At 34.9% G+C, this 144,179-nt stretch overlaps 7 protein-coding genes across 11 annotated transcripts; 2 read left to right on the forward strand and 5 right to left on the reverse strand.

Moving 5' to 3' along the window:
* Nucleotides 1-28: 28 nt before the first annotated feature.
* Nucleotides 29-3,700, reverse strand: LOC108343140 (serine/threonine-protein kinase WNK8). Of its 3 annotated transcripts, none has more exons than XM_017581225.2 (8): nt 3,534-3,700; nt 3,075-3,400; nt 2,956-2,993; nt 2,631-2,858; nt 1,854-2,074; nt 1,598-1,755; nt 1,051-1,456; nt 29-977 (listed from the first exon to the last, which is right to left on the reverse strand). In XM_017581225.2, the coding sequence occupies exons 2-8, from the start codon at nt 3,123-3,125 to the stop codon at nt 232-234; spliced, it is 1,848 nt and encodes a 615-aa protein (XP_017436714.1). In that variant the 5' UTR covers nt 3,126-3,400; nt 3,534-3,700; the 3' UTR covers nt 29-231. The 3 variants fall into 3 exon arrangements, with proteins under 3 accessions (XP_017436714.1, XP_017436716.1, XP_017436713.1); XM_017581227.2 differs by having other exon boundaries at nt 3,075-3,392; nt 3,534-3,628; XM_017581224.2 differs by having other exon boundaries at nt 3,075-3,616.
* A 20,491-nt stretch (nt 3,701-24,191) lies between these two features.
* On the reverse strand, nt 24,192-33,028 carry LOC108343035 (calcium permeable stress-gated cation channel 1). 2 transcript variants are annotated; one of them, XM_017581054.2, is made up of 12 exons: nt 32,760-33,028; nt 31,847-32,185; nt 31,606-31,761; nt 31,082-31,217; nt 30,620-30,721; nt 29,905-30,021; nt 29,735-29,815; nt 28,837-29,177; nt 28,502-28,747; nt 27,831-28,155; nt 25,624-25,857; nt 24,192-25,076 (listed from the first exon to the last, which is right to left on the reverse strand). In XM_017581054.2, exons 2-12 carry the CDS (start codon nt 32,158-32,160, stop codon nt 24,807-24,809), a joined length of 2,322 nt encoding a protein of 773 aa, XP_017436543.1. In that variant the 5' UTR covers nt 32,161-32,185; nt 32,760-33,028; the 3' UTR covers nt 24,192-24,806. The 2 variants fall into 2 exon arrangements, with proteins under 2 accessions (XP_017436543.1, XP_017436542.1); XM_017581053.2 differs by having other exon boundaries at nt 31,847-32,189.
* Nucleotides 33,029-44,100: 11,072 nt separating this feature from the next.
* LOC108342967 (ABC transporter F family member 3) lies at nt 44,101-66,407 on the reverse strand. The gene is made up of 17 exons (XM_017580921.2): nt 66,126-66,407; nt 65,819-66,034; nt 64,778-65,176; nt 64,544-64,690; nt 64,099-64,227; nt 63,919-64,020; nt 63,668-63,814; nt 57,461-57,523; nt 57,245-57,291; nt 57,095-57,154; nt 56,885-56,967; nt 56,511-56,605; nt 56,093-56,179; nt 45,641-45,728; nt 45,400-45,485; nt 44,650-44,712; nt 44,101-44,557 (listed from the first exon to the last, which is right to left on the reverse strand). The coding sequence occupies exons 1-17, from the start codon at nt 66,327-66,329 to the stop codon at nt 44,435-44,437; spliced, it is 2,139 nt and encodes a 712-aa protein (XP_017436410.1). The 5' UTR covers nt 66,330-66,407; the 3' UTR covers nt 44,101-44,434.
* A 17,035-nt stretch (nt 66,408-83,442) lies between these two features.
* Nucleotides 83,443-89,795, forward strand: LOC108341247 (bidirectional sugar transporter SWEET4). Its single transcript, XM_017578941.1, has 7 exons — nt 83,443-83,485; nt 83,601-83,637; nt 83,721-84,099; nt 84,190-84,309; nt 84,432-84,624; nt 89,220-89,497; nt 89,571-89,795. Exons 1-7 carry the CDS (start codon nt 83,443-83,445, stop codon nt 89,793-89,795), a joined length of 1,275 nt encoding a protein of 424 aa, XP_017434430.1.
* Nucleotides 89,796-98,270: 8,475 nt separating this feature from the next.
* Nucleotides 98,271-100,991, reverse strand: LOC108342004 (probable E3 ubiquitin-protein ligase RHA4A). 2 transcript variants are annotated; one of them, XM_017579704.2, is made up of 4 exons: nt 100,843-100,980; nt 100,447-100,747; nt 100,188-100,273; nt 98,776-99,395 (listed from the first exon to the last, which is right to left on the reverse strand). In XM_017579704.2, exons 2-4 carry the CDS (start codon nt 100,702-100,704, stop codon nt 99,077-99,079), a joined length of 663 nt encoding a protein of 220 aa, XP_017435193.1. In that variant the 5' UTR covers nt 100,705-100,747; nt 100,843-100,980; the 3' UTR covers nt 98,776-99,076. The 2 variants fall into 2 exon arrangements, with proteins under 2 accessions (XP_052735726.1, XP_017435193.1); XM_052879766.1 differs by lacking the exon at nt 98,776-99,395 and adding an exon at nt 98,271-98,623 and having other exon boundaries at nt 100,447-100,991.
* Nucleotides 100,992-105,269: 4,278 nt separating this feature from the next.
* LOC108341248 (triacylglycerol lipase 2) lies at nt 105,270-107,658 on the reverse strand. Its single transcript, XM_017578942.1, has 9 exons — nt 107,485-107,658; nt 107,277-107,384; nt 106,938-107,078; nt 106,737-106,847; nt 106,219-106,362; nt 106,077-106,117; nt 105,861-105,940; nt 105,699-105,794; nt 105,270-105,589 (listed from the first exon to the last, which is right to left on the reverse strand). The coding sequence occupies exons 1-9, from the start codon at nt 107,656-107,658 to the stop codon at nt 105,270-105,272; spliced, it is 1,215 nt and encodes a 404-aa protein (XP_017434431.1).
* Nucleotides 107,659-117,447: 9,789 nt separating this feature from the next.
* Nucleotides 117,448-119,775, forward strand: LOC108340981 (DCD domain-containing protein NRP-A). Its single transcript, XM_017578570.2, has 5 exons — nt 117,448-118,293; nt 118,509-118,609; nt 118,750-118,833; nt 119,139-119,249; nt 119,464-119,775. The coding sequence occupies exons 1-5, from the start codon at nt 117,597-117,599 to the stop codon at nt 119,533-119,535; spliced, it is 1,065 nt and encodes a 354-aa protein (XP_017434059.1). The 5' UTR covers nt 117,448-117,596; the 3' UTR covers nt 119,536-119,775.
* Nucleotides 119,776-144,179: the final 24,404 nt, after the last annotated feature.

The following is a 144,179-nucleotide window of genomic DNA, read 5'->3' on the forward strand; positions in this document are numbered from 1 at the left end:
TCCCAAAAATGATACACCTTAAATCAAATGAATGATCAAGAGTAGGAGCATCTTTGAAGCTTTTATTTATCTTGTGTTAGATGTATATGTTTGAAAGACTATCCATTCCAACAAAAGACTATCCATTCAAAGCAAAACGTACAAGCAATCAGAAATAGAATGATGTTAAAGAATGCCAAAAAAATATTAAAAACAAAAACAATAACAATCAAACAAAATCATCGTAATGCATCACGTAACCGGTGTCTTCCTTGTCATCCATCTCCTTTTTGCATTCTCTATGGCTTCCTCCCTCATCTTCACAAGCTCACGAAAGCATTGTTGATACTGTGTTTCTATTGCTTCAAGCTCCAACTGCAGGTCGTCTGAAGGGTCTTTGTCAACTATAGTAAGAGAACCAGTGCTTGACATGTCAAAGTTTTTAGATGGGCTGCAACATGAATTGATTAGAGAGCCTTCTGAGTTCTCTGAATGATTCTTTTGTCCATCCTCTTGCCCACTAAACCTGTCATCTGAATTGGAATTGAATACATCAAACCCCTCCCAGAATTCATCAAAAATGAAAATGTCGGGTTCCACATCTTTAGAATCTGAGGCAATCGTAATCCCACACTCTGCTGATATATCTGACATAACAGATTCTTGCTTCTCCTGATAACCTCCATCCACAGGCCCCGGACGAACTAGATCTTCATACATCGTCTTCATATCGTAATCACTTGATTGTAATGGCCAATCACAGCTCAACTGTTCATTCTGAACTTCTGAAGGGGCCCTGTAATGATCTGTCACAGATGAGAGGTTCTCACACAAAGGCTTCCAGTTGGGCTCAAGCTTAACAATCATATCTTGTATTAGCTCTGCAATGACAGACACATCCTCATGTGTGAGTTCCAGATGTTCCACCATCTCCTCAGCAATGGAAATTGCTGTATCAGAATCGATGTAGAATGGAAAATGGATATTCCTTGCTCCACCTACATACATATATACTAAGTATTAACAACAGGCATATACCACACAGTAACAGGGGAACAGAAGATATCTCACCACGTGCATCTGCAATTCGCAGTGTAAGTGAAATTGTACTTTCAGCATTTTTCTCCCCTCTTAGCCTAAATTCGTTATTCTCAGTCATCTTCACAAGATCAAAAGTTGAAACCTGAGAAATTTCCTCAATTCTTCCCACAGACGAGCCTGGTGAGCTACGCCTGGAGTTAAAATCTATCTCCATGGGATGAGGCTTGCACACTGGTGGATTCATCAATTTGATATGAGGACTATTAGGCAGCTGCAGTATATCAGGATTGATCTCCTTTGCGTTTTCAGTCGCAAGGAATGGGTCTTTGAGTAGTTCACATGCGGACAGTCTCATTGATGCTGGAACTAGACATTTCTCTATGAATTGCTTCACTTCAGGATCATTTACTTTAGCAAGAGCAGCAGGCTTTATACCCTAGAAATAAAAATAAAAAACAAATTCATGAGTAATGACCAAAAAACAAGATAAACCAGTCATAAATAAAAAAATAATTAAAAAACGAGAAAAATAAAACAGACATGAAATATTTAACGAACTCCACTGAAGCAGACTTACAGAGGAAACTTTCTTATATATCTGAGCTGGATTTTTACATTCACTGTACGGGTACTCGCAGGTGATCATTTCCAAGATGCACATACCAAAGGAATATATGTCAACAAGTTCATCGTAGTCCTCCTCATAAAGCTCTGGGGCCATGAACTCCGGTGTACCTGCACCAAGATTGAAAAAGGTTGCCATCTGTTTAATTTACAAGGCCTCATTGAGCAATAACCTCAGAAGTAGATCACAAGTAAATCTATTATATTACCGATGACACTACGGGCAGTAGGCTGTTGCATAACAATTGCCAATCCAAGATCTCCGATCTTAACCAGTCCACTATTCCCATTGACAAAAATATTGTCACATTTCAGATCCCTGTGAATGACAGGAGGAGTCTGACTGTGCAGAAAACACAAGCCACGGAGAATCTGCCGTGCCCAGTTCTTAATGGCTTTCATATCCACATTCTTATGCTTCTTACGGTACCTGTACAGGCAAGACACACATGAATAAGATAATCACAAAAGTAGGAAAGCACAAAAGCATAACCCCTGTACTTTTTAGAATACCAATGCATGCATTTTCAAACAAAAAACACATGTTTCAACGTGAACGAGTGATTAAGAAGAACATAGGGTTCCATCTTAATCAATTTAATAGCGGCAAATAATGTCATCAAAATCAACTCTATGAAACAGAAAATAAAACAGCTTATGGGGAGAATTCAGCTAACTTAGCTCATGAGAAAAAGAAAGCAAAAGGCTTGGTCCATTTCAGATTTAGAAAATCTATAACAGAAGAAGAAGAAAACCACATTTGAACGTAAATACCCTGGGCACACACCTCAAATTACATCTACCGGATAAGACACTATCTCAATGTAAATACGTGATTCAGATTGGTTTAGACACTTGTCTCGATCAAAGAATCACATTCAACAAACGACAGAGAGAATATCAAGAAAATCAATCCAACCAAACCCTAAAATCGAATGAGGCAGAACAATAAAAAGAACTAGTGTAGGAAAATAAGAAAACTGAACTGCCTCAAACTCCCGGAGGTGAACAACTCGGTGATCATGTTGACAGTGGCTGTGGTATCATCGATCCAATAATTGTACAGCTTGATGACATTGTCGTGCTTCAAGGTCTTGAGCAAGTGAACCTCCGAGTACAACTTCTCCAACTGCTGCGGCGTCTGCACAACGTCCTCCGCGCTGATCCTGTTCCATGCAACCTCGATTCCATCTACTTCGTCAAACGCTTTGTACCTGCCCCCGTTCAACAATCAAATAACAACAACATTCAAAGAATTCAATAACAAACCAACAAAATCCCCACAGAAATGAGTCGGAGAGAGATACATACACAGTCTTGAAGGCTCCTTTCCCCAGCACTTCATCATACTGAAAAATAAGAACGTCACGAAGATCGATCAAAGAAACCAACAAATAAACAATGAAAGCAATGATAAGAAGGTAACGCACCCGCGCGTATCTGGAGGTGGGGTCTTTCTCGGTAACGTGGGAAGAGGCCATGGCGCGAAGATAGATAGATATAGAGAGAGAGAAAGAGATAGAGAGAGAGAGAGAGAAAGATAAGAGGTGAAATATCAAAGAGGATGAGGTTCGGAAAAGGCCTCGCAAGCGACGGCATAGGAATCGAACGGCGATCGGAATCGGTATTCGATGGAAGACATGCCGTGGAAGGATCGGAGAAGAAGAGCGAGAGGATTGTGAAGGTTGTTGCTGCCGCTGCTGCGCTTAGTCATTGATCCACCCTCCCCCATGAGGCCTCTATCTGATCTGCATATCTTCACTCAAAATTCAACAACCCTAATTCTAATTCTAAACCTAATCCTAATTTTCTATACCCAATTCCAATTCAAACTATTTGAATCAATTTTGTCACAGAACACAACTTGGAAAGGAGATGCACGTTAATACCTGATGATTCTTCCTTATCTTTGCTCTGCTTTTCCTATCTTTTGGGGAACACGCTACACAACACGATACGATGCACTTTTTGAAACAACGATTTACATGATTTTATGCATTTAACATTCAAGTAAATATTATAATCAATTTTTTTTAACCCTATCTTTCTATCATATATCTCCATATTACCCTTATCTTCCTTTTATCTAGAGTGGCCCACCACGGGTTCCTATAAATTTTCATATTTTTATAGGATCCTTTTTATTTTTGTGGTTTCTACAATTTCAGCTTCTGTTAAAACTTCAAGTTATTAGATAAGATAAACTTATACAAACATTTAATTCATTATAAAATTAGAAAGAGTATATGAAAATTTACTTTACGTTGTTAAGTTTAATGACTTTAATAAAGAAATATTTCATTTTAAGCTTTAAAATTATATTACAGAGATTTTCTTAAATTACTATTTTTTTTCTCTACTTCCTTTAAGATAATTCTTTTGTAGAAGAAAATGTTATTGAAAGAGATTAAAAAATAAGTGAATATATATATATATATATATTCTAATATTTTTTATTCAGTTACAATATAAAATCGCTATAAGAGAAACACAAAAAATAACAAATTACATAAAAAGAAAGTTATATCATAATATTGTAAGATCCGGAAAAAAAATTAATAAGCGAGATTATTCTAGACAGTTATTAATAAAAGATAAAATACTTTATTTTATATCATAACATCTCCGGATAAATTAATAATATAAAAAGTAAAAATAAAATAATAATAATAAATAATATAAAAATAAAAAACAACATAATAGAAAAATATATTTTTATTTAATGGAAAACGAAAAATATATAATAAACAAAATAATTTTTTTAAAAAATATTATAAATTAAATAAAACAATTTTTTTTCAAATTTTTAAACTTTAATTCAACGAGAAAATACAATAGCAAATAATAATAAAATAAAATAAATTCAATTTATTTTTAATCAATTTCCTTAGCCCAAGAATGTAAGATCCGAAAAAATAAGAGATATTGTAATATTTCGATTTTTGAAATGTCATATGTTATTAAAAATTAGTAAAATTCAAAATCCATCCTAATGTGAAAAACGTATTTAAAAAAAAACCTATCCAATTACATTATTTTGAGTAATAAAATAAGGAACTTCAATTATATTGTCTTAACTTATAAAACAAAAATAAATTTAAATAAATCCCAAAATTATTTCTCATCCTCTCGAATCAGTCACGCATCTAGAACATATGTAACATTATCTCCTCACGTTCATCGCTGATAATTTCATTCACAAACACACAAACTCAAACATATATGAAATAAGCTACCGATAAAACAATCATAAAAAATAAGTGAATATATATATATATATATATATATATATATATATATATATATATATAATCATTTATATTCACTTACAATATAAAAATCACTATAAAAGTAACACACAAAATAACAAATTATATAAAAAGAAAAAGTTATACCATAATATTATAAGATCCGAAAAAAAATTAATAAGGGAGATTACTCTAGGTAGTTATTGATAAAAGATAAAATACATCTAATTTCATCCGGATAAGTAATAAATTAATAAATAATAATAAATAATTTAAAAATAAAAAACAGAATAATAATAAAATATATTTTTGTTTAATGTAGGTAAAAAAGAAAATAAAAATATAACAAATAAAATAAAATAAGTTTTTTTAAAAAAATATATAATAAATTAAATAAAACAAATTTTTTCCAAATTTTCAAACTTTAATTTAAAGCAAAGAAAAAATATAATAACAAATAATAATGAAATAAAATGAATCTTATTTGTTTTTAATCAATTTTGTCAACCCTAGAGCGCAAGAGTTCAAGGATTTTATACATATTTTTTCATAACAATTATAATAAATGTCTCAGATATTATTTGATTTGATTGATTTTTGAAATATATTGTCATCAAGACCAATTATGTCCCTATATTGTTCATTGTAAATTAATTTACAATTAAGACAAGATTACAATGATATTACGATTGTATAAATACATATCCTATCGTAAAAAAAGGACAAAAAGATATAGAGACACAAAAATACATATATAGAGAGACATAGATAGAGAGAGGAGAAAAGTATAAAGGAGAATAAGTTCTTGAATAAAGGAAGATCTGCCAACGACAATTACTAAGGAAGAGATTGTTGGAGCACCGAAAGTTTGGAAGTTATATGAAAAGATAACTGTAAAGTTTGGAAGGTATGGTGTAAATGATGTATTGGTGTATTAAGGTTTATTCGATTAGCTCACTCGTACTTATTTGTGTGTGTGTGACGATGATCGTATAATGTTTATGCTATATGGGGGTAGATGCATATATGCTCGATCTCGGGTAGATGTGCGAGATGGGACAAACTTTCAACAGTGATCTTATAAAGTCTGTGTGGTTATTTATTTTAAGGAAGTTTTACAGATTTATGTATTTGCAAACATTTGAATTTGAATATTTGAGTTGTAAAAATTATTCTCCATTGCGAAATTTTAAATTTTGGCGCCTTTTAATGACACTCAGAAAATTAGGGCTGTTACATAATCTAGGGTAGTTAGTAACATGTCTTGTACAATATTAGATGATATAGATAGGTTGTTTGATTATGATTGGGCAAGTGTTGTCCACAATTTTTTGGTTAAGAGTTTAAATAAGGAATCTATGATCATACATGAGTGTGAGATTTTGGACTCCATTGGCATTAGTGGAAATGTTGCATTGTTGCAGGTAAGAACATTATGATCTTTGTTTGGTATGTTTAAATTGTAAAAGAGTTATTGTTGATGGTGATTTAAATTGTTTTCGTAGCTTTGGGTCGTTGAACGTCTCTATTTAGTAGTTTCCGATCATGATGTTGTCTTTCCTAGAATCCTAAATTAGCCTTCATGTATGTTGAGGACAAAGAAAATAGAGTTGTTCCATAAAAAGGATGTAAGTAACTTGATATCTTTGGACGCATTAACTTTGGAACTAAATATATTTTAGATGTACTAACTAAATATCTTTGGATGCATTAACTTGATATCTTTTGGATCATTTAGTTATTAAAAGAACTAAATATTTTTTATGTCGATAGATATGGTGGGAGTGGTTCCTTCATGAGAAAGACCATGGCAACCTAATTATATGTGGTGCCGTTCATTTGGATGAAGGGACAATGTCGTAAGAAGGTGTGGATGACGTTAGTGTGAGTTAGGAAGAATTATTGATGAAGAAAGTAAACGACAACCAAAGGAAAATTGAAGAATTGAATATCCGGTTGAGGAGTTTGACTAAGAAGGTTACTGTTATGAGATCTAGACCACAACGAAATGAGGCCTTTTTCTTTCAGCATAGTAGTCCCTCTACTGATAATGAAAAAGATGAATCAGATGTAGCAACTGTAAGATCCGGGAAAAAATATAAGTCTTAGAAATAAGGTAGTCTTGAGACTTTAGAATTTTGGTTGACAAATTGTGTGATTGAGTGTAAAACTTTATTAGAACATAATTTTTATGTTATTTCTTTAGTTTTATTTATATTTTTGTATAGGGGCAAAAAAGTCTTTTATCTTTTATTAATTAAGTGTAAGAAATTAAAATAGGGGGTGTAGAAAGTAAAAATATGCAAATTAAATAATGTGAGTATTTAATAAAATGATATTACATAAATCTTTTTGAATATTTATTTGTTATTTTAAAAAGTAGTTGAAAGAAAATAGGGGATATAATCTTGAGAATAAAAGAGATATAATTATTTGAAAAAAGATATTATTAGATATTGTTAGATATTTTAAAAGATATTCTTGAATATTGTTATATAGTTAATTAAAAGATATATTGATATATTATTATATATAATTAAATATTATGGCTATATAATAATAATAATAATAGACATTATTAATAGACTTATCATAATTAATTAGAATAAAAATATTAAGATAAAATATATTATATAAGGATTTATCAGAATTAATTAAGTTAAAGATAAACTTATTTTATTTTATCTATATCTTTTATCTTAGTTGGTTGCTATTACTCCTTATGGGCCTTTATTATAAATAAAGTACCCTATGTGTATACTTCACATAAGAAAAATTAATCCCAAACATAGTTGTCATTATATTAGACACCTCCTATCTATATAGAAACTCTAACCATTAAGAAATTAAAAAGAGAGAGAAAGAGAACGAGAGAGAGATAAACGTTCTTGGATATAAGACAAGGATTAACTGTAGAAAACGTTAGTGCAAAGCGAGATTTGTTGTGATCCGTGGGGTGTAGATAAAGCCTTAGTATTGGCCAAGGTAAGGGGAGCTTATATTCTTGATTTGTTACATTCTTGAATTGTTACGTTCTTGATTTGTTACATTCTTGATTTCTTAGATTCATGATTGTTTACATTTTTTATTTTCTTGAGGGGTATGAGGAAGCTTACCTTGTTTGTTTGTTGTACGTTATATATTCTTGATTATCTTGATTGGTAATCCTTGTTTTAATGCATGTGTACGTTGTACCAGAATGTGTGGTTGATGAACATAAGAGTGGGGGAAAGGTCTACTTATTGTACCTAGTAAATCCTGTTTTTATCTGCAGATAGATATTGGTTATTCGGGTATTGAACCTTCCTCGTGTAGGGGTGATGGTGATTTCCTTGTCCTTGTGTGGTAGGAAGGCTTGTTCCTTAGCAAGATTGCGGAACTACTTAAACATATTTGTAGGGTAGGCTAAAAATTGGGCTATAGGAGCGGCTATCGTTTGTGAGGTATGGTACATGAGTGTGATTGATTCTTTCCAATATGGTGTTATGGTATTGCGGATACTCATAGTGGTGATGATGTGGTTAATTATGATGAAGGTACACATGTTGATGATCATAGTAATGATGAAGTTATAAGGGAATGTTATGTTGACAGTCATGGTATTGGATGTTGTAGTTAAAATTGGGCTGTAGGAGCGGCTATCGTCGGTGAGGTATGGTACATGAGTGTGGTTGATTTTTTCCAATATGGTGTTATGGTATTGTGGATACTCATAGTGGTGATGATGGGGTTAATTATGATGAAGGTACACATGTTGATGATCATAGTGATGATGAAGTTATAAGGGAATGCTATGTTGACAGTCATGGTATTGGATGATGTAGTTAACATATGTGTTGATGAACGGGTAGAACACTTTAGGTGTGTAATGTTTGAGGATCACGGATCAAGGATTGAGCCATTTAAATGATTGATTTGTTATGTTTAGAAGATTAGGAATCCTCGTGTTATTACTTCTATGTATGAGGTGTTTGATTATAGTTGATATAGTCAGTAGGTATGTATTTTGTTGTGTGTTTGATTATGGTTGATATAATTAGTATGTATGTTTATATGATTGTTTCTATCAGCTCACTCTTGCATGTTGTGGTTGTGGTTTCTACCTGCGATGATCACTTTTATATGGGAGCAGATGATCATGTAGTTAGTTCGGATGTTGTAGAGTGCAGCGAGTGGATTAAGAGAGTTGGGAAATTTATGGTTGTTTGAATAAACTAGTTTATATGGAGTTTTGTTTTATAATTAAATTAGAATTTTGGTTTATTTTTCTTGAATTATAAAGACTTATTGAATTTGGATTCCGCAATGGTATTATGATTTTAAAAATTTTAAATTTTCACTCGTAATCGTGGAATCCCAAAATTTGGGTGTTACAACAACCCCTTTCTTTGAGCAAGTGGCCCCTTTACCGATGCGAAAAGTTGTTTTGAGGAAGAGAAGGATGACGTCGGTATAGATGTTGAGGACGTTCGACCTCTCTTAGATATCACTCCATCGATGGAACCGTAGGAGGGTGGTCCTTTATTGGTCATGGATGCCAAAAAATTATACAACATAGTGTTTCGATTTGACCTTCCTTGTAGGTATTGAATTTTGTAATTGATTCAATTTGATTTGGTATTATGCAGTGACATGATGAGAGTTAATTTTGTATGTATTTTTGAAGGGTTGTTTTTGAAATTTGGGTTCAAATCCTTGGGTCGATGGAGTGTTATTGTTTAGGACCGAGGAAGCTGGTGGAAAATATGTAGGATTTGGTATCGCGTAGTGGAATGTTTAGTAGCGTGAAATCGAACACAAAACCAAGAGGAGAGGGGTGAATTGGTTCTATTAAAAATTATCGTTTTCCCATTTAAAAATTTCTTTGAACAGATTGAATTAAAGAGATTAAGGAATAAAGAAAATCACATAGAGAATTTTTATACTGGTTTGAATCAAAAGATTCTACATCCAGTTGTTAATCACTTTAAAATGAGTGATTAACTTTTCACTAAAAGGTCACTTTTGAGTTACAAGATGAACAATGAAATAATCAATACAAAAAACACCTTCATTCGACACACGAGGAAATGATCAACAGCTTGAACAACTTGATAGAGAATTGCTTCCACCGTAGGCACACTAACAACAAGCTTCTCCTTCTTTAAGACTTTGATAAAGCAATCACTTAAACCCAAAAGCTTCCTCAGAACCAATTTTGTGCTCTCAATAGTTTAGGTAACCTTAGAAAGGTTTAAGAGACTTATATTTATAGGCCAGGGGTCAAAAAATGCAAAGACAACTCCCAACTGCCAGATATAATTGATTACCAAAAGTGATAATCGATTATTTTAGGCCGTTATGGGTTTTGGAAAAAGTGATAATCGATTATCCTCGATGATAATCAACTATTACCGAACCTTGGACAATTATAACTTGTGGAGATAATCGTTATCCTTAGTGATAATCGATTATTGCCGAGACAAAGTCTTTTATAATTTTACTTATGATAATTGATTATACCTTGTCATAATCGATTATTGTCGAGAGAAATTAATACAAAAGAATAAGTTACATAACTTCTAAGTGATTATAATTGAAAGATAAAGCGTAATACAAATGTTTCTACAAAATATGCTTTAACAAGGTATGCGAATGTTCCTTCAAGTCTTCAAGTGCATCACCATTAAATCTCTTCAAAGCATCAATGCTTCTCTTTGGTAACAATCTTCCCCTTTTTTATGATGATAAAAAATCATCTTTGTTAAAAACACTTTTGTCTATCCTGCATTATTTTTTACTTAAACAAGACACAAAGATTAATAACTTTAAACAATGAAAACAAATTTATGTGTTGTTTCTTTCCCTTTTAGATCATAAACAAAAAGGATCTCTAGTAGGAAAGACTCCCCCTAAATTGAAGCTCCCCCTTAATATAACAACCGAGCAAAAGTTGTCAAAACAAGTTTTAAAGAGGATGAAGATAAATTGCATTTAGATTTAACACATCAAAGATACAATATTCAAAATATCAAGGATATAATACGAAAAAGAATTACAATAATATTTAAAGAGGAGGACTAGAAGGATTATCAAGAGGATTAAGGTTTTAGTAACTCTCAATGTTACCTAGCCTAATATCAAAATCATTTAAATGTTCACACTGATATTCATGGTGAGAGAGTTGCAGCTTCATTAGCTCTACATGTATAGATTGTTGTAGAGTACTCATTTGCTCCATGTGCCTAGATAAATTGGCAATTTGTTCTTCAATTGAGAGAAAGGACGATGAAGGAAGATCTGAGGAACCAACTTCAAATGTATCAGCTACATTTACAGGTCCAGCCATATGAGCATCTTCATCATCATCACCTTCATTTTTAGCATCATATTTATGAACAAAGATGTTTCCACGAGAAATAAAACCCATTTGGTGCATGGTGTTTTCTCCAATTTCAAAACCAGCTGCTTGAATAGCGAGTTTCTTTTCTCCAACAACATTCACTCCCTTCTATTCAAGGATTCTTGACATTAGAAGAGCATATGGTAGATTATAGGCTGGATATCTCTGCGCCTTCATCATGGTGTCAACAATGAGAGAGGTCCAATCAATGTGAATATGATTTAGAAACCCATAGATTATGGGGAGATCTTATTCAGAACACTGAGCATGGTTGGTGGCATGCGGGCATAAGACCCAAACAATTAAGTAGTGAATAAGATGTTCTTCTACCTTGAAGCCACCCACAAGAAGTTGTTTGCAGCCAGTTTAGAGTTATGGGTTGCGTAAAAAGGATTGAAAGGCAAGTAGACGATTGAAACCATCTACTCCAAGGTGGACTTCAATACCATCATCACAGATAGGTAGCTTGGCCACATTGGCCCAAATATCATCATCAAGTATGATATTAACGCCTTTGACTTTTGTTGTTGTGACACCATCACGAAGTCGAAGATTGAAGTTGAAGACACAAACAAGATCGAGATCGACTTCACCTTTTTGTTCCACAAAAATGTTGTAAACCTTGATCTTCCATGAGATTAGGAAATTGGAATCCATAAAGTTTGTACCAACCCAAGGTAACATAGTTGGAGGTAATGATTTTCTTGTCTTTCCAAAAGTGGATGAACTCTCCATGCTTTCTAGTATCTGAAAGCCACCCATCAATGTTGGCGGGGCGAGGTGCACAAGAAAGAGCAAAGGAAGAAGCTCCATTTCTTCTCCTTGTTGGCACTTTTCTGCAAGAGTCAGCCATTGATTTTGCAAAGACAGAGGAGTACAAGGAAGAGGGTGCAACGTTGGTGCAAGAGAATGAGAGAAGAAGAGCTTTTGAGGGCTTAGTTTGAGAGAGTTTTAGTGCAAGAGTGGTTTGTAATCGATTATAGGGTGTTATTTATAGTGCAAAGAAAGAAACTAGCCATTTTTTGACCATTTACTAGTTATTTAAAGTTTGATGCATGATAATCGATTATCACTAACGATAATCGATCATCGTTTCATAAAATATTTTCTAGAAATTGGGATAATTGATTATCAACTAAGATAATCGATTATTACCGAACTAAAATCCTCTTTTGCCAAAAATTCTCAAGACAATCAATTATTACGTGAGATAATCGATTATTACCGAATCAAAAACTTTTCTCAGTCCAAAGATAATCGATTATTAAGCGTTAATTTCCGAAAAACGCAAATTTGGGTCAAATTTCCATTCTAAGACATATCTAACACTTTTAAGTCTCTCCTAAGTTCATAAAATTTGTCCTTAGGCAATGCTTTGTGTCAGAGCGGCTGCAGCGGAATTGTTAGCATGGAATAACAAACCAAGAGGGTTTTTAATACGAACGTGTGCCTTTTAGTTTCTACTCAATTAAACTTACTAAGCATATAATATAAATGAATAATAATAGTAAGGTTGAAAGAAATTTGCACAGATGATTTTATCCTGGTTCGGATCTTACCAATCCTACGTCCAGTCGCTTATCTCAAACCAAGATAAACACTTCACTAATCACAAAACGATTACAAATTACAATCACAAAGAAACAATTTGTAAAGGTTTAGAAACAACCTCTCTTGATACCACAAGAGATGAACCTACACCTCCTTTGAGTCTTCACAAAGGATGAATCACCTCCTCCGAATACTTCACGAATGATGAACCTCTTCCAAACACTTCCTTAGTTGCACCAAGGATGAACCAGTTATTCCTCTGTCACTGCAGTAGCACTTCAACAGCTTCGCAGACAAGAGTTTCCTTAGCCAAGCAAGAGTACACACAATTCTCAATGATTTCAGAGATCTAAAGCACAACGGAAGAGTTGTTGTTGATGGAAAATGAGAGCCTATTTATAGACTCACGCAAATACTCTTTTGTTCTTCGTTTCCAGCCATTTAACGCTTTTAATCGATTAATACAAGTGTTAATCGATTAAAATGAGTACAACGGCTAGTTTTCAAAAGTCAGAAAACTCCAACGGTCACCTTTAATCGATTAATACTTGATTTAATCGATTAAAGCCGTGTGTTTTTTATTCTGAACAGCAAATACAAAGTATGAAAGTACAAGAATCAAAACATACTACAAATCTAAGTCCTAAACATTAAACTACAATTATTACAAAAGCTTTTAATAGCAATACAAGTCTTCATAACATCTTCTTGAATCTTGATTTCTCTTGACTTAATTTGGACATCATCAAAACTTCATCTTCATCATTTTGCCAACATTCTCCCCCTTTCTGATGATGATCAAAAACTCCTTTGATTTAAAGCTTTTAGTAATAATCTGGATAAACACAAATAAGCAAATAAGCTTTAAACATTTTCTCCCCCTTTTTGATCATAATTAAAAAGTTGTGTTTAAAGTTCTCCCCCTAAGATAATACTCCCCCTTAATAAAAGCATGTATGCATATAAGCTAAATATATTTCAATTTTAAAGATTCATTCAAACATACACAATAGGATATTTAAAGCATGTAATTTTAGGATAAAGAACTTAAAAATCATTGTTTAAACATACATTGAACCATACAAGATAAGAATTTTAAAGCATACAAAAATATGGCTAGTGTTTTGGTGTAGATGTTTTCCAGTGTGTCTTTGTTGCTCCTGGGTGTCTGGGACGCTTGCTCTTCTCTAATTGTTGTTGTTCATACTCGCCAAAGGAGGGGGAGGTACCTGCAAAGATACTCCGACGATCAAATCAGATGTGAGTTATGGAGCCTCAGCTCTCAAGAGAGTGATTATGATACTGCTCTGAAATATTATTTAGGGTCTCTAGAACATAGAGAGAACGTACCTCAGCTCCTTTCTTGTCATTGTATTTATAAGCCAAATAAAAATAAGCTTACCTAAAAATGTGGTTAGTTACTCAGAAATATCTTAACCGTTTAAAATATCTAAGATATTTTATGTAATAAATATAATATCTAAGATATTTTATGTAATAAATATCTTACTACATAACATGCCCCCCAAGTCCGAGTTAACCGTTCCGTGTTACGGACGTGGTAACTATAGGACTTATGAGTTTGAGGGAGGCTGTATTCGCTGTATTAGAGAGCGTGTTTCTGGTTGTTGCTCATCTGTGGTCTGAACGTTTCAAACCAAGGATGACCGAGCGGTTGAGTTTGAAGGACCAAAAAGATGTGAAGCCGAACGGCAAAAAAGCTGGAACGAGTGAGGCCGAACGTGAGGACCTGGATGGCCGAGCGGTAGAGGCTGTATAGCCGAAGGTCATAGAAGCTGAATGCTGGAACGCTTGAGGCTACAGAAGGTAGAGGCTGAGTGGCATGTGAGGCCGAATGATTGAAGCCAAGCGGACGAACGTCATTGAGGCCGAATGGACAAAATCAGTGGTGTCGAACGGCCGAATACTTGAGCGTTCGAGGCCATGGATTAATGATTGACGAGCGGTTGATGTTCTGGGCGAATACCTTTGAGGTCGAAAGGCCGAAAGGCCGAATATCAATACGGTAGAACGGCCGACTGCTTTAGTGCTCTTGGCGATGGTCGAGCGGTCGAGATCAAAGGGCGAATACCTTTGAGGCTGAACGACCGAATGTTTGAACGCTCGTGACCATGGATGGTCGAGCGGTTGAAACCAAAGGGCGAATACCTTTTGAGGCCGAACGGCCGACTGTTTGAACGCTCGTGATCGTGGATTGTCGAGCGCTTGAAATCAAAGGACGAATACCTTTGAGGCCGAACGGCCGACTGTTTGAACGCTCGTGGATATGGATTGTCGAGCGCTTGAAATCAAAGGGCGAATACCTTTGAGGCCGAACGGCCGACTGTTTGAACGCTCGTGGACATGGATTGTCGAGCGCTTGAAATCAAAGTGAACGCTCGTGGACATGGATTGTCGAGCGGTTGATGTTCTGGGTGTTCTAGGGCGAACAACTACCAGAGGGAGTGTATCCCTTTTTTCAATGCTCCTGGGTGTTCTAGGGTAAACAACTACCAGAGGGAGTGTATCCCTTTTTTCAATGCTCCTAGGTGTTCTAGGGCGAACATCTACCAGGTCTAGGAGTGTTTTCCCGGTTTTGAGTGCTTCAGCATGGACAAATCTCTGGTGTCCGCCTATGCATGTAAGATGTGCTTATCTGCGCTGTAGAATTAGAGAAAAAAGAGTAGCAAGACAAACCAATGCATTTACAAGGTTTGGAAAATTTAACATAAAAAACAGATTATGTTGTAAGGCCGATCGGTTTAGATAGTAGATTGCTCGGTTTTCGGTTGACCGTCTACTGTGACTTACATAAGATATATAATATATAAAATATAGGTGAGACCGTTCGATCGCGATTTAAACCTGGCGGTCGAACGTCAGTAGGATCGAATGGTGGAGCGGTCGTGTCGATGGATGGTCGAGCCGTAGAGGCCGAAAGGCCGAACGTTAGTAAGGGAGAGTGTTGGACGCTTGAGGCCGAACGTTAGTTGCACCGAATGGCTGAACATCAGTAGGGTCGAACGTCGGTGAGACCGAATTCTGGAACGTTAGAAATCAAGGAGACTGAGTGCTGGACGCTTGAGGCCAAGCTGCCGAACGTTAGTGAGAGTGAAGTGCCGAACGGTTAAGGTCAAGGTGCCAAACGTCAGGGAGCTGATCATGAGTATGGCCGAATGCTGGAGCGCTCGTGTTGATGTATGGTCGAGCGGTAGAGGCCGAGTGACATGTGAGGCCGAACGTGAGGATTGTTTGAACGCTCGACACACAGGTTGTCGAGCGGCCGAGTGGCACGTGAGGCCGAGCGCTAGAGACCGAACGTATATGATGAGCGAAGTGCCGAACGCTCTAGGCCGAACGGCCGTGAGAATGAATGCTGAAACGCTTCATGCTGAAATAGCCGAACGTCAATGAGAACTATTGGCCGAACGGTTGAGGCCAAGACGCCGAACGTTAATTAAGGACCAATGGGCGAGCATCAGTTTAGTCGAATGGGCGAACGCTTGTGGATCCGAATGACCGAATGCTGGAGTATTTGAGGCCATGGATGACCGAACGATTTGAGGGCGAGCGGACGAACGTTATAGAAGATGACTGCTGGACGCTTGATGCTGAAAATTGCCGAACGGAGGTGAGACCGAATGGCCGAACGATTGAGTGTTGAGACCATGCATGACCGAGCGCTAGAGACCGAACGTCAATAAGAAAGGCCGAACGGTCAAGGCCAAGCTGCCGAACATCGATGAGAGGGATGGTTGAACGGTTGAGTCCAAGTGTCCGAACGTCATTGAGACGGGTGGCCGAACGGTTGAGGCCATGCTACCGAACATCAGGGAGGCTCAATAACCGAGCATCTGTTTGGTCGAATGACCGAACGCTAGTGTAGCCGAGTGGACGAATGTTGGAGTATTTGAGGATGAAGAACCGACAATGGAGTGCGGCTCGTTCTTGGTGGTCGAACAGGAAATTGTCGTCCGGCAATGAGGAAGGTTTTGCCGATCGGTCACGATACACACTCGGTTTTGTTGGTCGACCAAGATGGACGACCTTGGAGTGCGGCTCATTCTTGGTGGTCGACCAGGAAATGGTCGAAGGTCGCTCGGAGTTTGAAGTTTGGGGAATAGAAATTGGGTTGGATGACGTGGAGGCAGAACCGAACGACTCGTGGATGGCGTGAGTGTTGCGGAAGACGTGGAGAATGGGTCTGACAAGACGCCGAAAGGGTTTGTCTCTGGGTGACAACCGTCTTCTTCTCGCCTCTCTGTCAAATCCCTTTTTACCCCAAAAAACCCTAGAATCAGCCACACTGCGGAACGGCCGATCATGAGTTTGTCGTCGACGGAAGCCGCAATCCAAGGTGATCGAAGATCATGGAGTCCCCAGGCTTGGGATGGACTGGCGGATTTGTGGTGGCCTTGTTTGGCGGTGAGTATTTAGGTTGGGAAGAAGTGTTGGAGACAGCGCAAATTGGAGATGCAAGTGTTGTCGCTGGTGAAGGCGGCGCTTGTCTGAGTCGAGGCGGCGGTGGAGGATGATTTCACCGGTGTAGCGAGAGTCATGGTCGTAGAAGACGCCGAGCCAATTGTCGTAGTGGTCTGGGAATTGTATCCTGATAAAGATGACGTCAGTGGTGGCGGAAGGAGGAGAGAAACTCGCTGGAGGCGTCATTCGATCTGGTAATGACAGTGGCGCTTGGTGGCGCTACGGAGGCTGATGGATGGACCCGATTTGGGGGTCGTCTCTGCGTTGGGTCTGACCTGCAAAGGGTAGCGATTTCGCAGAGGTGCTTGCGGTGGCGTCAATGGCTCGCGGAGGAGACTCCTGGCAATGATGCGGCAGCTTCATCTTGATGGAGTAGCTTTATCCGAAGAAGTGATTCGTCGAGGCCGAGGCTCCTCTTGTGGCTTCTTTGGGATGGCACTCGGCCCCACGGTGGGCGCCAAAATGTTTCGGTGTAGATGTTTTCCAGTGTGTCTTTGTTGCTCCTGGGTGTCTGGGACGCTTGCTCTTCTCTAATTGTTGTTGTTCATACTCGCCAAAGGAGGGGGAGGTACCTACAAAGATACTCCGACGCTCAAGTCAGATGTGAGTTATGGAGCCTCAGCTCTCAAGAGAGTGATTATGATACTGCTCTGAAATATTATTTAGGGTCTCTAGAACATAGAGAGAACGTACCTCAGCTCCTTTCTTGTCATTGTATTTATAAGCCAAATAAAAATAAGCTTACCTAAAAATGTGGTTAGTTACTCAGAAATATCTTAACCGTTTAAAATATATAAGATATTTTATGTAATAAATATAATATCTAAGATATTTTATGTAATAAATATCTTACTACATAACAGCTAGTTTTTCAAATTTGCGAAAATGGAACGCATTTAATCGATTAAAGCTAGGTTTAATCGATTATTCTTCAAAATAATCGATTATTTTAAAAATATGGCTTATGTGGTAGCTTCAGATGTGGAAGATGATGTTCCTTCAGTAGAACACCAAAATTGCAATCTTTTTCGCAGCTTACGCAAGTTTTGTTCAACTTCCGGGTTAATTTGATAAATTTCTCCCGGGTTGGCTCATGTCATGCACTACATAGTCTACCTAAAGTTGTTTCTCTCTTCTTGACTTCTTTTTTTCCTCTTTTGTTTTTTCTTTAGAGAAAGATTTCAATTAAGAAATAAGTAAGACTTTGTTTGAGTCCACTCCTAGAAAAGAGATATGCGTCACAATGGACAACTTAAGTACCAAGTCTTTCCTAGCCAAAGTATTTTCAAACTAATCTCAAATATTTCTCAAAAGAAACTCTTAATTAAAACAAAAATAAAGACTTTGCTAGCAATATAAAAATAACTATAGACTACAAAAACTCAAACTAAATTAAATGTATTTGCATTAGCAGAAAATAAAAAGAAACAAATAAAAATTAAAATAAAAATAAGAATCAGAATTTTCAAAATATTAAGCGTATTCCCTGACAACGACACCAAATTTGATAAGTTGTCGTTGATGTTGTCAAATTAATAATACTTTATAAGGTAACTTCAGTATTGCTAAGTTAGTAGTTAACAAACTAGAAAGGGTTAAAGTAACATTGACTTGTTTCCCAACGAATACATAATTGATTTTCAAATACTTGACTCTGAAAGGTTAGTAAAATGCAATGCAATGCTTAAAAATAAAAGTGAAAATCTATCCTAATGAAATTAATATTTATGAATGCTATGAGTTTGATTAAAGAACAAACAAGAGACTTTAAAAAAATTATAATAAAATAGACTAATTCCCTACTTTTCCAAGATAGATCCATCATTAGTTATTCAAAGATTATTGTTCAATTGATTATTGTTTCAGTTTCAAATTAATTAAAGTAAATTCTTAATTAATTTGAGGGTGATTTTACAATTAACCAAAGTAGATTCGCAATCAAAAGCAAGGTCTTTCTAGATTATTCACAATAAAATCAACTAAAGTATATTCTCAATTAAATCCAATTGTGTTTAATCATGTTTATTCTTTAATTTCCTAACCAAATTAAAAGTTAATTAATCAAAGTAAATTCTTAATTAATTATTATTAAAATTCTTACCACTAATCAAAGTACATTTTCAATTGATAGCAAAAACTCATTCAAGCATATGAAAGTTCCTAAATTCAATCAAAGTACATTATCAATCAAACCTGAAAATTTTTGCACTCATATGATCAATATGCTTGTAGATTCAAACACCTTATGATGTAAAAACCATTACTTTTGACATGATTGAGAAATGAAATACATAGAAGAAAGATAACCCAAATCAATAATCAAAAGAAACAAAAACATTAATTCAACTTAACCTCATAATCCATAATAAAATTACAGTGGAATAATCCTAGAAGCTTAGCCTTTCATGAATGTAGTGGAATACATGATAAAAGTAAAAGTGAAAGAAGTAGTGGAGTTGCTGAATGTAGAGTGTCCGGTCCAGTGGCAACACATGGAGGTTGGCCAGATCTAGAGTTTCTATGGAGAAGAGGGTGATGACATGACGGGATGATGATGTGGCATGTTTTGCTTGGTTCGTTGGTGAGTGCAAGGATAATGACACATGGCACCATCTGGTGGGTTCAGTTGGGATTGCCACGTGGCAACATTTGATTCAATCTGGTGTTATGAGTGGTGTGAGGGTGAACTTAGACAAACCAGGGAATGTAGGAGTAGAGGCTAGTTATTTAGCCCATTTTTGGAAAAGGGAGTTTATAAACGAAAATTAAGGGTGCATTTAGCTCTTTCAACGTTTATTTTCATAATTTCATATTTCGGACTCATTTTGTAACTTGGACCAATTAATTTCAAACTTTAAATAAATCAAACTTTAACTCTAAGAATAACTTATGCAACTAAAAATCACTTTTTAAGACCTTTTAATTTTGAAATCCAATAACTCCAATTGTCACAAATCTTCTTCATGTCAACTATTTAAGAACAAGAATTCCATCAAAATTTTAAAATTAAACCATAATTGTGGCATAAATATGCATTCATAAGATGAGATGATTATTTTCTTTGGTTGTTTGATAATACCATCTTAATGACTAAAATAGATGTTTATGACTTGCATATTTTGTATGTTGTTGTTTGTGATTGTGCGATGATCATATAACTTGTGTTATTATCCGAGAGCAGATAATATTACAGATATTGTTGATGTTGAGTAGAGTGACGAGATACATGGGAGTACTATGGGTTTTTCTGTTAAAATTCGTTTAAGACAATTATTTTTTATAATGTAATAATTCTAGATTAACAATTTATAATTTGAACTTGGATTATAAAGTTCTTACGTTTGGTTTGTTTATTTCCGTAATACTTAAGTAAAGTTTTTATCAATTCGTTTTTCCACAATACTATCATGGTTAAGTTTTTGGTAAATAATGAATATCTTATAAATCACATGTAACATCTTGAACATGCATTACAATTTGTATAAAAATCATTCTTTATTGTCTAATCATGCTTGATTGAGTTTCAACTTGTTTTTCTTTATCATAATTATTTTCTATTGACTTATTTTACATACTCATAATAGATATTAAAAGTAAACAAATATATACTAACTAAAACACAAAAAAAAAAAGAGCATGAAAGTACACTGAACTTGAAAACAAAACAAAAAGTAGGAATGAATTGATTTATTGACAAAAACATAAAAATATGTTATTATGAACTTTATAACATCATTAGAAGGACACATGGGATAACAAATCTCATCTTACACAAAATGGGATGAGATTTGCCAACTTGAGTTTGTTCCTCGTTATACTAGAACAAAAAATACTAAGGATGTGATTCAATCATTATAAATATCATTAAATATTATATATGTCTTATGTACTTTTTGATGCAACCTTTTATTTCTTCTATAAGTCAAAGGAGGTAAAGTAGGTTTCCTTGTTTTTTTGTTGTTTAGACTTGCTTGCCTTTTTTTGTCCTGTTGGATTAATCCATATTCACATGAGTGTTGGTTAAGTCTTCACAAACAGAGTATATTACTTAATTATCTCCATCAAATACAAAAAGCTTGTAAATTTATGATCTCATTATTTGATTAGTCGAAATATTTTACATGCTTGATCAAATATATGTACAGATCTGAGACACTTTGAAGACGTAGTGTTGTCATGTGATTTGTAATGTACTGAATGAGTGTTGTAGTTTTCTACACTTTCATATTACATTTAGGAACCTCTTCCGAATCACATAATCATTATTGGAAATAAACAACACTTTAATTGATTAAAATATATTTTTAATCTATTAAAATATTATGTTTAGTTTGATAAGACTGCAAAGAACATTTTAATCAATTAAAATATCAAATCAATCAATTAAAATATTTTAAAACCTTGAGCAATTATGATCTTACTAATTAACTGAAATTGATCTTTTGATTGATTAAAATCACTTAATATTTTATTTGCGTTTTGACCTTCCTACATTAATTGATTAAGCCGAACTATTAATCAATGAAAATCACTTAACTTTGTGTTTTATTTATATTTTAAATCCTCATATTTTAATCAATTAAAATGACAAATTAATGATTAAAATCACTTACAAGCTATTTTAACAAATTAAACTTAATCTATTAAAACTTGTAGTGTTTCGTTTAGAACTCTATCATAATCAATTAAAAAAATTCAATTAATTAAAATATTTAGATTTCTATATATTAGAAAGTAGGTTTAAACCTCACTCAACCCCACAAAACCGGCTTGTAAAGTGATGTTTGCAATAAATTAGTCTTATCTTTAGTCGATGTGGGACTTCCAACACACCCCATCACGTCGAGGTATAGAGATCTCATGCGTGAGAGTAGAAATTAGTGAGGAGGTCTGATAGCGGACCGACAACGGGTGAAAACATAAATGCCCACTTAGAACTCGCTAGGATAAACTCTAACCATGACTCTGATACCATATTAGAATGTGAGTTTAAGTCTAACTCAACCCCACAAAACCGACTTTTATAAGGTGAGGTTTGCACCTCACTTATATATTATAAATTGGTCTTGTCTCTAGTCGATGTGAGACTTCCAACACTTTTTCTAAAAATCTAAGATGAGAAAAGTCAATTGTTATCTTTTTAAAATAATTTTCAAATTCTTAGATAGAATCTTGAAATTTTTTTTTGAACAAAATGTGATCGATATCTTTATTAAAGAAAAGAACATAATTTCTCATTTATGATCTAAGATTACATAAAACTTTTCTATCTTCACTTACGAAACTTTATAAAATTGAATCTATTCCTTGATTTCTCGACTTTTAAAACCTTAAAAAACAACATCTTCCTCGTTTTACTTCATGACTTATTCGAATAAATTGAAATGTTAACACTTCTTAAAATCCGAAAACACTTGAAATACTTCTTTAAATCAAGTCACAACAAAGTAAGTTATCATAAATAAGTCTAATGAGAAACATCATATAACTTTTGGCTTTTAATAATTCTATCTTTCTCTTGTTTAATAAAATAATCTCTTTTCTTTGGTCTCTTCATAAGTTTCTCTCTTACTCCCCGTGTTTTCCATCATGGAGACATCATAATGTATGGTTTTCAATGACCATACAATACCTTGATGATATTAAAGTCATGAATTAAAGTTTATTCTTATGAAATTTGTGTTTGTTAGACATGTCATTCCACCTATTATGAGTCATCGTATTGTATCGTTCATTAATATCTAGTTTCACACACAAAATATATATATATCTCAACATAAAAAGATGTGTTAGAAGTCTCAAATCGACTAAAGATAAAGATAATTTAAAGTAGGTTTAATTATGTTTTTATTCCTAAACTATTAAGGGATTTTGGATTTAATCCATCTTTCAAATTTTCCTCTATCTAAATCTTAGGTCCTTATCTTTCAAAACTCGTGAAATCAGTTATTAATGGTCAACGATAGTAGTGTTTTTTTGACATGAAACAAAATCATGTTTAATATAATAAACAATACATGGAAATACTAAAAAAAAGAAAAATGGAAAAGGTTTGGACATTTGAATATTGAGTTGCGAGTTCGTGAACTACTCAAAGCGAGTTCCTCAACTACCCGACGCTAGTTCTTGTTCCTTTCCACACATTCACCATTTCTTAACTCTTCACCAATTCCTTCACCCACCATCTTTCATCTTCGATTCTCCAATCTCAACATCATCTTAATTTTTTCCATTCTTATAATCTTCTATCACACCTTCTAACTCCTTATTCTTTCCAGCTCACACTTTCATCTCTAACGATCCCTTTTCACTTTGTCAAGGACCAACAGGAAGATAAATCAGTTGTTAATAACAATTGCACTTTAATTCTTTAATAATTTTCCTTTAAAGTAAGTACTAGTTTCAGGATTTTTTACTATTTTCCAATTATTAGTTTTTTTTTTTCACTATTCTCCATTACCATTTATTTTAAATCTTTTTTTTCTTATCCCTCCATTGTTAGAAGAAGTTCAAAATTAATTGTTTGTGATAGCTTATAAAGTTATTAAAACTAGAGAAAAATAATCAATTTAAAAGAAGAAAATAATAATTAACAAATAAAGTTTATGTTATACAATATTAATGTTACGATTACTCTTCTCCTAACTAAAAATTTAGCTGCACTTGTTAAAAGAGATAAAAAAAAAACTACTAGGAAATAAAAAGAAAATAAGAAAATACCTTCATTAGTGAAAAAAAAATCAGTTTTGTAAATGCCTTTATGATGTTTTTTTTAAGAATATTTAAATAATATAATCCGTGTTTGTCATCTCTCTTAATTTTTTAATTATGACATAACTACTAAATTCTCTATAATTAATCTATTTTTATCAATAACACAAATATTAAACATTAATCATAAAAACAATAATATATTTATTAATTAAATTTGACAAAAATAACAATAATTAATAAGCATCCAGACTAAGGATTGTGTGAATGGAGCTTCTTCTCTTTCATTCTTCAAATTGAGAACCATCGCCACTCCCTCCACCACCGCTGTTGTGCGAATGAGCTATCCCCGCGAAAATGTCGGCGTTGTCGGTTGAATGCCACCATCGGAGCAACGTGACGCCACAGCAGTCGCCGATCTCCTCCTCCATAATCCTTTAAGCTTAATCTATTTGAGCTTAATCTATGTACAATAATTTTTCTTGTGACTTACGAGTTACAATTATCCCCGAGTATAAGAAAGACCTAAAAGATAAAACCTTTATGTTCATCCAGTAAGGAAGCAAATTCACTAGTAATCAACAAAATCCTAAGCATTAGGAAAATATCTGCCTTATGTGATCTGCATGTAGTAATTTCATCTTGCAATCCCAAAACACCAAATGAATCGCTTCAGCAAGAATCACTAAAAGAGACAAGCCCATCTTCCTCAACTTTGTCAACTGATGTAGCATGTAGCATAGTGTATTGCATCGCACATGATCCTAATCTGTCTAGAAAATAATGATCTAAGGCTCTAGATGACTTTGAATGCCATCAGACAAAGAAAGAGATGACGCATTGTTTCTGCTGGGTAATGGTGTATTCTTTCGGGACTGGCGTTTTGTGCGCACAATCGCACTTTCGGTTTCAAAGTCCATACTCAGTATCTCCTCATCATCAGTGTCGTCGTCCATGCTGTCCTTAAAAATTGGATGAACATAGGCATTTTGAAGATAACCTTTCAGATTCAAGTTAGGTTCTATTGCTCGTTCTAATGTATCTTTCATCATTGCTTCCTGCATAAGTAGTTTCGACAACATTAAAATTACATGAAATGGGAAACTAGAAATATAGATGTACGTTGACAATCTCGTAGGGAGCTTGGATACCAAGTCCAAATTGATTTCAAGATACATGGTATCTTCAAAACAATTTTAGTTTTAGATTAAACTAAGGTGGTGATAGTTTGAGGATCAGTCATGTAAGTCCACTTAATTAGATTTGTCTTAAAAAAGATTGGCAGGTAGCAAAGTTGTTCAACAAATATACAAGCCACTCTCCAAAAATTGTAACAGGTAATTGAGACTTCACAATGAGATGTTGGGACAACTTAATTTGTTTTATCATGAAATCTGACACACTACATTTCATCTAACCTATGCCATGTCACCATTGGTCGGAAAGAGGCAAAAGGACATCCTATAGAACAGATGGAATAATATATTTCCTGTTTCAATCATGTCTAACAAACAAACAGACAGAAGTAGAAACCAGGACTCTACGATCAAATATTAATGCAAGCACTTCAAGAAATTACTAGGCCCGAAGGACAAATCCACATACCTGTAAGGGAAATTTGACAAATGCAGATTCAAAACGGCCTTTGCAGTACCTATGGAACCATATGGTTAGTATTGGGAGAACAATGAGAAAAGGAGTCGATGAAGCAGCTTTCTTGGTGGTGAGAAGCCCCATCAGAACTATCTGTGAGACTATCAGTGCAAAAATGATACGGAAATGGACATCAGGCCAGAATGCTGCGCCACTCTCATACTCCTGATTGTATACGTTAATGATCTGCATTCGGAAAAAAAGTCAAAGGTACAGGTCATTACCACATATGAACAACGGAAAAAAATGATGCAGATATTTAGTTATGATAAGATTGAAGTTGAACACATTCTGACTTATTGAAAGAAATGTTCTGGGTGATTAAGTTAACTAGTTCTAGAACACTAATTAGAAATGCCCCACAACAAGTTATAAGATAATCATTGAGACCTACAGACACAAGGGCATTTGAAACTCTTTTCTCCCTATGGACAAGTTAGCCCATTACCTCAAGATCAAGAAGAGTCTGATAGGTTCAGAGGGAAGGTTTACACTAGAAGGAAAACTATAATTTATTTACTATATGACAGACAGTTCTAACTGTATGTAGTTAGTTGCATCTGACTTCTATAAAGTGGCTTACCTAAGGTGCAAGGGATTTTATAAGTGGCTTACCTAAGGTCTAAGGGAAGGATACTATTTTGGTAGTGGTGGATCGCTTAACCAAATATGCCCATTTTATACCCTTGGCTCATCCTTTCACAGCCGAAGAAGTTGCCCATTTATTCATCAAAGATATTGTAAAGCTTCATGGTTTTCCCTCTACTGTTGTATCTTACGGAAACAACATTTTTATCAGTAGGTTTTGGCGTGAATTATTCAAGGAGGCTGGCACTACACTCAAATTTAGAGTGCCTACAATCCTAAATCAGATGGCCAAACTGAAGTGGTGAATCGTTGTCTAGAGACATATTTGCATTGTATGACAGAGTCACATCCTAGGAAATGGCCTAAATGGTTACCATGGGCTGAATTTTGGTTAAATACTAATTATAATGCTTTTATCCGTCTGTCTCCTTTTAAGGCTCTCTATGGCCGTGACCCTCTTTTATTGCTAAAAGGGTCTACCATTCCATCCAAGGTCCATAGTGTGAATTCAATTGCAATAGGAAAGAGATGACATTCTGCACGAATTAAAAGCAAATCTGTGTAAAGCACAAGACTAGAACTGCATACAAGTCAACAAACGTCGTCATCAGGATGCGGAATTCCAGGTTGGAGATTGGGTTTACCTCAAGTTACAACCTTATAGTTGGCAATCCTTGGCTAAACGCCCTAACGAGAAGCTTAGCCCCAGATTCTATGGTCCTTATGAAGTGGACCAACGAACGCATAGGGATTGTTGCCTACTATTCAACCAATGTTCAACTTCTTCCTTATGCTTTGACTGAAGATCTTATGTTAGAAGTCCAGCCAGAATCAGTGCTAGATGTTCGTACTTCTTCTAGTGCCTTGGAAGTTTTGATTCAATGGCAGAATCTTCCATCCATTGAAAACAGCTGGGAGGATGCTACTGTTGTTGCTAAGGAGTTCCCTACTTTTCCCCTTGAGGACAAGGTGAAACTTCATGGAGGGGATATTGATCGGTTCACAAGGAAGGTTTACACTAGAAGGAAAACTGTAATTTAGTTACTATATGACAGACAATTTTAACTGTCCGTAGTTAGTTGCATCTGACTTCTATAAAGTTAGAATGGACAGTTTAGCCGTTATTATCTTTGTTTGTAATTTGTAAAGGTTAGTGTGGGAGAGTCTGGTTGTCTCTAATAACCAGAAAGTTGTATGTTGTTTGGGTCCTTTCTCTAGAGGAAAAGTCAGTGATATTATAATACGTTTTACAGTTTAATCAAGTATCATTTGTGTAGGACTGTAATACCTATCAGAGTCACCCTTCAAAATCCTATTCAAACGATTAATTGTTCCTATTAAGCGATTAATTGTTCCTATTATTTTTCTAGGTATGACTATATGCCAGGAACTTACAATATTTTTAAAAATACTAGTATGCTAATAGGGACACGTGTATAAGCCATTATGGTGCTAAGCTCTAAATGTGCCGTGTGCATTTTTTAACAACGGTTGATGGAACCCAAATCATAATCGTGCTTATAAAATTCAATCACCATTGGCTTGTAATTAAAAATCTAACATCTGTGTACCTGATGACGGAAGACAACATAGGCCAAGCCAAAGAAAACTATAATGAAAGGAAGAACAGCAGGAGTGACTGCAGCATATACTAGACCCAACAAAAAGTACAACTGTATACGCGGTTCTCCAGAGTTGAAACCGATACTCCCAGGATCCATGGCCTCTTCCCTGTCCTTTTCAGTTTTCACCAAGAAAAAATTCTTCAAGTGATAAAAAATTAACGGTTTCAACATCAAAACCTCCGCAGCTATACTAGCCCATCCGTCAACCATTATATAAGTAATGAAGAAACTTGCTTTTAAAGGAATAGCCGTGCCAATTGTTACCGGATATCTGCCAAAAGATTAACAAGTGTGCTTAATTTTATCGACACAGTCTAAATTTAAGAAAATATCTTGGATCAATACATGGAATCAAACTACCTGAGGGTGATTAAGAATGTTAAAATATTGTTTATTAAAAGGCATATTTCATAGTATAGATTATGACACCATTACTTTTTAATAGTTGGCATGGATTTAGCATTATAGCCATTTCCATGTAATAAGAAGTGATATATTGAGTACTAACACAAGACCACTAGATCACACCCACAACACAGGAAATATAGTAATGCAATTTACAAGGTAAAATTACTACAGAGAATAAAAAACCGAGTTCCCTATATGGAATAACTTACTGGTTCGCTGGTTGGTGAAGGAAAGAACTCAGCTGTTGAAATGCTGTTCCGGTAAGTATGTTCCCAAGGAATATATTCACAAAATTGAAAAGATAGTGTCTAGAAGCTGATCTTCTCTCAAGAGATGATATAGATTCAAAGCCTTCAAATTTAGACATGATCATTAATATTGTTGGCAAGAAGATAAGGAACAGCTTCAGCACAATACCGGGCAGAAAACCTTGAATGAATGACTTTATGAAAGGGCTGCAAAATGAGATATGTTTGAATAAGTAATCACCAGTGATGCAAGTGAAATCATATCTTGAGATTTCCAGCCATTAGATTAGACTTACATAGTAACAAGTGGCTTCAGCCACGGAGCTGCTTTCTGGATTCCTTCAATACTTGCAAGGGTTTGAACAAATGCAATGGGGATCATAAAGAAGAAAGTGAGGAAAAAGAATGCCACAGCTATGATTAACCTTCTGACAGTGAGGGAAACATAGGGAATTGGCAAGTTTCGCCAATATACATCTCGCGGTTCTGGAGCCCACTCAGTCAGCCAAAGTGTAGGATCTCTAGTTTGCTGAGTTTGTGCACAAACAGCAGCACCCCATCTTGTTTTAAATGAAACAAATGCAGCAGGCATGATAGAATTGGGATCATTTGTGACCTTTTCCCTCTCTACAACAATCTGCAAAATCACCTCTGACCATCAAGAAAACTTAAAGAAAGAGACTAAAGCAATGAAAACACAATATAGCTATCTACAAATGACCTATTATGTTGATATTGGCCCTAAGTGAAATTGAATTAAGAAGTTTCTTCAGCATTTGTTGCAGTCCAAAGTTGATAGGACAAACTCTAGCCAGCATTTGGAAAATTCTCTATTTTGATGTAAATGATGAATAAGGAAAGGCTGCCACAAAATAGCGGAATACTATGATGCATGCGATAAGGTAAAGAAACTAGCAGAATGTTTAGGAAATTCTAGCCTAAAATGAGCTCAGCAAAATTAAAGTAGATTTGGCTTGGTAGTAAAAGTGGATGGGAGGGAGGGATAGGATAACGGTTCTAATTCCCCCCTTATATTAACAACTAGCATTTGTGGATCCATGAAAAAGGGTAGATTTTCATATAAAAGTAAATTTCTTAAAAGTTTGTCTATGTATTATTGGCATGGAAGATTTCATTATGCACGTGTAATGAGATAAACTTTGTGATAGAAAAGAAGATATACCCGATACTTACTTCTTTTGACAATTTATCAATTTCATTGATGTGGTGATCAATAGCATCCACTTTCTTTCCCCAAAGGCCAAGGAAACCAGTCTGGCAGCACGAAATAAGAGGGAAAGCTCAAGTGAAACCTGGATGGTTCTGATAAAATTTTGACTGAATATTAATTTCTATTTAAATACCTTTATTTGGGGTCTTTTTGAAGTTCTTTCAAGTTTATTTTGATAGTATACAAGCCAATTTTTCAACTTCTTCTTCTTGTTAACCAACTTAGCAAGTTTGTTGGCATCATAAACAACCTGCATAAACGTTATAATAAATTGGCTGATACTATTTGTACCAATTTAAAGAAAACTAAATAGACAATTGAAAACTAAACAGCAAGTTAAGAGCAACAGTATATTGGGTATCAAAAGATAGGACAATGGAAGGGGAAATTGGGGATATTTTGGTTTATGAAAGGATTATCAGTTTTGGTTTCTACTTTTGCCAATAATTTCAAAAGTACCACTTTTTTTTACACTTGGTTTCGGTTGTCAAAGATTTGTGCAATTTGAGCAAGAAATGGTAGAATATGTAATTGAAAATTGGAAACAGAGTAGAAAGTATGTAATTATTGGTGAAAACAAGGAATGACTTTCTCAAATCAAGCATGCCAGTTTCATTTAACATGTAGTTAATAATGTATATGTAATTTCAATTCAAATTATAAACTTGAATTCAATGAACACGGTGAAGTGCAGTAACAAGGTGACTTCTGGCCACAAGATATCCAAACCTTGTAGTACAGGGAGAAACTTAGAAACTAGAAACCACACAATGCATAATACGAAAATCAGGGAGATAATAGATGCAAGTACCATTTGAGCAGTGTAGGTGTAAACAGTAGGAACCAACCTGGTGAGTTAGATAGTGATCTGGATGATTGACCAAAAAGAAGTGCTCAACAAGCTCACTCACAGATTCATCAGGGTCTGATGGAATATTTCTAACAAGCACCTGAGTACACAGTATTTCTATAAGTAAAAATGTGATTAGCTAGTGCATGACAACTCAATCACTGCTGCAATTTTCTTGAATTCATCACTAGTAATAAAGATGCACAAGAACTGCATTGCTCTGTTGTAGTAAAAGACCCAAAAAACTGTTAAATATACAACTGAAATCTACCATTGAAAATGAACAAGTATAATACAAACTCCAACCTCTAAAAGCTCAAATCAGATTCCATTACTTCCTTTCAGAGATGCTCGACAAAATTATAGTAAAACAAACAAAAGAGTGAACCTCAATCTGCAACCACATAGTTCTATATAAAATAGTTACATTTAATATTGAAGGGTGAAAATTTCAGTTTACCGTAAATTGATCAGGACGACGCTTTTCTGCTGCAAGAAAACCAAGTCTCATTGATGCTACCTTCCCATATTCCTTTAGCAAAACATAGCAAGTCCAAAAGGTAAAGGCATAAGCCAGTACTATGTGTCCCCAAAACCTGAAGAAGTTCACAGAACTTTAGTATACATTAATATGCATCACATTAGTGACTTACTTTGCAATGCTAATGTTAACAAGGGAGACGATGCCAATTAAGTAGAACGAGTAATGTTAATATTCAAATAGATTTTGGGGAATTAAGTGATGTTGTCCGAGAACTAGAAAGAAAGACTGGTGGGAAGAATTGATAATTTAGGTATCTCATAAGCACTATAGAAGATGAAAAGCAATTAAGATAAGCTTAAGGTTTCACCTAATTAGATGCTAAATCTAAAACACCATAAGTATACACTTGGCATGGGGACAGTTCAAATTTGAAGACTTTGGTAGAAAACATGAAAATGGAGTAGCAGAATTGCAACAGCACTGAATGGAGAAATTGAAACCTTTCAGATCGACTATGGACATTTGAAACAGAGAGTTTATCAATGTCACTGGAAGTTATGTTTCTTATGTGGGCTCCTTCTAGGCCAGTACTAGTCCAATTAACAGGAACCAGAATAGTCCAAGCCAAGAATGCTATGGGGACAAAGATTTTAAGCCTGCCAACACAAACAGAAAAAAGCAGATCAGAATAACCGTATCATGCTTTCCTGAAGTAGCATTGACTCAATGCTGCATACATACCCTATCAAGTAAATTCGCAAGTAAACAACAGAGTCCAATCCTGCATGGTCAATAAGCTCAGGTTCTGGCATTCTAATTGCTTCTGGCATCCAATTCAAAAACCCAAGATATGCTCTCCAGTCTAAATTGATGAACTTGCTCACAAGCCCTCTTCCCTGAACTGGATCTGTTCTTAAACCCTTCAAATACCATTTTGGAAAGTACACCCTATCGTTCCAAGGTTGAAGCCTCAAAATAGCAAATGCCACAAAGAAAATCAATGCACTGGAAATGTTTATGGCAGCAGCAACCCCTATATCCGACAATGTTGTCATCTCTTCCCACTGAACGGATAAAGGTCTTCCTACGATGTGAACAAAGGGTTTAGGCAATGTTAGGTTAGATTCATGCAAAACAATTTTGAACCAAAACTTTATCTGCCAGAAGGTCATTTCTTTTCAGTATGATTTTCCATATTATTCCAGAATTCCATTGAATAAGTACATTTACACAATTTACAAGAAAACTGACCTGCTTTTGTTTCCATAATAATTTTAAAAACTGATTAATGATTAATTTCTTATTATTTGCAAACCTTGTGTCCTACTCTCTTCCATCCAATCCATAACAACAAACACAAAAATCAATAACACTTCTAGCTTTCTGGTTCCAAAACATAAACCGCCCCCATTCATCATTCAAACAGTGTTCACTCAAAATGATACAGATCAAACAAAAAATCAAGTAGAAATAGGAAAAGAAACGAATTAATCATCGCCAAAATCAAAATTTATCTCTTTGATCACCTCCTACCTATGTTTTGGTCAAAATTCAATCTTCCCTGAGCCTTACCCAGAAACACTAACAATAACAACAACTAACTAGAATGAATATCATGATAAGAAAGCAACGTGTGATTGATTGGAATGCTCACAATAAGTTGCAGAGTTGAAGATGATGCAACGTGGGGCGAAAGGGTGTCTGTGTAAGAGGTGGAATATCTTTTCAAAGCAAACAAGGAACAAGATTCCGCAAGCTTTTCTAGTATTAGAACACACGCCACTGTCACCTGCTTGAGTTCAGAAACAGGAACACAGCTTCAAGACTTTACTATCACACACAAAACAAAATATGAAGCAAGACGCAGAGAGCAGAGACAGTGGAATAGTTTGTGTCTAGATTTTTCTTCTGCATTTCAGGCAATTGCATTCAGTTCCTTTTATAAAGGTGTGTCGGCACGTGATAACACAAACATACGTACTACTATCACATTCCATTACATTCGTGCCAACTATTATTGTATTTTATTTATAGATATTTTTAATTAACTGTTCATTAAAAAAATTCTTTCATCAAATTTTTTTATTTTTTTATTTAACTACTCTCTCATTTAATTTTGCAGTCAATGGAATAGCTTTAATGTTTTTGAAAAGAGAGAAACGAATTATTGAATAAAGATCAAGTAAGGTCAAACCACAGATGAAAACATATTTTAAATATATAATAAAAATAATTTTTCCTATCTAATCTTTCTTTTTGAATTTTGAATTTGTCTTCGAACATTTTTCGTTCTAAAATACCTTTTTAAAACTTTAAAATCACCATTTCTTTCTCTTTGGTATAATAGAGGAGTATAAATAATTTGCACTATTTTTCAGAAAAATAAAAGAAAAAGTATGTATCCCATAAACTAATATGGTTGTTTTTGAAAGTCCAAATTATTGAGAAATAGAGGTGAATGGGAATATAGGGATATGCACACATGAACGAAAGGGACCACTGCAGCCATGGTAGAATTATGTGAAGATAGTAAGATAGATGATACTACAAAAATCTGATTCAAACTAAAGGTAATAATTAAATGAAAAATAATGCAAGAAGAGGATGAGGTGGCATAATGAAAACGAGTTACCTAAGCGTGTATATCCGTGTAGATAATGCGTTGCTTGCGTAGAAATGGACCACGTATACAAAATCAAATCAATTATTCAATATTATATTATTTTGCTTTTGAATTTCATTTTTTAAAACTTTAAACACATCAAATAAGAAAATAACATTATTTAAAAAAATAATATATATATATATATATATAAGATAGTTTAGAAAAATTACACCTTGTAATAATTTAAGTTTTGAAGTTTAACTATAAATACTAAATCAAATATTTTTTAAAGAAGGGAAGTGTCTACTTTACTTACAATATCAAAAGTACTTGTTTAAATTAAAAGAAAATCTAAGGCTTTATACGAGAAGTTATGCAAACCGTTTTAATGTTAATACACAGTCTTCTTTAAATGAGAATACAAACAAAAATTCATATCGTCTAACAAAGCACATGGTCAATGAGAAATGTCTACATAAATGCTTTAAAGATAATATACTTAAGCATTTGTATTCATGCTTAGACCAAAAGAAAAATAAGTTATGAAGGAGACGTCTTAGAAATATGTGCAAAATAGTAGGATATACTTTCAAACTCTCAAATTAAAATATCCTTTATTAATAATCATAATAATACTGAAACCTAAATGTCGTACATTAAAAAATAGGGTTATAAGCAAGAGTATTCCATAAAGATTTTCATCTAATGAAAAGCGCGTTAAAATATACTTCCAAAAATAGTTTTTCATAAGAATCTAATGTCATATGTTGTCTGTTATAAAAATGTATTATACATCGTCCAACCCTTCTTGAATAATATTCATTTTTAGGTCGCACTAAAAGTCAACAAACTCAATTCTCCACTAATGTAGGCTAGTGGTAACCAAGGTATAAATCATAGGATTCAGTGTATGTTAAGTTCAAAAAGTGTATAGTTAATCCTGTTAGCATAAAACTTAAGAGAAGAAGTTTTGATGATGTCTCAAAGTAAAGTCTCAAGTACTCTTGTTGAAAGAAGATCTTCATGAAGACTTGTCTTGTGTTAAAGCTTTTGTAATTTAGTAGATTTATGTATAGGATGTGGTTTATGTTTGATTCTATGTATTGATTACCTTAGGTCGCATTAAAATTCGTTTTGAATAAGAAACCTCATTTTATACTCAAGATAATCGATTATCAACTTATAATAATCGATTATCAGTAATCGATTATGACTTGCCATAATCGATTATTATGAGCAATAATGAGAATTTTTAAGTAAGTTTTTGGTCGTTGTGTATTCATTAAATGCATAATCGATTACCATAAGTGGATAATCGATTATCACACATTAAATAGCTGGCAACGAAATTTTGGAGGTATCCTTGAGTGAGATCTCTATAAATTAGATTAGGACTCTAATTCTAAAATACGATATACTTGAATTTTGAAAAGCTTATCTGTTTTGCTGTGTGTTGTGACAAGTGTGTTTTAGGGTTTGTGTAACCCTTGTGCTTTGGCTTTGAGAACTTGGTGTTGGCATAAAGCAAGAACTTTCACGGGAGTTGTGATTGAGTGTTGTTGTTGTTCCTGAGTTAAAGCTTGTCATCCTATGTGAAGATTCAAAGGAGGTGTTCATCCTTTGTGAAACATTCAGAGGAGGTATTCCTCCCTTGTGCGTTTCAGGGGAAGTAAGTTTCATCTCTTGGGATAACAAGAAAGGTGTTTTAACCTTAAACTGTGTTATTTTCTTTGTGATTGTTACAGTTTATTGGTTTTTGATAGTGAAGCGTTAATTCTCATTTGAGATTAACGACTTCAAAGGAGGTGTTCATCCTTCGTGAAACATTCAGAAGAGGTGTTCCTCTCTTGTGCGTTTCAGGGAAAGTGAGTTTCATCTCTTGGGATAACAAGAAAGGTGTTTTAACCTTAAATTGTGTTATTTTCTTTGTGATTGTTACAGTTTATTGGTTTTTGATAGTGAAGCGTTAATTCTCATTTGAGATTAATGATTGAACGTAGGATTTATGTGATCCGAACTAGTATAAAAATCACATGTGCAATTTTCTTTCTTCCTTACTCTTTTATTTGTTTAAATTGTTATTAAAGAATTTATATTTTACGAGAAAATTAATAAAGGTATTATTTGCGACAAGAAACCAATTCACCCCCTCTTGGTTTGTTGTACACGCTAACCATTCTGCTGCACCGCTCTAACAATCGATATCAGATCTTGCTTTGATAGTAGTTCAAAATGATGGGCCAACATCAAACCTTTGCTGAGGGTGCCTCTATCAATAGAGCTCCATTGTTTAATGGAGAAAACTATGCTTTTTGGAAAGTGAGAATGCAAATTTTCATGGAATCTATTGATAGTGAGATTTGGGAAACTTTCACAAATGGTCCTTTTATTCGTACTGTTTTAGTAACAATTTGCAGGGACCCAAACCTTGTGAACAATGGAATGTTGATGATAGAAAAAGATCCCAACAAGAGGTAAGGGCTCGTAACATAATATCGTATGCTCTAATTGTTGATGAGTTTTACAGGATCTCAACTTGTAAAAAGGCTCAAGAGATGTGGAAGATGCTGAGAGTCACCCATGAAGGAACTAATGATGTTAAGAGACCCAGAAGAAATACTTTAATCCAAGAGTATGAGATGTTCCACATGAAGTAGGGAGAAACTATTGTAGATGTTCATAAGTGCTTCACGCATATAGTGAATCATCTCATTGGGTTAGGTAAGTCCTTTGATAATGATGAATTAAATATAAAAATTCTTAAATCTTTGGACAAGACTTGACAACCCAAAGGTGATTGCCATCAGTGAGTCACAAAATCTCAATATCATGTCAATGGCTGCATTGTTTGGTAAGTTGAGAGAACATGAACTGGATCTCAGGAGATTGAACGAGGATGAAGAGAAAGGAAAGAAAAAGATTCTAGCTTTCAAGTCTGAGATAGAAAAAAGGTAAAAATCTTAAAGAAGAAGAGGACTATGAAGAAGATGAAGAAAACATGGGTCTCTTTATTAAAAAGTCTAACAAGTTCATGAAGTTCAAGGGAAGAAAAAGATTTAAAGGCGAAAAGAAGGAGTTTAAAGAATCATCTTTAAACTATCGTTGTTATGACTACGGAGAAAAAGGACACATGAAGACAAATTTCCCAAACCCAAACAAGGGTGAAGAAAGAGGTCAAAAGAAGTTCTTCAAGAAAAAAGAAGGCGTATATTGTTTGGGAGGAAGATAATGAATCTACAACAAGCTCAAGCGACTTTGATGAGCAGGCCAAATATGTTTGATGGCAGATGACAATATCTCTAAAAATCAAGTAAGTTCCTCTAGCGATTATGAAAATTCATATTACAGTGAGAGTGAATTGCTTGACACATATAAAGAATTATTATTTGAATAAGAGAAATTAGATAATGCTCATAAGAAATTGAAGAAAGAATTTAAATAATTAAAATCAAATTACGAAAATATCCTTGAAGAAAATAAAGATTTGAAAAATAAAATTTTATATTATAAGAAAGGTAAATATGCTAAAAGTGAAGAATGCATTTCATGTTTAAATAAAACGAAGCCTCTTGATAAAACAAAAAACGCTGAAAGTAGTAATAATTCAAAAATCAAAAAGGTCGTTAAACATGTTCCTAAAAATAATTATAATTACTACAATTAAAATTATAGTAATAAAATTAAAAATGTTCCTAAATATAATTATAATTATCATGATTATAATTATAAAAATAAAATCAAGTATGTTTCTAATTATAATCAACATCATTATTCTGATTATAATTATAAAATTAAAAATAAAAATAAATATAAGAGAACTCGTAAAATTTAGGTAGAGCAAGGAACTAATTATAGAAAATCGAATGTTGCCACATGTTTTTATTGCATGAAAAAGGGTCATACATCAAATAAATGTAAAATAAAACATTATGGTGTTCCTTGTGGAGAGTTTACTTGGGTTATAAAATAATTCAAATATTTGTCTAACTAACCCAAATGACCTAGTGGTTGGGTACTAAAATAGTTTGTTCTCTTTTTTATTTTGTAGATAAGTTCTAAATTCAGGAATTCCATGTGGTACCTTGATAGTGGTTGTTCAAGGCACATGATAGGGGATAGGAAGAAATTTTCAAAGTTCCGAAAGAAAGAACAAGGCAATGTCACATATGGTGATAATAACAAGGGAAAAAACCTTGCAGTAGGAGACATAGGAAGTGGAAAACCTTGATGATAAAAGATGTGTTATTTGTAGAAGGTTTGAAACATAATCTACTCAATATTAGTCAACTATGTGATAAACGTTTCAAATAAAAATATTTCATGTTTAGTAGTAAAAGAAAAAAATTCATAGTTGTGGCATAAAAGAGCTGCTCATATTCATAAGCAACAATTGAATAGACTCATATATAAAGACTTAGTAATTGGTCTACCAAAACTTAATTTTGTTAAAGACAAACTACGTGTTGCATGTCAAAAGGGTAAACAAGCCTACCCCTTTTTGCTTCGCCTATATATACTTCGGTTCCGAAATCAGTGCGGATAGATGAAAATAACTATTGTCATTTTCCTTTATTTCACTAAACTACCAACACTCCACTCCTTGGAATGAAACCCGAGACACTGACACACCACTCATTTTCGTTTTTCAATGCATATGCATTTCTCTTCCACTAAGGGAAGAGAACCCTCACTCTCAACCTATTCACACTCTTGGTCAAAGATTGTAACTAAGTGCCTCTCAATGGTTTCTAATTCATGCAAGGTAAACGGGTTTCAAGATAAACACAATACAATAATGGTTTAAGCATACTCATAAGATTAAACATAAACTTGTAACATCCCAAAGTACCCACAACATGCATACCTTGCAACATTAACAAGTTTCGAAAATAACATATATAACCACCCTCCATACCACCCAACACGTGAAACATATCATAAAAAGAACATGGATGCAAGATCATCTCAGCAATCACCTCCTATCCATCATACACTATACTATATATATATATATTCCTAAGTTACACTCCTTACCTCTAGTTTCAAGAAAGCTTCCCAAAGTTCTTTGATTTCCTTCTTTCACGAGACACACCAAAAGCCTTCACTCCACTATGCTTCCCTCTAAGCCAAGGTCAAGTGCAATAGAATCAAGGTAACTCCTTCCTTCTCTCACCGAACTTGGTTGGTTTATGACAATATTAGGTGCCTCTTTATTTCACTCTCACGGTTCTTGTAGTATAAACTCCCTAATATTAACCTTACACACTTAAGTAGCATTAACCCCAAACCTCACTAAGAATTAACCAACTACCCAAGGTTACCCACAATATTACCCTACACCACTAACTTCATATTCCACTTTTCCTAACTCCACATTATCTCCAATAAAGCCAAACTTTAATAGGTGTAGATGATGGTCATTAAGAGTGTTAAAGGTGCCTCCATAACGCTCATTTATTTACCCTACAATGCACATGGGGTGGGTCTCCTTCCAGGAGATTCAAGAGTCTCAAAAGAAGCTTCCTAAGGCCAAAAGATTATATGCCCAAACCCATGCAATTTGGAAAAAAAGTGAAATAGAAACCCATATAATGTAATGTAATATAAAAAAGAAACCAAATGGGCAACATGGTGCCCTCCTCCACTGGACATTCACGACAAGCAAGCAAAAGACCAAGTCTTTCTCCAAAAAATTTTCTCTCCAACCATGCAAGGGAAAATTAAAAAAAAAAACTAGAAAAGTATAACCAATGATGAATAAGCATTGAAATTATTCTATTTTACTACAATTACTTTAAAGTCTTTTATTTATTATTTCTTTAAATTCACATTTATATCAATCTTCAATATTAATTTCATTAGGACATATTTTTACTTTTATTTATGTTAGAGCGACGTAGCAGAATTGGTTTCTTATCACAAATAGTTCTTTTAATAATTTTCTTGTAAATATAAATTATTTAATAACAATTTAAACAAATTAAGGAAGAGAGAAAATTGCACAAGTGATTTTTATACTAGATTGGATCACACATATTCTACATCTAGTTGTTAATCTCAACTGATTGTTACAATCACAAAGAAAATAAAACAGTTTAAGGTTAAAACACTTTTCTTGTTACCCTAAGAAATGAATCTCACTTCCCTTGAAACCTAAAAGGCATGACCACCTCATCCGAATGTTTCACGAAGGATGAACACCTCCTTTGAATCTTCACAAAGGATGATTGGCTTTAACTCAGCAACAATAACAACACTCAATCACTACTCCCGTGAAAGTTCTCGCTCTATACCCACACCAAGTTCTCAACGTCAACGCACAAGAGTTACACAAACCTTAGAACACTTATTAATGCACTCAACAGATAAGATTTTTGAAATAAACGTATTTCGTATTTCATATTTTAGAATGAGAGTCCAAATCTAATTTATAGAGATCTCATTCAAGGATACCTCCAAAAATCCGTTTCAACTAATTAACATGTGATAATCGATTATCCACTTATGGTAATCGATTATGAATTTAATGAATTCACAACGGTAAAAAACTTGCTTAAAAATTTTCATAATTGCTCGTGATAATCAATTATGACAAGTCATAATTGATTATTGATAATCAATTATTATAAGTTGATAATCGATTATCTTGAGTATAAAATGAGGTTTTCTGATTCAAAAAGAATTTTAATGCAATCTAAGGCAAACAATACATAGAATCAAAGATAAACCACATCATATACATAAATATGCTAAATTACAAAAGTTTTAACACTAGACAAGACTTCATGAAGATCTTCTTGCAACAAGAGCACTTGAGACTTGACTTTGAGACATCATCAAAACTTCTTCTCTTCAGCTTTGTGCTAACAGTTTAGTATTTGCATTATGTTTTACTAACGTTTTGAGTAGGATTTCATAAGAATCAACTATTAAAAAGCAATTTTGTATTTGTTGGGTTACGATTTAGGACTAACTTAATCTTATCTAGTTTGTTAATTACTAACTTTTGGCAATACTGAAGTTGCCTTGTTAAGTAGTAGTAATTTGATAACGCCAACGATAGCGTATCAGTCTAACTTTGTGAATGTGTTCCAGAACAAGACATCACTCAAGCTTCCCTGGTCTATAAGGACCTTGTGGACTTGTCAATTAGCTACAGTTACCATGATGACCACCGAGTCGTCTCGAACTAAGCCCTTTAAAGAGAAAACGTTATTGAAGAAGGTTATGGGTGGTAAACATAGTGGCGAGAACTGGCTTACCTAGTTTATACTTCTCTAGTATCTTTTTTGTGTAACCCATGAGTTTCCTCCCTAGTGAAACCTTCAACTATGGTATGGATGCTTCCCCTTGCTTGGGCGAAGTTAGGCTGGACGATTCGACTTTGGGCAGCCTTGGGCCCTGAAACTTGGAGGATCATGTTGGGTTGCTCTGGTTGTCCTCGACCTTGTCCTGTAAAACCTCCTTGTCCTTAACCTCAACCGCGACCCGGGTAGCCGCCTTATCCTCGGTTGTTCCCTTGATGGATGCTAGAGCCTTGGAGCGAATCAACTCTTCATGGTAGTCCTCAGTGTTGTGTCCTATTCTCTTGGTAGGCACACATTTTTTAAGTGTCCTCTTGAAGGAAAGGTTGTCAAGGCTCAAGGAGCTTAACAGGTTCTATGTTTCATGGTTCTTTGAGTATAGTGGCCCTATTGACATTCAAAGGAGTGTAATATGTATACCAACTTATAGCTCAGTTAACAATGTTGTCCTTTTTATTGTTTCCTCTTATTGGGATGTCGGGATTGTATGCCCTTTTTAACCTGTTTTCTTCAATGGCCATGTACTTGGCTGCTGGCTCCCTAAGATCATCCATGTTGTGGTTTCTTTGTAAAAAAAGAGTTTGAGAAGGGTCTAGGATATAGACCATAGATTAGTGAGTGCATGATCACTAATCGAGTAAGGACTGGGGTTGTTATCGTTCTCATGGTGAACCTCTTTGTGAAATGTTGGAGGGTCTCGTTTTCCCCCGACTTTATGTATTTTAGGGCTATTGACGAAGTAGTCACCACGCAATCTACAAATCGAACTCTGAACATAGTGTTCAATGCCTCAAAGGAGTCCACCAAGTATAGAGGCAACGTGTAGTACTACTCTAGGGTCGGTCCATCCAAGGTAGTTGGAAACAACGTACAAAAGACTCTTTCATCTTGTGTATGGATACTTACCTGGATTAGATAAGTCTTTGGATGTGTGGTCAGGTCAATCATTTCGTCATACTTTTTAATGTTGATGACAACTCCCTTAAGGATGCGAGCCCCAGTTACTTCTGTTATGAAAGGATGAAAGTTCTTTAGGTCTTGAATAGGAAATCTCTGTCGTGCTTATGGGGAGCCTAACGTTCTTCCCGGCCTATCCACCTGCCAAGGTGTCCTATGGAATCTTGGGCTTCCAATGATTATTTGTCTTGGTGTGGGTTGCGATATTTGTGCCTAATCGGGCTCTTGTCCGAGTTGTGGGATCATCTACGACTTTCTCTCATTTTTGTGTTAGACTAACCTACTCTGTTCTCTTTGAGTCCAATGTTGGGGAGATCGGTCTCAGATGGAGTCACGAGAGCGTCCACGAGTCTCTCCCATTCGATTTCGAGTTGACTTGCTCTAATGTTCAGTAAATTAATAATGAGTTCTACTGCAAACTCGTTATGTTGGTAGGCTCTACTTCGTTTGAGAGTTGCACGGGTTTTCTTCTCAAGAGTTGGGCTAAGGTCGAGGAGATGGTTTTCAATTCTCCAAGCCAATATGCTTTTGTTGAAGTTCCTAGAGCTCATGGAGGTATGCATGTCATTGCGCGAGAAGGACTTTGAACTCGACATCATAATGTTTGAGTTGTTCGTTGTTTTATTGGATAAGCATTTGCATTTGATGTTGCACAATCACCATTTGGTTGGATTCCATCTCATGGGAAACTTGTGCTTGACTCTTAGTGGTGACCATGGGAAAGTGAGACTAGGGAAGAGTTTTACCGAGGCTCCACAGTAGGCGCCAAATGATCTTAACGGGATCTTAAGTGTGGATTTGTGGACAAGTGGCAAGATCCTAGTAATGGCTTGAGAGTTCTTGTTGGACGAATGGAAATCTTTGTTGCTTAGAGTGGATAAATTCACCTACAAAAGATTCTTTGATGCTCAAGTCAATAAGATTATTTAGGATCTTTTTTAATATAGTGAGTATGAGTAATTATAAAGTGAGTATTCCTTGGAGAATACTAATTGTATTTATAAGATCAACATGAACCATAAATCTATGTTTCCACTAAAATAATATTTATCTCAAGTATATAATAATGTAGTTAATAATAATATAATAATACCTCATTGTAAATAATAACCATAATATTAAACTCACTATATTAGTTATAATACATAGATATTATTTCAGTAAACATATATTAAAATAAAGTCCATTTGATACTTTCAATGTGATAATGTATTTAGAGTCAATTTTCTTTTTCCGCCATCTCCTACCACCTTCCTGTAGTTAAAAAAATAAAATTAAGATTTTAGATTATAGAGTGAAGTTAAAATAACAAAATTTGAGATATTGAAGTTTTATATATGCGTTGTATATACAATTGTTCTTTCTTTCTACTTTTACACGATCAAATAAGAAAACGAAACCTTTATCGTTCTTTTCTTTCACTTTCTTTCTTATTAAATAACTTAAAACCCGTCGCATTTTTTCTTTTTCCATTTTCTTTATTACATCAAAAACATCTAAGTCTGAGATGATGGTGGATGTTGCTTACTTCAAGGAGGTGGGTCATGACTCCCAAACTCATCATTTCCTTTTACATATATATATATATATATATATATATATATATATATATATATATATATATATATATATTATATACTTACCTATATAATTATTACAAATTTATTCGTTTAGGTGGCATTTGATATAAGAATTTCTTTTTTCATTCCTAACTATATTGTTTGCATGAATAAGATTTTAAGATATTCTTTATAATATATATTATTTTCGTTCACTTTGGAAAAATTTTACTCTCGCGTCACTTTCTAAACTAATATTAAAATCTTAACACTAAGATTTTTTTAAGTTAGTTCCTACTTTTATGTAAAGGATTTCTCCTCCATTATTTTAATTCAAATTCCGCTGCTAGTCTTATATTTACTGTAACTACGAAGAAAGTTACACATTTCAGAAAAAGTTTGCTTTTGAAGAACGCTTTATTTTAGTTTAATAAATTGCAATTAAGTTTTTATTACCTCCATTAATATAAATGTTAACTTCTTCCAGTCCACTAATTTCTACCTTCCATTATTTTGGAATATATTTTACACATCGGAAAAAGTAGGAGATGGTCCAAGAAATCAGTGAAGTACATGAATAAACATTCTTCATTGCGAATTTCTTATTGGGTCATTTTCAACAATGGCAAGACCATATATTCTCTGGTGCTGTCACAATTTTCTTACCACAAACAATACCCTTTTCTTTCATTCCAGTGAGTCTACAGACATTGATGTTGCAACGTGATTGTGTAGTGGAATCACATTGATGTTTTTGTAATAAACAAATACAAAATAAAATGTGTAGACCTTACAGAAATTATAAATGTTAAAACTTGTATATTCCCTCCCATGCTGAGACAAATAGCAGAAAAATGTCATCCAGGTATCTTCCAATTACCAAAGAGTGGTCTCTGTTCTGTTCCTAGGCTGATTGGAGTATCTTCTTATAATCTTGGAAGGTGCCATTGAATGGTGTCACTCTTCCTTCGGATACAACCCATAGTTCCTCCACGCTTCCCGAGATAAGGTGTTCGTCGTGACTCACCTGCCAGACACAAACGTATGATATGATTGTCTATGACCACTCAAATCGAATACTAATATTAAAAGAATGAGGTGTCAGAGAGTTTATCATACCATTAGAATGCCTCCTTGGAACAGGACAAGACCTTGGATAAGCGCCTCTACAGCATCCAAATCCTACACCATGTTATATTACGTTCAGTCATTTTTGGATTTAGGGTCGCTTAATTCACAATATACTACACAAGCTGCACTATAACATCTTTGCACTTGTTAATCAAACAAGACAGTAAAGTTTCTTCTTATATATGCGTTATGTGTTCATTGAACCCTAATGTTATATTCCAAGAAATCCTCTTGAAAATTGAAATTGCCAATCTACATCCAATTTATTTTGCAAAACGTCTCGTCCAGACAAATAGTGTCAGTAGTTTAACTGTCCCCATAAAAGAAGTTAACAAATAAAAATGCCTAGTAATTTTCCTGTTCAGGAATTTCGATCTTATTACTATAGCTGTTGCACGGCGATGCCATTGTAGGAAATGAAGACACAAATTACAACGTAAGATTCAGTGCAGGAAATGTAAGCTGTTTCGGACAGGGCAATAAGTCCGTCTCCTTAAAACGACGATGTTATGTTAGGATTGAGATGATTCCCTAAAAAAACATAGGATCTACAGCTATTTTCTCCTCACTCAATTTGCTTGCATACTATTATAAAAGCCAAAATAAGCACCACCATGACGGAAAACAAAAACAATGAGTCATTAGACGCATGTACTTTCCCTTCAACAAATAAGACAGTAAACAACAAACAGCCCACCAAGGAGCAACAAACAATGACGGAGAGACACAGCAGCATACCAGATGATTGGAAGGCTCATCAAGCAATATTATGTGTGGCTTCTTAAAAGTTATCTTTGCAAAGGCAACCCTGCTTTTCTGACCACCTAGTAAAGCATTTGGAGAAGTCAAAAAATATAATTCACACCAGATTGGAACTCAACACCCACGAGTGTTGTAACATATATTATTGCTGATCTAAAAGATAATTAATGAAACGTTTATGAATTATGATGTCTACATGAACTGTGACAAAAAGTACCTGACAAAGTATACATTGGCTGCAGTGCAAGATTTCCAGTTACACCAAAAGAACCTAAGTGAGCTCGAAGCTTCTGTTCTGGAACTCCCTGCAGAAATTTTTAAAAAAGGAAAAAATTTAATAATCAAATTACAAGTACAGCGATTAAACAAGTTTTGACAAAATCACCGAGTTACATGCCTAGCACCCAAAATATAGACCTGATCAGTTCCCCTTCCTCTCTTTCAAAAAAAAATTCACAAAAACTATATCATGAAAAGAGGAAACAATTATTAGTTTTCACATGCACAAAAAGAACTTAGTCTGTTATACTGGTGATCCTTACATTCTTCCCTATAGTTTCCCCAAACAAAAAAAAAAGGCTCCAGGTGTTTGGTTTAGATCACTCTCCTCACTCACATTGAACCCAAAACCAGTAAACAGGCAACTCACCCTACTTGGTATGTAGCTATGAAAGCAGAATATGATGCCCTGCTGCACAATGGAACTTGGTCCCTAGTCCCCTTACCGCCCAACAGGACTTCCTTTGGCTGTAAGCAGGTCTTCCACGTCAAAGAGAATATTAATGGCACTGCCAACCAGTACAAAGTCCGGCTGGTTGCTTAAAGAGTTTCACCAGCAACGAGTTTACAACAATAATGAAACCTTTTCACTATCATCAAAACTGCATTAGTTTGTCTTATCCTCGCCCTGGCTATAACTAACATTGACCTCTTCTTTCCTGAATAGCACTATTGACAAAGAAGTTTACAACACTCAACCTCACGTCTGCAAGTAAAACAAAGCCATCTGTGGAGAGATTGGATCCGATCCATGTTTTATTGTAACCCATGAATTTATTTATAAATGGATTGGATGGAAAATAGATAAATAGATTGATTTGTGTTGTAATTAGAGGAAATATTTATAGAATCTTCTTAATTAGAGAAAATATCTATAGAATCTTCCTAATTAGAGAAAATAGGTGTATGATATTCTAGATTATTTTGAGTATATTGCTTCTTTATTTCCCTGTTTTAGAAGATTGGATTGCTATAAATAGAGGTAAGGAGAATGTAATTGATATGAATGAAAATGGTAAAATCAATCTCTTTTTCAAGTTGGTATCAAAACTCCCGATCTTGGGAGCTCCTTTTCCGCTGCAACAATAGCCACCACCGTGGTTGTCCGACCACTGCGGTTGCCGCCGTAACCAATTGAGGTTGTTGATAGGGCAGAAAGGTGCACCCAACTCTAGCGAACACAACACCGAAAATTGTTTCGGGAAAGAAGCCACCACGCGCCACGACCATTGCCGGCCCACGTGCCTAGTTCCTGTGAGACCAACTCGCCGCCACCATCACAAAAAGGGTTGTTAGAGCCTCCTGAGTGCATTCCAGGGATCAGTGATGTCCAATTTGGCCTAGATTTGAGTAGATCTAAGTTTTAAGTTCTGCTCCTTTTTTCCAATGTAACCCACACGTCGTCGTAGTCTCGGATAAGGTCACCGGAGACACCTGATTGCGTTCTATGTGATGTCTGAAGTAAAAATTATTCCTTTGGGTCCCAATGATTTTCCAAATATAGTGGGTGCCTATCAGTTGGATGGTTGGAATTTCTTAAGTAGAGCCACTACATTCAAAGGATTCTCGAGGGACGTTCAAGACTAGATCACATAGATAAAGTAGGGTCAGAACCAAAAGACACATTTTCAAAATTTGGAGAATGAAGATTCTCTAATTATGACTTGGATGTGGCATTCCATGATTCCTAAAATAAGTCGAAATTATATGGTTCATTCTTCTGCCAAAAAGATATGGGATGATTTACTGAGTACTTTTTCATTAAAAAGGATTTTGTTGCATGCTATGACATTGAAAGCAAGATAAATAATACAATACAGGGCTCCCTTTCCGTATCAGAATACCACGAAATCTTTAATGGAGTTTGGATTGAATTAGATCATATCCAAACAATAAAGAGGTGTAAAACAGATGTTGCCGCACTTGTTGAAGTCGTGGAAAGAGGAAGAATCTTTAAATTTCTCCATGGCTTGAATCATGAGTGTGACCCAATCCGGGTACAAATCTTAGGAAAAGAAAAATTACCATCCCTATCAGAAGTTTTTCTTATGGTAAGAGGAGAAGAAACTCGGAGAGCTGTCATGCTTGATTTGGGGATCTCCAACACAAGTTCTGCCATGACAACCGGAAAGGGAGTTCATAAGAGAACAAATGCTAGGGGAAAGTCATTTCAAAAAGTACTCGTGGGGACTATTGTTCATACTGTAAAAGATCTGGACATACCAAGGAAACATACTTCAAACTCCATGGAAGAAATAATGTTCTCGAGTGGATGGGAAACAACAAAGGGTCTACTTAAAGATGGGTAAATCATACTACCTCAGAACAAGAAGCCACCAGTCAATCTAGTCCTTCACAATCTAGTCATTCACCACCACCGGATCTTGATATGAAAGCTTATAAGGAGGAACTCGAGCGCTTGAAAGCAATGGTTGAATCAATGAGTAAGCCCTCTGGATCATGTACTCTGTCCATGAAAGGTAAGATTTGTCTCAATAATATTGGTTATGGTGTCTCAAGGTATATGGATCCTTGATTCCGGAGCAACTGATCATATGACACCTTCTCGTGTCCTTTGACTCATGGTTAAAGATATAAAAAACAACTAATTAAAGTTGCAAATGGTCAAGATATACCCCTATATATGGCTCTAGGAATATAATTTTGGACTCATCTATTGTATTAAAGAATGTTTTACATGTTCAACAATTAGCCAATAGTCTTATTTGTGTGCAAAAACTCAAAGGATTTAAATTGTTCAATAACATTTTTCTCAAATTTTGTGTTTTTTAGGACCTTACCACGGGGAAGACGATTTTAACTGCTAAAGAGAAGAATGGGTTGTATCTTTTAGAGTCTGATGACCAAAGCAAAACAAAAATCACGATTCAACAAGCTACATCTGAGACGTGGGCAAATTCCCAAATATGGTTACATCATCAAAGGCTTTGGCATTTGTTATGAAGTGAACTTTAAGTCTAACTCAACCCCACAAAACCGGCTTGTATAGTAAGGTTTGTACCCACTTATATACTCTAAATTAGCATTATCTTTAGTTGATGTAGGACTTCCAACATACACCCTCATGTCGAGGTATATACATCTCGAGCGTGGGACTAGACATTAATGGGTGGTCTAATAACGGTCCAATAGTGGGTGGAACAATACGCCCAACAAACAACAAATATCGTTGAAGCAAAAAAAATTGTCTAATCCGGAGGTGAGGATCCTTGAAGATATCAGTGAGGAGGTAAGTATCATTGAGGATTTACCCATTGCATTAAGAAAGGAAAGAATATCATGTGCTAAATATCCTATTTCACAGTATGTTTGCACTAACAATCTCTCTGATAAGTATAGAAGCTTTATTGTTGTCATTGATGCCACAGATATTCCTACCTCAATCCAAGAGGCCATGAAACTTGAACCTTAGAATCAAGCCATGAAAGAAGAGATGAATGCCTTAGAAAGAAATTCAACTTGGGAGATTGTAGATAAGCCAAGAGACAAGAAGACAGTAGGATGTAGATGGATATTCATAGTGAAACATAAGTCAGATGGGACAATAGAAAGATATAAAGCTAGATAGGTGGCAAAGGATATACCCAAACTTATGGAATTGACTATGAGGAGACATTTACCCCAATGACAGATGAATACAGTTCTAGTTGTTCTCGCTTTGGCTGCTCATTTTGGATGGGACTTACACCAGTTGGATGTGAAGAATGCCTTTGTTCATGGAAATCTAGAAGAGGAAGTGTACATGGAGATTCCCCGAGGTTTTGAAGTGAAAAATGAAAGAAACAAGGTATGCCTCCTAAAGAAAGCCTTGCATGGTCTTGAGTAATCCTTAGAGCATGGTTTGGAAGATTTACAAAAGTAATTGTTTCCTTGGGATACAGACAAAGCCAAGAAGATAATACTTTATTCATAAAGCACTCTTCTACAGGTAAACTCACTATTGCTTGTCTATGTGGATGATATGATTAGTGTAGATGATGAAACAAAAAAGTTGGCATTAAAAAAAAATTGGTAGCCTAATTTGAAATGAAAGACCTAGGAAAACTCAAATATTTTACTTGAGATTAAAAACCGATAAAAATATATTCTGAGGGCTTAACAGATCCCTCTCATTCTCTTCTATATATATTGAAAAAGCAAGAGTACATGGAACACCAAGAGTCTGCACTAGACCTCTAGATACAGAACTAGGTACTACTCATTACTGGTCTAACAGACTAGCCTTAATGATGATATAAAATAGTAATTATTCTAACACTCCCCCTCAAGCTGGAGCATACAGATTGTATGTACCAAGCTTGGAACAAATAAACTCAATCCGAGGTCCCCTTAATGACTTAGTCAACACATCTGCAAGTTGGTCATTTGATCCAACAAACTCGGTACATATTTCTTTTGACAATAACTTTTCCCGAACAAAATGACAATCAATTTCTATATGTTTAGTTCTCTCGTGAAACACTGGATTTGATGCAATGTGAAGAGCAGCTTGGTTATCACAATACATCTTCATACTCTGGGTGTCACAAAAGCTAAGCTCTTGAAGGAACTGCTTCACCCATATAAGTTCACAAGCTAGTGACACCATTGCCCTATATTCAGCTTCAGCTGTTGATCGAGCCACTACAGTCTGTTTCTTACTTTTCCATGAGATAATGTTTCCTCCAAGGAAAACACAATATCTAGTAGTAGATCGTCAATCAATAGGAGAACATGCCCAATCGGCATCACAATATCCTAATACCTGAAGGCTTCCTTTTTCTTCATATAACAGCCCTTGCCCGGGAGCCTTTTTAACATACCTTAGAATGCGAATGATAGCATTCCAATGGCCAACACATGGAGCTTGCATGAACTGACTAACCACTCCAACTGCAAAAGATAGATTCGGCCTTGTAATAGTGAGATAGATTAGTTTTCCAACTAGCCTCCTATATCTCTCCGGGTTGGAAAATAACTCACCTTCTTCTGCTGTTAATTTTTGATTTGGGTCCATAGGACTGTCAACCGGTCTACAATCAATCATGCATGTTTCTTGCAAAATATCCAGAGCATACTTCCTTTGGGAGATTACAACTCCATCTTTTGACTGAGCTACTTCAATGCCTAAGAAGTATTTGAGGCTTCCAAGATCCTTGGTTTGGAAATGTCTACATAAGTACTCTTTCAATTGAGATATTCCAGCAGTATCATTTCCTGTAATGACTATATCATCAACATATACTATTAAGTAAACACATTTCCCGAGAGATGAATGATAATAAAAGACTGAGTGATCTGCTTCACTGCGTTTTAGCCCAAATTTTTGAACAATGGAGCTAAATTTTCCAAACCAAGCACGTGGTGATTGGTTGAGTCCATATAGAGATCGGTGCAATTTGCAAACCATACCAGACTCCCCCTAAACAACAAACCCAGGAAGTTGCTCCATATAAACTTCTTCCTCAAGATCACCATGGAGAAAGGCATTTTTGATATCCAATTGATGAAGTGGCCAATGACGAATGGTTGCCATTGCGAAGAAAAGACGAATGGTCGTCATCTTGGCCACGGGAGAAAAGGTGTCACAATAATCAAGGCCATAAACATGAGTGTACCCTTTTGCAACTAGCCGGGCTTTTAGCCTATCAATGTCACCATTAGGGACGACTTTAATTGCATATACCCATCGACAACCAACAGCCTTTTTGCCTGGGGGAAGTAACACAAGCTCCCAAGTATTACTATGGTCAAGAGCCTGCATTTCTGCAATCATGGCTTGTCGCCATCCAGGATGATCAGGTGCTTCTTTCCCATTTTTGGGTATAACCACAGAAGACACTAAGGATAAAAGGGAATAAAATGAGGGCGACAGTCTGTGATAGGTAAGAAAATTATAAATGGGATGAGGGTTTCGAGTGGAACGAGTACCTTTTCTGAGAGCAATGGGCCAACCAGAATCATTTTCACTAGGAGGCGTGGCAGGAGGCGGTGACGGAGAAGAATCTGAACAAGGAGATCCACCATTTTCTGGAAGAGGACTATCCATCGGGGTACTGTGGCGGAAGATATCAATATGTGGAGAGGAAGGTTCGGGAGGACCTTGAGTATGACTGGAATTGACTGAAACATTGGAGATATTGGACTCAACCACTGGAAGAGGAAGGACCTGTTGAAGGATATGAACATCTTGAACAGATGGAGAGAAGAAAGGTGTTTGTTCAAAGAATGTAACATTGGCAGACATGTAGTACTTCTTGGTTTCAGGAGAGTAACACCGGTACCCTTTTTGAAGCCGAGAATAGCTTAAAAAGACATTTGATCGCACGAGCGGAGAGCTTGTCTAGCCTCGGAGACATGTCGTGAACAAAACAGACAACCAAAAACTTGAGGAGGGGTGTGAAAGAGAGGATCATTGGGAAAGAGAATGGAGAAAGGGACTTTATTATTGAGAGAGGAGGAGGGCATCCTATTAATAAGAAAACAGGCAGTTAAGATGGCATCCCCCAGTGATGAACAGGAATATGGGCACCAAGCAAAAGGGTACGAGCAGTTTCAACCAAGTGTCTATTTTTTCTTTCGGCTATACCATTTTGCTGGGGTGTATGAGGACAAGTCGACCGATGCAAAATACCATGGGAGCTAAGGATTGCAGAAAAAGTGGAGGAGAAATACTCTTTAGCATTATCACTTCTTAAGATTTTAATTACTTGACCAAATTGGTTCTTGATTTCATTCAAAAAGGATGTGAAGATGGGTAACTATTCAGAGCGATCTTTCATTAGATAAACCCAAGTACATCTAGATACTCATCAATAAATGTAACAAAATACCTAAAACCAAAAGAACAAATGCGACTAGGTCCCCAGACATCAAAATGAATAATAGAAAAACTAGAATTACACATTGATTGAGACCTTTTAGGAAAGATAGATCTAACATGTTTTCCTAGTTGACAAGACTCACATTCTAAAGTCTGAAGACCACTAAGTTCAGGACACATCTTTTTTAACTTTGACAAGTGAGGATGGCCAAATCGGTCATGTAACACTTTAGGGGGAAGAGCTGCAACACAGGACACCCGTGGAGGAGATCCAAAATAGTATAAACCTCCAGCTTCATATCCTTCTCCAATCTGTCTCCCCGAGCCATGCTCCTGTATAACAAAAGATTTTGAATCAAAAGTTATTGAACAATGTAACATTTTGGTTAACTGACTTAAGGAAAGTAAATTGAATGGACAGTTCGGGACAAAAAGAACAGATTTCAGAGTGAGAGAGGGAGACAAGGAGACTTGACCGACTCCCTTTGAACAAGTTTTAGAGCCATTTGCAAGGGTAATGAAATGGGGTTTTTCTTGGAGGGAAAGGGTTGAGAACAATGAGGTATTACCATAGATGTGATCAGAAGCACCCGAGTCAATTACCCATGAATTTTGACCTTCCATGGATTGAGAAATGCAAGCTGTGGATGTACTTGGGGATTGAGATGATTGGGCCAAGCTGTTAGACTTTAATCGCAGATACTCTTGATACTCTTCCTCAGTGAACTTGGAGTCGGAAGTGGGAGTTTCAGCCTTAGAGATATTGGCGGTTTTTGAAGGAAAACCATGCAAGGAGTAGCAGTTTTCTTGGGTGTGACCCACCTTCTTACAGTAAGTGCACTGTGGACGTCCCCGACCTCCACGTCCTCCTCCTCTAGTGCCACATCCAGCTCTTCCTCGCGTGGCAACCATGACAGATGGTTCCATTGTTTCATGAGCTTCCTGAGATTGAGGCACTGGAACACGAAGAAGACGTGTGGTCAAGGCTTCCAAGGAAGGGACCTCATGACTTGTCAAAAGTTGATCTCTGATATGATTCAAATCTGGATGTAAAGCACGGAGGATCATCACCATATAATACTTGTCAAGCTTCTTCTTGATGTCTTCCGAAGATTCCACTTCCAAGAACATTCTCAACTCTTCCACAGCTGCTTGGGCTTCAATCATGAAGGAGACCATATCATGGTCTGTCATTTTGAGACATGCAAGCTTGTTTGCTGTATCATAGAGACGTTGAATATCATTAACATAAATGCTTTGAGCTTTCTTCCAAAAAGAGTGACATGTTCTGAAGGCTCTAAGAGATATCAAAAGTCGGGGTTCCACAGATTGCCACAATAGGGCACACAATTGGAAATCTGCTTGTTTCCATTGTTCAGCTTTTTCAGAAGGTACTTGGCTTCCATCCTACTCAAGGTTGTCATAATGTCCTTGACCGAGGAACCACATTTCCACGGCAGCAGACCAAGACAGATAATTCTTTCCGTTTAGCTTTTCGGAAGTAATGGAGGGACTTCCAAAGAAAGAAAGAACACTTCCAGACGCCATTCTTGTTAAAAATAGGAGAAAGAAAAAAAAAACGCAGCAGTAAGGAACCAAAAACCGAGAGGGTTCCTTAGGGTTTTCTTCAAGGGGAGCTTCTGGACTTCACTGAAGTAGGGTTTTGAGGGTCAGAACAGAGAGAGGAGGCTCAGGAAACAACTATGGAGGTGTCGCGCTGACCTTCCAACAGGCAGAGGGCGGCGCGTGAACAGTACGCGCCTGTTCGCAGCGCACAAAGCGGCGCGTGGCGGAGCGTGGAGGAGAATCAGACTCCGACACCGGTGGGGGTGGTCGTCGCGAGAAGAGACGAACCAGATCCAGTGGTCGCCGGACGGAACAGTGACGGCAGACGGTGACGAACAGCGGCGGACAGAGAATAAGACTCCGGCACCGGTGGGGGTGGTCGTCGCGTGAAGAGACGAACCAGATCCAGTGGTCGTCGGACGGACCAGTGACGGCGGACGGCGGCGGACAGATGTGAGATGGCATAGAACCTAGTTGAAGAACTTTAAACTGCAGTTGACAGCGAACAGCTGGTAGACAACCCAGGACAGAAACCAGAGCAGGATGAACCTGCTCTGATACCAACTTCAGATTAAAAACTGATAAAAATACATTCTGAGGGCTTAACAGATCCCTCTCATTCTCTTCTATATATATTGAAAAAGCAAGAGTACACGGAACACCAAGAGTCTGCACTAGACCTCTAGATACAGAACTAGGTACTACTCATTACTGGTCTGACAGACTAGCCTTAATGATGATATAAAATAGTAATTATTCTAACAATTTTCTTGGAATAGAGGTTGCTTACTCCAAGAACAGAATTTTCATATCCCAAAGAAAATATGTACTTGATCTCCGCAAAGAAACAGGAAAGTTGGGATGTAGAACCTCAACAGTTCCTATAGAACAGAATCACATCATTGGAAGTAAGGAAAGTGCTTCTGTAAAAAGGCCCAATATCAGAGATTGATAGGAAAATTGATTTATCTATCATACACAAGACCAAATATTGCTTATGTAGTTAGTATAGTGAGCCAATTTATGCATGACCCAAAAGAGAGACACATGCAAGCAATTGATAAAATTCTCCAATACTTGGAGTCAAGTCCAGGAAAGGGCTATTATTCAAAAGGGAAGACACATTGACTATAAAAATATATATTGATGCTCACTATGCACATTCTGTTACTAACAGAAAATCTACTTCTGGGTATTGTGCGTTTCTTGGAGATAGTCTAATAACGTGATAAGCAAAAAGTAAGATAGAGTATCTCGTTCTAGTACAGAAGTTGAATTTCGAGCTCTTGCTCAAGGAATGTGTGGAGGACTCTGGTTGAAAATCATTTTGGATGACCTTAAAGTCAAGGTGGATAACCTTGTGCAACTACATTGTGACAATAAGTTTGCCATGAGCATAGCCCATAATCCAATACAGCATGACAAGACTAAAAACATTGAGATTGATATACATTTCATCAAAAATAATCTAGACAGATGCTTTGTGATTACAACTCATGTTCCTACCAAACTTCAGATAGCATATATTTTTACAAAAAGGCTCCCTCCGAGTAGATTTCAAGATCTTGTAGGCAAGTTGGGAATGATTGATATTCATTTACCAACTTGAGGAGAGTGTTGTAATTAGAAGAAATATCTACAAAATCTTCTTAATTAGAAAAAATATCTATAGAATCTTCTTTATTAGAGTTGAGAAAATTGGTGTATGATCTTCTAGATTATTTTTTAAGTATATTGTTTCTTTATTTTCCTTTTTTAGAAGATTAGATTGCTAGAAATAAAAGTGAGGAGAATGTATTTGATATGAATAAAAATAATAAAATCATTCTCTTTTTCAAGTATGTCACCCCCAATTAGAATATGATGGGAACATCAATTATCCAGCACTTCATTTAGTCAGTGATTAGAAGGATGGGAACCCCACTAAGGCATTTAAATTAATATTAACTCCCATAAAACATTCAGAAAACAGGTAATTGTCACAGAATATAAGGAACTCACAGGATAGCAGCGCATCATATACAGTAGAGGATTTGAGGATAAGTCCAGACCATCAACATGGTGCTGACTGAACACTGCTATACGAACCTGTAACAGTAAGATATGTAATTAATGATCCAAAATAATATTGAAATAAGAGAAGACATCACTACGGATAGATGAGCTGCCACTATGATAATTTCAAGTCCCTGAGCATCACGTAGTAACTTGTAAAATGCATTACCATTTTCAAATCATTCATAAACTACTTTTGACATTCACAACTGATTTAAACCATAAACTACTGAGACTTCAGTTGTTAACAGTATCGTGGATAAAAAAAATAGCCAATAAGTCAAATAATAATGGAGGTGAGACAAAAAGAAGTAACTTTTATTTATGAAATTGTAGGATTGTTTTCTCAATGTACTATAGTTACCTTAGCAGAACGGAAGACAGTCCCTGAACTGGGCTGAAGTTCCCCAGCAATTAACTTAAGTATAGTTGATTTGCCAATACCATTTGGTCCAACCACTGCAAACATTGAGGATATAATCTTCAAGACATAACCAATATGGCAGTACCATGTCATTATATTAACAAACACTCCTCCGTCCCCCACCCACAGATGATACAATCCAGGAATGAATGACATGAGAGAATTCATTCCACATACAGTCATGACTCATGCTGAGCAATCATGCATACTATATGATGCCAATATAAATTGAACCAAATTATCTATATCACGGCAAGGCTTTCAAAAGGCATGAGAGAATTCATTCCAGGAACTACAATAAACATGATTCTTACTTGCAATACGGCTGTCAAGATCAATCCCAAAGTTCAAATTCTTAAAAAGAATGGGGCCCCCAGAATAACCAAATGAAGCATCACTGCACACATGATGAAAATTTTCCATTTAGCTCACTAAGAAGGCCTAAATGCTGTATGTGACACTATGTTTTGGTATTCATTGGTTCGTATCAATATTGTCCATAGATACAGTACAAGAAGGGATACCTGAAACTTATAATCGGTGGACCAGGTCTATCATCCGGAGTGGGGAACTCAAATTTGTAGCTATATCCCACCAGAACAAAAAAGATATATACAGTTAAAAACTACAACAAAGCTAAACAGAGAAACACAATAAAAGAAATAAGTTCTTACTCAGGATCATTAACAATCTCATCCACATGGCCCATTCGCTCCAAAGCCTGAAATATATTTTCCAGGAAAAAAAGGGGTTTATGATACAGAAATATCGGATTTAATTATTTAAACTGAAACTTTAAAAAAAATAAACCAGGGACTAAATAACATACACATGCACATGACTTTCTGGGCAATTGATTTATAAAATGCTAATCTGACAATAACAAGTACCTTGATTCTAGATTGAACGAGTGATGCCCTCTTTGCATTATAACGGAACTTGTCAATAAAGGTCTGAAAGAAAAGCAAAACATCAAATGTCAGATGTCAAATAGAATCTTGAGAAAAGTGCTACAGAGGCACAAGTTCTGAAATTGCAAACAGCAATCTTTTGAAGGAATCAAATGGAAAATGATGCTAGACAGACTATGCACATATGATAGTCTGCCTGTTTTTTCAAATGTTTAATTAAAACTGTCAAAAAAATTGTTAAAATTAGATAAGTTTTTTCAAAAGAAAAAAAGTTTGTTACTTTTCATAGAAGCTGGAAAGCATAGAATCTGAAAAAAACTCAATAAAAAACAGCATAGACAAAGAGCTTCTTTTCAAAGTTTATCCCAGCACACCCAGAATCAATTAGAAACAATGTCAAGAACTAATTAAGGAGCATGTATCTGTTTAATAAGGATTCAATCAATATAACTAACACTAACCCATCTAATGACACTAATATAGAATGAGAGAGCATGTGTGCAGACTTTCCAAACACAATTCATCCCAAACTATAGTTGTTTAGTTTCGCTTCTCAAGACAATTGAAAAAAAAGGTACCCAGACGTTACAAGAGAATTCCAAGACAATTCTTGGATGTTTATTAAGAAATCAAACAGCACTGTTCTACCAATGTGGTAAGAACACGAACAACCATGTACAATTTTCAAGATCTTTCGAGAGGACCTGTCTCTCCTAACTTTTCCCTTTACAAAATACTCCAAAACTGCCTCCTCACCTCCTAATAAGGCTATACATGATAGAACTCTCAAGGTGTATGTTAGAAAAAAGGGTCAAAATAGAGGTTAAGAGGCAGTTAACGGGGGTTAGACAGTTAACTGGGGGTTGGAGGTGGTTACAACCCCTAATAAGGGTTATCTTTTAAGGGGGGAAATGGATATCAGGTTGGTTGTCGATTAGTTTGTTCGGGAACAGGTTCTAACCTGTGTAGAAGGGATTTTCTTCCCTTGGAAGCAGTAGGACGTTTTCTGTATTTTCCTTTTCTAATTAAATTATCATCTTTTGAAGTTGAAGTAAGATTTGTGTGCATTTTTCTTAATCGGAAATAGTAATTTGGTTTCTTGTCACCAAGAAACCTAACAATATATAATAGTCTGTTACAGTTATGTAATTACAACTGTACTAACTACCTTCTTTTTTCCTTCTTTTGCACACTGTATCAAACCTATCAATACCCCCTCCATGAAGACTCACCTTGTCCTCAAGGTGAAAGTCTGGAAATTCTTTATGAATGCAGGCAGCAGATTCCCAACTATTCTTAATATCTGAAAGATGTTTCCATTTGATAAGAACTTCTAAGTCACCTTGAGTGGTCTTTCTTGTATCTGGCAGTTGTTATAGATATACTTCTAGAATATAGTCTTGAGAGGAGGAGGCATGGGCTGGGTAGATGTGGCTGGCTGCCCTCCCTGGTGAGTAGTGATGCTACTTGTTATGTGTGGGGTCTCCCCTTTTGTTGTAACTCTGATTTTTTCTTCAACCATCTGAGCTTTCATCTTCAACTCAGGAAGATTTCTGGGTTCATACAACTTAACCTCAGCCTTCCTTTAACCCATTCAAGAAAATGCCTACCAAATAATCGTGTTGAATCCCCTTCAAGAACCCAGCATATTGTTCAAACGGCTCAATATAATCTTCCACTAAACCCGTTTGTCGCAAGCCAATCAGAATTTGAAAGGGGTTTTGCAGCATTGTTGGTTGAAACCTGCGGACAACAGCCACCTTGAATGCCTCCCACGTAGGATTTGGATTGTAGGTTTTCCACCACTGAAACCAATTCAAGGCTTTCCCTCCAAAGCAACCATGACAGCCTGCATTCTTTCCTCCTCACTGACTTCCTTTAATCAAAAACACCTTTCTAATTTGTTAGCCCACCCATAGGCCCCCTCTCCTTTAATCAAAAACACCTTTCTAATCTGTTAGTCCACCCATAGGCCTCCTTTCTTGCAAAGACAGGGATGTCCAGTTTTCTCAATTTTGAGGAGGACACTACCCATTTGCGACCAAATCCTCATCAGTTTGTTTCGTTGTTGAAGACAGTTTCTCCACCACCACTGTAAGCCCCTGAATCATGTCTTTCAGACATTGGAACCTCCTATGATACTCGTTATCCTATTCTTGCACCATTCAATCTTGATTCCATTCTTCTATTCACCATGCCCCCCAACAACTACCACAGAACCAAAAAAGAGACTCTGAATATGATAGGATATGGAGGGTTTATGAGAGGAGAAAGAAGAATGAGAGAGAAGTTAACCACCCCCACCCCTTTTTATAGCCAACACCTTAACCCCAACATACCTACTCCAATAACCTAACTAACTTTCCCTCCTCCTAACCATCATGTCTTGTTTATAATTCTCTTCCTCCTTTGATATACCCTCAGGGTCCTATCAGTAAATTTCCCTCTCCTAGGATCTCAAATAACAACTTTGGATACATCAAATACAAAGTAAGAAATGGAAGAGAAGAGCATCTGAAAAGTAAGCATTCAAGTATCTGGGTATTGTGATGCAGATTCGGCAGGTTCGCCTATTGATAGACGGTCTACTACCGGATATTGTGTTCTCCTAGGAGGAAACATTATTTCATGGAAAAGTAAGAAACAAAATGTAGTAGCTCGATCAACAGCTGAAGCCGAGTATAGGGCAATGGCGTCACTAACATGTGAACTTATATGGGTAAAACAATTCCTTCAAGAACTTAACTTTTGTGACATCCATACTATGAAGATGTATTGTGATGATCAAGTTGCTCTCCACATTGCATCAAATCCAGTGTTTCACGAGAGGACTAAACATATAGAAACTGATTGTCATTTTGTTCGTGAAAAGTTGTTGACTAAAGAAATATGTACTAAGTTTGTTGGGTGAAATAATCAACTCGTAAATGTGCTGACCAAGTCATTAAGGAGTCCTCAGATTGAGTTTATTTGTTCCAAGCTTGGTACATACAATCTATATACTCCAACTTGAGGGGGAGTATTAGAATAATTGCCTTATGTATCATCATTAAGCCTTACTTAAGGATAGTGTGCTAGTCTAGTATCTAGAGTAGTACCTAGGTCTGCAACTAGGTGTCTAGGGCAGACCCTTAATCTTCTATGTACGTTTATATCAGAACTTTCTTATAAATAGATGAAAGTGAGAGGGATTTGTTAGATATATTATATATTATATCTTTTATCTTTTAGTTAGTTTGTTATTGTTTCTCATTTGTATTTTGGGTTTAGCCCATATTTCTTCTATTATAAATAGAGAACCCTATGTGCGTATTTAACACAAGGGAGATTAATCCCAAATATAGTTTTTCACTATATTCAACTTGGTATCAGAGCAAGTTCTCTGATCCTCTTCTGGTGGTCTCTGCTGTTTGCCGGCGGCCAGCCGCCATGGCCGCCGGCAGCCCTAAAATTTCAGTGGGCAGTCTACTTCTTCTCTTTGTTCTTAAATCTCAGCACCCAGAATCAAAGAGACCTAAAGCCTCCTGGGAACAGCCGTCGCGAGCCGCAAGCCAGACCCAGTGTGCCACTGCTGTCGCCGCCACTTTCTGCCGCCGTTGCTGCCGCCGGCCACCGTCACAGTTTTGACGGGTGACCTGCGGATCTGAAGCGTCTCCTCGAGCGATAGCCAACCCCGCCGGAGACAAGACCAGACTCCTCTTCACGCGCCTCCTCTTTCCGGCAGATCTCGAATGCGTGTTGCACGCACCGCCTTGTCGCCGACCACCGTCAAAGTCTTGTCCGGCGACCACTGGATCTGGTTCGCCTCTTCACGCAACGACCAACCCCACCGGTGCCGGCGACTGATTCTTCCCCACGCTCCGCCACGCGCCGCTTCTATGTGCATTGCAAACAGGCGCGTACAGCCCACGCGCCGCCCTCTGGCCACCGGAAAGTCTCCGTGACACCTCCATAGCCGTCGTTTGGACCTCCTCTCTCTGTTCAGACCCTCTAGAGCAGCCATTGCTGCCATCTTCATCTGTCTTCTTCTCCGCCGTTTGCTGCTGCCCAGGCGCCGTTTGTCGCTGTCCAGGCGATGTTTGTCGCTGTTTGACATCGTTCGTCATTGTCTGCCGCTATCCGTTGTTTCCCACCGTCCGCAGTTGTCCGTTGCCGACCACCTTCCGCTGCCAACTACCGTCTCAAACAGACGCAACTGCGTCAATTCTTCTTGGGCTAGAGTTTAGCCCGATCTTCTTGTGATACACTGCTAAGTATCACCACTTGGCAGTTGTCCAGCAAAGAATTTTGGACCTCCAACATGTCTTTGGATCTTTGATGCCTTTGTTTCAGCATTGTAGCTTAATATTTTGTTTTGTTTTAGTGGTCCAGCAACTGTGATGTTTCACATTTCCGCCCTTCACACTAAGGGGGAGTATGTTTCCAAGACACTGCAAGTCACATAAATATGGGTGTAGTCCCTGCAGTTTTGTAGATTTCAGCTACTACTGTTGATCCTGTCACCCATCCATCATTGATGAGGATTTAGTGTAGTCCCTGCAGTTTTGTAGCTCTTAGCTTTCAGCTACTACTGTTGATCCCGTCACTCATCCATAATTGATTGGGATCAGTCCTTGCAGTTTGTCATTGTCCACCACTGCTCTCATTCATCCACTTTTGAAGTTGAAGTTTCACAAGCTGTTGTTAGTCCATCTATGTTTGCCTCACACTCTTGAAGACAAATCATCTAGTTCAACACTGAGTTCATCTATTCCAAGCTTAATTCATACAATTTGTATGCTCCAGCTTGAGAGGGAGTGTTAGATATATTATATCTTTTATCTTTTAGTTAGTTTGTTATTGTTTCTCATTTGTATTTTGGGCTTAGCCCATATTTCTTCTATTATAAATAGAGAACCCTATGTGCGTATTTAACACAAGGGAGATTAATCCCAAATATAGTTTTTCACTATATTCAACTTCAATCAAGCCCTCTAGAAATATTTTACGGTTTCAATCTCAAGTGTTGTTTTGCCACTTTTGATGTTTTTGACCATGTGGTCAATTTTGATTTTAGGTGTTTTTTCTTTATTTTTATGCATATTATACATAATGCAATATAAATCTACTTAAGGATCAAAATAGCATTCATACCCAAGATTATCAGACTTAAGAGTTTACATAGACTCATGGTGGTCTCGTAGACTCAACTTGTGGACCTGACTTGTTGACTTGTAAGAGTCTACTTCATATGAAAAATAGATATAAACCATGCTAATTCAACATTTCAACACCATAATTAATCAAAATAGTAGACAAGAATCCCATAACACCACAATGCATCTCTATGGACTACAATATATTGGCTACTATTAGTTAAAGGATATGGGCGTCCCTAGAAAAGCCACCAAGGTCGGCCAGCAAGAGATAGGTGACTTTGGTGGAGATGAGGCGCCAAACAGAAACTAGAGAAGCGGTTGTTGTTGCTCTATAGGGAAGAGGGGAAGAAAAACATGGACTAAATGGGGCATTAAGAATTTTAGGCAATCTGAAAGGGGGGATAAGTCCATTTTATCTTTTATAAACCCTCAAAACAATGCAGCTGAGGGCAAAGGTGAAATTGACCCATTTATCTGTTGCGTTGTGACACTATTGTGCCAATTCAGCCTATTTTTTAGGCCCCCAAAAGGAACTTGGCCACAAGAGTCACAATGTGTTGCCATGATTTCAGATCTGTGGCTGCCAAAGGTCTCCATTCCACCACTATGATAGGGAATGAGAAAAGCCTCTCTTCAATGGCTTCCCCTTCACAAAGAGCAAATGTTCAGTTTACAAATGACAACTTATCCTCTCCATCATACTATCCAACCCTATTTAATATCTAATAAATTCACACACAGAAAGCTAATATTAGAAAGTACATTGAGAAAGCATACATCATGCAATCAATGTACTAACAACTTAGTTTACCACCCAAGTCCTAACTTCTAACATGAACCAGCTTGAATACTTGACTAATAAATATCATAGAATACAGCTTAACCAGTTAACCCTCACTTGGCAGCATAACTTGTAGCTCTTGTTGTATAGATTCACAAATTAAGGATTCATATAAACAACCCAGTAGACTAGTATAACAAAGCAGCAGCCGGAACAAAATAAACTATCAACACAGAGAAGAATAACTTTAACAGTGAAAAATAATACCTGCATATGAGATCTTGCGCGCTCATTTGCCTCCAATGCTTTCTGCTGATTTTTAATTTGTTCTTCTCGGGTCCTCTCAAAAGTATCATAATTTCCTTTATATGTAGTCAACTTTTGGTTTTGCAAGTGAATTATATCAGTAACCACCTGGGAATGCAGTTAACAAGTTAAAAATTATGCTACTAACACATTTAGAGAAAGCACTAAACCAACACAATATTTGACCAAATCAAGATAAGCTGATATGTTACCGTGTTTAAAAATTCTCTCGCATGTGAAACAACAATAAATGTTTTTGGCCATTTAACCAAGTATGACTCAAGCCATAAGACAGCATGAAGATCAAGATGATTCTGCAATAAAAAAAAATCATAAATTCTCTAAACCGAGGCATCCATGAATCACAGAAGAAACTTGGAATGATGAGTCACCGTAGGCTCATCAAGAAGCAATATATCAGGCTCTATAAACAGTGCACGAGCAAGAGCTATGCGCATCCGCCATCCTCCTGAAAATGTTTTTGTTGCCTTCTTCTGCATCTCAGGAAGGAAACTCAAACCCTGAAATTGCCCTTTGTAAGACAATGATTTTGGAAAGTGTTTCTGCTTCATAAATATTTACTACAAATTTTATGTAACCAACAACAGAAGATTGCTTAATGTTAAAGTAGAGAAATTCTTCTACTAGCATGTTAGAGTACTTCTTTTGTAGTTCATACCATTACATGAATGATCTCCTTAGAGAACTGATTATGCAATAAATAGGGAAAACCAAAAGACAAATTAACATAAGAATAAGCTACAAGCCTACAATTCAAAAATTCAACAAGATTCAAGTGGCTAATAAGAGAATAAGACTTTCCAACAATGAACTCACAGCTAATATAGATGCTGCTCGTGCCTCTGCAGAATCAGCATCAATGTGTTCAAGCCTCTTATATATTTCCTCAAGCCTCTGTGAAATGCTATCCCTGCCAACCATTCCATTTGAGTCACCCTTTTCAATTTTGTCCTCAAATTCCCTCTGTCAAACAACACAACATACTCAGTTATCCCAGATTCAAGACCAAATACAAATTGCTAGCAAAGCAGAACACAATCAATTCCTCACCTGTTGGGCAACTAACTGAGCTTCTTCTTCAATAAGTTGAGTCCTCTCAATGTCAGAGTTGAGGACACACTGCAAGGCTGTGGTATCATCACCTGTCACCTCTTGCTCCACGTGCAATATTTGACAATTCCTTGGAACACCATCGATGGCTTGCATAGCCATGTGTCTAAGAAAAGTGGTTTTTCCTGTCCCGTTCCTTCCTACCAAACCATAATGCCTTCCAAACGAAAGTGTGACACAACCATCAACAATTAGATCCCGCCCACCAACCGAGATATTGAAATTCTCCATGTGAATGTCCTTCACGTTTGGTCCCCCAGCACTCTCATGCCTCACACACACCAACGGCATACCTGCTCGTGCCGCCTCCATCTCCGCCAAGTGCATTTGGTATTGTGCCTGCTCATATCCTTCTTTAGTCAAATGAACTCAACCACAAGCTCTAAGAGTGACAATAATAACAATAACAAAGTCATGTTACACTATCATCCAATTACAACCATTCACCATGAAAGGCATTATATATGACACGTTTATTGACTTTTACAATAATTATTTAAAAGTCGGACATTTAGCTTCTAACTGACACGTTCTGAACAATTGACATTGTAAACCTGCTTAATATTTTTTTAACCATGTTAATTGTACAGAGTATTCATCAGCTTTACTAATGACTAATCTCTGTCGGGAAACTTGGCTGACCACCTCTAGTGAGGTCTCCTGTCTCAACATTGTCTTTCCATACACAAGGCCAGATCCCCAGACATTGCTTAAGGGGACAGAGTGCAATACCACTCGGACCAACAATACGTTGCCGTAAAATTGCTTAATCTAACAATCCATAACTCTAATAATAATAATAAAATCAAGATTTGGTTTCCACCACATCTAGGGTTTTGGAGTCTCCACAACCACAATTGTGGTTGTATTAACCGCATTTGTCCACAGTTTCTCACTACATCAAAATCCTTATAAAACCATGACTGTAATTTAACCCCTTGATGATGAAAACAACAATAAGCAGAGGAATTGGGGAAACACCTCTCGCTGACGTTCATCCTTGCGCTTCCTTCTCTCGAGCTTTAGACGGTCACGTTCCGATAACAGTGGGCCGTCGACAGGCTCGGGCTTCTTCTTGGGAGCTTGGACGTCGTCCAAACCTTCATTCATTCGAAACGGCGCCGCCAGGCTCCGCACAGCGGGTTTCGCCTTCACCAAACCGTGCTTCCCGAACTTGTCGCACAACGTGCTGCACACCTGCATTTTGATTGAAACAGAAGAAGGAGAATAGTAAGGTTAGAGCTAACAAGTTCAGGTTTGCGAAAAAGGGAAAGGGAGTGCGACTGACAGAGCGGCACTCGGAGAAATCGTCGACGCAGCCGGCGGCAACGAGGAGCTCGCCGAGGGCTTCGAATGCGCCTTCGCCGTCGAGGCCAAAGTCGAAGTCATCGTCTGCGAGGACGTTGACAATGTAATCGACAATTGGTTGGTCTACGTCGACGACTCTTTGTCCCAAAACGTCGTGCACCACTGATCTTGCCACCTCCGTCATCTTCCGCCACCACTGCGCTTCTGCTTTCTTATGCTCTGCGTTGAGCTGCTGCTTTTGGCTTTTAGGGGTGAAAATGGACCTGGAATAAGATTTTGGAATAATTACACTTCAAGCCCTCCTACTTTTGGAAATTATGTTTCTTCCTCCAGGTTTTTTTCTCTTTGCTACTTCTTCAAGGGAAATCTATTGCAAATATAAAACCTCTATGAATTGTTTTATTTCAAACATGGAAATTAAATCTACCAAAAGAATGATAACTATGTTGTCTTTTTAAGTTTCCTAAAATGATTTAATCATCAATTTGATTTTATTTTAATAGTTTTAAAATAGTTTCTTCATCATCTAATATTAAATTATATTTTTTAAAAACTAATATAATATTAAACTATTAAGTTTATGGACGGAATTAAAACTATTTAGACTAATTCATGTAAGGGCCTGAAAAATATAGGGCTTTTTGGCCTTATGTTGAGGCAGTCAGGTCCGTGAAACTAAGGACACCATGACCTTAGAAGGGACTTTTCCAATCTGAGTTCCTTAGCTCAGCTTCTCATTCTCTCTCTAAAAAAAAGTCTTTTCCTCCATTTCTCTTTGCCTTCTCTTTACCACTCCCTCACTTTCAGTCGTTGCATGTTGGTTTAGGTGGTGCTCAAGTGACCGCGGAGTAGAGACCTTCGCAACCATCCGAATAGATTTTCACTCTTCAGCGAGTAAGTAGCTCTTCACTGTTCTCCGCTATTTGGGACCTAGAGCAAGTTGCATGTGCCTAGTGTACCCTTCTTTACGTTTTTCCTCCGTTCATTCTAGCTCTAAGAGTTGTTTCTGTCACCAATGTGGTGTCTTGTAGGGTTTGGTTGGGCCCTTGCTGTGTGAGGGGCACTGTTAAAGCATTCTAGTGGGTTGTACTGCTCAACTCCAAGGTAAGGGGAGCTAGGTTTTCTTAAAGTTTATTATTGTGAAATGTGTAAATGTGTTGATCTTTGTGTGACCATGTTGTTTGGGTTGAAATTGCGTTTTTGAGATTTGTTGTATGAACTATATGCTGGAAATTTGTGACTGTGGATTTGGTTAGGCTGAGGTGATATTTGAGATTGATATGTGTGATGTATGTGTTCTGTTGAAGGGGTATTCAAGTGGAAGGTAAGATCAGTATGCATTGTTTTGAGAAAAACTAGTAGAGTTTTGGGTCACTTGAGAGGAAGTGAGGTGGTGAATTTGGGAAGTAGGGGTTCTGGGCACAATGGGGTTGTTGGGACATCTTAGGCAAGTCAATTGTGACTTGTTAGGATCATAACACTCGTTTAGAACAGGCTAAAAATGGTAGGATCAGAATTGAGCCCCTAAGTTGAGGAAACTAGTGTTTTAAGAAGGAATTTGGGTCTTAATCACTTAACAATCACTATAGGAATGAGTAAAATTAATTAGATAAGTTTAACTAGGTTTATATCAACCATTAGAGGCTTTAGAAATTGGCCAAGAGGCCTAGAAATGGTAAGGGCTAGTGTGAGTGTGTGATTCTACAGAATTCGCGTTCTGCAGATGATGCAGAATCGCTATGCGAGGCAGCTCGCATAGCGAGACCCTTTAAAGAGTGCTCACTGTCTGAGTCATTCGCTGTGCGAGCTAGTGCGCTGTGCGAATGACCAGAGGGTGTTGCTCTCTATTTGTGGATTCGCTTGGCGAATCTGTCGCTATGCGACTGGTGGTGGTCTGAGACCACTGCCCATTTAATTCGAAGGGCAAGTGGGGCGCATAGCGAGAGCCTTAGGGGGGTTGGTCTCTGTCTGGGCTCTCGCATAGCGACCTGGGTGCGCTATGCGAGAGGTTTGAAGTCTGATGCATGCTGCGAGTTAATTCACTATGCGAATTAAGGGGTGCGCTGTACGAGATCCTCTTATCTCGCCTTGCAAATAGGGTGCGCTGTGCGAATCCTTTGAGTCCAGTCTTCTCTTTTGCTCTCTTTTCGGTTGAACCAAGTGTGTGGAGTGCTTGCAATGCATAGTATGATGTGATAATGTGATTATATTAGAAGTATGTGTGTATGTGAAACATGTTTGGTGATTGAAAGCATATGGTTGTACTAGTATGGTTGATGGACGTAATTCCATGGATCTCAAAGGGAGGTCACATGGTGGTGCCCTACAGTGTTGGACGTAATTCCATGGATCTCAAAGGGGGGTCACATGGTGGTGCCCTATAGTGTTGGACGTAATTCCATGATCTTCAAGGAGAAGATTCATGTTTAGAATGATTTGCATGGTAGCTCAGTCTTGGGGGTTTTCCTGACGCTCCAATGATCTTTCATTCTCAAGTAGAGAGGATTGATCCATGTGGTGAGGAGTAGTAGGAGGTCCTAGTCTTGGGTGCTTCCAGTATGGCCCAAGGTGAGTGATAACGGACTAACCTCGTGAGTGTGGTAGGGTGAAACCAATTGGCAATGACTTTGCAAAGCAGTAGAGGCCACCACGAGTGCATGACCCGCCATAGCTCGGCAATCATTCTAAGTCCGGACGAGTCAAGTTTAAGTGCAACAAGTTATGTGTGTGTAATGTAATGTATCTGTCTTTACTTGCATGTTGCCTATGACTGCTATAACATGACTTTTATATCTAGCTCACCCTTGCTTGTGTGTTTGTGTTTGCTTGGGTATGCTTTTCTTTTGCAATGATCATCCACTTGGATGTGAGCAGAGGCGGATGAGGTGCCTCTGGAGCAAGCTTTGGAGGAAGACAATGTTGTTGCTTAGTTTCATTAGGACTTTAAGTGGTTCCTTATCTTTTAAAACACTCTAGTATGTTTAAGTTTTAAATTCCGACTCATTTTGGAATGACTGTAAGCTTATCAACTTCATTTACAGTCTACTCTAACTGTTCTCTTTTATTAAGAATGTGGATTTGCTATATTATATGCTTATATATAATTTGGGATGTTACATGCATTTAGAAATTAAATCAGAAGTTTTACTATTTTAATGGTTAAATCAAATTCCTTATTTATCATAAATTACGTAGAAGAAAATAGATCACTCACATTAAGAAACGTAAGTTTATAAAAAAAAATAATATATAAGTTGTAATTGATCTTTGAAAAGATAAATTTAAAAACGTAATTTATAAGACAATGTTTACATGTAAGTTATTTTATTAGTTTGTTCTTTAAAAAGAACTTTTAAGTAGATGACTTATGTCAATGTTTTATTGTCACTTTCTACTAATAACTCGTTAATAGATGGATAACGAAAATATTACAAATGTTATTCACCATTAAGGATGAATATATAAATAATATATTAAAGAGAAATGATGTTATTATTGTCCAATGTTAAAGATGTAGTACGAAAACACGTTGTATAGCTATTGTATGCTGAATATCAATTCAATCTAAATAGTTGAGATTGAAGTTATCAAGAGATATAACACTACAAAAATATTATAATATCGGAGAAATTTTTTCCAACAATTTCAAAATTCTCCACTGATGTTCGATGGTTTTAATAAAAAATCGTCACTAAGTTTTAATTTTCTTTTTTAAATGATTTTCAGACGGTTTAATAAACATATTTGCAGTTAAGTTTTCTATTTTAATTTTTTAAAATTCATAATCTCCAGTTTTTTCCGTTGTTGTTTTCTTTTTTTCATCTTTTGGTTTCACTCCTTGTCCACTACTTCGTGTTCATTTTTCCTTCTTCTCTTCTTAGCTTTTCTTGATCCTTCTTATTCAAACTTCTCACCATCTTCTAAATTCTTTCGATCCTTCTCCATAACCGTTATCACTAGCTACCACTCACTACCTTCCTCCGCCACTTATTTAGGTCAGGTCAATCTTTCTCTATTTTTTTATCTCTTTGTAGTTTGTGTCCCTTGTATATATTTTTTTTCATACACAAATCAGATTTGTATGAACTCAATCGATGGGACACAAAAAACAAAACCCTACGCCATGCATGAAACGACCAACAACGGTGCTTTCTAGTGTCGACAAAGCCGCCAACGATGTTATGCCGCTCAGATGCTAATGCTAGCAATGTTTCTCTCTTTCTTCAATGGCTTTTGTTGATGAAATTTAATTTGTACTTTTTTTAAAGCATTTCTTGACACTTCCGATTTCTATAATGATAAGGGTTTCTTTGCATCATCTATTGGAATCTCGAATAGCACTACTCTAAAAGGAGCAAGCAATGGTTTATTAAGGTGGTCTAGTTGTTGGATTTGAAATTGAAAGCATTGATGATCTCATATACTTTGCAAATGCATTTGGAGAAATCTAATTAAGGTATGAGTTAGAACTACTTCTTACTTGTACACTGCCTCTGAATTTTTTTCATTGTTATTTTTTTGTTGTGAAAGCATTTTATGGCCTGATTCATAATATGTGGCCATTCATGTGATGCTATTGTAATGGTTTCTTAAAGTATAGCTTCTTTGATATTTAGGAAATTTTTTTACAAATGTTGTAAGACCCTAGAAAAATGTGGTAATTAGGAAATAATGTGGTTATGAGACTTGGACCTTATTGTTTGTTAATTGGTGTTTGATGATTAAATATTTTCTAGAATTATAATTATTATGTTTATTATTATTATTGATTAAGTGAAACGCATGATTGATATGTTGTTATTTAGATGATTTATGTGGTGTATTGTTACTAATATGATGTGTTGGATTGAGGGTAAAAGAGTTTTAATTTGTATTTTGGGCCCAAGGGCAAAAAGGTCATTTTACCTCATTAATTAGTGTAGAAATTAAATTATGGGGGTGTATAAAGTAAAGGAAAGAAACATAAATCTGAAATTAAAATATTTAGTGGTTGTTGATACTATTTTAATTAAAAAGATAAAAAAGAGAAAGGGAAACTAGGGTTTCATAATTAACCTACATCTAAAATGAAAAAGAGAAAGATAGGGAGAGATAGAGAAAAAGAGAGGAGGTTTTAAGAGAGAAGAGGAAGAACTGCAGAAACCTTAGAGATTAGTGGTGTTTTAAAGTGTAGATAAAGCCTTAGGATTGGCCAAGGTATGGGGGAAACTTACTTTTGTTTGTTAATTATTATATGTTATATGTGTTCTTGGTTATTTTGATTATAATCTTTGTTGATATATGTTATATGATTATGATTATGGTTGTATGTTGCTCTTGTTAGGTAAGGGTTTATGTATGCATAGGCATAGGGTTTATTTAATATTTGTATTGGGTTTTCCCTATGAATGTATGTATGGTTGTTGGGTTATTCCAACGGAGGGTTTGATGCTAAGGGAGAATAAAATTATGAGGCTTGGGGGTTTTCCATGCAAATGTATGTGTAAAGGTGTAGTAATAATAATATGAATTATAATTGTTTTGATTGGGTTATAATATGTATAATGATTGAATTTGGATGATTCAAGTGTTGTGATGTATGTGTTTGAGTATGTTTACAAGAGTATGTGATGCTTGATTGCATGAATGATGTTTTGAGGGAGTTCCCTCGTGATTTAGGGTTGTTGCATGTGTGTTTGCAGACTTGAATTATGTCCAGGATGTGTTTCGTTTCACAGATAATCGATTATCACTAATGATAATCGATTATTACGCATCAATATTGAGTCTAGTTGTGGGAATAATCAATTATCACTTATGACAATCGATTATCCCTTCTTGCGTTATGTTTATGGGTGATTTTCATTAAGATAATCGATTATCAAAAGTGATAATCGATTATCACAGTGTATTTTTGGGAAAAATGACGAATTTGGTGAAGAATGGACGTGGTTCAAGCCTAGAAAGCAATGATTGTGAATTGGAGTATGAATGAGTGTTGGGATGTACTTGAGTATGTGATTGATGATCATAAGAGTGGAGGATAAAGTCTACTTGTTGAACCTAGTAAATACTGATGTTATACTGATGTGCATTAGAAGGGTTATTTGGGTATTGAGCCTTCCTTGTGTAAGGGTGAAGCTGTCTTCCTTGTCCTTGTGTGGCAGGATTACATGTTCCCTTCTAGATTGTGGGACTACTCAAATGTATCTGTATGGGGAATCTATAAAGGGTTGTTTGGACAATCTACAATCACTGAGGTAGGATACAAGAGTGAGACTAACTCTTTCAACTGGTGTTTATGGTTTGGAGATGCTCATGGTTGTTCATGACTAGGATAATCATGATAGTGGTGATCATGATGAGGTGTGTCATGATGGAGGTACATGTGTGGATTATCGTAATGACGATGAAGCTTCAAGGAATGCTATATTGATAGTAATGGAATTATGTGGTGTAGACAACATATGTGCTGGTGAACGAATCGACTACGGTTTAGTAATTTATCATGATTGATTTGTTGAGTTAGAGGTTTAGGGATCCTATTGTTATTACTATTGGGTATGAGGTGGTTATTATGGTTGATATATTCAATGTGTTTATATCTTATTATTATTATTGTTATCGGTAGCTTACCCCATACATGTTTGTGTTTGTGCATGTGAATGTGATGATTGTATAATGTGTGATGTTATATGGGAGCAGATGATGCTACAGATGAAGATAAAGCATGATAGACCAGTGAGATGACGGGGAACAAACTTAAGGTTTTATTTAAAGCTATTGTAATTGAAATTTTAAGACAATGTAATTGGAGTTATTTTATTTCCTTCGTTATTTTTGTTTTATTTAAATAATGCAATTGGACAAGTAGTTTGGAACTATTATGTGATGCAAGTTTAAATGTTGATGTTTTTGAAAATACGTTTTTGCGCTATAAGAAAGTTTTGAAAATTACCGGTTTTTGTAATAACCCGTAACACCTTGAAATTTGGAAAGTTACACTCGTTATCAGAGCCAGGTTTCGAAAAAAAAACTTTTAGGGCTTTTGGGGTGTGAGCTTATCTAACTTTTGGTGTGTCAGTTTGTGAATTTCAAGTGTAACTATATCACGGTAAGAAATACATGCATATGTGTATATCTGTGTGAATTGTATGTGTATGTGTATAACTATTGAATTGAAGTGATTAAATAAATGTTATTGTTGTGTATGTAAGAAGATGTCTTCGTAGACCACGGTTCCCTAACAATACCACTGAAGATATTGCTCGTGCCCTCCAACAAATGGTACACGTACTGTAGGGACAACAGGCAGGACCTATCCCTAGGTACCGTGCTAGTATGAACGATTACCTACGTTCATAATCCATCTAAGTTTAATGGAAAGGCTACTCTTGATGAGGCAGATAATTGGATCTAAAATAATGAAAAGATCTTTGGAGTGATTGATTGTACTAAGGAGCATAAGCTGATGTTCGCTACATTCATGTTACTTGGGGAAGCAAAGTATTGGTGGAGGAGCACAAAACTATTGATGACTGCCTAGGGAGAGGAGATCAGCTAGATGACTTTCAGAACAAATTTTTTTGAGTGTTATTTTTCAATAAGCGCTAAATATGAAAGGGAAGCACGGAGCAAGGGAGTAGGACTGTGCAGGAGTATGTGGCACACTTTGTATACCTCTCTAGATTTTAAACTAAAACCATGAGCGAGGATTGGAAGTGCAAAAAGTTCGAGAGAGGTTTACGTCCTAGTCTGGTGAGATTCATAATACATCTGAAGATCAGGATGTTTACGGAGATGGTGGAACAATCTAAAACTATAGAGTCGATGGAAGCGAATCAAAATCGTGTGATGAGAACTCAAAAGGATGGGTTCGATAGAGACAAAAATCAAAATAAGCCATATGCTAGACCACAACAGGGACACTTTGGAGGGGTGAAGTGCTATGAATGTGGGGGTCCTCATACTAAGAGAGTTTGTTTGAAGCTAACTAGTGTGAACCTTGAGGAGAGGAAGTGTTATGTCTGTCAGAAGCCTAAACATTTTGCTGCTGCATGTCCAAAGAAGAAGAACTCAGGGAGTAGGACACAAATTCAGAAGTCCATTGGAGGGAAGCTGAAAGCAACAGGATGAGTCTTCGCCATGATAGGTGTAGAAGCGTCTGAATCAGGTAACTTAATTTTGAACACATGTTACTTGAATGATAAAGTTGTGCATGTTTTATTTGATTTGAGTGCAACACATTCATTTATATCTCTGGAATATTTGGAGAAACTCGGGTTACCTGTGGTTTATTTGGGATGTGAGTTAGTAGTTTCTATGCCAGCATCATCAGGGCAAGTCTCATTCAATTCAGTTTGAGTTAGGTGTTTGCTAGAGGTAGCAGGACTCATATCCAAAGTTAATTTGGTATGTCTACTATTTGAGGGGTTAGACAATTTTGGGAAAGGATTGACTGGCGATCAATGGGGTTTTCATTAATTGTGGTAAGTAGAAGGTTATTTCCAGAGAAGAACAGATGCAAACGGTTCCGTCTCGTGAAAGTTTGTAGGATATTCGGAAAGCGGCTGCGTGTATTGTTGTGATAGCCAACGAAAAGAAGAGGGATGGAAGCTCAAGGTTATGTGAAGATTACAGACGGTATATTCTAGGATTTAGTAATTTATCGTGATTGATTTGTTGAGTTAGAGGTTTAGGGATCCTATTGTTATTCCTATTGGTATGAGGTGGTTGTTATGGTTTATATATTCAATGTGTTTATATCTTATTATTATTATTATTGTTTTATCGGTAGCTTGCCCCATACATATTTGTGTTTGTGCATGTAAATGCGATTATCGTATAATGTGCGATGTTATATAGGAGCAGATGATGCTACATATAAAGATAAAGCATGATATATCCGTGAGATGAAGACAAACTTGAGGTTTTATTTAAAGCTATTGCAATTGAGTTTTTAAGACAACGTAATTGGAGTTATTTTATTTACTTCGTTATTTTGGTTTTATTTAAATAATGCAATTGGACAAGTATTTTGGAACTATTATGCGATGCAAGTTTAAATTCTGAGGTTTTTGAAAATACGTTTCCGTGCTATAAGAAAGTTTTGAAAATTACCAGTTTTTGTAATAACTCGTGACATCCTGAAATTTGGAGCGTTATAAATGTACTTGCAGTTCTTCATAGATGATGGAACACTTAGCCTTTATTCTATTGTCTGTATTTAGCTTTTATACATATATTTATTATTCTTTTTGTATATTGTTGGCTATCATGCCTTCTGTCTTATTTGCATTGTTTTCTTAACAACCTAAAAATTAAAATAGCAATTATATTATAAACTCATCAAAGGGTATATACAAAGCTTGTATCAATACAAACTACAACTTACACTATATATATATATATACTTGTAAAATATAATTAAAAAAAATATTCTTGTCTAAACCTTTATCCTGCACTTGTTGTACCTATATTTACTCGTGTACATAGTATTGTCATTGTAAGTCATGTTGTAAAAGCTGACAAAAGTAGAATAAAGATCACGAACAATATGCTTCCTGAGGCGTGTAGGTCACTGTCCTTAAGGACTTATCCGCGGTGTATTGCGCAAGCCCCCCAGGATACAACAGGAACTTCTCAGATATTTCTGAGGATCTCAGAACTAGCAAGGAACTCTAAATAGAGTATAAGAACAACCCAGAATAATTTTAGAAGAAAAAAAAGAGCTAGAGAATGAAACTCAGAAAAGAGGAGAATAAGAAAGAATGAAAATTTTGTGTATCTTGGAATGGAGGAGGAGCTCCCTATTTATAGAGTTCATAGACCAGGCCCATGATCCAAAAATCCAAAATATCTTCTATTAAAATAATAATTTTTAATCAAATAAAGAACGTGCAAACAAAATTATAACGTTGCAGCGTGAAGTTTGGTAAGTTTGAGATATATCTCTAAATCAAAACGTTGGAAGCTAAAGTCTCGGTCCAAGCTCAGAAAAAGCTTCCGCATTTGATGGATCAAATCTTCTTTTGCAATATTATATTCAAAAAATAATAACAATCCCCCACATATTGCAAAAGACGACAAAGAGAGATTGAAGAAAAGAAGAAAAATCCTGGGTTTTATAAGATGTAATGCATCAGAGCTGGTATAGCAAGCTATATGAACCAGTCTTAGATCAAGAAACTTAACACACAGTGTAGTTGGTATAGCAAGCTATATGAACCAAAGATACTTGAGTGTGTTAGAGGTTTATCAATCACATTTCACCCCCACAATCCTTGCTGTTATCGCTGTGATGCGCTTAATAGGCCATGCGCGTGCCCGGTATTCATGAGTGCTCTAGAGATCATGCCAAGATCTCATGCAAGCGGCCCCACTTGACACTCATATAGGTGATTTCATCAAATGTATGCTGCAAGTCATACACCACCCGTAAGGGATATGAAGATCATTAAAAACTTTGTTTAATTACAAAGTTTAACCTCTCAATTATGCAGTCTCTAGCACTTTCACACACACCATAGGAATGGACATATTTGATTTAAAATCAAATTAGTGCTATTAGAACTAACAAATGACTTGTTTTTACCCATATGAACCTTATTCATGGGATCTCCAGTCACAAAGGTTGGGTTACCATCACTTGTTTGTTTGCTAGTGGCTTAAGTCCCATTCCCCTCGATGTTTCTAAGATCATATTTCTTCCCAAGGGTTTTGTCAGAGGATCGGCTAGATTCCTTTCTGACTTCACATAGTCAATGGAAATAGTTCCACTCTTTAGCAGCTGCTTCACCAAATTATGTCTCAATTGAATATGTCTATTCTTTCCATTGTAATTCTTGTTTTTAGCTATAGCTATTGCCGATTGGCAATCACAGTGTATTGACACCGATGGGGTTGGTTTCATTCCTAGTGGAATGTTTGCTAAGAAGTTTTTCAACCACTCAGCCTCACTTCCAGTCATCTCAAGAGCTACAAACTCAGATTCCATTGTTGATCTTGCAATAATAGTTTGTCTGGAAGATCTCCATGTAATCGCACCACCCCCAAGTGTGAATACATAACCACTAGTGGATTTTGTCTCATCTGAATCAGAGATCCAGTTAGCATCACTATACCCTTCTAGTACAGCGGGAAATCCACTATATTCAATGGCATAATCCATTGAACCTCTTAAGTATCTCATAAGCCTGGAAAGTGCATCCCAATGTTCTTGATTTGGACATTGAGTGTACCTACTTAGTCTACCTACTGCATAAGCAATATCGGGTCTAGAAAAGCTCATCAAGTGCAGTAAGCTCCCAATTATCTGGGCATACTGAGGCTGAGATAATGATTCTCCTCTATTTTTCATTAATTTGGAGTTAGCATCATAAGGGGTACTCACGGGTTTGAAATCATAATACCCAAACTTCTTAAGAAGCTTCTCAATGTATTGTTCTTGGGATAGTAATATACTATCTCCCTTCCTTATGATTCTAACACCTAAAATTACGTTGGCTTCACCCATGTCTTTCATTTCAAAGTTCGATCCTAGAAATAATTTAGTTCTAGTAACAATCTCATTGCATGTACCAAAAATTAACATGTCATCCACATACAAACATATAATAACACAATCACCATTTTCAAATTTAGAGTACACACATTTATCAGCATCATTAGGTGAAAAACCATCACATAACAATACATTATCTAGTTTTTCATGCCACTGTTTTGGTGCTTGTTTCAATCCATACAAAGATTTTAAAAGTTTACATACCTTATTCTCTTGACCAGGTACAACACACCCTTCAGGTTGAGTCATATAAATTTCCTCTTCTAAATCACCATTTAGAAAAGCAGTTTTAACATCCATCTGGTGTATCACTAGCTTATGGATTGCTGCTAAAGCTAACAACACTCGAATAGAGGAAATCCTAGTCACAGGGGCAAAAGTATCAAAGTAATCTATGTTGGGTTTTTGAGTAAAACCTTTTGCTACTAATCTTGCTTTATACTTCTCTATAGATCCATCAGGATGATACTTTTTCTTAAAGATCCACTTACAACCAATGGGTTTTGCTCCTTTAGGCAAATCTACTAAGGTCCAAGTATTATTTTTCTGAATTGATTCAATTTCAGTCTTAATGGCTTTATCCCACTGTTTTGCATCAGGAGCACTAATGGCTTCTACAAAGTTACTTGGATCATTATCAACTAGATAGGTATAGAAATCATTACCAAATGAAGTTTCCTTCCTCTGTCTTTTACTTCTTCTTAATTCCTCACACAAGGCATCACTATTATTATTATCTTCTATAGGTTGAGACGTCTCACTAACCTTTAAAGGAAAAACATGTTCAAAAAACTCAGCGTTTTTCGTCTCCATTATAGAATTTCTTTCAAGTGTATCACTTTTAAGAACTAGAAACCTATAGGCAACACTATGTTCAACATAACCTAAGAACATACAATCAGAGGTTTTAGAGCCTATTTTCCTTTTCTTAGGATCGGGTAACATCACCTTAGCTAGGCACCCCCACACTCTTAAATATTTAAGGTTAGGTTGATAACCTCTCCACATCTCATACGGAGTTTTACCAGTTTTCTTATGAGGTATTCTATTTTGTAAAAAACACGCAGTAAGCAAGGCTTCTCCCCAAAGGTTATCAGGTGCACTAGAACTAATAAGCATAGCATTCATCATCTCCTTAAGAGTTCTATTTTTTCTCTCAGCTACTCCATTAGACTCAGGTGAATACGGTGGGGTTACTTCATGGATGATTCCTTCTTTAACACAATAGTCATTAAATAACACATACTCACCACCTCTATCTGATCTAATCCTCTTAATTTTCTTATTCAATTGATTTTCTACTTCTGCTTTATAGGTAAGAAACACATCAAAGGCTTCATCTTTATGTTTGATTAAGTATACTTTGGTGTATCTAGAATAATCATCTATAAAGGTCACAAAATAATTTTTACCTCCTCTAGACATTGTTTGTTTCAAATCAGCTAAATCAGTATGAATTAACCCTAACAATTCAGTTTGGCGTTCTACAGAGAAACATGTTTTCTTTGTTATTTTAGATTCTACACATATATCACACTTACTACTCTGTTTATCATGCATATTAATTAATCCTAGTTGTTTTAATTTCATAACATAGGAAGAATTTAGATGTCCTAATCTAGCATGCCATATATCATATGAATCAATAATATAAGCAGAAGAAGATGATTCATTAATATTTTCAGAAATGTTAAGTACAAAGAGACCCTGATCACAATATCCCTTCCCCACAAAAACATTATTTTTTGTCATTACAATCTTGTCAGACTCGAATGACACTTTAACCCCCACTTTTCCCAGTAGTGCTACAGAGATTAAATTAACTCTGATTGATGGCACATGTAGCACATCACTCAAGGCCAGAGTCTTTCCAGATGTGAGTTTGAGAAGAACTTTCCCTTTTCCCAAAACAGGAGTGGTTCTGGAATCACCGAGGTAAACGTGTTCTTCTCCATCCCCTACACTAGTGTAAGAGGTAAAAGCACTTCTGTTTGCACAGATATGCCTAGTAGCACCAGAGTCTACCACCCATTTGCTCACATTGGTCATCAAATTTACTTGAGAAACGACCGCAGCAATAATGTCATCTCCTTCGACTATATTAGCCTTAGGAGGATTGTCGTTTCTTACTCTGCGTCTGCACTGCGGTGCATGATGGCCCGGCTTCCCACATACGAAGCAATTTCCTTTCTTCTTAAAGGTGGGGTTAGATGTGTTGGGGCGAAATTTTCGAAAATTATTTTTCTTATTGTGATCAGGTTTGTGTTCGTACCTTTTTGGAGCAGGTTTGTCTTCTACCATGTTTGCTTTTGCAGACAATGCTTTGGCCCTTACAGCAGCACATTCTTTCCTGTTGGTATCTTCAATAATTATGTGAGTGATGAGCTCTGAAAGTGACATTTGCTTGTGCCTATGTTTTAGTTGTTGCTTGTAATCAGTCCAGGAAGGCGACAGTTTCTCGATCAGAAGCTCTGAAACAAACTCATCTGGAAGAAGAATGTTCTCCGCTTTGATATCTTCGAGTAGCTTGTGGTACTCATTAATTTGCGACTTTATGTCCTTATCTTCAACCATTTCCCAGCGATAGTAATTCCCTATGATGAATCTTTGCCTAACTATATCTTCAGCAGTGTATTTGAGAATCAACGAATCCCAAATTTCTTTTGCTTCCTTATAGGAACAATATACATCGAACAAATCGTTAGAGAGTGCACTAAGTAAAGTATGACGACATACCTTGTTTGCATGAACCCAATCTTCAACTTGTTTTGAATTTGGAGGGTGACTGGAGTCGGGTTTTGAAGATGAAAGAGCAAAAGCGACTCCGTACATGTCTAAGAGAGTCGACACGCGTTCTTGCCAGCGCCGGAAATTCTGACCAGAGAAGACTTCAATTTTTGATACATCCGGGAAAGGTTTCGCGAAGACCGTCTGAGTTCCGGAAACATTATTCTGATTCTCCGGGATTGAGTTGTTGTTGTCAGCCATAAGTCCTTAAGATTGTTGTAAAAGCTGACAAAAGTAGAATAAAGATCACGAACAATATGCTTCCTGAGGCGTGTAGGTCACTGTCCTTAAGGACTTATCCGCGGTGTATTGCGCAAGCCCCCCAGGATACAACAGGAACTTCTCAGATATTTCTGAGGATCTCAGAACTAGCAAGGAACTCTAAATAGAGTATAAGAACAACCCAGAATAATTTTAGAAGAAAAAAAAGAGCTAGAGAATGAAACTCAGAAAAGAGGAGAATAAGAAAGAATGAAAATTTTGTGTATCTTGGAATGGAGGAGGAGCTCCCTATTTATAGAGTTCATAGACCAGGCCCATGATCCAAAAATCCAAAATATCTTCTATTAAAATAATAATTTTTAATCAAATAAAGAACGTGCAAACAAAATTATAACGTTGCAGCGTGAAGTTTGGTAAGTTTGAGATATATCTCTAAATCAAAACGTTGGAAGCTAAAGTCTCGGTCCAAGCTCAGAAAAAGCTTCCGCATTTGATGGATCAAATCTTCTTTTGCAATATTATATTCAAAAAATAATAACAAGTCACACCACAATAACACATGCAAGGGTAAACTATAAATTTTGATTTAAGAAAATATATATAAAAGAGACATTGCAATTATATATAAAATATAATTCAATCATCTCAAAATGAAAATATTAAAAAAATCACAAACTACACATGAATGTTATTAAAAAAAAATATTCAATAATCAGAATATAAACTAACGACTTTTCGAATACTCATATTAAGTATGTTATACTAAAGACTATCATCTTATCGAATCCAATACGTGCATTTAAAAGCGAATCCATGAATTATGAAATCAAGGTAAGTTAATCATTAACCAAACCACATATCTACACATATCATGACATGTGAGAACTCCTCTCCCAACTTCTCTCCACCTAATATCTTAGTCTTTATGACTTAGAGAATTATTAAAACTACAAAACCTTTGTTACAACATATGTGTAGTACCTCCTTCTCTAAACTATATTGTAGTTAACTATTCTCCTTCCTAAAACTGTAAAAACCTACTTAACTAACTCAAGTTAACTAGCTTGGTTGACTATTCATGTGTGTGAGAAGATGCTTGGTTGAGTCAGCTCCAACCCTTTCCAAGTCATTCTAGGTTAGCATAAGTGTCAATTATTGTCCCTTAAGGTCTCCCACAACTGGCACAAGGTTAGGAGTTGAATTGTAAAAAGTCAACTCAAAAGTAACTCTATAACTTTGTCCCAAAATTGTCTCAGCCTTGTTGCTTTGTTGTTGGTTTTCCTGCTCTTTTCTCTTCATCATACTTCAATCAACTCTTCTCTGTTGGACCAACACAAGTTACACAAGTTAGTTATATCAAATCAATTAAGAAACCTAGACTAAGCTAATTAACTAGACTACACTTAACTAAGAACTCAAAACAACCTTACTCCTAGTATTCTAATTAGTCTAAAGTATCCTTATTACTAACTATGATCCTAATTAAGTAAAACTAATAATTAACTAAAATGCAATGTATTAAACTAATGTTATGCTACTAATATAAGAGTGAATGAATCTACCTAAACTAGAAATCATAACCTATTAACACCAAGACTAGCTAACCAAGACTAAAGTCCTAAATTATACAAATGTAAAACTAAAATATTTAACTAATGACAACTTAGACACTACTAAAAAGTATGCTTAAACTTCTATATCTCACTAATTCTATAGAAAAAGACAAATTAGTACAATAAAAGAATCTAATCTAATACAAGCTAATTAACTAGAACAGGTACTAAAGAAGACACTATTAACTAATAAAAACACCACATAATATGTACTTAACAGTAACTTCCCAGTTTGATCACCTCTCCTCCAGCTTCTATCAACTATTGCATTCCTATCCACCAGTGCTCAATCTCCTTATTGGCAGAAATGATGCGAACACCAACTTCCTATCCTTAGGATAAAAGTGATAGTTCTGAAGATCTTCTCATTCTCACAAATCCAAGAATCAACATAGTCTGGAGTTTTTTTTTTTTCATTGAGCTTAGTAGGATTATGGTGCATAAAATCAGCCAATTTGAATTCAGTGACATTTTAGAATAAGTTTGACCCACTCTAATAAAGTCCACTTTTAACTTTCAGCTGTTAAAACCCAGTTTTCTTGTAGTGTTTCTTATTTCTTTAGACTAAGATTAAATTAATACTTTAACACCAAATTTATGATTAAACAAAGTATACAATGGTTTGAGTTTGAATTCCAAGATTAGAAAAAAGTATTTAACATAATTATATATTAAGATAACAATAAATAAATTCTGTTTTGACAATCTATCACAACTCACTTTTAAAAATAATATAATCATTAATAAAAATGAAATTTTATATTTATAAGAAAAAAATAGATAATAAAGAGTAAAATAACATATACAGAGTGGATAATGCCAAACACCTCATTTTCTATTAAATTTTATATTTTTTCTTTTATCTTAAAAGTATAGGAAAATTGAAAAGTGTTTATACAAGTTGTTCCTAAAAAGAGATAAATAGTGAACTGTCACCCATGTGTCAAATCTCACTCTAATCTAATTGTTCCTGTTAACATGAGAACTTGTTCTACCAACTCATGTCACAAACATGATCCACCAAACTTTTTCCACTCAACTAAAATGCAGTCTATTCTCTTAATTCATTCATACCATTACCAATCAATATCATATTAGTATTCACGTTTCACTTCTTAGTTTGGAAAAGAAACATGGTTACTGCAGATATTGTTCGAACAGTGGTTGGCATCATAGGTATGTGCGAGGAACTCAACTTGATCACTTTCTGAACTTCATTATATAAGCAAAAATATAGAACACTAATATATCATGTATATGATTTAACTTTCTCATTTTTTCCCGCAATCAGGAAACATCATTTCGGGGTGCCTTTTCTTGTCTCCAGTGTAAACTAATCTATCCCTTTGTCTCCCTCAGATTTGTGTGTTTAGGTGGCCATGGATTTGAGTAACACGTTATGATATTGCAGGCCAACATTTCTGGAGATACGGAAAAAGGGATCAGTGGAGGAGTACTCAGCAGTGCCATACATGGCCACACTGATGAACTGCATGGTTTGGACTTTGTATGGCCTACCAATGGTGCACCCTCACAGCTTGCTGGTAGTGAGCATCAATGGTGGAGGATGCGTGATTGAGATGATCTATATCACCCTGTTCTTCTTCTACTCTAATCGCACCAAGAGGCTCACCCTCTTCCTTTGCCTCTTCTTGCAACTCCTCTTCCTCACGCTTCTCTCCATTCTCACCTTCACTACCATTCATGATGTCGAAAAACGTTCTGCTGTTGTTGGAACCGTCTGCGTCATCTTCAACGTTGCCATGTACGCTTCGCCCTTGTCCGTCATGGTCACGCATCCTTTCTCAACACTTTTCTTTCCTTGTTCTTAGCTTCAAAGTCTGCATGTGTTAACAAGTTAATGTGTAATGGGGTTGCAGAAACTGGTGATGAGGACCAAAAGCGTTAAGTACATGCCATTTTCCCTCTCTCTAGCGTCCTTTGGCAATGGTGTGTCTTGGACTGCATATTCTCTCATCCCTTTTGATCCTTTCATGGCTGTAAGTTTAAACAAAATCACTAACAAACCCTTTTCCTTCCTTTCATGCATTTCTTCATCTTCCCTCTACACATTCAATACAACATTTAACTTAACCCGTTGTTGTGTTGTGTAAATATTCAGATACCAAATGGGATCGGGACAACATTTTCTGTGGCACAACTAATTCTGTACGCAACCTATTACAACTCCACTAAGAGGCAGATAGAAGGAAGGAATGCCAAAGGGGTAGGAGAGGTGAATCTCTCAGAGGTGGTGGTCGGTAACAATGATCAAGATCCTAACAATATCAACGGGATTTATGTTTTTCCCGATGGTTTTTAATTTCAGCTTCATCCCTGTTGCCTAATGATTCATGGTCATGCATATGGATGTACTCTTTTACCAACTGAAGCTCGGTCTTATCATTAGATATTTATAATATATAATTTTCAACCTCAACATTTTCAATAATGCTCTTCCTAATTTTCAATTAGATTGTTACCATTTCACATTACAAATTTACAGTACACTGGTGTAGAAAAAAAAATGAAAAATGTAAAGTCTAAGTTATTGATATTTGTTGTAACTTGGAGAGATTCAAATTAGCCTAAAATCTACTGGGCGATCGTTCCAACTTTATCTATTATATTTTTTTTCTAAGATTACAAGCAAACATAAGAAAGAATTTTCATAGAATTTGTTAACAGGCAAAAAAAAGTTTTAGACAACCAATTCACCTTTCATTGATTAGTGACCTAGCCCTATTTTGTTTAGGATGTGCATGAAATATTGAGAAAAGCGGAGGTTGGCAGTCCAATACAAAAAGTGAACAAACTTATAATGTGTACACTAACTCCTCTTTACTTTCTTTTACTTGTTTTTGGATTAAGTGAAAATCCACATCAATGTGTTTCTTCCTTTTATACATGTTAATAAGTCGAACTCTTCTAGAGAGATGGGAAAATTATGATGCCTACTTCACACCAATCTTCTCATAGATTACAAGTTGTCACAATTCATCTTGCACTTTTAGTGTAATTTAAGATTTTTATCAACTTGCAACCCCTTTTTTAATCTTGAAACATTTTGTTCAAGTTCCAAGCGCCACTTATACAAGTCATGCTTCTTTATCTCTAAGCTTACTTATTACTAGTGGAAAATAAGGTTTCCATGATGGCATACTATGACAGGTAAAATCAACCTGTCATAATACATTGACCAATGACATTTTCATAATAAAATTCAAGATATTATGATGTACTTTAGGAAACTTATCATAATAAATGTAGCGGTGACATTTTCGTAATAAAAGTAACATGTATTATGATAGGTAAAAACCACCTATCATAGTAAGTTAGGCGCAGTGGCAGAATTGATATTATGATCAGAACATATTATAACAGGTTTTAGAAGACCTATCATAATAAGACTCTACTATGATGGTTGATTCCTTACCTTTCATAGTAGGTGTAAATCCCTAATTTCAGTTTTCCTTCTTCAGTTCATTTGAAGGTTTTAGTTCATTTTTGAAGCACCTATCTTTTCTTTGTTTTCACACACTCCTACGAGCCATTGCCTCCATGCTATCGACGCCACACCTCCATGCTGTCGATGTCATCGCCTCTACGTCGTCGACGCCATTGCCTTCTCACATCCTCAACACCGTTCCATCGTCGTCTCCCACATGTCGTGGACGACAATCCCATCTTTGTGAAAATACCAAGATTCGAGTTTCGTAAGTGACAATGGGAAAAAGGCAATCCTCACGCAACAAAGCAACCCACTTTGTTTTTGTCCTTCTCAACCGCATTTCAGACTCCGACACTCCCAAACCCTTCTCCAAGCACCCTCCTCCCACTTCAACACCAACACCTCCTTCCGTAGGTTTTCTCTCTTTCTTCACCCCTGTTGTCTTTATGTCTCATCTCTCAACATTATTTTTGTTTTTACCTAATTAACTTTTAATCTTATCCTTAGGATGTCCCTTATTTTGATTTGCTTTTTCTCATTTTTTTAATGTAAGTTCTTCGTGTTTGCTTCAAAGTAAAGTTTAGGTGTGTCTTTTGCTTCGTCTCAGGGAGAAGTAGGTGGATAAGAGAATGATGAAGAGGTTAACCGTGGTTTAGCTGATGGGTCTGATATTTCATCCTCCACTACGTTTCCTAGATTTTGTCCTAGCCATATCTATTTAGGGACTTCCTGATCCTAATTAATTCCTAAAATCTTCTGTCTAGAGAATTAATATCCTATGTATTTTCTCTATCCTAATGGTTCACTATGGGTGTTATGTCAACCAGATGATCCTACATTGTTTGGAGAGTTTCAACATAGTTCTCCAACTTAAATGTAGTACGCTATACATATATTCCTTCGTACATTAAATTCTCTATGAATCCTAATAGAATGATAACATGTTGTGCATCCATTATAACATATTTAACATGTTTATAGGAAGTTATAAGATTTTATGAGGTAATTTAACGCTGAGAGAAGGAATGAAGCTCATACCTATTTCTTCATAGCTTAGTTCGGATCTTCTTCTGCAACTTGTAGAGATAGCTTCCCATCTTGATTTCTCTACCGCGAGCTTGTGTGGTTGACTTTTGTTCTATGTAGTTTCTCTAATTTCTTCGATGGATCACCTTGCTTATTTTTCCTTATCTTTCCTAGATAAGTGTTGGTGGACTTACTTATGAGTTTTGTGCTTTTCCTTCAATGTTCTTCGTGGACTTACCCAAGTCCATTCTTGCCCTTATATGCATTAACTCATGTGTTTGCTTTTCAGACTCATGAGCTTTGGTGGTTGATCCAGATATCTGCTTTATCCACGAATTAAAGATAAATTCCTTTATATCTTCAATATTCCTGAAGATATAGATCTCCTTAATGAGCATTCTTTTAAATAAAAAAAGGAAGAATGATTCTTTGTTAGCGATGTTGAGCCTACTTCTTTAATAACCATAAGCCACCCTTCGGGATTGGAAAGAAATGCTCATTTTTACTGCCTTGTCTTGACTCCTGTATATCATGTTCCTTAAGGATCATTTAGACCTTGATCCATAAGCCCTTGAACTGTTGCCTGGAGTTCTTTTAAGAACTAGCTCATCGAGGTAGGCTTTGATACCAATTAAAGGTGCAGGGAAACACTAAAAGGGAGAGAGGGGTTGAATAGTGTTTCCATAACTTTTAGCAACTTGCAATTTGATCATGATGTATGTAACACTTATGAGCTGGTAAGCTTGGTTAGTAAATGTTATCCTAAAAAGATTGTTTACTTGGCCAACTCAGCATATCCAAATTCGAACATAGGCAATAACCTTAAGTGACATAAAGCATATTATAAAAGAGAGAACATAGGAGAAGTTAACAAACTACATCATTTATCAACAAATAAAAACACAAAATGTTTTATACTGGTTCATCTGTTAAGGCTACATCAAATTCTCCTCTAAGTTAACTTAGAGGGTTCCATTAGATATTCAATGAAGTACAATTGAGTTTAACTCACTCCTAATTGCATATTATTATTCACCACTCCTAGTATCCCTTAACGCTCTCAGTACCTTTGAGAAACTACGTCTATTTTAGTTTCCCCCACTTTTGGTCATGTAGTATTATTCACCACTCTTGGTATCCTTGATCAGTGAATAACCTCTAGTTACCCTATATCAGTTAGTATTCACACCACTCTTGGTACTCAAAAACTCGCCTAGATTTCCTTAAGTATTCGCATCACTTCTAGTACTCAACAACTCGTTGCGATTTCCTTAAGTATTTGCAATACTCCTAGTACTCAACAACCCGTTGAGATTTCTTTGAGTATTCACACCACTCCTAGTACTAGACGATCTCGTCTAGATTTTCTTAACCTTTCAGAGTTAAGTTATAAGTGTTTTAATTCTCTCCAGAATTCCAATCATAGATTGCTTACAAGTCGTTCAGACCATAACTCTCACAAAAAGGATTTGATTACAATACAAAACAGTTTAAGCACTCGCATGTGTTTCGCTCATCTCTCTTTTTCTCTCACCTTACACAAGTAAGCATTTAATACAATGAATTACTAGAGGGATGATGTCAGTCTTAGGATGATGTCAAGAGATCTGTTCCCTTATGGATATTTGTGTAGGTGTCAGTCATAGGATGATGTCTTTTATCAGAACATGTGTGCTTTTCAGGGATTTTATCAAAAAGTAATCTTGAATTTCTTTTGGCACAACTTTTGATAATCTGATCATTGTTTTATTTAACTATTATCATGTGGCATATATCATAAATAAATATTTATAATATAATACACACATTTCTATAAGTATCAAGTAATTCATTATCACTATAAACAAAATTTCTAGAGGAACTTACTTAGCTTTTCAATATATTGTCGTTTGCCATTAAACAAATATTTGCCAAGTGTTGTATAAAGACTTTATCGTTGGACAAAGTATTGTTTAAGAACACTTCTTTCGTATTTGTCTCTTCTTAGATAGATAATGTTTAGCTTGATTGAAGCTTTCTTTTATATTTTAATATTGGTTTAATAGCCTCTTTGGTCCCCACTTTCGTTGGATAATGTCAATTCAGTCCCCATTTTTCAAAGTGTTTGGAATATGTCCACAGTTAGTAAAATTTGCGTCAAATTTGTTCCTTCCATTAAGTATGACCAAACGGAGTTAATGAGTTGATGATATGGCATCAGTTATTGGCAACATGTCAATATATCAGTTTGTGCGTGCTTACGTGTTACTAACAGAAGATATGGTGTTTTATTAAGATAGGGTTTTTTAGTTTGGTGAAAATTTGATTTAGGGCATAGATAAAACCAATTCTTCTTCTCCTTTCTGTTGCGCACACGGTACAGTGGTGGGTCTTCTTCTCCTTTCTTTTGTTATTCTTTACGGTTTGGATTTTAGTGTTGTCTGTTGGTAGTAGGGTGGTGGTTCTTCTTCGGTGAGTTGGTGTTCCCTCGTTCGCAATTGCTTGGCGAAGTGGTTCGTGGCTCGTGTTTGTCTCGTTTTGGGGTTGGCTTTAAAGTGTCAATGTCTTTGAATCAAGGATGTTCGTCTTGCTCATGGGGGATCTCTCGCGGTGGTACATCTAGGGGATTCGTTGGAAGCCACATATGCCATTGTGGGGAGGTTCCTGTGTTGAAAGTGGCAAAAACAGTTAAGAATGAGGGGAAGCAATTCTGGGGCTGCCCTAATTACAAGGTTTGTAGTTTAATTTTTGTGATAAATTGTTCTAGTGATTAATGAAATGTTAATGATTGGATACTTTGAACAGCGGACAAGAAATGAAAAAGTTCAAGGATGCAATTTCTTTAAATGGCGTAACGAAGATAATGTAGATGATGTTGGTAGTACTATTGCTAGGCAAAGGAGAAAGATTAATAGCTTGGAGAAATCTGTTATGGGTTTTCAGAAAAGGGAGAAGATGTTCATTTGGATGCTATCTTTTCTGGGGTTGATTAACATCATCCTTCTTTGTATTTTGTTTAAAAGTCCATGATGTGTTCTAGTAGTTAGTTGTTGTGAAGAACACTTTGGCCTTATTGTAATTTGATGTTTTGAAATCAATGAGAAATGTGAATTTGTGCATATGGTATTGTTGTTTGAATATACATTTTGTCTGATATATACAACATAAGCTAATTGAAATTTAGATTGAAATGATAATAAAATGAGAAAGTGGTGTGTCATCCTCATTGTAACTGACAAAAAAATTGAGCAAGTGGTTTAAGCGAAATCATTGTAACTGAAATGAGATTTGAAAAATAGAGAGGAAAATTATGTGTAGTAAATTTGTAGCTTCTGAATATGCATTGGACGAGTATTATGTGCAGTAAATTTGTGGCTTCTGAATGTGCATTGGACGAGTATTATGTGCAGTAAACTTGTAAGAAGTGCATTTATACATTTTGACCACATAAGATTATTGTAATCACATGATGTAAGTGTCCCCTGGACTGTCAAAGATGAGTACCTGTAACATGAGTATACATCACAACAAAGAAGCATATCCCTATCATCACAATATATATTACAACTAATTTATACTGGACATGCACATGGAATGTACATCAATGATAATGACATTATAATCACAAAATGGAAAATCAAATGCACATCCAAAAGACAAACTGTCGTTGAATTATAATCACAGTATAATCATCCAAATACATATCACAGCTTACAAAATACCCAATTCAAAATGAAGTTCAAACTACATGACTATGTTTACAAAGAAGCCAATACTGGGCTGTAACATACTTAAGCTAAACTTGTCAATACTGTGATGTCAATGTTCAAAATACATGTGAATGTTCTAAATAACTACTAAAGTCCTGCTATAGATGGTTGTGTCTGTTCAAATCCGCATTAAGTAAGCTGACTTGGTCCTGTAGTTGGCTGGGTTTCAGGTTGCTGAGTTGGTCCTATAGTTGGCTGGGTTTCAGGTTGTTGACTTGGTCCTATAGTTGGCTCGGTTTCAGGTTGCTGACTTGATTGAGATTGGTTTGTTGGAGGACGTTGTGGGCAAGTATTTCTTTTATGACCAAACTATCTACATATGGAACATCTCTTACGAGTTCCATTTTGCTTTAGTTGTGTGTCATCCTTCTTTAGCTCCCAAGCCTCTAGCCTTCTCTTCTTTTTTGGTCTACCAGGTAACACCCTTTTAGGTGGAGGCAAGACATCAGGATGAGAAGTCATTTCCCATAGGTGATGACCATTGACAGGCTATATCATTGGAATATATGTTTCTTGGTATGTTGACCTTTTAAACCAATTTGGGACGTAGTCTTCTCCATTGATGTTCAAAAAATTCATGTGCTTCTGAATGTGCATTGGACGAGTATTATGTGCAGTAAATTATGTGTAGTAAACTTGTAAGAAATGCATTTATACATTTTGACCACATAAGATTATTGTAATCACATGATGTAAGTGTCTCCTGGACTGTCAAAGATGAGTACCTGTAACATGAGTATACATCACAACAAAGAAGCATATCCCTATCATCACAATATATATTACAACTAATTTATACTGGACATGCACATGGAATGTACATCAATGATAATGACATTATAATCACAAAATGGAAAATCAAATGCACATTCAAAAGATAAACTGTCGTTGAATTATAATCACAGTATAATCATCCAAATACATATCACAACTTACAAAATACCCAATTCAAAATGAAGTTCAAACTACATGACTATGTTTACAAAGAAGCCAATACTGGGCTGTAACATACTTAAGCTAAACTTGTCAATACTGTGATGTCAATGTTCAAAATACATGTGAATGTTCTAAATAACTACTAAAGTCCTGCTATAGATGATTGTGTTTGTTCAAATCCGCGTTGAGTAAGCTGGCTTGGTCCTGTAGTTGGCTGGGTTTCAAGTTGTTGAGTTGGTCCTATAGTTGGCTGGGTTTCAGGTTGTTGACTTGGTCCTATAGTTGGCTCGGTTTCAGGTTGCTGACTTGATTGAGATTGGTTTGTTGGAGGACGTTGTGGGCAAGTATTTCTTTTATGACCAAACTATCTACATATGGAACATCTCTTACGAGTTCCATTTTGCTTTAGTTGTGTGTCATCCTTCTTTAGCTCCCAAGCCTCTAGCCTTCTCTTCTTTTTTGGTCTACCAGGTAACACCCTTTTAGGTAGAGGCAAGACATCAAGATTAGAAGTCATTTCCCATAGGTGATGACCACTAACAGGGTATATCATTGGAATATATGTTTCTTGGTATGTTGACCTTCTAAACTAATTTGGGACGTAGTCTTCTCCATTGATGTTCAAAAAATTCATGGCAGCTAGTGTATGACAGCATGGGATTCCTGTTAAAGTCCACTTTCTACAACTTCATTCGACTTTATCTATGTCAACAACATACTTCTCACCAATCATTGAAGTGTGTCTCACCTCAAAAATTTTCTATCCTGACCAACTGCAATGATAAGCAATTTAAATCAGTATTTAAAGTAAAAAATTTAAAACATCATAATGAAGTCCAGATTCTGATGTAGTGATGTGCACATACCTAGGTATCCAAAATTTAGTCATGTGCAATTCCTTTTCAAATCTTTTTTTAATCTTTGGGCAAAGACAACCTTCAAATGTAGTTACTTTCTATCTATTTGTTGTCCATCTCTTCATGAGGTACATACAAATGTCTTCCATCATTGTAATGATGGGCTTACCTCTTGCATGTAATATGACATTGTTGAAAGCTTCAGACATATTATTGACTAAGGTGTCACAAACAGCTTTACCCGTAAACCTTGAACGTGACCAAAATATAATTAAACAAATATGAAGTGAAATATATCAACTAGGAAAACAAACAAAAGTAAATATGAAGAATGGATTTAAATATGACATACCTTGTTGGAATTGCTAGCAAGTATTTAAAGGCATCTGGATTGACATGTTTAATTTCTCTCATCACTACCTCCCATGCTGGAGGGTGTGTTGATGATGTTGCCTTCCATAATAGACATTTTAGAATTTGGCTAGGAAATCTCTTCCTAAAATTAGCATAAATGTGGCGCACACAAAATCTTTGCTCCACACCAGGTAGAAGTTCTTGTAATGCTGACAAAAGTCCCTATCAAAGTAAAAACATGAAGCTATAAAAGTTATAATACAAGACATGAAGGTTTCAAAGATAAAAAAAAACAATGGGCTACGTTACTCACTTTTTGTTGATCTGATATATATGTGATTGTTGAAGAAAGCTCCACACCACCAAGATCATCAATGAGTAATTGTAAAAACCAAAGCCAACTGTCATTATTCTCCACCTCAAAAATAACATATGCCAAAGGACACATTTTCTCATTCCCATCTCTTGCAACTGCAGTTAACAACTCACCTCCATATTTTCCTTTTAAGAAACAACCATCTAAACCTATAATAGGCGTACAAGACACGAAGCTATCCTTACAAGCCTTGAAACACACATACATTCTCTTGAATACTGGATTGTCCTCATTAGGTTCAACCTTAACTTTGACAGTTAAACCAGGATTAGACCGAAAAAACTCATTTGCATAGTCATAAAGTCTTTTATATTGTTCTTTAAAATCACCTTCTATTTGTTTAAAAGCCATTGCTTTTGCCCAACACGTTGTAGATCGAGAAACACCAATGTTGCACTTCTTAGAAACTTTGTTTTAGAGGTTATACAAATTAATATTGGGATTCTCTTTTATGGTCTTCTCTAACCTCTCACTCAACCATTTTGAAGTCATTAAACGAATGTTAAATTCCCTACTGCATGTGTGCTTGTCTATAATCTTCCTTAGTTGTCATGTATTTTCAGCTGCCTTATATGCATAATATGCATACCATGGACATTTTCCTTTTGCCCCAGAACATCTGACACACACTCTTCTTTTGTCATTTTATAAACTTTTAATTTCCTTCCATTTTCTACTTCATACGTTCTTATAACTTTTGTAAAATCTTCTTTCTCAAGGAAATACATGCCCACTTCCCATTTATATTGTTCCATACTTTTGGGCATTGAAAAAATCCAAAAATCCCCATACCCATCTCTATCATCATCTGTGTTGTCACTTTCAACAACACTGTTCAAACTCTCAAATTCCCAATCACTTTCTGATAAACCCCTAGGTCCACCAATTTCTACTTGGTTAGTATCTTCAAATATATCACATTCCACTTCATCTCCCTCGTCATTGAAGACATCCTCTTCAAACCCATTCTAACTTATAACATCATACTCATCAGCTTGTACATCAGTCTGACCTTGTCCCTCCACACCATTACCCTCTACCTCAGCCACTCCCTCCACCTGAACTTGTACCTGAGGCTCTACATCAGCCACTATCTCTGCCTCAATTTCTACCTTACCTTCTACCACAACATCTACATCAGCCACTGCCTCTGCCTCAAATTTACCTCACCTTCTACCACACCATCTACATCAGCCACTGCCTCTACCTCAACTTCTACCTCACCTTTTACCACAACATCTACATCAGTCACTGCCTCAACTTCAACTTCTACCTCAGCTTCTACTTCTACTTTAGCCTCTACCTCAGGCTTTACATCACCCACTGCCTGAACTTGTGCTTCACCCATTGCCTGAACCTTAGCTTCCCAAACCTCTATCTCAACTTGCTTTTCAGCATTCTCTCTGTGTCTCAACTTTTGCTTCACCACTAGGTCTCTTAATTTCTGTTTGACAAGAGTATTCCAACTCCAAAAGATACTGAGGCTGACACACCATGTGTATAACATAAAGGTGAGCTTGACCATTCAACATAACTATATTAACTAGATGACATGCACCTTTGTCATCTTATAACAGTTCCAAACAATCTTCTAACACAGGACCACAACCCAATGAATACCACAACTCCTTTACATTCCTATAACCCATCTCCTTAAGAATGCTTAATATTTCAAAATAACTCCATCGATCTGGATCAATTTTTAAAGTTGTGGTTTGACCATAGTGGTATCTGAATGTCCCATTATTCTCAAATTTCCCCACATGGTGAAACACGATTTCAATGTCTGAGTTGGCCATCTAAACTAATATAAATTTTTTTTACAGTTAATCTATGCTTAACCCAAATGTTATCTACCCAAAAAACAAGTAAAACAAAGCAAAACAAAGCAAAAACACAATTACGAGAATAAAAAAATGTTGTCCAGACACCATCAGGGGGACCACAACGACAATGGCGCAACATTGTTCAAAGCACATGCACACAGATTGTTCAAAGCACATGCACACAGATAATGGGGGACAATAAACAGACAAAGCATACATAAATCAAAACTTATGAGGGGACCACAGCGACAACAACCAAACACAAAACACGCTTTTCGAATCAAACACATATCAAAGCTACCATAAACGCACCTTCGAATCGCACTTTTCATAATACCCACGATATGTGTGTTCGCAACATAGGTGAAGTGAGACAACGACTCTATCTTCTCTCGCACAATTCCAATTGCCCTAATCTCGCAGAAATAAGCCCTAAATCATATTTTCCGCAAATTAAAAAACCCTATCTTAATCTTAATAAAACCCCAAATTAAAACACCCTAACTTAAAAATTAACACGTTAGCATGAACAAACAGATATATTGACATGTTTCCAATAACTGGTGCCATATCATCAACGCATTAACTCCGTTTGGTCATACTTAACGGAAGGAACAAATTTGACACAAATTTTACTAACTGTGGAAATATTCCAAATACTTTTAAAAATGGGAACTGAATTGACATTATCCAACAAAAGTAGGGACCAAAGAGACTATTGAACCTTTAATATTTAAATCTTTTAGTTCGTTTTGTCAGTAACATCGTCTTGACTTGTTTTGATTTTGAGAGCTAGGCTACATACCTTTTTCAGGTATCATACACATCAAGTGTTTTGCTCTAACTCTCTAAGACGCTTTAGGTATAATAGCATTTAGCTGGGCATCTGGATATTTTGACGTAGAAGCAACTCTTTTAGACCCTTTAGGCACAACATCGTTTAACCATGTGTCTCAGTGTTTTGACATAGAAGTTTTTCTATTTCCTAAGAACCTAAGTGTTTTCCTAAGCTCTTCTATGTGGGGAATTCAGGTTCTAAGTTTTGTGTAGGTTTTCTATGTTGAGAGTTTAAGTTCTTAGTCTTGTGTTTTTACCCTAAGTTACTTAGTCTAGTTTTAGCTTTGACTTTTCTTAGATAATTATCTTCGTCTTTTGTTCTTGGTAAGTTTGGAAATGTTACTTCCAACTTTTGGTTTTTGACTTAGTATTTTAAATGCTTATTATTATTATTATTATTATTATTATTATTATTATTATTATTATTATTATTATTATTATTGTGAGGTTGTGATTTTCAATAGACCTTCTTGAATTATGGTTTTCTAGCCTAGTGTTTTTCTATTCTAAATCGGGGTTTTCTGACCTGATATTTTTCTTTAGTGTTTTTCTAGTTCAAGGTTGATTTTCTATCTAGGATGTTCTACCTTAGTGTTTGGTGTCTATTTTCTATCTTAAGGTTGGTCTTCTAACTTAGGACTTTTTATCCTAGTATTTGGTGTTCATTCTCTTGGTTTTATAACTTAGCAGTTATGCCTGGTGTTTTTCTAGTTTGCAGTTAGTTCTCTATACACAGAGCTTTTTTCGTTTCATGTTATTTAACTAAACTTCAAGACCAAGGTTTCTATTTGACGAGATTTTCTTGTAACAATCTTTTGGTATGCTGTCAAATTTGTGAAAAGATTTTAAAAAAACAATATTCCCCCCCTCTAATGGTTTCCTTGTAATTTCAAGGAAGTGTACCAATGTGGGAGGGATTCACCCTTGAGAGGGAGATTTTTGGGAATCAAAGTGTGATTCTAAGTTCCACATTGGGTGGAAATGAGAAAGTGGAGCACCATATAAAGGTGGAGACCCATTCTAAGTTCCACTAACTTAAGGTTTTAAATTGAAAGCGGTGTCAATCCATTATGTGGTTGGTATGAGCTCTCATTGGCCTTTTGTCTCCTCAATGAACCCTCTGTCTTAATAAACCTAACAACTAGTATCACAACCAGGTTAGTCTTGCTAACCTGGCTCAAATACCAGTTGTTAGGAACAAAACAATAAATAAAATGGCAGAGAAATAAACAACACAAGAATTTAACATGGTTCAGTGTATAAATTCCTATGTATTGTACGCCTACATCCACACTACACTAGAAAATATATATATATATATATATATATATATATATATATATATATATATATATATATATATATATATATTTGGGTGTGTTTTTCAAGCTTTATAGAGGATTTCTTATATACCTAAATAGAGAACAACATCTCACAATACTAAGCGTTGTGGGACTAAATTAAGCTCCACAATAATAACACATAGGTTCAATCCTAGCCTTCCATCATTTGTATTGTATGTTAAGTTTATTAAGATTGATATTTAAGGCTTATAAAGACTTCACGTCTTTTCATATTTTCTTTCATATGTACATATGGTAGAAGTAGAAAAGGAACCTACTTAGTAAGAGTTGGTCAACAAAATTTCAAGATATCTTTATAATATGGACCTATAAAGAACTTATATAAATATTCCTAGAAGAGATTAAATATATAGATAGTTACCCTGTACTTTGACGTAGAACTCTTAATATACTATAAATAATTAAAAAGATGTGAAAATGTTCTAAAAAACATTTATTATAGAAAGCAACATTAACTTCTAACTTTTAATTATATAATAATTAATTGAGTTAAATATGTTTGTAGTCTATAAACTTGGACGTGAAATTAGAATTTGTCACTGTATTAAACTTTGTTACATTTTGGTCCTCAAATTTTAAAAATGAATGATATATATAGTCCTTTTAACATAACTATACTGAATTTTCTTTACTTTCTTTATAGTTTAATCATTTCAGTAGTCTCCATTTTTAGTTGAAAGTTGTAGATCGGTCTCTCATTTTTTTTATCTCAATTGGATATTTCTTTTTGAAAAGTTGAAACAATCAGGTTCTTGTCATTAATACAATATTAACATCATTAAAGAGGATGTCACATGTTAGTTGGTGATTATTTTGATTTTTTTAAATATATTTTTTAATTATTTTGTATTTATTTTTATTTTTAAAAAAATAAAAAATGTGTCATGTTTTATTTTTGTAGTTAAGATTACATAATTAATTTCAACAAAACCAAACTACACATAATTTTATTTTTGTAGTTTGAGAGTCATTTTGTATTCCAAAACACAACAATACTAGATTATGAACTAAGGGATATTAATTATAAAAAGTTAAGATAAAATATCATATATATTTTAAAAAGGTATATATAATACTATTCCTACCGTGCCTCGTTTTTAATATTAAAAAGACAATGAAATATAAATTTTAAACAGTTTCTCCTTTCGTCATAAAAGAAGATGAGGGAATAAGGAAAAGTGAGAGTTAAAATATAAATGTAAGGTCTCAATCATTTGTGTAAAAATAGAGTAACATCAAGTGATATAATGAACGTGTGTCTATTATTATTATTCTATTTGTTGGGACCTTTTTCCTTTTCCCTTTTTCCTTTTTTTTTCACGTCCAAAAGTAAAAGCTTTTCACCTTCTTGGATCTTATATTTGGACTCATTCAGTATAATTTATTCAAAATATTGTTCATTGATTTTCCCACGGTAAATCTTTGACTCCTCCATTCCGTTCTAAGACCAACACGAATCATTTCATTTCTTCTCGGTACCAAGGTTGAGCTGAAGAACTTCAGGCTTCAATAATCATATTTATGTTCGTTATAGCAACCTAGGACTCAGTAAAACAAGACAGTAAATGTATGCTATCTTTCCTTAGCCATCTCTTTTTTCAAATGATCAGTAACATATACACACAAAAACAACAAAAGCTAATAGTAAAAGGCAAATTTATAGCATATGCTTACAGAAAACAAAACAAAGTAGTATAGTGAATGATTCATTTGAAGCCTTTTATTCTTACTCTCAACAATTAGTTACACTTTTAACACTTTCTCCATTGCCCCAATGGGGATTCAGTAGGCAACTTCCAGAAAGGTCAGGCAGGACAAAGAGAATAGCTGTGTTTACATGAATTTCCAAGTCCTCTAAAAGCAGAAAAGTTTTATATAATAAAAGGGTGGTTGAAATGCAGAGAACTACATGGTCTTGATGAATATCCCTCTTGAGATAAAGTAATGGCCATTATTGTGATATCATAATGAAGCTATCTATATATGTATGATCATTCCCCTGGCAAATTAGCAGCATTTGAGGAAGCACCAAGTTGATGATGATGTTGTGAGTGAGGTGGGAATGGTGGAGTGTGCAATGGAGAGTCTGAAAAGATAGCACCATGCTGGGTTGGGTCTGATATAATATTAATAAGCGGTGATGGATTGAAGAACTTGGTAGTAGTGGGGATGATGGAACATCTACAAAGTGGACAAGTGGAGTTTGATTTCAGCCAGTGATGTATGCAATCCAAGTGGAACACGTGCTTGCAATAAGGAATCTGCACCACCTCTTCCTTCACCTCAAACTCCCCCAGACAAACACAACACCTGTTTCAAAATAGCCCTCATACCATCTCTTGAAAAACACCATATCACACCTATGTTCAGCTAATTATATGTCAATCCACAATTTTTCTGTTAAATGTTCGTGTCATTGGACTTCATCACTAACTGCATTCTTTTTATTGCATTAAGTCATCTAACATGGAAAACGAGGGGACCAGCACATGGAATCGTACAAGAGTTTCCAAAGTGCTTTCCAGCACTTTATCTACTGAAAATTCCCTTACACAAAATATGAGCAGTTCCTATCGTTAAGATTTTGGTTGCTACCATCTTCTGGGGTTGCACGTGCTGAGTTTTCCTATTTAGTATCACTTTATTAATCTAGGTCTGAAGACATATGCAAGTTATTTTCTTTTCTATGTGGCAGAAGAAAAGGAAAAAAAGAACAGTTTTTCAAATATTCTACTTATCTCTTCCGCTTTCTTTCCATGTACCACTTTTTCATGAAAATCAGTGGATGCCATTAAATATTCTAAATAATCAGTGAACTTGGACATTTTTTTCAGATTTGCAAGAACCACATTCCTTTGAGAATAATTTTAACCATCGCATAATGATAGACAAGCTGAGAGATGAAATTACAAGATGAAACAGCAACACACATCCAAATTGCACACTGAAGAGAATCCCTTGGGTAATGGATAAAGATCAGAGCATTTATTAATCTCATGACTAAGAGAGAGGATAAAGACAGAATTGAAAAAGAAACCAATACATAGAAACAACAGTACATCTAGAAGTTCAAACAAAAAACAAGAAAAAAAAAATACTTACAGGGAATCTCTTGCTTGCAAATCCTCATCAAATAAAACTTTTGGAAGCTTATCAAGGAATTGGAGGGTCAGATCCAATTGACAGGGCTGTGGAATTGGCAATAGAGAGTTTAATATTGGATAATTTAATTGATCATGATCATATATATAGAAAGGATTATGCAGTGCAAGAAGCAAGCAAACACATCTTGTAAAAAACATTATTTAATTTCCTTGCAGAGATGTTTGGTGGTATTATCTAGAGAGTATTTGTTACTTACTGATGAATGATAGGGAGTGGTGGTTGGTGGATTGGCAATGGTCCTTGGAAGAAAATGAGAAGAGGAAGAGAGAGAAGAGGCCCTTCTCTTGAGGTAGAACAAGTAAAACAAGAGAAAGAGAATGATGGAGAAGAGTATAGGAATTGAGAATATGAAGGCTTGGTAAAGCTTAAGCTGTAGCTCCTGTGGATACAGATGTGGAGGAGGGCTGGTTGCAGCAGAAGAAGAAGCAGCAGCAGCAGCTTGTGGAATACTCATGTTTCTCTGCTACTACCTTTATCCCCTGACATGTGTTCAACAGCTACAAATGTGCAAAATGAAAATTTCTAAAGTTGTTGTGTTCAACAAGAATATATACATCAGTTCATCCACCACACACTAGATTGCACTACTTACCAAGAAAGATTGGTGGGGTGGTGCTGATTTTCTATTCCAAGAGAATTTCGTTTCTTTGGTGGATTTCTTTATTTGTCCTTGGAAGTAGTGAGAAGAGGATGTTGAAATGTTTAAGTTGGGTGTTGTTTATTATATGAATGTGACTTTTAAGTGATGTTAATCTTTAATCCAATTCAAAATGATGTATTTAATAGAGAATCTTGCGTTAATATCTGATGTATGAAAGGCTTTTTTGGACTAACGAGAGTGGGATTTTATTATGAGTTTTTGTTAGATATGATTATAATGATAATGATAATGATAGTGGAAGAGGTACATATTCTATATTTATTTGAATGATGGGACAAGCTCATGACCCTCCACTAAGGTAGGCTCACGCCAAGGATCGTCAGCCCATGGCTCCAAATATCTCTCATTGCATTCTTTCTCAGTCGTTACTAGTGCTAACTTTTTCACCAAAATAATCCAACTGCTTCTGCTAAGTTACTTCTACTGTTAAACTCTCCGCACTTCTTCAATTCCATCAAAACCCTCATTTCATACTCCTCCAAAATTTCTAGATGCTCTTGCATTTTCTAGATTTTCAAAATTAATGAAAAGCGGTTATACATCATCTTCTTAACTTTTATAACTTTTATAAGTGGGTGCAAAACCTTACCTTACAAACTGGTTTTGTGGAGATGAATTAGGCTTAAATCCACTTCTTAACATTAACTTCTTTTCTAGTCGCGTTCTGTGTAGTTTGTTAAGCTGAGTTTTTTGGGCTCACGTAGTCTGTTACTGCACCTTGTAAATATACAATCATTCATATCATAATAAGATGAGAAGCTCGTGTTGATCATTCCTCTCTCTTTTTCTTATACTGCGATCTTTGTTACATCCCATTAATATACGTGTCAATTCATATAAAGTTGTAATTAGAATATGTTAGATTTATTTATTTTTATTAAAAATATGTGTTCATCTACAAAAAGCTATATATGAACCCTAAGGATTGTATCTAGTGAACAAAAGTCATGAAATGCCTTTTTGAAAGGTTATGTATCTGCACTAAAAAATCATAATATGTTTTATAATATAAAGTTAAAAAATAATATTAGGTTTTTTATCCTCATGATTCTATATTTATTATTGCTCTGACTAATTTCTACACAGATAATAATATTGCATTTACTTAAACTAAATTATTATTTGTATTTAACTTTTATTATTAGGTTAAAGAAATTAAAACAGGGGTGTAGAAAGGAAAACATGTAAATTAAATAATATGAAATATTGATAAAAAGATATTATGTAAATCTTTTAAAAGATTTAGGTTTTGTTATTTTAAAAATTAGTTAAATGAAAATAGGAGATATAATCTTGATGGGTTTAAAGATTAAAAATGATATTATTGTTAGAGAAAATCATAATTAGGTATTGTTAGATATTTTAAGAACTCTTAAGGGATTCCATTAATCTTATCAAGATTATAAAGTTTAACTCACTCATGATTTTGAGTTTAACCCACTCCTGGTTGAGTATTCCTACACCACTCCTGGTCCTTTAGTCAACACGACTAGTCCGAGTATCACGACTCTTTGCAACTAGTAGAATCCACTCCTAGTTTAGTATTATAGCTACTCCTGGCATCCCTAGACAACACGTCTATTCCAAGTTTAGCCTCTCCAAGATCTATCCCGAGACAACTGTCTAAATTGAGTTTACCCACTCCTAGTTAAGTATTATAGTCACTCTTGGCATCCCTAGAGAATTCTGGTATCCTTTGGATATGCTGCCTAGTTGAGTATCACACATTCTAGGTTGTAAGTATGTTAGTTCTCTCTAAAACGTACAACAAATCCACTACGGGATACATTACATAGTACAAATATGTAACTCTCAATGAGAGGATATGTTTACAGTTTACAATTTGACACTTGTATAGTTACAAACTCAAGTAACTCTCTAAGAGAGGTTGAAAGTATTGAGGCGTAGTCTTGTAACTTGTGATGTCATTCCTTTGAGCTTGAAATGTTGGGAAAAACGTGACCCACATAAATAATAATACTCTTCAATTCACTAGGGTTATTTTTCATTGAACATTGGCAACCTTTAAATAGATGCAAATAGGGCCTTGGGCCAAATACAAATAATAAAAACTAACAATAGAATATCAACTAACTTAAATAAAATCTACCTAATCTATCTCTATCTTATATCAATAAAATAAAATAATAATCTCCTAAATAAATAGAAAATCAAAACTACCTATATCTATTTTATCTCTATCAAAATCAAATCAAATATTACTAAACCCAAAACTAATAAAATAAGATTTTAATGAATCCCTAAAATTTAAGTTTATCCCAACATGAAAGGCATTAGAGGTATATTCTTGACGCGTAATGATGTAATCATATTTTTTATGCTTGCTCATTTCTTCTTTTCTTCAGCTTCTACTCTTTCTTTCATTTCAAAAGCTTCATATGTTGTAGGTCTAGAAATGTCGTAGATAGCCAAATGTGATGATGGCTTCCTCTTCTTAGAATCTTCTATTGTTCAAACTTGATTTCATCATTTTCTTCTAAGTTGAAGATCATCATACGATGTATGAGTTGAGATAGATAAAAGTTGAAATGTTATGAACTTTATTTGTGTGTGCTCTCTTTCTTTCTTTCTCATCTCTTACTTCTTTCCATTTGTTTTTCAACTTCTCATGTCTTCATGATGTTTTTTATTTTAAGAGGATTAGACTATATATGCACTAGAGGTGAATATTTTGTAGTCTTCCTTTTCACCTTTTCTCTCTTGTACATCTTTTCCAACAACAACTTTCTCTTGGATTGTTCTTCTTTATATATTACTTTGTGAGATAGTTGTTCGATACTGAGTTGACCATCAAAAGAAACTTGATAGACTTTTTAGTGACTTGGTTAGTCTTTCAAGTGTATATTGTAGGATAGCATAACTTTTTTTCATTGCCATTCAAGCTTGTATGATGTGACAGGACAAATGGTTTAAAGAAACATTCTCATAATGTTCTTCTTATCTCACAGCGTCTTTTTCTTCGTGTCAATTCATAAAAAGTTGTAATTAGAATATGTTAGATTTATTTATTTTTATTAAAAATATGTGCTCATCTACAAAAGCTATATATGAATCCTGTTTAAGGATTGTATCTTGTGAACAAAAGTCATGAAATGTCTTTTTGAAAGGTTATGTATCTGCACTAAAAAATCATAATATGTTTTATAATATAAAGTTAACAAATATATATTAGGTTTTTTATCCTCATGATTTTATATTTATTATTGCTCTGACTAATTTCTACACAGATAATAATATTGCATTTACTTAAACTAAATTATTATTTGTATTTAACTTTTATTATTAGGATAAAGAAATTAAAACAGGGTGTAGAAAGGAAAACATGCAACTTAAATAATATGGAATATTGATAAAAAGATATTATGTAAATCTTTTAGAAGATTTAGTTGTTGTTATTTTAAAAATTAGTTAAATGAAAATAGGAGATATAATCTTGATGGGTTTAAAGATTAAAAGAGATATTATTGTTAGAGAAAATCATAATTAGGTATTGTTAGATATTTTAAGAACTCTTAAGGAGTTCCATTAATCATATCAAGATTATAGAGTTTAACTCACTCATGATTTTGAGTTTAACCCACTCCTGGTTGAGTATTCTTACACCACTCCTAGTCTCCTAGTTAACACGACTGGTCCGAGTATCACTTGTCATTTCACTAATAAATGCATCGTTTGTGTATATTCGTAGGTGTAATGATGCTTTTCTTCAAGACTAAAACGTGTAATGGTCACTTATCAGATGATATTCTTTATGGAAGGCTTCACTTGATATAACACTTTTTTGGATTGAAGTATCTCCTTAATTCTTAGTGTTATATAGGAATTTGAACTTTCACCTTTATACCAGACTAGCTTATTTTGCTTACATAATCTATTGAGAGATTTCAAAGAGAGATACTTATTCTTAAATATTGTTTATGATTTTCTAATTCACTTAGACAGTTTGGTCTAGAAAGCATTTCTTTAGCTCTTGGCTTTAGAAGTTATAATATGCTTCTTGACTAGACGCTAGTCTTATTAGAGCGTTTCTGTTTTTGTATAATGGGATAACTATTGATATGTTTTATTCTATTTATAGTTTCTATAGCATCTAAAAAATATGTATTTTGTATCAGACATTATTTTGGTGATTAAAAATATTCTTATTTCTACTTTGTCCTAAATTATATGATTATGTTGGTTAAACACTTATTCTATTATTTGGACGCTTCTTTTTATATCAATATTTCGTTGAGTATTATTTAATAAATTTTAAAACATAGATAAAATATTACTGAACTAACTGATGGAAAAAAAGAATTATATTATTTGAAGTGAAATCAATTACAGTTGCAGAATCAATTATCCTCGAAGAAAGATATAATAGGATCATAAAGAACTTGTTTTACATTGGTAGCCATGAAAAAATCAACGTGAGCATATTCTTTCCTAAGCAACACGACGAGTTTGTTTGCATCATGACTCTTGAGGTCATTCAGCAAAAGATTCACACCATTTACTTCAGATAGCATATCTAACCCTCCATAGCTCAGAAAAAGAGGAAATTCCTTTGGAATTGCTGTGAAGTCATAAGGAGGAGGAAGTGGTTGCCCATAGTTCTCCGTGTTCTTTAAAAAATTACCGTAATCATACTTGGCTATATTTCCCGTTCTGATCACTACTCAGAATCAAGAACAAGAAAACACGAAAAAAGCGGGGTCAATAACCCTAACAAATTATCTTCAAAACTATATATCACACTAACAGTATAAAAAATGGATACTCACTTTGACCAAGATGGATCAAATTCTTAGTAGCTGTTGACTGTAGTCCATGATCAAGCAAGGAATTTAACAGGGTGGAATTTAAGCAGCAATTTGGACCTAGAATTACAAGGTAAGCAATGTCAAAATAATCAGCGAAATTTAGTTAGTTAATATTCATCGTACCTGTGAAATATGCCAACGGCTTTGAGCAGTCAATTCTTAAAATCTTGCAAATGCCTTCCACTAATCTGGTAGACCCTTCTCTGCTCATCACAAGGTCTAATGTTTTAGCTACTACACTTGGAATCATTTCACTTATTTTATCCAACAAATTAATCAAAATCATAACATTTTCACATAAAGAAGTTATCCAACAAGTTGACGTATGTTTTATGTTACCCGTTTGGAATGAATTCATGGATGCCTATAAAGTTGAGATGCTGTCACATTATTAAGAAAATAAAACAACAACAAAATCATCAAACTCCAATTTGTATGAAATATATGAACTGATATTTAAATGATGATGCTTTTGTCTCACCTCAGCTAAAAATGTGTCAGCAAAGACTCTTGCTATCGGTGAATTAACTTGACGCATATGAGCAATTGGGGAAAGCAATGCAGCTGATCTCAACCTGTCCAACACTTGTCCCCTAGAGAAAGCAGTAAAAGCCATTAAGGTTCCCTGCAATTCACAAAATCACTTTTTCTTATTATACAGGTTAAGATATATTTTAAATTTCTATAAAACGGATGACTTTTATAAAATCATTGAGTTTTAACCTTATAGTTCTTGTAAATTCTTTTATATTTGTCCCTTTAAAATTGATATTTTAAATCAAGAACAAAATTTGGATATACTAGTTATTTTAAATTTTATGGAAATGGAAAATAAAGATAAATTTTATTGGAGCAAAATCAAAACTGTAACATATGCATATCTGTACATTGTATGCACAATTTCTTATTCCATGATGTAAGATTTTCTGAATGGAATACTGTTTTCAAGTATCTATACTTCGGATCTATAGGGGCTAGAGAAAGAAATTGGAAACATACCAAGGAATGGCCAACATAGTGAATTTTCTGAGCAGTGTTGTTATGCACATACTTCACGAAAGCAGGAAGATCATAACTAGCCAACTCATCCCATGACCAATTCCAAAAAGCCTACAAAAACAGATTATCCATTTTGAGTAGCTATCAACTAGTTAATGCAAGGTCAAAATCCATGTAACTGATCATAATAAGTAAAAGAACCGCGTCATTAGGACTCAGTGATCTGTGGCTGCGGCTATATTTTGTTCCACGAGTATTGGAAATCCACACATCATATCCATAATCTGCTAAGATAAAACCCAATGCTTCATCTGGAGGATTTATCAGCCATGACAGGGCATCCTGAAACCACACAACACAACTTCATTATCTTAGTTCATCACATGCATATGCTTCTCTCGATTGCCCGTTTGGATACAAAGTTACAACAGTTTTTAACTCTTCCACTGGATATATTATATATTGAGCTTTATCGAATAGAAAGAACCCTAAAAAAATCTTCAAATTGTATATGTATCTGTCTAGGCCTTGATAACTTACACAAAAGAGACCATGTTGCAAAAGCACCGGTGGCTTGTCGGCTTTGTGACCAGACCGCCCCGCCGGCAACCTTTGCAGACTCAGGATGTAGCCATCGTCTGTCTCAACCTGACACCAGCAGTGAAATGACTTCATAATCTCAGGCAAGTGGATTCAATAACAGAATGAGAGAATATATATATATATATATATATATAGGAATATGTACCTTATGTTCTTCACACTGGTAACCTTTTGTCTTTACCGCTGTTTCGCAGATACCATCAACATGAAAATCATGATCAGTAACCGAAGAGGGTATTCCATGAAAATTTGTTTTCCCTTGTGTTGTTGTAAGGAAAAGAAGGGCTATTGAAACCAAGCTCACTACTGAGTTGGCCATTGGCAATGTGTGGTTTTTCCTGGTGATTAAATAAACATAAACTGATGGCGTTTTATAGGCTTTTTGTGGTGTAAAGGGAAAGATCAACAGGGTGTGCATGTTCATGGTAATGGCTGTAACACAATCTTTTAAGGTCATATTCAACAGATTTTCAATAATCAATGTCCTTAATGAGATAATGTAAGTTTCTGGTTCATATACGTTGGAGAGATTTCATTTGAGTTAATGTGCTTAAAGTTTTTTTCCTTTTAAAGTTTTGGAGTTTGTGTATAAGATGTTAACTGCTAATATGGTTGGTAATATATCCATTAGATTAAACTTGTTCTCGATTTCACTTGCTGCATTCCTGGATTCATCTGATTTATAGATTTAAAGAATTGAATTGAAATTAAATTAAATCTGTATTATCTAATTTGAAGTATTTTAAATCCAACATAAGTAAACCAAATTAATAATTTCTATAATTACCCACTTTTAATATAAAATCTAGGTTTAAATATTTTTGAATTTTGTTCTAATTTTATTCCTCTATTAATTGAGAACAAATTTAATTTTTATTAAAACTCACTTTTTTATTAAATTTTTTTTAATTTTTAAATTAACTCTAACTATATTATATATAATTATTAAATTTATGTTCGAAACCTCTACAAATATAGGGCTAGAGTTGGTTTTAAAAAAATGAAAAAAATTTCTTCTAATTTTAAAAATAATAAAGAATTTTCCTTCTACTTTTATAAGAAAATAGAATTTTCCTCTTAATATGACAAATAAATTAAAATTTTCCTCCTACTTTTAAAATTAACGTATAATTTTCCTTATTAATTGAAAAATAATAAAGGAATTCTTCTAATTTTAAAAATATTGAAGAAATTTCTTACTAATTTTAAAAATAATAAAGAATTTTCGTTCTAATTTTAAAAATAATGAATAACTTTCCTTCTAAATTTAAAAATAATGATGAATTTCTCTTCTAATTTTAAAAATAATGAATAATTTTCCATTTAATTTTTAAAATAATGAACAATTTCCTTCTAATTTTTAAAATAATGAAAATTTTCCTTCTAATTTTAAAAACTAATGAAAAATTTTCCTTTCAATTTTAAAATAATGAAAATGTTTTTTCCATGTAATTTTAAAATAATGAAAAATTTTCCTTCTAAAATTTAAAATTTGAGACTAAAGTAAAGAATATTAACGAAATTTAGGACTAAAATTAAACAAAGTTAAGAAAAATTGAAATTAAATCGAATACAATATATCACGTGAGACTGACACTTACATGTGATATTTATACTAACATGTGGTAACGACATTAGCTTGAAATATGACATTAACATTATACATGACACAATGTTGACTTGGTAATTGAAAAACTTTTTTAAATTTTTAAAAAACTAATAAAAAATTAAATAAAATTTAAAAACCATAAACTAGCATGTTCATCTTCCATTAACAATTTAGATGACATATCCTGAAAACAAACTAAATTGAACATAATTTAACAACTACATTAAACATAAAAAAAATAGTGTATTAAATAAAGTCGACAGAAACTAAAATAAAAATAGTATTTTAGCTAAAAAAAGATCATTATTACTTGAATAGTTACCTACATTATCTAATTATTATTATAACGTGAATCTTTATTTAAGCATATCACTTCTCACATTATCTGAATATGAAAAAGGGCTAAAAATAGTGTTATTTCAACACTCCACTCCATATATGTTAAACAAATAAAATATATTAAAAAATAAGTAATTATTAAAATAAAAATTAACATTAAATTATAATTTAATTAAAATATATAATGAACATTTTGTTATTATTATTATTATTATTATTATATATATATATATATATATATTGTCATATCATATTTAATTACATTTTAAAAACTATGTTAGAATATCATAATTATTATACTTAGTAAAAGAGAATAAAGAAAAATAGATGGTCGGTCCTATGTACAACAATTTTAGTTTTCTTTTACTTTCAATATTGTTTAATATATTGATAAAGACGAGAGAAAATTACAATAGATAGGACTTATTCATTTGATTTCTTAATTTAAAATAAAAGAGATGGTTAAATGTAAGTCTAATTAATTTGACTTAGTATTAAACTAAGGGAATTTGTATTACGTTACTTTCGGAATGGGCAAAAGAGTTGCTTTTAGTGAAAAATGTTATTTTATTAAGTTAATATTAACTCTATTAATTACTGCAGTTAGCTAGTATATTTAGTTAACTTGAGCGTTGAAATGTTTTTTGCAAGTACAATATTTACCTAGTTTACACTACAAGAATTATTAAAATTACTGGTGGATTATTACTGATGGGTGATGATTCGTCAGTAAAACACATCTATGGACAGATTTATAATATAACAATATTTCATCTAATGACATTTGTTAAACTTCAAAACCTAGGTTGCTTAGACAGTCTACTCTCTAGACATTTTTGTCTTAAGAATCTCTCCCTTTATTATGTTTGAAAAATAGTCATGTTACACGAAATATATTTCAAGATGATTTTTAAGGTGTCTGGTTATGCTAGGGTTTTTCTATCTTAGTAAACAGTGTATACTTGAAGTATGCTCCCCCTTACTCCTACCTCCCCTTGATTTGTTTAACTTTTCTCAGAGAAAATGTGATATTTTTCAAAGATTTCTTTTAGCGTGTTTTTATGCCAAGTCATTGTATCAGAGTATTATGTTAGCTAGAAAGTTAACAAGAAAGTATCAAAAATAAATATGATTATTAGAGCAAACATATCATCAATTTTTCATGTATCAGAATGTATATCGTTTAATTATTTTAGAGTATTACCAAAGCATATTAGATATGTATATCATCACCTGATTATCAATTTGTAAAGAATATAACTTCCTTAAGTCATATTTATGCATGATATGATATGTAGTAACAAAGACAATCGTGTGTATTATTAGAGCATAAATGCATTTTTATATATTACAGTTGAAACACATATAGATCAATGCACAAATATATTTTATATAGTAGAGTAAACACAAATCTATGTATCAAAGTGTAAACATATGGGCTGAAGAAAAGAGAAGAGAAGAGAAAAGAGATAGAGATATTATCAAGCTTAAGCGTCAAATCTCATTACTATATTATATTGTATCCATACCCTCTCGTGGAGAGATTTAGTAAGAGAATTAAAATAATTACAACTGAACTCTTTTGAGTTAAGGAATCTAGGCGTGATAGTCTAGTACCAGGAGTGATTCAAATATTAAAAGAAATCTCAGCAAGGTGTTGAGTACCTAGAGGGGTGCTGAGTACCTGGAGTGGTGTGAATACTCAAGGAAATCTTGGTAGGATGTTGAGTACCAAGAGTGGTGTGAATACTCAAAGAAAATCTCGACGAGATAGCTGAGTAGTAGGAGTGGTGTTAATATTCATTTGTAATCGGGTAAAGATTATAGTGGAACCCTCTGTGGAGGAGACTTGATGTAACTGAGTTGAAGCGAACTAGTATAAAATATCTTGTGTTATTCTCTCTTCTTTTTGGTAAACGATCATCTTAGAAAGCTTGCAGTTGAGCTTCATATTTGAAAATATAAGAACTTTTAATCTAGTTGAAGCGAACTAGTATAAAATATCTTGTGTTATTCTCTCTTCTTTTTGGTAAACGATCATCTTAGAAAGCTTGCAGTTGAGCTTCATATTTGAAAATATAAGAACTTTTAAGCTAAACGATTCTTTAATTTTAAAGGAAGTTCTTACAAACAGTGCAATAGAAATTATTCTAAGTAGCACGCTGATCTTTACAAAGCTTATATTTCAAGTCGAGCATCTAAGCCTTTGAAAGAATATTTTACATGCTTGACAACGTGTTATATCAGAAGGGTTGCGAAAAACGTTTTCCATAGCACTATTCAACACCTCCATCTTCTAGTGTTTTTCAGATATTTCAGCTTTATGATTTAGCATGTTAAGGGATTCTAATCCTCTATTTCCTTATTTAAGTTTGGCCTCTACTCTAGTCTAGGTTCAAAGCACCTAAGTTCTCTCGTGCATAAAGAAAAATAGCCATTACATAGAAAAAATAAAACATTCCTAAGTCCCTAACATTGGTTTGAACTCCCTCTCTTTAAATGTCAAACAAACAACTTAACCATCAAGCTATCATGACTCGTTTTATTATAATCATGCACAATAAACATATAATCATAAACATACATCACATGAAAAATAATAGCATAATTAAAGTATAAAAAAAATTATTAACCTTGTAGAATTTGAACACATGATCACCTATCCCAATAAGAAGCTCTCACCAATTGAACTATACATAACTTTTGAAAAACATACAACTTTTGTTATTAACATAAATTAACCACATCACAACATCTTTTTGATACACTAAGTTTGCAATGGTCTTATAGTAACCATTAAATGTCTTTTTGTGAAACCCCAGAAAATGGTATTTTAGAACTGGTGGTAGTCTAAACATATTGAGACTCGATTATTTTAATATTAAACGGTTTTATTATAAATAATTTTGTTATAAATGAGTTTCATTATTTTAAAACGTACAATCTCTCTATAAACTACTTTTCTAGAGTTATCTACCATCTCTCTAACCTTTCTCACTCTTGGATCATTTGTTCGACGATCAGGAAGTGCCAAGACGATCCTTGCGTCAAGGGCAACAATCTCTACCGATCAATTTCTTGTTTTGAGCCGGTAAGTCGTTTTCCCTTTTTCCTCCGTACGTTCTTGGACTGTGATCATGCAACGATTTATGTTGCATGTATCTGGTTATTCTCCTCTTCAATTTCTAGCTCAATTAGGTACTAAGATGGATTTTCTATCACCAATTGGTGATTTGTAGGGTTTCCTAGAGTTAATTGTGGTGCAAGCATTGATTGGAGTTTTCTAGAGCTGGGTTGTATATATCTGAGGTAAGGGAAGCTGGATTTTTGTTTACATTTATTGAATAATTCTATGTATATGTGAAGTGTGTGCTAGAATTATATAGTTTTGAGTTGAAATGTGATTGTGATGCTAGAATGAATGTTTGTACTATGGGTGTTATGAGTATAATTGTATGAAATTTGAATGTGATATGAATTGAATGATGATTTTGGCATTATAGACTGTATAGCAGGTGGGAAATCAATTATGGAATTAAATAAGTAAGAATTGAAGGAATATAAACTAGTTTAAGTTGGTAATTAGAGAAAGTGAGTTAGTGGAAATGAGAAATTGGAGTGGAAAGTTCATTTGTTCTGTTGGGAAAGTTTAGGTAAGTTAATTGTGACTTGTTTGAGTCATAAAAATGGTCAAAAACTTTTGCAAAGTGGTATATTGTGATTTGGGTCCCTAGGTTGATAAATTTGATGTTTTGGAGTAGAAATTGATCCATAAACACTTTATATTGATGTTAGGAAGGTTTAGAATCACTTAGTCAAGTCTAATTAGGCATATAATACAATTTAGGAGTGTTAGAAGTTGGGAAAAATAGATAGAATTGGTAATTGGGGTTTGAGTTGCATAATTCTGTAGATTTTCGTTCTACAGATTATGCAGACTCGTTGTGCGAACAGATTTGCATAGCTTGTTGCTCTGGAGAGATGCTCTCTGCCAAGGGCATTCGCACAGCAAATTGGTGCGCTGTGCGAATGACTTAAGAGGTTTGCTCTCTGCCTGGGCATTCGCACAGCGAGTTGGGGTGTTGTGCGAATGGTTGGTGAGGGATGCTCTATGTCTAGTGATTCACATGGCGAATCAGGGCGCTATGCTCCTGGTTGGGGTCTGGGACTATTGTCAATTTTATTCGAATAGCGAAAAGGGGTGCACAACGAGTGGTTGGGATGGTTGGTCTTTGTTTGGGCTTTCGCATAGCGACCAGGGGCGCTATGCGAGAGGTTGAGGTCTGGTACCTCTGCGAGTTAATTTGCACAGCGAGACAAGTCGTTGTGCGAGAAAGTCCTGGTTTTGCCTTGCGAATTGGGTGCGCGGAGCGAAAGGTCTGAAACAGTTTACTCTTTATTGCTTTGTATTGAGTTAAATTAAATTAATTGTGACATGTATTGTGAAGTGTGTTTGAAGGTATATGACAGTAAATAATTGAGTATTATTATGAGTGAAATTACAAATAAAAGTATGTGATTCAAAGGGGTGAATGTAAGTTTCAGTGTAAAATCTCTTGGTGAGATTCCAAGTAGTTTAGAATGAATGCAGGAGCTCAGTCTTGGGGGTTATCCTGAAACTCCAATGGTCTTTCATTCTCAAGTAAAGAGGATTGAATCATGTCGTGAGGAGTAGCAGGAGGTCTTAGTCTTGAGAGCTTCCAGTATGACTCAAGACCCGGAACAGACTAACCTCATGAGTGTGGTAGGGTGAAACTCATTGACAATGGCTTTGCAAAGCAGTAGAGGTCACCACGAGTGCATGAACCGCCATAGCTCGACAATCATTCTAAGTCCGGACGAGTCTAGTCTAGAACATAACATGCTAGGATGTTTGATTCAATTACTTTGCTCGAATTATATTGTGTATGTTATATGCTATTAAATTGTATGTTTTCCTGTGTATCTAGCTTACCCTTGCTTTTCTGTGTCTGTCTTTGTATGTTGTTTCTCTTTTGCGATGATCACCTAATGGTGTGAGCTTAGGGATTCACCTTTTTAGTTGTTCCAGCTACAAGTGGGGAAAGAAACAGATGAGTTGTTAGATAGATCTACAGAAGTAGATCTCTTCTTTGTGCGAGGTTTGTTTTATCTAGTTGTTCTTTTAACATCTATGTAACGTTTCATTTTTGGTAGTATTATATTATTAAAATGGGATGTTACACTTTTTATTAAGCATAATTTTGTTAATAAGTTACAAAATTGTGCTTATACCGGTTCCACATTGGTTCTCAAATGTTCTTACAAGAAACACTTCTCAACTACCTTCTCCTTCTTCTCAATTAGAGAAATATCTAATTAAACCACTACGAATACTGAAATGTCTCTCTTCATGTTCTCCAAGGTGTTAATGGTCAGAATACATACAAAGACACTTTGACTTTTAAATTAGGCATGTACTTACAAAAGCAATAAATGCTAGATTGAATACATAATGCTTACCTCATGAACAATGCTATTCATAATACTTTTGTATGCTTATTCTTATTCTTGGATGGACTTAGATAGAATCCTTTTTAAGTGATTTAAGGGTTTGTTAACTTGATGTGTTCAATAATCCTTGTTGCTTATCTAATCTTGACTAACCATATTAATCTTGTATTAGAAAGTCAACTATATTATTGTTATAACCAAGATATGTGTACGAAATGATGTCATTTTTAGACTAATGGTATTTATTCAGTCTTAAACAATACATTTAGTCTAGTACATGTTTATCCTAAAGTTAATATCAAAATAATCACAAGTTATTTTTTCAATCAGGTTAAACTTTATTTATTTTAATTAAAAATAACTAGAAAAATATGAGTTGAATAGGTTAATAATAAATTGTAAATCAATAATAAATTTAATGGGCTATTATTTTCTATAATTTTAGTTGGCACATTTTAAAATTTCATAAATATAATATTTAATTTGATGTATATTGTATTTATTTTATTCTGATCCAATCAAATCTTAAATCTAAAATACTCACTGAAAATACCGTTTTGATTAATTAAAACGAAAATACATATGCAAAATTAAAAATTGATTCAAAATTGTAGATTTTGTTTTAACAGGAGAATAAAAGTACGAAAAAAATAAACGTCATAATAATCGCTGATAAAAGAAAAACAAAATCACTATTTAACTTGAAAAAGTTAAATATAATTTACAAATAAACTGAAAAAACAAGAAAGTAATTTTATTGCATTCAAAGTCATAGGTGGGACCAGAGTTCACCCAGAAACTCAACTGCATCTTCTAGAAAAGCCTAAGAAATAACAAAAATCAAACCACACATACAACGCTCTCTTTGTCTTCTTTTCTAAACGCGCTTTGCCTCGTCAAACTTAATTTCTTTTTCTTTCAGGCTAAGCCACACTCCCCATCCAAGAAACAATCAACAAAGCAAAACTATTGAGATTCGCTATAAACAAACAAAAATTAAATACTATTTTAGTTTCTATTTCGGTTGATATTTTTTTTATGTTTAATTTGATTTATATTAGATAAGTAATATTTCTTTTTATTTTTTTGATGATACTATCAAAATTGTTAATAGAAGAATAATCATGTTTTGTTACCGGTTAATTTGTGGTTTTTTAGAAAAAAAAAATTTTGTATTAATTTTTAAAAAATTTATTAATTTTAAAAGAATTGTGAATGTGTTAAGTCCATATTGTTTTTCTTCGGATGTTTAATTTGATTTCTATTTGGTAAGTAATATTTCTTTTTATCTTTTTTTCATTATATTGTCTAAACTGTTAATAGAAGAATAATTATGTTTGTCACATGTTAATTCGTGATTTTTTAGAAAAAAAAATTAACTTTGTATTAATTTTTAAAAAAAAATTATTAATTTAGAAAGAATTTTCTGAGACACGTGTAGTTTCACTGTCTTTAAGAATTTATTCGCAGTGTTTTTCGTAAATTCCTTAGATACAACAACAAGAATTTTCAGAATATTTTTGAGGATCTCAAAACTAGCCAGAATCTCTAAAATGAGTATAAAAAATAAACCCATAATATTTTCGAAAAGGAAAAGAGAAAAGAATGAAACTTAGAAGAGAAGAGAATGAGACAAAACACGTTTTCACACCTTGATCCAAGTTAGCTTAGGTAATTATGTGTGCCTTCGTCAAAATCCTTTTTTTACTCGTGCTCCAAATAGTTTAGGGATACCTCTTAAAAGATACTCTGACGCTCAAGTCAGTAATTAATCCAATCAGGGGTCAAAGTAAAGTCTTAAATTCGTTATAAATGCAATCACTTACCTTTTTACATTTGATCTTTATTTATAGTTTTTTGGATGAGACTAGGATTAGTGAAATCATATTCATTGTCCAATCCTAATCCATTGTCTATTAAATAACACTTACCATTAATCTTGATTTAAAATGATATTTTAGAAATGTTTGCTTATCAAAGACGTTGATTATGTATGACCAATCATCTTCTACATTCCTAGTCCAATCACAGATGACAACTTTAAATATAAAACAAACTATATTCTATTATTTAATTTTTTATATTAAATTAACTTTTCTTTATTACATCTATAACAACTATTAATTAATAATAAGATTGGTCTTTCAATTTTTTTCATATATTTTTTTTACTTTTTTACTTTTACCTAAATCATTGTTAACATGATTTTAATAAATTAATTTATATGCTTTGATCATATCAGCCATACAAAAAATACGCTATATATTAATGATAATAAATAATCGTTTGAATTATACTATGTTTTTTCCAACACATATTTCATATTCTATATGTATAAAAGTCCTCGGAACATGTTAAACACTTCCAATGATGTCTCAGTTCATTTATCGTGTTTAAATAAATAATTAAAATTATTTAATATCTAAAATTTTACTAATAATTTATTTTCATATACATTTTCATTATTTTAGGTAGTTAACTATAAATAATTCTAAAATTTTCAGAGTTAGGTTATCCTGTTATATATATTTTTTCTAATTAATTAAAAAACGTAGTTTATCATTAGTTATAAACAAAATAAACTGTAGAAGAAAAAAAAAAATTCTAACAAATAAAATTTGGTTCCCACCGGTTTCCTTGTATCAAAATCATCCTTTTGACAATTACACGCGCAAAAAATAATGGCCCACCCAATTTGTTAACTTTCCTGGAAATTTCACAGCTTTCATCAATCTTTATTTAACAAGTTTCTGGTTTCTTCTTCAACCATTATCTCTTCTCTCTCAACAACAACACTTAAACACTTGTTCATTCTTCCTTTTCTTCTCTCTTTGACCATGGACAACAACAATGACTTCTGGAAATTCAGTGACCAGTTGAGGCTTGAATCTGGTTTGGCCAATCTGTCTCTCAATGATTTTTCCATTTGGAGCAACAGCTACAGCTCCAAGAGGCCCGATCAGAGGAGAAACTTTGATGTGAGTGCCACTGATTTCATCAACAACAACTCCTCAAAGTCTCATGATTTCAACGATGGATGGAACATAACCAGTTCCAATGGAACCCTTTTCTCTGTGCCTCAAAACAACAACAATCTTGGAGTTGGAGGCTTCAATAAGGGAGGAATCTATTCAAACAACACCACCACCTCCTCTTATCCTAATCTTAACAACAACACTCTCGGAGGCTTGAACAAGGGAATCTATTCCAACACCCCACCTTCTCCTTATCTTAACCTTAACAACAACAACCACCATCTCAACACGAATCTCAAGGGCTACAAAACATTCTTTAAGGCTGAAGATCAGTTTCACACACCCAAAAGTTTAAAGAAAAACAGCAACAACACCAACAATAACAACAAAAAGTACGGAGACAACAACACTAGTAACGATGCCACTAAGACTGCTTCTGAGAAAAAATTCAAAACACTGCCACCAGCAGAGTCTCTGCCTAAGAATGAAACCATCGGAGGCTACATCTTTGTTTGCAACAACGATACCATGGCAGAGAATCTCAAAAGACAGCTCTTTGGTGAGTCCCCTCTCTCCTTTTCACTTTTCCTCTCTTTAACAAATCTTCTGTTTCTGTAAATCTTGTGAGGAATTGACTGAGATATCAATAATAATTTTATTAGAGAAAGACAGTCTTTTCACCCCAAATCAAATAAATCATTTGTTGCTGTCTCTTGTTCCTTTGTGATTCTAAATGGTTTTGTTGATCGTATTCTTTTCTTTTGTGCTTTGCAGGTCTGCCTCCACGATATAGAGATTCAGTTAGAACAATAACTCCAGGGTTGCCCCTTTTTCTGTATAACTACTCCACTCACCAACTCCACGGTATCTTCGAGGTATGTGTGTATACTTTCCTTCTTAGTTTGTGGCTTCACTTCAATTTTTTGGAAATCAAGTAATGAATTAGGCCATCACTTTTACTAATAGCAGCCGTGTTAGTGACAACAATAATAACTGTTTTTTGGGCTTTGTTCAGGCTGCAGGTTTTGGAGGAACCAATATTGATCCAACAGCTTGGGAGGACAAGAAGTGCCCTGGTGAATCTCGTTTCCCTGCTCAGGTATTTATCATCTAATCTCCAATCTAATTAATTGTATAATATATACACAACTTATGCTGACAATGATTACATAAGTTTAATTAGAACATACTCTAAATGTAAAAGTAAAGTCTTACAGATCATTTAATCAATGTGTAGGGTTTGTTATCCATGTAATTTATTGAGTTTCACAACAATTATCTTATTGAAAAGTGATTTAAAGATGATTTCTGCTCAGCTCACAGTGCTGAAAGTAGTAATTAAACTCTAATTATATTACTTGGTTTTACTAACTCTTACGAATTTTCCATACATGATGTTTACAGGTTCAAGTGATTACTAGGAAAGTTTGTGAGCCACTGGAGGAGGATTCCTTCAGACCAATTCTTCATCACTATGATGGTCCTAAGTTTCGTCTTGAGCTGAGTGTGCCTGAGGTAAGCATCAATTTCTTGAAGATATTAATGTGTTTAGTTTAACATTTAAGTTCTGAGATGTGCCTTTCGAACATGAAAAATGTTCAAAATAAGCTCAATTTGAATGTGGATTATAAATCCGTATTTGACTTGATCTGACACAGACATGTATTTACTTATGCTGCTTAAAATGTGTGTATGGTAAACTAAATTGTATTTTTCTTAACTATTTCAGGCACTGTCTCTCCTGGACATATTTGCAGACCAGAACAGTTTCGATGATGTTTTCAAGGCCATTCCTGCATAGAAGGGTGGACAATACAGATTATAAAGAACAGAAATTACACGGACAATGAAATCTTGGACTCATTAGAATCTTTAAGACAATGAATTCAGCCACTATATATTTATTATGTGTTGCAAGTATAGGGGCTATTTGTATAGAGGCTGATATGCCTGGTTGCTGCCCATTTTTGTTGTTATGGGAGTATATGAACATCACATAAAAAGTACACAATAAAAATGAACTAACTTTTGCTTGTGGTTATTATTATGAAAAATTACAACTTGAAGGAAAGGTCTGCATGTTCTAAACTTATGCACTAATTGCTGATATGAAACTCTACTAAAGTAATGACTGTTTACTTTTAATTAGTCATAAACTAATCTTTTTTGGAGAACCGTAACTGTCCTTAATAGGTTCATGAGTTTTTACACACAATGAAGTTTCAACATGAATTTTTTTTATTCCAAATGATTAACTACTGCATTAAGCATCAAGTTAATAAATGGTGAATGTGAGGCACTGATTTAAATGTTCCATTTGCAGAGGAGATTTGATTTATGGAAAATGCTAACCACATTCCATGATGTTGAATAAGAAATTAAAAGAAACAGGGTTCATGATGATAAATATATATATATATATATATATATTTATATATATATATATATTTATATATATATATATATATATATTTATATATATATATATATATATTTATATATATACATATGAATTTTAAGATTTGAATCAAAATCAAAGGAACATAATTTTGTGGTTAATTTTAGGATTGTTAGAGCATGGGTTGTTAATTGCATTATGCATGTTGTTTATCAATAAATTTTATTTTAGAGTTGGGTTGTTCAAATTTAAAAGAAAAAGATACTTACACAAGAAATTATGTTTATGAGTTTATGTAATTAAAACAAATATTATGTAATTATTATGGAATGTTCTCTTCATAAGAAAACGTGTTTGAAAGATAGTACAACCTATTTCGAGCAAAGTACTGAAAAAACAAACCTTCTCTGATATGTTGATTTTAACCAACGACTATTTCACCGCAAGATAGAGAAGACACAAGATTCAAGACTAAGAGCTCAATCTAACAGATATCTTTTGAAAAAAAAGCCTTTAAATAGAAGATCATTCAAAGGAAGAATAAAGACGATAACTTACAACATAAATATCAATCCTACGAAAAGCGTTTAGATTAAAGCACAAAAAAGATCAAGCTGAAAGAGAATATGAGAGAAGAGAAAAAGAAAAGTCAAGAAATACTCTCAAGTTTCATTGTAATATTTGCTTACTATTGTAAGAAGGAGAAAAGAGAAAAGAAAGAAACACCTAACTAGTCTATAGACTGTATTGTATTGAACACATATCCTCTCTATGAGAGTAATCGTCTAACGACTTGTAAGCAATAGCTGATTGCAATTCTGAAGAGAATTAAAACAATTGTGAAATTCGTACAAGTTAACGAAGTTTAAGTAGCGTATTAGAGGATACTAGAATTTTCTAGTACCAGGCATAGTGAAACTCAACCAGTTTAGGGTAACAGCAGTTATTTGCTAAGGATATTAGGAGTGGTGAAGAATACTGCACAACTATAAGTGAGTGAACTCAACTAGGTAGCGTGTTGGGTGATACCAAGAGTGCCTAGGGATACCAGAAGTGTTGAGAATACTCAGTTGTAATCTTGTTGAAGATTATAGTGGAACCCTCTAAGGATAAAGGAGACAAGACATAACTTAGTTGGAATGAACCAATATAAAATTAGTTGTGCATTTATTATTTACTTTTGTCTCAACGCTTCTCTCATAAAACTTTTAGTTACAATTTCGTTTTAAATCCAACAACTTCCCATACTAAACAATTGTACACTAAAAAGGAAGTTGTTAAACAAAGCTCTTAGTATCATAGTCCTTAAAATATTATTGGGTTTTTCAACGACGATTCCCAGTATAACCATTGTCGTTTCCCATCCCCTAAACTTTTAATAATTGTTGTCATGAAGTTTCTTTTTATTCTTTTGTCACTACTCTTTTTAACCGTCTTATTTTGCACTAGTGTAAATGTTAAAAAATCAAATTAGTAGTTGTTTATGAAAATATCAAACTTCTTACACTTTGATGTCTTGGCGAAGTGAAGTTTATTTACACTAGTAAAAAATCGCGTACAATATCAAATATTTTGGGCTTTTAATGGCGAATTCGCGAACGATGTCATATCAGGAGACGTTAAATTGACATCGAATTTAAAAAATTTGACGTTAAATTAACGTCGAATTTTGTCAATATACGACGTTAACTTAACATCGAATTTTGTTAATATACGACGTTAATAAATTTTTTTGTGTTTTTTTTAATTAATTGTGATCTTTTTTTACAGCTCTACGAGACTGAAAAAGTAGGAAAACAACAAATTTCAGTTTTTGATATTTTATAAAACAAGAATTATGAACGTAGTATCAACAATAAACAACAATAATCAACAACAAACAAGTTCAATCGAACAACAACAACAACAAACAAGTTCAACCAAACAACAACAAACAAGTTCAACAAAAAAGAACAACAAACAAGTTCAACAAATAAGTTCTTCAAAACGAAAACGAAAACTAACCTTCAAAAGATGGGTTCGTCAAAATAAAGTGTCGTCACTGATGACAAAGAAAGCAGAATGTGCCTATGAAGAACAAAAGCACAAAAATAATCAGTCAAAACAAACGAAAATCATACATAAAATGCATTTGTATCAAATGAAAGAAAGATTACATATGATGGTCGTCAAACTTCGTTCAAGAAAATTTTGAGAAGAGAAGAGGGTGTCGCGCGCTAAGATAAAGTGAATGAATTTTCGATCTCCCGCTCAAATTTTTATTGAATTCATTAACCTTTTGACGTTTAACGCTGGAACATTCGACGTTTTATATTATTTTACGTCAAATTACAATTATAAACGATATTTAATAATTGCATTTATTTACAAAAATGTTTATTCAGTGATTAGACGTTAAACGCGTGACGTTATACGCTATTTTTATACTAACGCTTAAATGTTGATTTTTTAGTTAGGCAAAACTGTTACATCAAACAAGTGTAATGGGATGACCTAGCATTGCCTTCAACCTAACAATTGCATAAACTGAAGAGGAAGCATCTTCCTCTTGTTTGACCAAATATTTGGACCACATCTCTTCGTAGACTAAGTAAATTATATATGAAATTTCTTGCATAAATAAACTAAACAATCGTTTGATAAACTATATTTTACTTAAATATTTATGGAGTATGGATGAACTGTGGTTTAGAATTATCCAATAATCCTTCCAGATTTTCGCATCTAAATTTATAAAGAAAGATCACAAATATTGCAATTATTATTACTTGTAGGTATAGAGATGTCTAATATAGCTGATATGTGAAATGATATATCTCAAATATTAGAATAGTTAAGAGATTAAAATACGTTTAACATGAGCTTTACAAAAAAATATTGCATGTATTATAATTAGTTCCAATTAAATCTATTTTTAATTCTTATCTCTTTTTACCTTCCACGTATATAGATAGAGTGCATTTATATTTTTCCTAAAAATTAATTGAAAGTTTGAATTAGTTGAATATAAGAGCATGGCTTTCTCATAAGTAGTAAAATAAACAAGAAAAAGCATTATAAGTAATTATATTTTATTGGTTATTGATTATTTTTAGAAAATTAAGTTCATAAGCGAGTTAGAAGTTCTTAAGTTGATTTTAAATTAAAAAAGTAAAACCAAACTATAAAATTAGAAATAGTTAACGCATAAAAATTACAAATGTTTAACAAATTTAATTGTTAAAGTGTAACAAAATAATCAATTGTTAATGCAAATTATAGATATAGATGATACATAACGACATTCATACAAATTCCTTATCTAATTGTTTTTAATAGGAAAAAAAATACTTGTATATATAACTTAAGCACACTCTTTGTATAATATATATTCTTTTCCTTTTAAATATTTAATCAAGAGATGTAGTTTTCTTAATTATTCTTATCTAACATTCCTTCAATAAGACAATATATATATATATATATTAGTATCTTTTCTATTGGAACTTAGATACACTAAGAAAGGTATTTACTGATAAAATTTTATTAACGTATAAAAATTTATTGGATTGAAACAAATTTTATCAACAAATTTTAGAATTTTTATTATAATAGATATTTTCATCGATAATTTAAAATTTTTAGTAGTTAGATATTTTAGTAATTTATTACTAAATTTTGCCACTAATCTTGTCATTTATTTTTGGAGTTTGATCATTTTATAATAAAATCAATTAATAAATTTTATCAATAAAACTAGTTGAGAGTTAATTTTTTAAAATCTATCAATAAAATGACATCAAATTTTCTACTAAATTCGATTAATTATGATTTTAACACCAGAAAAAGGAGAAAAAGAATGAAATGGTGGTGGAGAAAGAAGAATTGAAACCAAAGTTGAAATAAAGGAAGGCAGAGAGACGGGAAGAGAAGAATAATGAAGAACAACAAAAAGAAAAAAAATAAGAAAGAAATCAAATCGCAACAATTATTTTGACGAATTATAATTGTCTGTAATTATAAATATATTTACGGTAACCATTGTAAAATTTATTAAGAAATATTTTTGCAATAGTAGAAAATTTTATTTTGTCAAAATTTTATTATTAGTGATAAATTGTATTCATCAATAATTTCGTTCTTTTTTGTAATATGATAAAAACAGTTTAATTAAAAATATAAAGATTTATAAACTGAATGTAATAAATTTTTTAATAAAAATATAATTAAAAATATTTAAATTGATGAGGTATGTAATATGTAGTTATGTTTTTTTTTTAATTTAAATGAATATTTGAATATAATATTGTGTGATTAGCGGTGGCGTGAAAGCGATGTGAATAGACTAATTGGCTTACTCATTTAATTGTCGCCAACTCATCCAAGAACTTGAAGATACGAAGGTGTGGGGTTAGGTAATCCAAAATTCTCAACCCTTTTGGTTGGTTGTTTGGTCTCTAATTATGAATATGGTTGAACTTATAAGCCAAATATATGGATACAAAAGCATGGGATGAATCATTATTTTTATTTGGTTTAATGTCTCGGTAGGTCCCTATTTTTGACGTGAATCTCAAATAGGTCCGTTTTCTTTTCGGCGTCTTAATTGGGTCATTTTTTGTGTAAAATTTGATCAAATAAAGACTTTCCGTCAAATTGATCAAACACCGTTAAATAGGGTGTTACGTGGCATGCTGACGTGACTAAACTGTGTTTTTTTTTTTTTTTGAATTAAAAAATGAAGGATAAATAGGGCTGAAAGGGCAAAGTTGGAAATAAAATAAAATTAAGGGCAAAGAAAGAAGCTGGAACATTCTTGCTCGCTCGCGTGGGAAAGAAAGAAGTTGGAACGATGGTGTGTGGTGGCACTTCCAGGGCGGAGGGCGTTGCCGGTGATGATTTTGGCCGGCCGGAGAGAGCCACAGTTGGACTAGTTCGGTGGAGGCAAGGGTTGCCGTGGAAGGGAGTGAAGGAGAGAATATAAAGGAAAAAAAAATACATAAACTTAAACTGTGTTGAATTCTGCAGGTCTTCTTTCTGAATCATCCTCCCCCTACCCCTTCCTATTATTCTATTCCCTCTTCCAAACCTCAGTCCTCTAACATTGGATGGTAAAGACATGGTTTTGATCTGAGCATTCACAAAATTAGTTTCATATGTACTATGCTCATGAAGTTGTGAAATGCCATTAACAGATATATCATTGTCTTCATCATCAGCATCAGAACCATAATTTCCAAGACCTAAAACATCTCTAGGAGAACTAGAATTAGATTTTTCACTAGAACCATCATTTTGTACCCTTTCTTTGACTGGTTCAAATCTAGCGTGCATTCGAAGCAGAGAGAACCCCCAAATCGGGTTTGTCCATCAGCCTTCGTTGCGTCACCAGGCGCCGCTATCACTGGAGCACCGGAGTTCGCCTCCTTCGTCTCCACTATCATGCAACCCTGCAAACAAAAGCCCCAAATTTGGAAACACTAAGCGCATGAAAGATCGCCCCCTCCGACACCTACAAAATCTGGAAGCGCGACAGCAACCTCCGCGTCGGCACTTCCCTCGCCGGCTTCGGCGGTCTCAAAATGCAGTGCGCTGACCAAATGTTTCCTCTTCCTTGGAGACGAAGATCACTAGCAGAGTTAGACTCCGTCGACGACCACCGTCGGGGAGCGGAGCTGCGGGAGGCGGAGAAAGGGGGGAAGGATGGTATTGGGGGAAGAATTTGAAAGGTTGAGAGGATTCGGTTTTAGGGACTGTTATAGACTGGTGCCGGAAAAGGGAAGGGTTGAGAGGGGAGTGGCTGTAGACTGGTGCCGGAAAACATGGGGTCCAAGGAGGAGACGTTGCCGGAATACATTATCATAACTTGCAGAGAGAATGGGGTTCTGTAATTAAATTGCCAACTTTGCCCTAATTGAATTTCCCCTATTTTAATTTAATTTTTTAATTCAAAATTTAAAATAAAAGAATTTATCCACGTAGGCCAAACTTAAACGGCCGTTTATTCAATTTGACGGCAGACTCCTAATTGCCACAATTTTACACAAAAAAGGACCCAATTGAGACGCCAAAAAAAAAAAAGGATCTATTTGAGATTCATGTCAAAAATAAGGACCTACGGAAACATTAAACCTTTTTATTTCCTTACAATTTGTAAAGTATAACATTAGACAAAACTAAATATAGATGTGATTTTAAGTTATACATAAAAATACTCTTAGCTTTAAATATTTATCTTTCGTTATTAATGATTAATTAATATCTGATTTATCTTTTTAAGAAACGGTGGCACGTGGAGCTGCATGCTTACCGACAAACCACTTCAAGCCAATCACTGACTTGGTCGGAAAGTTGAATCATTCCTTTTCAATTTCTATGTTCCTCTGTCTAACCAATTAACACCACATCTCTTTAGATTATCATTATTATCCTTCTTTCTCATTCTATCGTCATTTTAGTTGCTTCATATAATATACAACAATTTATATATTACTAGTTTATATATGTCTTCAAAATTTAGGATTTTTTTTAAAACATTTTCTAAAGAAATACAAAAATAAAACTTCTCCCTCTATATTTTCTTAAAAAATTATATTTAACTTTTAATATTATATAACGTGTGATCTTATAATAAAATTATTATTAATTATTGCCATAAAATTAAATATCTGTATGTCGAATTACTAGTCATTTTAAATATCTGTTAGAATTATGTTTTGAAATAAAATCAGAGAGTTATTACGAAACATGAAAAGTAAAAGTCAAAGACTAATAGTCAATTTTAAAGACTATAGAACTAAAACGAATGGCTCTACAAAAAAGACTTGCTCTATGGAAAAATAATCATAAAAGTCCTATGAAGATGAAGAGAATAGTATGCTAAAAGATATCACAATGGACACCTATTTATGATCAACCAACCATGATTCATACTTCATAATTTACAAATATAATTATGTGAAATTTGTAAAGACTATAAAATGATATTTTAGAAACAGTAGTAATTTAAAAATATTGAAATTTGATTATTATAATATTAAATAGTTTTAATATAAAAATTTTTGTTATAAACGATTTTTATTATTTTAAAATATACGGTTTCTTGAAATTATTTTGTTAGAGTTCTTTGATTTTTAGTGCTCATTTGTTTAAAGATCAAAAATTGTCTGAATGACTACATCAGCGATATCTTCAAGTCATCTTATCAGTTTAAGTTAGTTTCTACTCTCTTTTTTTCTCTTATTTCCTTTACATGCAAAACGTAGTGATTTTAACTATAGTGATCACGAAAATACGGAAAATTAAAATTTCCTCAAATCGAAAATAAATTGAAAATTTTATTTCGAAACGACTTAATACAAGTTGAAATATTTTGTATCCAAATACAACACAAAAAGAATTAATTTGAACCAATTTTTTAATTCTTTGCATAAATTAAATAAAATTTTAAGAAATCTCTCCGAGTTGCAAATCCCCTCTCGCTCCAAAATCATTTGCATTTCCATCTGAGTTCAATATAACATACGTTATATGATTATTATACCTGTACACAAAGACAAAAACATACAATTGTAGGGTGAGCTAACCATTCAATAAACCAAACATTTTAAAAGAACAAGATATACATGTACCAATACCCATATCAAATAAATTTTAATTCAAGTTTAAAGATATACCCAAACAATTAAACTCTGTACAATAGTAACTTAATCTTTGCTTAGTCATTCACAGTAAAATATTCACATCACACACAAATTATAAGGTTTCAAGTTCAGACTTAAATTATAACGCATAATTTAGCATGCCACGCCTTTCGGATTGAGAAAATAAGGTTCTGATATGCAAAGCTGTTGGATTCACTTTATATGCAACCCGTTATTGCAGCAAATGATTAAGCAAATTAATTTCATTAATTAGACTATGGAGAACTGTTAATTGCTCGCCCCATAATGAAAATAGTATTCCACCCATCATAACCCCCTATTTTTATATTCATTCCTATTCTCCAATTATCCATGGATTAAATTCTGAAATGAAACTTAAGCTTGCACCAGACTGCATTAACATCATAATATATATGAACATCATCTAATAGAACAAATATCTTATTAATCACTCATCACCCCTAATCAAGAGCCTTCCCTCTTTATCACTATCAACTAGAATAGATAGCAACCTATTTTATCAATTTGTATATGCGTAAATTTCAAAAGAACGAGTATAATTAGGGATCAGAAAAATCATAATTACCTAACCTTCCCAAACAGAATATAATCACATGAAATTGATTCACGTGTAAGATCATTAGTTCCTCATAAACTTTTAAACGTTCTGGTTTTGTGCAAACAGAGCATATCACTGATTATAATTTTTCAGAAACACAAATTAACTTCTAAAGCAATAAACAAATCTATCCACATTCAAATTCAACCAGATAACAGATATAGACCCATATCTGGCTCGAACTAAATTAATTACACCCACATTATATCCAAACGGCATTAATAAAAACATTGGAATAAAATTTTCAAAAATTACCCGTTATACAAATCAAGCAATAGGTTATAGCTCCCCATAAATATACATTTCATCAGAAAATTAATAAGAATTAATTAAACCCTCAAATCTTAAAAACAAAACCCAACATCCACTCACAATCAACATGAAAAGCAAATTAAAACGAGTTTAGCTCCCCGGCCGAGAATCCAACAACCTAATACCCTTCCCATGATTACTCGACATCTTTCACTCCACCTCCACTTCTTCTCAGTTACACTAGTGCAGAAAAGGCCTTTAACATCACCCTTTAGACGTTCGACACTCGAATATCCAACATAAAAAATGACCGGTGACATTTTTTGTAAATAAAAAAATCTATTTAGACGTCTGTTATGGGGGACTCCGACTTCTAAAGTCATTTAGACGTCTGGTATAGGAGGAACCGACTTCTAAATACTTAGTCCAGAAATTTAAAAAGTCACTTTTGAACTCCATTTAGACGTCTGATCCTGCCACTCCGACTTCTAAAGCCATTTAGACATCTGTTATGGGAAAACCGACTTCTAAATACTCAGTCCATAAATTTAAAAAGTCACTTTTGAACTCCATTTAGACTTCTAATCCTGCCACTCCGACTTCTAAAACCATTTAGACGTCTGTTATGGGGGGAACCAACTTCTAAATACTCAGCCCATAAATTTAAAAAGTCACTTTTGGACTCCATTTAGACGTCTGATCACGCCGCTCTGACTTCTAAAGTCATTTAGACGTATGTTATGGGGGAACCGACTTCTAAATACTCAGCCCAGAAATTTAAAAAGTCACTTTTTGACTCCATTTAGACGTCTGGTCCCGCAACTTCGACTTCTAAAGCCATTTAGACGTCTGTTATGGGAGGAATCGACTTCTAAATACTCAGTCCAAAAATTTAAAATGTCATTTTTTGACTCCATTTAGACGTCTGATCCTGTCACTCCCACTTCTAAAGCCATTTAGAAATCTGTTATGTGGAGAACCAACTTCTAAATGTCTGCATTAAAACACCGCGAACGCAAGGCAGCCGTTACGTGCACTCGCTGTTCATTATCTTCCTCGCGTTTTCTCTCCACGGGATACGTTTTTTAGGTTCGTTTTCTCACTTTTGCATTGTTTTAAATTAATTTTACTTCGATTACATTACTCTTTGGTGAATTATCTTTCATTAGAACCGATTAAAATGCGTTATCGTTGGGTTTTGGTGCAGTTTTGCTCGTGTCCTTGGGCGACGTTCTTGGGCGGCGATTTCTTGCATTTTGCACTCTTCCAATTCCCTCCACTACGTTTTTAAAACCATCCAATACAAAAAAAAACACACAATCCATTCTCTTCAACTAAAATATAAAGTTGTAAACTCGAATCACCTTGAGCCAGTAGCAACTCGAGATGCCTCAAGCGAAGAAAGATCCAATCAAATACAACGACGTTTTAGACGTCGGATCTGTTCAGGTCAGACGTTTATATAGACGTCCGATAACGTCTAGACGACTAGGGTTCGAGGTCCCATCAACGTCATCCGAATAGACGTCAGATCAGGATCAGACGTAAAAAGCCCAAAATAACAGACGTCTAAAGCCTTTTCTACACTAGCCTCTTTGTTCCTGGTTGTACCTCCTTTACTTCACATCCCAATGCTTGTGTTTTCTAGCCACTCATAGAACCTTACAACCAAATTCCATCTTCCTCCCAATCACTCTCTAACCGTCATACCCCACTTTTAAAACATCGTATCAGAAAGTGGATTTAAGCCTAACTCAACACCACAAACTGCCTTGTAAGGTAAGGTTTGCATCTCACTTATATATTATAATTTGGCCTTATCTCTAGTCGATGTGGGACTTCCAACACACCCCTTCACGCTGAGGTATAGGCATCTCGTGCGTGAGAATAGAAATTAATGGGGTGGTCCGATAGCGGCCCGACAACGAGTGGAAATAGAAATACCCACTTAGAACTCACTAGGATAGACTCTAACCATGCCTCTGATACCATATTAAGAAGTAGGGTTTTAAGCCTAACTCAACCCTACAAAATCGGCTTGTAAGGTGAGGTTTGCACCCCACTTATATATTATAATTTGGCCTTATCTTTAGTCAATGTGGGACTTCCAACACATCGGAAAGATTCTTCTTTCCCCCTCTTTTTTTCCCCACCTTACAATAGGGTGATTTAATCCCCTTTCCTCCCTATTCTCACGGCATAGCTCTCGCTACCATTTCTCGTATAAATCTTATTTTAATAATAACCAACATTTTAGTTTATTAATTTATACCACAGTCTATGCAATTTTCTTGGGTCTTACATGTATACTCTGATCATGTTTTGGTAAGTTGTAAGTATAGATAGAGTTCATTGAGATGGTGGAGTCATCTTAGCTCTTGTAGAGCAGTTAGGTCCTCGGTAAGGTAAGAAAAACTAACTATCAAGTTTTGTTGTTGTTAATGTTTTGTTAACTTGTATTGCATGCTTGATTTGATTAGAAATTTATAAATTAGTAAATGAAGTTGTTGATGTGAATTATGTTGAATGTGTGGTTGTTCTATTTTAGAAATTGTGGAATAACAGGTTAAATTTTGTGGCAATTGCCTATTGAATGATTTTAAGGTTACTAGTATGAGTCTGTGTAAATTAAGACTTGGATAACTATTTGGTTTTGCTTGGTTTCGGTCTAAAAGTTATGGTTGACAAGTGAATTTCTATAGGGAGTGTTGTTTGAGTGAATTGAATGTCGGTGGTCTTTATTAGTCGTATTTAAGACTTGTTAGGCATCATAGTTCACCAAAGTCTAATGAGAAATGGCTGAAATCTGGTATGGGAGTTTTTAAAGTGTTGGTTTGATCTAGTGCACTTAATTCCTGACCAAAAGAGCAAAATGGTATTCAATTGTTGTTATATCCAAGCGGAACCCACTACCTCCACCAATCACTAACTTTTCTCTTGTTATTTGCATACACATTCATAACCCACATTCTTCCTCTTTCTCACTTCTCCACTTTTACTTCTTGTTAATCTCTTTGGCAAGTGCACCAAATCGTTTTCCCAAGAGACTCGTAATACTAGAAAATTTTGCGATTAACAACTCATCTAGACTCAAGAACAACTCATCATTTAAGAATATGTGCAAAAAGATAAATTCACAAGTAATTACAAGGTTGGACTTTGGTATTGAAGGCACTTGGAAATGGAAAAGACTAGAAATGGTATGAAATGACATTGTTAAGATTAGTTTTCACCAATGCACTCTTGTATATAACCAATTTCATCTCCTCTCTATCAATTTACTAAAGTCAATCCGCTAAAACACTCTAGCCCTAATCCCTTAGGTGAAAGAGCCTAGATTTTCCTTATCAAACTCCAATCCCTTGGACAATCTAACAAGCAAACCCGCATTAAGAACTAGGATCTAAGACAACATGTGAATCATATCCCATCCCTGGCTCAATGACCCACAAGGACTCTTGTTTCAGTTCAAGATTTCATATCCCATCCCTGGCTCAATGAAACCCCAAAATCAAGTCATGAACGTCCCCATTACATGCAAGCTTTAAGATCGGAAACAAGAATACTAGTAATAGATAGAAAAGGCATTTATAAATACGAAACAATTATTCATTACACAAGAGTTCATAGGCTACATCTAACCCTAACAAGATGAATCTGGTTCTCCATTTCCATGGAGAACCCTAAAGCTTACAAACATGGAAGATGGAAGAAGAAGGAGACCCAAAGGAAGAGGAGGAGATGTTCCCACAAGCTCCTCGCGCCCTCCATGAGCTCCAGACGTGAAATCGCGCCTCCAAAGAACCAAAGACCCTTTTTCTTTCTGCCTCGTGAGTATATATACTGCCCGAATTCTCGCTTAAGCTAAATTATTCTCGCTTAAGCGAAAATGAACTTGTTGGAGAAGATAGTCATTCTCGCTTAAGCTAAATTATTCTCGCTTAAGCGAAAATGACTTTTTCAGCAATGACTTCCTGGATCACCGAGGCTCTTCAATGTAATGCAGGATCTTCCTAACATCGAAATAGATCAAAAAAACAAGGGATTAGAGTATTATTTACGTAATGTAGCCCAAAATATAGATAAATACTAAAACTAAATAAAAGAGAGGATTTAAGCAAGTAATAAGCTAAAGAAGAGTTGATTTTGCTACTAAAATGATGCTTAGATAATGGTAAGAATTAGCATTATCAAACTCCCCCAAACTTACAACTTTGCTTGTCCTCAAGCAAAAGTACTTCACGTAGTAAACGATTCAATCACGACAGTCTAGCAACTCAAGCACAATTTCAATCAAATAAACAAAATCAATCATGCTTGCTCAACTCGGAAATTACATTCAAGAGATAAAATGGCCTTAGCAAGCTAAACTTCAATCATGGTGCTCACAATTTAAAATCACAAGATAGATGTAATTGATAGATCAACAAACATGGCAAGATGTTTTCATTGAATGCATGGAACCATCCTTCATCAAGGAAAGTGTTTCACTCAAGCACAATGGTGTATAAGGATGTGTGTCTAACTCTCAACTATCACAGTGTTACACAAATTAAATTTGTCGTTCGTTTCACAATATCAAACACAATCACAAGCAAGTTAGCATCACAAGGACTTTTTAAGGCTTGTAATGTGGCTGGGCTAAGAAGAAAAATTAGTTTTTCTGGACAACAAAGCACCTTGAGCTAAGAGATAAAACAATTTACTTCGTGATATAGCATTAGTCTCTCTCTTTGCTTCACAATTGGATAAACCACTTCTCAACTTATTTCCCAATTCTTTTTCAATGAATTCATTTTTCTTTCTCTTCTTCTTCTTTCTTCTTTTTTTCTTTCTTTTTGACTCATTTTGCTATTTTCTCAATGCTTCCTTATTTCAAAAACTCCCCCAAACTTAAACCATTCTCCTCATCCTAACATATATGTTCATCTCAACTCAAGGTAAGGAGGTTAAGGATTTTTCAATAAGCTTAAGGTTTCAGGGGTGAGAAAGTTTTTCTTCAAGGTTCAAGTGTTTTGCATTGGCTTTTAGGCTTAAAAATGTAGAAGAGGTTGAAGAACAAGATGGCCTTGATCATTTGTAACAAGCAAGTAAATAGTTCAAATAGAGAAACTTAGGCAAAATCAACTGTGATTTCAAAGTGATAGCACTCAACAATAAACTCTGGGCACAACATCTCACAGGTTTACTCAGGGTTCCAAAGTTTGATAAACATCATGCCAAGAATATTGATCACAATTAAAACCAAGCATCCATCTAAACATATACAAGCAACCACAACCTCTATTCAACAAACTTAACCACATAATCTCAATTAAATTTTCAAAGAAATTTTCATAGATAAAGAGCAAGCACAAAAGATTTGTATTCAATTCAAGCATAACATATGATTCACTCGAATCACCAAACCAATTGCAAAAGAACTATCCACTAGGCAAGTCAAAAAGAAATCAAAAACACAAAAACTGAAAGTAAATAAGAACTGAAAATTAAAACTAAAAAACCGATCAAAATGGACTCTTTGCAGCTCCAACAGTGTAGAACACTAGCTTCACTTTTCATATGTAACATCTTCCTCCTCCAGTAGCTTATACTCCACAACTGCTCCACCTCCCCCATCAGTAGGGGCCTGGCCCCCAGGCCATGCTGCACGAGCAGCAAAATTTTCAAGTCATATGTTTCTCAGCTCAAGCATGCCTCAAAGGTTGACCAATGGTGGTTTTGAACTCTTTAATTCCTAAGGAAGATCTTATCCTGTAACAAGAAAGCTCAAAGTAAAATTAGTATCTCATAGTCAACAATTAAAGAGAAAGGTCCAAAAACATACTAAAAGAAATGTGCAAAAGAAAGCAAAGAAACAAAACAATGAAAGTCAAAACAAACAAAGACAAAAGTACATGAACATAGAGGGAAGTCTTAAAATTAAACTTCCCAAAGGTACAACAACACAAAAAGGTTTAAAAACACATCAAAAGAAGTGTGTGAAAAAGTGCAAAGCAAGAGAAAACTCAAAATCAATCAACAAAAAAAAATGTGCAGAACCAGTATTGGGGGCACCATATCAGATTTTAGCTTAAGCTAAAACTTTTTCGCTTAAGCTAAACATTTTTCGCTTAAGCTAAAATTATTTCGCTTAAGCTAGATTTGCAGTAGAAATTTTCGCCCAAGCTACAATATTTTTGCTTAAGCGAACTTGTTCCAGTGGGTACCCCAATTTTCAGCCTAAATCTCGCCCAGGCGATTTAGTTTTAGCTTAAGCGAAAATATTCCAGACAGCGCTTTGATTTGAAATTCGTTTCTCGCCCAAGCGAGTTAGGTTTCGCCTAAGCTAAAATATCAGTAAAACTTATTTTTTCAATTTTCTGCATATCTCGCCCAAGCGAGAAAGTTTAGCCTAGGCGAAAATAATGCAGATTCTTGCGAGATTGGCCATTCAATCTGTGATTTTTTTTTCTACACATTCATTCAATGCACTTACACACAAACCAAGCTAAAACTAACATAATACACTTATACAAACCACAAAAACAACATTACAACTCAAAAATCACTAAAATGCAACCAAACACAACATACATAACATAAACCAATAATGCAAATGACACAAAAATGACACAAACATAAGTAAAAAGGGTAAGAAAATTGGGTTGCCTCCCAAAAGGGCTTGTTTAACGTCATTAGCTTGACGGTTTACTCAATGAAGTGCAAATGTTGTTGTTGGTGTGCTCCTTTCACCAACTCTTCTTGAATCACTTTCTAGTCACCAAATCAATTCTCATAGCATAAGAATCTTCATTTTTGCCCTTCCACTACCTTGAAATCTTAAAACACTCAATCCTCTTGATCAACTTTGGCTTGCTAGGCTTGAGTTCCTTGCCTCTCATCAAAGGGTGGTGGTGACTAGTCTTTCTCTTTTTCTTCTCCCTTTCTTGTTTATCTTTTACTTAGCACTTGGAGCATCTTCAAGGGAGGAAGAATTTGGGGCAGCTTGTGATGCTCAACATAGTTGTCTCCTTGTGTCCTATAATTCCTTCAATCTCAGGGTCTTCATGATGCTTTTGAGGCTGCAGTCCTCCTTATGTGAACATCTCCCTGCATACACTTAGACACAACTAGGCTAAAGCCACAAATTAGCCCAAATAAAAGTGAAAATTTATTTACAACAAAAGAGTTAGTTCTATATACAAAATCAAGTCTACATAAGTTAGAAACCTCACAAAAGTCTAGTATTGACACGAGTTCCCCGGCAACGGCGCCAAAAACTTGTTAATCTCTTTGGCAAGTGCACCAAATCGTTCAAGTAATAAACCGTGGTAAGACCAGGTATCGTTTTCCCAAGAGACTCGTAAGACTAGAAAATTGTGCGATTAACAACTCATCTAGACTCAAGAACAACTCATCATTTAAGAATATGTGCAAAAAGATAAATTCACAAGTAATTACAAGGTTGGACTTTGGATTTGAAGGCCCTTGGAAATGGAAAAGACTAGAAATGGTATGAAATGACATTGTTAAGGTTAGTTTTCACCAATGCACTCTTGTATATAACCAATTTCATCTCCTCTCTATCAATTTACTAAAGTCAATCCGCTAAAACACTCTAGCCCTAATCCCTTAGGTGAAAGAGCCTAGGTTTTCCTTATCAAACTCCAATCCCTTGGACAATCTAACAAGCAAACCCGCATTAAGAACTAGGATCTAAGACAACATGTGAATCATATCCCATCCCTGGCTCAATGACCCACAAGGACTCTTGTTTCAATTCAAGATTTCATATCCCATCCCTGGCTCAATGAAACCTCAAAATCAAGTCATGAACGTCCCCATTACATGCAAGCTTTAAGATCGGAAACAAGAATACTAGTAATAGATAGAAAAGGCATTTATAAATACGAAACAATTATTCATTACACAAGAGTTCATAGGCTACATCTAACCCTAACAAGATGAATCTGGTTCTCCATTTCCATGGAGAACCCTAAAGCTTACAAACATGGAAGATGGAAGAAGAAGGAGACCCAAAGGAAGAGGAGGAGATGTTCCCACAAGCTCCTCGCGCCCTCCATGAGCTCCAGACGTGAAATCGCGCCTCCAAAGAACCAAAGACCCTTTTTCTTTCTGCCTCGTGAGTATATATACTGCTCGAATTCTCGCTTAAGCTAAATTATTCTCGCTTAAGCGAAAATGAACTTGTTGGAGAAGATAGTCATTCTCGCTTAAGCTAAATTATTCTCGCTTAAGCGAAAATGACTTTTTCAGCAATGACTTCCTGGATCACCGAGGCTCTTCAATGTAATGCAGGATCTTCCTAACATCGAAATAGATCAAAAAACAAGGGATTAGAGTATTATTTACGTAATGTAGCCCAAAATATAGATAAATACTAAAACTAAATAAAAGAGAGGATTTAAGCAAGTAATAAGCTAAAGAAGAGTTGATTTTGCTACTAAAATGATGCTTAGATAATGGTAAGAATTAGCATTATCACTTTTCTTTCTTCTTTAAATGTTGTGGGTACTACTCCAATTACAAAATACCAACTTCATTTCATGTCACTTGCTTTTGCTATACCAAGGGTAACTAAAGGACTTCTCTTACACTAGTGCCCCATGTCAGAATTACCTTTGTATGCCAACTAAAACTACACTTCAACTCTATACTACACTAACAAAAGCACATTTTGCTTCTGTTTTATGAACCCAATTCATAACACAGTACCTATTCTACCCTCATTACATGCAATCACACTTATTTGTAATGACCAATCCTCTCATTAATTCTCCTTTTCTTTGTAGAACCTTCCACAACTTATACCCCCGAAGAGACCTACATGTCGTGATTCATTGAGCCTAAAGTTCTATAACAATACCCATACACTCTTGCAGCTACACCACCGTAGCTCCCACTTTACTAACATTGTCCAAACCTGCCATAACAACCACCCAGTGCAATGAATCCCTCTACTACATTCATGTACACATCCAACTCCTTTCATATACTCTTAAAACAGGTTCTCACATACTACTTCATAAAATATAGAAAGTCTAAATTTAGTTCCTAAAACATGTAACCCTACATAAGAAATATATCTATGCTTTTTCCCATATTCACTATACTTACCGACTCCACCACACACACCTACATAACCAACAACCTCTTACCCATACCAAGAACCTCATAACCTATGGTGGTTAACATGGACGCGTAAAATTATGCCTAATGCACTCATGTTCACAGTACATAATAATGGAATCCTATTTAGGGAATCCACTCAAAGAAAGGGAAGTTGAAGAAGGACTTTTAAAAGTTCTTTATTGTTTTCTTTCTCTAAGTCTTAGAAGGATTATCTTCTAATATGTTGATATTGTTGTTTTGTAGGGTTAATAAAGCTAGGAGATCATGGACTAATCATTCAAGAGCCTCTTTGATCAAAGGAAGCAAAAGAGAAAAGTAAGACATTTTTTTGGATGACTTCCAGATTGGAAGCAAGCTTTCCGAATTTATCATCACCCCCTAATCAACACACCTTTGCCTATTTATCACTATCAACTAGAATAGATAGCAACCTATTTTATCAGTTTGTATATGCGTAAATTTCAAAAGAACGAATATAATTAGGGATCAGAAAAATCATAATTACCTAAGCAAGGAAGTATCTTTGATGATGAAGGTGCGAAATTGTTAAGATGTGATGAATAATCAATTATAATTATTGAATTTAAATTTTACTGCTTGATTCTATTCTTTTACCTTGTTTTTAGCTAGCTGGTGTAGGTTCAAAATAGGTTAAAATTGTTGTAGGTTAGGAGTTTAAGGTTAGTAGCTAGCAGAAAAATAAAGTATGGAACATGGTTTGTAGTTTTTGTATGAATTTTAGTTGAAAGGTATGGTTAGAGCCTTCTAGTAAAACATCTAACTATCCCTTTTAACTAGAATGATCTTTATTGTTTGTGGCTATTATGAACTATGGTTTATAATACATATTATATGGTTTATTTACTCATGTTGTAGACTTTTATAAAAAGAGAGAAAGGAAACAAAAAAATTTCATCAGTTTTGGCTTCTGACTAGCATGAAGGTTTAGGGCAAGGTGGCATGTGTTGAAGTTTGTAAAACAATGTTTCATGACTATCAGTGTTGCAAGCATAGTTAGCAACACTATTTAGCATTTTTGTAAAAAAAAATTATGTTACAATATGCTTGTCTTTATATCTTAACTATCAGGTGTTGAAAAGGTGTCTTCAATAGGCTTGCATTTACTTACATGATTTGTTCTGTTTTCTTTAGGTGTACAAGGACAAGAATATGGTTGCTCAGCTTGTGAGAAGAGCTAAAAGGGTTGTATTCTGATAGGATATAAGGTGATAGATTATAAGGGGTTTAGGATAGAAGGAAGAGGAAATGAGAAGGGTAGTTAGGAGGGAAGAGTTATTTGACAGTTAGTTAGTTAGTTAGTGGGAAGGGGAAGAGAAACTTTATAAATAGGGAGTGGGTTCTGTACAGGGGGAATTATTGACTGAATTTGTTGTAAGACTAGATTTTAGCCTGTAGAGGGAGGTTATGCTCCTAACCAGGGAGGTTATGCTCCTAACCAGGGAGGTTATGCTCCTAACCATTCTTTGTAAAGAGAGTTCTTTTACGGTGAATAATAGAAAAAATCATTCTTTCATTACTATTTCTACCTATGTTAGTGTTCTTAGTTAGGTTTCAAACCCAAGAACCTAACAAATTGGTCTGACCTGTCGGATCAAAGTGGGGCTGAAGGATCAAGAAAATATCGGATCATCAAGGAAGGACTGCCAGATCAAGAAGCTGTCGGATCATCAAGGGAGAACTGTCGGATTCCGCTTGGGAGAGGACTGTTGGATTCTGGCTGGGAGAGGACTGTCGGATCTCCATAAGAGAGGGCTGCCAGATCAAGAAGTGATCAAGAAAGGGTGGAGGCATGGAAGGAAGAAACAATACCTTGGAGAGGAGGACCAACGAACTGAAAATGAACATGGCAGAATACAGAAGAAATATGCAAGAAATGAGAGAAATGCTGCAAGAAATCAAGATTCACTTAAAAGGTTTAGGAAGAAGTAAGGAATCTGCCATGAAAGGGCAGGAAGAAGGTTCAGATGAAGAGGAGATAGAGGAAGACAAGGGTGAACAGAATTGGAGGCAGTAGGTAGAATTGGCCAGGTTGGAGGGGCTGGACCCATTGGGATGGATCTCTCAGGCAGAGAAGTTTTTTGACATCCAAAATGTCACAGAGAAGGAGAGGCTCAGATTGGCTTACAACTGCATGGAGGGAGGCACAATCTATTGGTTCAGGGCCTGGAAAAATAAAACCAACAACCTTTCTTGGAAAGGGCTGAAAGAGGCATTAATAATGGGGTTTGGAGGAAGAGATAGAGGCTCTATTTTTAAGAAGAAAAGAGAAACGGAAGTTGCAGTTTTGAGTGTTGATGGTTTTGCAAGAATTAGAGGGCAGGATAGGAGAGAAGAAAATATATGTGGAGAGGAAGACAAGGATGAAAACTGTGATGGAGACATAAGTGTGACTGCTGCTGAGAAAGTAGCAAAAGCTGTTGTTTTTACTGCTGTTGAGAAAGTTGCAAAAGTTTTTGTTTTTAGTGGACATAGTGTGGTAAGTTGTGGTGTGAATGTCAAAACAGTTAAGACAAGAAAGAAACGCCAAGGTGGAGGAGAAAATGCAAGCAATTGGGAGCAAAAAGAAGAGGATGCCACTAACAATAATGGAGCTAGGAAGGGTGAGGAGACACCAATTTTTTCGTGGGTGAAAAGAGAAGAGTTGATCACTTATGAAGGGATTGACACCCAAGATCAAACAACAAGGGCAGCAAATGCTTTTAAAGTTCAAAACACCAAAGGATCAACAAAAGCACATCCAAACAGTAAAGAAAATGTAGTCTAGGGGTGCAAGACTTGGCATCAAAAATTCAAGCACCTTTCTTTGAAAAATCTGCCCCCAACTCTACTAGAGATAGTTGAAGGGAACAGAAGAAGCAGTATATGTGAGAATTGGACAACAATAACACAGATGGGGAGTGTGGAAATTTTACATGAGAGTTTGCAAGTAGAAGGAGCAGTTGCCAAAAGTGTTGTTGCTACAACGGCCGATGAAGTCAAAGTTGAGATTCGGAGGACTTCACAAAATTGGGCTAAAAGAATCCAGGAAGAGTGGAAGTCATTGGAGGAGAATTTGCCACCACCCAAGCCTCCAGACTTGAATTGGAGGGCAGCATTGATAACGGTTTAAAATATCGTTATCTGTGATGTAATTTTGATACTAAATGCACCCTTTTTGACTTAGAAACTTGCTTGGACTCATGTTTTTTCCTTAAGTTGTGTGAATAAGAGAGTTGAGGTTGAATTTGATGATTTTATGACTAATTCCCTTTGTTTTGATAGAAAATGAGTTAATACAGGAAGCAGAGATGAAGTGCTAAGGTTATAGAGCTCAGAAAGGCCTAGAAAAACACCAGAAGAGGGAACCGCACGAAGCTTTGGCGACCTGCAGGAGGCTTGAGCGTGGAAAAATCGATGTCCGCCGCCCGGGCGCCCTAGGCCGCCTGGGCGTCGAACCCCGAAGCCTGGGCAAAATTGAAGGCTCAAGCCCTACGGAAATCGACGTCCACCGCCCGGGCGTCCTAAATGGGGCGCCCGAGCGTCGCGCGTTGCAGATTTTGCCTAGTTTTTGCTCTGTTTTAACTCTTTTCAACCGAGCCCTGTTCCTACTCTGTTCCAACTCTATTTAAAGGACCCAAGCGCTCTAGGTTTTGTATCTCTGGCTAGAGCAACACAACAGCACATTCTTCTACTCTCTAAAGGCGGATCTGCAGGCGGGAGCTTCCTCTTCTACTCTTAGGGTTTCACTATCTCATGTTTTTCCATTATTCATCAAGTTTCTCCATGTCTATGGGGAACTAAACTCTATTTGTTTTTGGGGAATGATGTAGCCTTGTGAACTCTCATGTATTTGAATTGATTCTTAATCATATATGCTTTATTCATTAATTGTTAGGGAATTCATCTGTTTTAATGCTTGCTATATTTAACTCATTTAGTCGCATGATTTATGAATTGCATGAATGCCGGGAGGTTCCTTACAATTCTAGTTCTTGTTGAATTCTCACAAGGGTAATACTTCTCAGGGATGAGGGTATGAGTACTTGGTCGTCTTAAGCTCTTGATCTTTAGACTTAATTTTCTAGGAACGCTAGGAATTGCACGAACTAGGAATTAAGGGAGGCTTATTGCGCCAAGGGATTGGGTTCTAAGTACTTTAGTGAGTGACGTTAACATTAATGCATAAAGAGGAATTCTTATATACATGAAAGGGAACTTGGTGAAATCTAACCCCAACAACATATTCATCTCATATTAAACAAAATCCCTTCATCTTTGTGTTACTCTACTATTGATCAATTTGCATTCATATTTAATTTTCTGTCTTTGCATTTTAAACCAATGATCTCGTTTCTTTTAAGTCTTAATTAATTGAGTTATCACGCAATTATTTAGTGCCGAGAGTCTTCTGGGGTACGATACTTGGTCTTACCATTTTATATTACTTGTGCGATTCGGTACACTTGCCGATCCATCAACAAGTTTTTTGTTTCGTTTCTGGAGATCAAAAATATTGTTAACAAGTTTTTGGCGCCGTTGTCGGGGACTCATAGTTTAAATTATTCTATTTGTGTGATTCTTAATTAATTTTGTCTTTATTTTATTTTATTTTATTTTGATTTTAATTTATTTTATTTTCGTCTCTTTTATTTTTTAGTTTTATTTTTTCTAACAATATTTTCTAGAATTTTTAGCTTGCAGGATGCAATTCGGACAAGCTATCGGTCAACAACAATGGCAGCAGCAACCTTCCCTATCGAAAAGATGGGCTAAGATGGATGACACCCTTCAACAGTTACTACAAGTGTCTGATTCTCATCATAAAAGCAATCAAGCAGCATTCAAGAGGATAGAGAAGCAGCTCTGTCACATGATTCAGAAGCTTGATGATTTTGGGAGTAACCTGAATGCCAACTCCAGAGAAGAATGCAACGCTATTGTTACTAGAAGTGGCAAAGTTTTAGATGAGAGGTTGAGTGAAAATGAAAAAAAAAAAGAGTGAGAGAAAAGAAAAAGAAAGGTTGAGTGAAAAAGAAGAGAGAGAAAAAAAAAAGAAAAAGAGAGAGAAGAAAAAAAAAGGAGAGAGGAAGAAGATGAGAGAAAAAAAAGAATCTTATGAAAAGCTCCTTCCTTATCCAAAGAATTATTCTAGGAAGGAAAAAGAAAAACAGTTTGAGCGTTTCATGGAAATCTTCAAGAAATTGGAGATTAATATACCCTTCTCTGAAGCTCTGCAACAAATGCCTTCATATGCTAAATTTTTGAAGGAGCTCCTCACAAAGAAAAGGAAGTACATTGAAGAAGAAACTATTGAAGTTCAAGGAAACTGTAGTGTTATCATACAAAAGCTCCTGCCCTCCAAGTATAAAGATCCAAGAAGCTTCACTATTCCCTGCACTATAGGGAATATCTCTGTTGGAAAAGAACTTATTGATCTGGGAGCCAGTATTAATCTCATGTTGCTCTCCATGTTTGAAAAGATTGAGGGGTTGGAACTCAAGCCTACTCAGATGACTCTTCAACTTGCAAATAGATCTCTGAAATATCCTTATGGGGTAGCTGAAGATGTGCTTGTGAAAGTAGATAAATTTCTTTTTCCTGTGGACTTTGTCATCATGGAGATGGAGGAGGATGTGAATGTACCTCTTATTCTTGGGAGACCTTTTATGAAGGCAACAAGAGTTTTGATTGATGTGGAAAATGACAAACTAAAGGTGAGAGTGCAAGATGAAGAAGTAAATTTTGATGTCTTTAAAGCCATGTCTCACCCAAAAGATGATAAGGAATGTTTCATCTTGATGCTCTTGATGAAATTTGCATGATCCAAGAAAACAACACAAGTGATACTCTTTCTTTGGAGGAAATACTAGTTGACACTTGTGAAGAGCTGAATGAAAAAGAAGAGGAACTAATTGATGAGTGCTTGACTGATCTGGAAGAATTAAAAAAGGATCCTTCGCAAAATACAGAAGAAAAAGCCAAGGAAAGCAAAAGGGAGCTGAAGATGTTACTGCCACACTTGAAATATGTGTTTCTAGAAGAAGGTGGAAACAAACCAATTATCATCAGCAACTCTCTCTCTGCCAAAGAAGAAGAAAAGTTGATAGAAATACTCAAAGCCAACAAAGGAGCGATTGGATGGTCAATCTCAGATCTCAAAGGTATAAGTCCATCATATTGCATGTACAAGATATTCATGGAAGATGAGTATAAACCAGTTGCTCAACCATAGAGGAGGCTCAATCCAGTGATGAAGGAGGAGGTGAGGAAAGAAGTGCTAAAGTTACTTGAAGCTGGCATTATTTATCCTATCTCTGACAGTGCATGGGTAAGCCCAGTACAGGTGGTACCGAAAAAAGGGGGGATGACAGTTATTTTTAATGAAAAAAATGAGCTCA

This window comes from Vigna angularis, chromosome 6 (assembly GCF_016808095.1).
Source record: "Vigna angularis cultivar LongXiaoDou No.4 chromosome 6, ASM1680809v1, whole genome shotgun sequence".
Classification (NCBI taxonomy): Eukaryota; Viridiplantae; Streptophyta; class Magnoliopsida; order Fabales; family Fabaceae; genus Vigna; species Vigna angularis.

Coding starts and splice junctions, on each gene's coding strand:
- LOC108342004 (XM_017579704.2), bottom strand. CDS start 100,704: ATGAGTATTCCACAAGCTGCTGCTGCTGCTTCTTCTTCTGCTGCAACC. Junction 100,274..100,446: donor CCACTCCCTATCATTCATCA/GTAAGTAACAAA, acceptor CCAATTCCACAG/CCCTGTCAATTGGATCTGAC. Junction 99,396..100,187: donor TTGCAAGCAAGAGATTCCCT/GTAAGTATTTTT, acceptor ATTTTGAAACAG/GTGTTGTGTTTGTCTGGGGG.
- LOC108341248 (XM_017578942.1), bottom strand. CDS start 107,658: ATGGCCAACTCAGTAGTGAGCTTGGTTTCAATAGCCCTTCTTTTCCTT. Junction 107,079..107,276: donor TGCAACATGGTCTCTTTTGT/GTAAGTTATCAA, acceptor GTGTGGTTTCAG/GATGCCCTGTCATGGCTGAT. Junction 105,795..105,860: donor GCCGTTGGCATATTTCACAG/GTACGATGAATA, acceptor TTGTAATTCTAG/GTCCAAATTGCTGCTTAAAT.
- LOC108343140 (XM_017581225.2), bottom strand. CDS start 3,125: ATGGCCTCTTCCCACGTTACCGAGAAAGACCCCACCTCCAGATACGCG. Junction 2,859..2,955: donor AAAGGAGCCTTCAAGACTGT/GTATGTATCTCT, acceptor GAACGGGGGCAG/GTACAAAGCGTTTGACGAAG. Junction 978..1,050: donor GCGAATTGCAGATGCACGTG/GTGAGATATCTT, acceptor ATATGTATGTAG/GTGGAGCAAGGAATATCCAT.
- LOC108340981 (XM_017578570.2), top strand. CDS start 117,597: ATGGACAACAACAATGACTTCTGGAAATTCAGTGACCAGTTGAGGCTT. Junction 118,294..118,508: donor TCTCAAAAGACAGCTCTTTG/GTGAGTCCCCTC, acceptor TGTGCTTTGCAG/GTCTGCCTCCACGATATAGA. Junction 118,610..118,749: donor AACTCCACGGTATCTTCGAG/GTATGTGTGTAT, acceptor GGCTTTGTTCAG/GCTGCAGGTTTTGGAGGAAC.
- LOC108341247 (XM_017578941.1), top strand. CDS start 83,443: ATGGTTACTGCAGATATTGTTCGAACAGTGGTTGGCATCATAG. Junction 84,625..89,219: donor GATTTATGTTTTTCCCGATG/GTTTTTAATTTC, acceptor TGTTGGTAGTAG/GGTGGTGGTTCTTCTTCGGT. Junction 89,498..89,570: donor GGGGCTGCCCTAATTACAAG/GTTTGTAGTTTA, acceptor TACTTTGAACAG/CGGACAAGAAATGAAAAAGT.
- LOC108342967 (XM_017580921.2), bottom strand. CDS start 66,329: ATGACGGAGGTGGCAAGATCAGTGGTGCACGACGTTTTGGGACAAAGA. Junction 64,691..64,777: donor CTCAGTTAGTTGCCCAACAG/GTGAGGAATTGA, acceptor GTTGTTTGACAG/AGGGAATTTGAGGACAAAAT. Junction 44,713..45,399: donor ATGAGCCTTCCAATCATCTG/GTATGCTGCTGT, acceptor AACATGGTGTAG/GATTTGGATGCTGTAGAGGC.
- LOC108343035 (XM_017581054.2), bottom strand. CDS start 32,160: ATGACAACATTGTCGGATATAGGGGTTGCTGCTGCCATAAACATTTCC. Junction 28,156..28,501: donor CTTCACCAACCAGCGAACCA/GTAAGTTATTCC, acceptor ATCTTTTGGCAG/ATATCCGGTAACAATTGGCA. Junction 25,077..25,623: donor TTGTCAAATTTCCCTTACAG/GTATGTGGATTT, acceptor CTACTTATGCAG/GAAGCAATGATGAAAGATAC.